The following is a 134606-nucleotide window of genomic DNA, read 5'->3' as shown; positions in this document are numbered from 1 at the left end:
GAGATGCGCGCGCCCCGAGAGACGACCGCCGACTGAAACGCGACATCACCACCTGCCGTGCCGAACTGTACCGGACATAGCCGAAGCAGTCGGCGGAAGATTTCCACCGTCTGCTTCGGCCATGTTCGCTCCATTTCGGCAAGAAAGCGTTACCTTCGTAGCTTCTACCACGTATTTTTCCAGCCAATCCCCTCCCTGAACCTTTGTACCATGCCACCCCCCTTCCAAAAGGAAACTACTGCGGCAGCCTTCCTGCTGAAAGCGATCCTACCAGCGCTTCTAAACCTAGCAACGCTTCTAAAACAGCATGTTTTTTGTGTCAACGAGTTCTTTTTTTATAGCGCACAGCGCACAGTATTGGGTCCCAAGAAGATAGTGTAAAAAATACATACACCTAACTGCACGAGCCAAAGTAAAATACTATTCTGAATAAAATATTTATTTAAAAAATACAATGTCTGGAAACTGCCTGGGCAAGCACTGCTTGCCTTGCTTGCCCTGACGAGACGCCACTGGTTCTCACCTTGTGGCTTACAACAGGGTGCCAGGACAACAGTGACCCCTCGAGATGTCGGCTGCTCGAGACGTCATTTAGTTCGGTCTATGTCGTTAATGCACTGGCTGCTAAATGGCGAACCACTCATGAGTCACTAGCGGCGAAGTGCGGAGCAGCACTCAGACGCGTCTGTCGCAGATGAGAGGCGAGCTACGACTGACTCCCATGCACCAGCGCACAGCGAGCAGGAAGCAGGGAGGGGGATGCAGTACATGGTACGGGTCAGATTACACTGTCATTCGTCACCGGCCGCCGCACTCATGTGTGCTCACCGCTCGAATCACCACTCAAAGCACTTTTTTAAACTCATGTCCGGACCAGACGTCGATGGGCAAAGTGGCCTCGGAGAAAGGAGGGGCATATGACGACAGCTGTCGTATCTATCTATGGCCGAGACCCGGAGGGCCATCCAAAAGAACTACACCTGGGATGGAATAAAGAAGGATGTAGAGGATTATGTAGGACATTGCCATCTGTGCAACACCTCGAAAGCCCACCGCCCTGCGGGGCCCAGCCACCTTCAACCCCGCCAAGAATACAGAATCTGGGAAACAGTGGCAGCCAACCTCATGGGACCCTTTCCTAAAATTATGCAAGGGAACCGATTCCTACTATTAATAACTGACCTATTCTCACGATGGGTGGGGGCCTTTCCAATGAGAACTTCCAAAGCACCGAAATTAATTCTAATTCTAGAGAATAAAATCTTCTCCTGCTGGGGATACCTCAGACAAATCCTCACCAACAATGGGAAGCAATTTACCAGGATACAGTGGACCAAGGCCTGAAATCGATGGAAAACTAAACAATGGACCACTGCCCTGTACCACCCCCGAGGATACCCCACAGAGCGGAGGAACCAGGAGATTAAGAAGGGACTACGCCTACGGCTCCGCGAAGAATACCGGCAATGGAACTCGCACATCCCGGCGATCTTATTCTTATTATTATCTTATTAATGGTTTGTTAGGTCAGGATAGCTACATATTAAATTATAAATTTCTAAACAACCATTAAAATGATTTGGCAGTATTTTTAATGTAGCCATACTAACCTAACATAACCAACTATCCACAATTTTGTAAAGTAGGTATTTATAATGTAGCTAACCTAACCTAATCGACCATTAGTTATCATGAGTTGATCTAAACAAACATACATGGCCAAATGGAAAAAATAAATGGCGGCGTCCACACCAATGTACAGGTACGTTAATAATTATTCATAAACAGCGATATCTCCTAAACAAGTTGGAACTTATTATCTCCCCAAAATGTGTTAAATAGAGGAAATTTTGTAGCACAAAATAAAAGTATTGCCAATTTTTTTTTTAAGGAAGAGTGACTATTCGAGATAATTACCCCTTCAACATCAATAATCAGTTGCATCATTACCTACCTAACCCAGATGTAGTTTAAACAAAGAACGGTAACTGAATCCTTTCTATTCGTTTACGTATCCATTAATTCAAACTATGCCTTCAACCTTGAATCCTCCTCCCCAGCCAAAAATTCAGGGTAGCCATCACCCACACTGATATCTCGTTCTTTAACAATGAATCCATCCAACAGTTATTAACATTTTATGCGTAACACTGCTTTTTCAATACCGTCTGATTACATTTGGTCCTATGGAATTGCGACATTGTCTATTGCATATTAAATATCATATAGAAAGCAACTAATAGAGCTGATAAAAATAGTATTTCACTAAAATAATCAAACACAATTTACCTGTGAAAGGTTATCTTCTTATCGTTTTCCTTCAGTAACTGGCTCTCAGTTTTCCTAGAACTTCTGTTCACACAACGATACGCAACACACGATGCCATAATATATTAATATATCATGCTTTATAGATTGTCACACTGGTTCAAAATCCCACATTCTACTTCTAAAACAACCAAACTTTTGAGAAATTACAACAGATTCACCTACAACACTCAAAAACCAAATTAACGATACATAAATTAACAAACTTTCAACTACCTGCAATCTAATCAAATGGCGAAATCAACGATGTTATCCACTAAGCAATATGGCAGACCTTCCCCCTCACCTTTCCCCTCTTGACAACAAACCCCTCATCGAAACGATGTGTTTATGTTCCATCTGGTCAATTTACTTATCTCTGCTTATATTTGTTTAAGCTGTTCCAGCCTTCTTTTATTAACGACTGTAGTTAAGAGGTATGTTTGACTCGAGGTCTCTTTTTGACCTGTCAACTCTCGGGGCGCTCTTTTCCGGAAGCAGTGTGGCGGATGGTCGTTTTACTCGCGGAGGCAAGTTGCTCTCAGGTCACTCAGGTCATGCTCTCGATGTTCCTCCTCTCGAGGAAGAGTTGCGAGGGCAAGTCGTCTGCTGGTTGTTTTGGCGCGACTTTGACGATGGAGTCAATATGTTATCAAGCAACATTTGGTGATGACGGTTATATTTTAATTAGATGACGACATTGAAGCAGAAAAACATTTCAATATACCTAACTTATTTGGCGTCCTTTATTTAACAATCACAAGATTTACAATCGTTTCCTAGAAGGGGAGGGTGGGGCACAGTGGAACATGGGGCAGACTGAAACAAACACGATAATTTTGGACAGTTGGCACTAACACATCTGGTGCTCCTAGTGGCAAGTCCTGTTGTTGCCTTGTACCTGTGAAACTAGTTTCAACATGGCTGCCATAAGGAGGATACTTCGTTCGTTCTCTGTAGCATATTTTTGCAGTAAAAGTAATTTTGCCAATGTTTACATTATTTCTTATTAAAAATAATTGTGAGTTTTTAATATCTGTTAATTTTAGCGGAATCTTCTAAGTACTGTCTACAAAACAAGTAAGTTTAATTTATATCTTGTGATTTTTTTTCTATTTCATAACCTAGTTTTCACTTTCACTAGCTATGGGGCACACTGAAACATTTCACTGTACCCCATCCAAGCAAGCTGCAGTGTGAAACGTTTCAGTGTGCCCCATATATTCAGCACTTAGAAATATATTATGTAAGATAAAAAAAAATTCCTCTATAAAACTAATTTTTTACATGAAATAAGCCTTTGCCTTATTGACATTACACAAGCTGAAGATAGTATATTAACTTGAATTATCAGAAACATCGCTTTTTTATTCGATGGTAGCTTCAAGAGACAAAAATAATTATGCTAAAAGCAGTAGGCTACCTTCCATGTTTGTGTAGGAATGACAATTAATTCCCAACATTTATTTTCGTAGGAGTACAATGGTGCGCCATCGTGTGAGGACCACAAAGATAGGCACATTTTCCGAGGACAATATGCAAGAAGCGGTTCAACTTGTTCGAAATGGAATGAGCTGTAGAAAGGCTGCAGAAATTAAAGGAGTGAAATATCCAACCCTCTTCAGGTATGTTCGTAAATCAAAAATGCACGATAATGAAAAGGGAGCCATTAAGTTCAGGCCCAAATACGAATGCAGGCTGGTATTTTCAATAGAGCAGGAGAAAACTTTGGGCGAGTACATTTTGAACTGTTCAAAAATGTTTTATAGGCTCTCAGTAGAACAGTGCAGACGGTTGGCTTATGAGATGGTGGTTATTAACCAGATTCCCCATCCTCCGAAATGGGATGATATGGGATTAGCTGGAATTGTAGGGTTTAGGGGATTCATGGCAAGAAATAGCAGACAGCATTCGAACTCCAGAAGGGTGCAGTCTATCAAGAGCCAGTTCTTTTAACAAATCAAATGTAAATATATTCTATAACAACCTTCATGATGTCTACAGCACTTGTCCAGAGTTTGCAGATGGTAGATGGGTGTTTAATTTAGATGAGACTTGTAGTAGTACCGTACAGAAACCTCCTAAAGTAATTGCTGGAAAAGGACTGAAACAAGTCAGTAAATGTACCAGTGCCGAGAAAGGAACATCTGTGACAACATCCTGCATAATTTCTGCAACAGGGAATACAGTTCCACCAGCAATGATATTTCCTAGGGTTCACTTCAAAGCACACATGATTCCAGAATCTCCTTCAGGTACGCTAGGGCTGGCAAATAGTTCGGGATGGATGACTGCCGAACTCTTTCTTCGAGTTATGCAGCACTTCATACAGCACACTAAAAGCTCGAAACAAGCTCCAACACTGCTAATCTATGACAACCACGAGAGCCACTTGTCTATTGGAGTTCTAGAGTTAGCAAAGAATAATGGTGTCACAGTGCTCACATTCCCCCCACACTCCACAAACAAGTTGCAACCTCTAGATGTGGGGGTTTTCAAAGCATTTAAAACATATTATTATGTTGCTGTTGACAACTGGCTAATGCAACACCCTGGCCAAACCTTCTCCATCTACAATGTTGCTGGTGCAGTGAGAGTGGCTCATCAAAAGGCAATGACATCAGCAAATATAACTGCTGCTTTTCGTACAACAGGTATTTTCCCTTACAACAGGGACGTATTTATTGAAGCAGACTTTGCTTGCAGTTTTGTTACTGAGCGACCTTATGAAGCACCCCTGGAACAAGACTAACAGCCAACAATCGAAGGACAAGGAGCGTCGACTAGTAGGCATGATAAAGAATCACATCTTATCCAAGCAGTTGAACTAGGGCAGTCGACTAGTAGGCATGACAATGAATCAAATCCTATCGAAGCAGTTGAAGACCTGTCTGAAACACACTCTATCAATGCACATGAAGAAGTGTCGTCTGAATCACATCCTATCCAAGACACGAGGACAACATTTAACTTCAGCCCTGAGCTTGTACATGGTTATCCTAAAGCTAGTAAAAGGAAAAATGAGAAGAAGGGCCGCAAGAAAGGAAAAAGTATTATTGCTACTAACACACCAGAACTTAAGGCACGGGCACAAACGAAAAAAAAAAAACATTGCCAAGCCTAAAATAGTGAAGAAGAAATTATTTGCGAAGGAGAAAAAGGAGAATTCTGAATCTAGCGATGATAGTACTGAAGCTATGGTGCTAGTTGATTCAGACAATGAAGAATAATTTGTAGAAAATATGCTATCATCACTAAAGCCAGATGCTTTCGAAGAATTAGAGCGAGATGCAGTAGCAGATGATTATGTTTTAGTGGAATTTGACACTTCAGGAAGAAAGAAGTTCTACATAGGAATCTTTACCAAAGACCAGGACAGTGACAATGAATACGAAGTGAGTTTCTTCAGAGCAAGTTCTAAGTAGGCAAACACATTCATGAAACCACAAGTTGAAGATGTGGCAACAGTGTGCCGTCGCCCGGGTTCTTGTGTTCGAGACTCGGCGGTGTTCCTAGCGGGAAGACTGTTTTCTTGCGGGGAAACGTGTCCAGGAGGGCGCCAGGCTAACATGGTGGTTAGCCACGAGGTGGGTCGTGAGTTCCGAAAGCCCCTGCATGGTTCACTAGGAACGGCGGTGGTGGTGATGATGTTAGGGGTCCCTAATGCCTGCTGTACCACTGGCCCTACACAGCATAGGACGCTGATCCCTAACTGGATAGGTGAGGTTCAGAAATATCATACACGGTTTTGCACTGTCGTTTACACGTCGCGCACGGAGTGTGCTGAGTGGACGTTTAATTATGCTGGCAAATTACACTGCAATTACAGTCACACGATTTCCCTACATAAAGTACACTGTCAATTATACACTAGGTGCTCTGACGCGCCGTCACTAAAGTTACGTCCTCACGCCAGTCGAGGTTGAGGGAGAGAGTTTGATTAGAGTTGGCTAATCCCGTAATTCGTGAATGGCGACGTTTAATGCGTTGTGCGGGGCGTGTTAAGTTTACGCGGCTGGGATAGGCCCTTTACCGGAAAAGAATCGGGCGCACACGGGGAGTAGTTAAAAAAGGTTTCGAGGTCTGACAATAGTTACCAGATGGAAGTTCAATGAAGACAAACAGATGATGGCTCCCAGTGGGACATGCGTCCGTCCCGGTCCCCGAGACGCACTGTACTGGCGTCTGGCCCTGGCGCGAGGGGAGGGGTGACCAAACTGTCGCGCCAGAGTTTCTAAAGTTCCGTTATTCGTAAAAAATTATATTAATAACAAAAAGTAAGTAGCTCTAAATTCACACAATAAAACTTAATGATTAACTTAATATATATATATATATGTTTTAGGAATGACATGTGATAAGTTTGTATAAAATAAGTTTGAATTATCAGAGTCACACTGGAGACTGTTCGTTGCTTGATAACTACTCCAGTGGCGAATGATAAATGCTAATTTGGGTGGTTTGAGTTACGTCACATATCACACTATTGAAATCAGGCTGAAGGCCGCAAGGGGAGCACTCACAGCTGTTTTAGTAAAAAACTACACGTGAGTGACTCGGGCACACCTACATCGCACTTGTGTTGCACGGTGTTGTTAATTCAAAGTGGTGTATTCATTAAAGTGTAGTGAATTTACAGTGTACATGACTCGGTTTGTCTTGCCGATTAAGTTAAGGGCGTTGATAATACCTAAGTTCCGTGGCACTCGTCTGACTCGGGTGGGCCATGGCTAGGGGCGCGTTTCGTTAGCGGGGTCGGATACTGGCGGTTGCAGGTCGGGCTTTAGGGTGGCCTTCGGCTGGACGACGTCAAGTACATCACAGGCAAATAAAGATGCTTCTCCCTGCACCAATTTGTGATGGTAAAACGAAGTGACAGCAAGGTTATATAACATTCGGAATTGATTTTACTTCACTTATTATGCGCTAAGTTAGTAATAAACCATTGTTGTGGACAATTATGATGATAGTACATTTATTCACTATTTATATTAATCATTTTGTCTGTTTTGATTACAAGTGAAGATCTGTTTTATTAATATTGATCTGTTATCCTATTTCAAAAACATAGTATTTGTGGACATAATACTGAAATAGTTTAAAGCATCTGTTGGTAAAATGTCGCTGCAAAGAGAGAGTATGTTTCAGTGTGCCCCATTGTGTGTTTCACTGTGCCCCATACCTGGGGCACAGTGAAACAAACGTGGAAGATAATTAAAATTAAATTTTGGACTATACAAATTGATTTTAAAAATTTTGTACCTATAGGATGTGAAAGAGAAAACAACTCTGGTATGATTAGTATATCCATGTTACTTACAGTCTTCAATAAAAAATTCATGTAATGAAAAACATAATTTCTGTTTCACTGTTTCCCACCCTCCCCTACAGGTTAGCTTGACGTCCCCCGACCTATGGTCCCTAATTTCCTGTTTGCGAAAATGTCCTGTTTTGCCCATGTAGCTCTCGTCGGTGAGGAAGTGAGTTCAGGCCAACGTGGCCGGGACCGGAAAGTAAGGGACCAGGAGGGAACTTGTGTATGTGGAAGGAATGGTAGATGGTAACAAGGATAATGCGATGATGTCCATTTTCACGAGCTCCTTTTATTCCGTGAAGAATCCTGACACAGCCTGGCCAGCACGTCGCGAAACGAGCGTCCTCCTCTGCCGCGACCCGGACTCCCGGAAACAAACACTTGGAGACAAAATGAGAACCGGCGTAACAGCGAATGCGGTCCCGTAGCGAATCGTACCGGTTACGAAAAGTTCACTGGTGCTTCGTAGCACGTATGCGACTCGTGACGTATGCGTAGACGACTCTATAACGATATATACTGGTTAAGAAAGTAGGAAGGTCCAGACGTGTGCTGCGTGCGTCTCGAGCGAAATGAGTTGCGGAGTTACGAAGACACGATCTTGTTAACGAGGCTTATCGCGAGGAATCCTGTCACAGCCTGGACGACCACGTCGGTAGACGAACGTTTCATCCACGCTGCGACCCGGACCCCGTGCTACCTCTCGCGGAGCGGAGCGAAGCAGGTCCGCTCCGTGCGACTCACAGTTGGCAACTGCCTGACGCTCCGCTGCCCGCCCGTGGGGGCTGCGGAGGGGAGGAAGAAAAACGGGCCGGCGGGGAAGACGTGACTCGCGCGGCGGGCCAGGCTTGCCGATCTACATGATAAGGACACAGCAGAAGCACTTAAAAATATATACAAAATATCAGAATGCAAAGTATTAAAAGAAAAGGACATTAGAAATTATTTACAACACACAATATCGGTTTTGGACGTTCCAGGGCGCACGTGGGTGCGTCCCTGCTGGTAGCACTGCACTAAGGTTCCACTAGTAATGCAAGTGAGGACGTTGATAAGGCATAACAGCCTGAAGGAGCCAATGAGACACTTGGGTCGACGTCAAATGTACCCCTTCCGACGAGGTCGTTATGTCCATCAATGCCTTTCATTTACCCACATGGACGTGATACACTGGGCCGTTGCACTGGAGTACTAACCTGGTAGGTCCAGCGTCCTTGTGGTGTCAGTGCGGACCATACCTGTCGCCATGGGGGCGGCCGAGGTGGGCGGCGGCGGCAGCATCGCGGCGCCTTCAACGTCAGGCGGCATTGCTCCCAAGGTGGCATGCTTGACGGGCGGAAGGGGCGTAGCAATTTCAGCGGCGTGCGCGGCAGCAGGTGGCGTATCTTCCAAGGTGGAACGCATGACGGGCGGATGGGCGTTGCACCTTCAGCAGCACGCGCGGCAGCAGGCGTCGTCGTGTTAAAGGTGGCACGCGTGACAGGTAGAAGGGGCGTGGCACCTTCAGCGGCGCGCGCGGCAGCAGGGGGCGTCGCGTCCAAGGTGGCCCGCGTGACAGGCGGAAGGGGTGTGGCACCTTCAGCGGCGCGCGCGGCAGCAGGCGGCGGCGTCGCATCCAAGGTGGCCCGCGTGATGGGTGGAAGGAGTTTGGCACATTCAGCGGCGCGCGCGGCTGCAGGCGGCGTCGCGTCCAAGATGGCCCACTTGATGGGCGGAAGGAACGTGCCACCTTCAGCGGGGCGCGCTGCAGATGGCGGTGTCGCTTCCAAGGTGGCCCGCATAGCGGCCGGAAAAGGCGTGGCACCTTCAGCGGTGCGCGCGGCAGCAGGTGGCGTCGCGTTTAAGGTGGCCTGTGTGACAGGCGGAAGGGGCGTGGCACCTTCATCAGCGTGCACGGCTGCAGGCGGCGCTTCCAAGGTGGCACGTGGGGCGGCGTCGCGTCCAAGGTGGCACGTGGGGCGGCGGTCGTTGCACGCCTTTGGTATCGTGTGGTTGTGGCACGCCCTTGACATGTGTGGCGAATGGTTGTGGCACGTCCTTGTTGATGTGCTTGACGAGCAGTTGTGGCACGCCCTCGTCGACGTGCGTGACAGGCAGTTGTAGCATGCCCTTGTTGACGTGCATGGTGGGTGGTATTGGCACACCCTCGTCGACGTGCGTAACGAGTGGTTGTGGCACGCTCTTGTTGACATGCGTGGCGGGCGGTAGTGGCACGCCCTCGTTGACGTGCGTGACGGGCAGTTGTGGCATGCCCTGTCGACATGTGTGACGAGCAGTTGTGGCACACCCTAGTTGATGTGCGTAACAGGCGATTGTGGCATGCCATCGTTGGCGTGCGTGACGAGCGGTTGTGGCATGCCCTTGTCAGTGTGCGTGACAGGCGGTTGTGGCATGCCCTCGTCGACGTGCGTGGCGGGCAGTAGTGGCACGCCCTCGTCGACGTGCGTGACGATTGGTTGTGGCACGCCCTCGTCAACGTGCGGGACAGTTGGTAGTGGCACGCCCTCATCGACGTGCGTGACGAGTGGTTGTGGCACACCCTTGTTGACGTGCGTGACGAGCAGTTGAGGCACGCCCTCGCTGACGTGCATGACAGGCGGTAGTGGCACGCCCTTGTTGATGTGCGTGACGGGCAGTTGTGGCACGCTCTCATTGACGTGTGTGCAGAGCGATTGTGGCACGCCCTCGTTGACGTGCGTGCCGAGCAGTTGTGGCAGCACGGCTGGTTCACACTGCGTAAGCCCCTCGTGAGCCCCTATGGCAGTTGGGGGGGCGGCGGCATCAGGGGCGGCGTGTCTGAGTCGGCCTGCAGTATCCACCCTGATGTCGCGTGCTAGTCGTACCACAGGGGCTGGACGGGTGCGGCTTCCTCCGTCTGCAGCGATGTTCTCACGCTCGGTGTTTCCACCCCATATGGCGGGGGCTGTGTCGGAGGCGGTGTCGGAGGTGGCGTCGGTTGCAGTTGCATCGGGAGTATCGCCGACTCACGCAGCGTGTCGGCGTCCGCCCAGTGTGACCACTCGATCCTCGTGGTCGTAACACTTGCGGCAACACCAACACACAGCTTCGCTCGGCACTGGTCACACGTGAAGTCGGACATCCATTCCTCTTCTCGCGCGACCAGATGTGAACACTCCTTGTGCCATAGTTTTCCACACGTCCCACAGATTCGGCCATCAGATGTCCTGCCAGGGCATGAATCCGCACCGCACATTTTCCTACCATACGCCCGGTATTCGAAGGAAAATCCACACTCATAATCTACGAAGTGCTCGCAACTCTCGCCAGGCTCTGGAAAGTCCGCTTCCGCCCAGGTCTCGTACGCTTCCTGGAAGTCGTCCATGCTTATCGGGAGTGTCTGGCTGATCGGTAATACAGTCTGTGTCTTCCTGCGGCGTTAACTTGCACCGAAGATCCTTGCTGCGTCGCGGTCTCAGGTTCGTGGCACTTCCACGTCGTGTTATCTTGCGCCGAACGTCTCCGGTTCGCGACGTTCCCGCGCCGTGATATCTCTCGCCGACGTCTTGAGCTCGCGTCGCTCCCACGTCGTGTTATCTGTCGCCGGCGTCTCGGGTTCGCGACTTCCCGCGCTGTGTAATCTCGCGCCGACGTCTCGAATTCGCGTCGCTCTCACGCCGCTCTGTCGCACCTGCTTCCATCCTGTCTGCGTGCGCTGACGTACGTTCGCGTGCGCTTACGTGCGTTTTGTGTGTATTTACGGCCACACTAGTTAGACGCCATATGACGTCCCCCGGCCTATTGTCCCTAATTTCCTGTTTGCGAAAATGTCCTGTTTTGCCCATGTAGTTCTCGTCGGTGAGGAAGTGAGTTCAGGCCAACGTGGCCGGAACCGGAAAGTAAGGGACCAGGAGGGAACTTGCGTATGTGGAAGGAATGGTAGATGATAACAAGGATAATGCGATGATGTCCATTTTCATGAGCTCCTTTTATTCTGTGATGAATTCTGTCGCAGCCTGGCCAGCACGTCGCGAAACGAGCGTCCTCCTCTGCCGCGACCCGGACTCCTGGAAACAAACACTTGGAGACAAAATGAGATCCGGCATAACAGCGAATGCTGTCCCGTAGCGAATCGTACCGGTTACGAAAAGTTCACTGGTCTTCGTAGCACGTACGCGACTCGTGACGTATGCGTAGACGACTCTATAACGATATATACAGGTTAAGAAAGTAGGAAGGTCCAGATGTGTGCTGCGTGCGTCTCGAGCGAAATGAGTTGCGGAAATACGAAGACGCGATCTTGTTAACAAGGCTTATCGCGAGGAATCCTGTCACAGCCTGGACGACCACGACGGTAGACGAACGTTTCATCCACGCTGCGACCCGGACCCATGCTACCTCTCGCGGAGCGGAGCGAAGCATGTCCGCTCCGTGCGACTCACAGTTGGCAACTGCCTGAAGCTCCGCTGCCCGCCCGCGCGGGCTGCGGAGGGGATTAAGGGGAAACAGGCCGGCGGGGAAGACACGTCTCGCGCGGCGGGCCTGACTTGCCAATCTACATGATGACACAGCAGAAGCACTTAAAATATATACAAAATATCAGAATGCAATGTATTAAAAGAAAATTATAAATTATTTACTACACACAAGATCGGTTTTGGACGTTCCAGGGCGCACGCGGGTGCGTCCCTGCTCGTAGCACTGCACTTAGGTTGCACTAGTTATGCAAGTGAGGACGTTGACGAGGCATAATAGCCTGAAGGAGCCGATGATACACTTGGGTCGACGTCAAGCTTATGCATACCACAGGCGGTTTAAAGTCAAAAGGCAATATTTAATTTTTTTACCTTCATCAAGCTCTCTCATAATTTGTAGTCCAATATATGGTAAATCAATAACAACTTTATCTACATATGAATCTTCATTTCCATACAAATTTCTCACGATGTCTGCTATATTTTCCGCCATCATTGTTTAACAACAAATAGCGTTTTCAAACGAGAGACTGATGCCGACCGCCAATGCTCCTCTATGTCGCATAGACCACTATGCCTCATCAACGTCTCGCAAAGGCATGTGCACCGGACGCGCTCGTTCGCGCAGCAAAGTGTAGTTCGTGTGACGAGGCGAACGCTAGGCAACGAATGCTACACCGGCGGAAGGATCCGGCCGGGTGTGGCATATCCCTCCACCGCACTACAACAAATTAATTTATGTATATTATTCCACAGGTTTTTATTAAACATTATTTTTCATCAATTAATATTTCAGTCCTTTCAAAATCATGTTTCACTGTGCGCTTTGTCCCGAACCTGGCCGGTTCAGTTTCCCGCGAAATTCACACGTTTCCATGGGAGGGATGGCGGGGGAGGGGGGTCGCGCGCGGCGACACCGGGAGTGTCCTACAGGAGCTCCGACAGGCCGGCAGCCTGCGCGCAATGCGGAACCATCTACCTTTGCTTTCACCGACATGTAGTTTCAATAGTATAATATTTTCATAATCGTTTACGCACATTTCCGCGGCCGGCCTCAATCTACCATGAGGTATTTCACTTAATTAAATCAGTGCTCCAAGATGAGTGTTCTACATAATACGTGATTACTGTGGGGAGTCTACGAGACTTTACGTCGGCGCTTCACGCCCCAACTTAGTTTACCGGCTACTTAGTTTTGGCCCGCACGGGGCAGCCAGAAGGCCGCACGTGCCACCGAACGTACTAACGAATCAGTCCCTGGGACACATCTAGGTATCACGTAGAGTCGCTGGAGACACGGACCTACATGCCACTAGCCCAGTATAAGAAGTGTTATGTAGTAGTGCAATGTTTGCTCGTCAAAGTGTAATCTGTCATGTTAGAGTTTAGGTATCACCGCTGCACCATATCGTGCCACCAAATGTACAAACGAATCAGTCCCTGGGACACATCTAGGTATCACGTAGAGTCGCCGGAGACACGGGCCTACGTGCCACTAGCCCAGTATATTAAGTGTTAGGTAATAGTGATGTGTTTTGTTCGTCAAGATATCGTTCGTCATGTTAGAGTGTATTTTGTAACCGCCGCATCACCTGTACAAGTCTGCCCCTCACGCGCATTAAAATCGTGTGCCGCCACTGAGGAAGTGAGCTGCGAGTGTGACTAGTCGCGTCGGGAAAACCGTTACGGCCAGAACGGGCAGCACCGTGTATAGGGCTGTGCTGTAATAAATTCATCAAATATCTTCCAGAAACTTTGTGTTATTCTTCAGGCGTCCCGAGTGGCCATAACAGCTCGGGGGGCCCTACTGCGTTAACCCCTACCTCTAGCCACAAGGCCGAACCTTCCCTGAGATCTCGAACCCAAGCAAAAATCACGTAAAAATCATAGGAGGTAGTGGGGACGGCGTCAAAATGGCACCCGATTAGTGTGGCTTTCTTTTTTAAATAACTTTCAAATCCTCTAAATTCACAGTGTTTCAAAATTAGTGTACTAGTAAGGACTCGTGTAGGAACAAAGGAATCGCGCGAAAACGAACGCGACACGTAGACGGCCAAAGGAGCGGGCACCTGGCGATAGGCGCGCATTGATTTCGCGCCAGGCGCGATAAAGGCGTGCATCAAGTTACGCGCTAGGCGCGATAACGGCTGTGGGAGCGGAAGTCCGCGCACCTCACACAGGGATCGGGTGGCGCATCTGTATCACTGCTGCGCACATCGACATGAGCCGTGACGGAGCCGCGAGCAAGCATAGTGGAGCAACGTCACAAGTCACCATGGGTCACTAGAAATGAACGACTTCCAGGAGGCCTACGAGGCATGGGCAAGCTAGGGCTACCCATGCCCAGGGGACAACTGGGAGTATGAAGAACAGGACGAATGGAAGGAGGATGACACTGCAGCGGACACCGAAGGCCGGACGTAATCCGGACACCGCTATGACAGCACATAACGCAGCCCGCATCGCAGCTGCCACACGCGGCCAAACACCACGCCACGGTAACAGCCATGACGCCGCCCGTGTCACTGACAACACAGACGTCCGTCCTCAACAGGACGCCGCCCCCGCCATATGGGGTGGAGACGACATCACCGCAGATGGAAGAGGTCACACCCATCCAGCCACTGTGGTACAATTGGCACGCGGAGATCGGGTGGACATGTCAGGCCGAAGCAGATGCGCCACCCCCTCTGCCTCCGATGCCGCCCCCGCCATATGGGGTGGTGACGACATCACCACAGTTGGAGGAAGCCACACCCGTCCAGCCACTGTGGTACAGTTGGCACGCGGAGACCGGGGGGACATGTCAGGCCGACTCAAACACGCCACCTCCGGCACCACCGACGATGACGCCGCCCCCAGCCACTGAGAAAGCGACTGGTGCGGATGTGCACACCGAACAGCCACAGGGAGATGCAGCCTGGCAGGCAGCCAGGTCGCCGATGACACGCAGCGTCAATGCGGATCCACCACGCCACCTCCGGCACCACCGACGATGCCGCCCCCAGCCACTGGGAAAGTGACTGGTACGGCCGTACGTCTCAAAACCGCCACATCGCGACCCAGTCCGGGAGACAACCAGGTTGCCGACGACATGCCACAATGCACAGGGGGTGTGTCACCTCCGCCCACCGCGCATGTCACAGGAATCGTGTCACCTCTGTCCGCCGCGCATGTCACAGGGGGCATGTCACCTCCGCCCGGCGCGCACATCACAGGGGGTGTGTCACCTCCACCCACCGTGCACGTCACAGGGGGCGTGTCACCTCCGCCCGCCGTGCATGTCACAGGGGGCGTGTCACATCCGCCAGCCGCACACGTCAGAGAGGGCGTGCCACTTCCGCCCGCCGCGCACGTCAGAGAGGGTGTGCCACCGCCACCCGCCACACACGTCAGAGAGGGTGTGCCACTTCTGCCTGCAGCGCATGTCAGAGAGGGCGTGCCACTTCCGCCCACCGCGCATGTCACAGGGGGCATTTCACCTCTGCCCGCCGCGCACGTCAGAGAGGGCGTGCCACTTCCGCCTGCCGCACACGTCACAGGGGGCGTGTCACCTCCGCCCGCCGCGCACGTCACAGGGGGTGTGTCACCTCTGCCCGCCGCACACGTCACAGGGGGTGTGATACCTCCGCCCGCCGCGCACATCACAGGGGGAATTTCACCTCCGCCCGCCGCGCACGTCACAGGGGGCGTGTCACTTCCGCCCGCAGTGCACATCCCGGAGGGCGTGTCACCTCCGCCCGTAGCTCACGTCACAAGGGGTGTGCCACCTCCGCCTGCCACACACGTCAGAGAGGGTGTGCCACTTCTGCCTGCAGCGCATGTCAGAGAGGGCGTGCCACTTCCGCCCGCCGCGCATGTCACAGGGGGCATTTCACCTCTGCCCGCCGCGCACGTCAGAGAGGGCGTGCCACTTCCGCCTGCCGCACACGTCACAGGGGGCGTGTCACCTCCGCCCGCCGCGCACATCACAGGGGGCATTTCATCTCCGCCCGCCGCGCACGTCACAGGGGGCGTGTCACTTCCGCCCGCAGTGCACATCGCGGAGGGCGTGTCACCTCCGCCCGTAGCTCACGTCACAAGGGGTGTGTCACCTCCGCCCGCCGTGCACGTCACAGTGGGTGTGCCACTTCTGCCCGCCGCGCAAGTCAGAGAGGGCGTGTTACTTCTGCCCGCCACACATATCACAGAGGGCGCGTCACCTACGCACGTCATGCGCGCTGCTGAAGGTGCCAAGCCACCGCCCGCCGCTGAGGGTGCACCGCCGCCGCCCGCCGCACGCGCTGCTGATGGAGCCACGCCGCCCGCCACGCGCTCCTCCTTGGGAACGCCGCCTCCTCCCGCTGAGGGCGCCGCGACGCTGCCGCCGCCCACCTCGGCCGCAGTTGTCGCTGACCCACAGGTACCCGACGCCGCCCCATGGACAGCCGCCCCGGGTGTACCAGGTCAGTGTGCCGACGTTTCTTGAAGTGCTCAGCGTGTAAAGCGAGGCGTTGATGCACATAGCGGTCTCAGAGAAGGGGGTTTTTGACGCCGACCGCCAATGCTCCCCTATGTTGCATAGACTGGTATGCCCCATCAACGTCTCGCAAAGGCGTGTGCACCGAACGCGCTCGTGCGCGCAGCAATGTGTAGTTCGTGCGACGAGGCGAACGCCAGGCAACGAGTGCTACGCCGGCAGAATGGTCGGGCCGGGTGTGGCATATCCCTCCACCGCACTACAACAAAATTATTCATGTATATTTTTCCACAGGTTTTTATTAAACATTATTTTTCATCAATTAATATTTCAGTCCTTTCAAAATCATGTTTCACTGTGCGCTTTGTCCCGAACCTGGCTGGTTCAGTTTCCCGCGAAATTCACACGTTTCCATGGGAGGGCTGGCGGGGCAGGGGGGTCGCGCGCGGCGACACCGGGTGTGTCCTTTAGGAGCTCCGACAGGCCGGCAGCCTGCGCGCAATGCGGAACCATCTACCTTTGCTTTCACCGACATGTAGTTTCAATAGTATAATATTTTCATAATCGTTTATGCACAGTTCCGCGGCCGGCCTCAATCTACCATGAGGTATTTCACTTAATTAAATTAGTTCTCCAAGATGAGTGTTCTACATAATATGTGAGTACTGTGGGGAGTCTACGAGACTTTACGTCGGCGCTTCACGCCCCAACTTAGCTTACCGGCTACTTAGTTTTGGCCAGCACGGGGCAGCCAGAAGACGACACGTGCCACCGAACGTACTAACGAATCAGTCCCTGGGACACATCTAGGTATCACGTAGAGTCGCCGGAGACACGGGCCTACGTGCCACTAGCCCAGTATATTAAGTGTTAGGTAATAGTGAAGTGTTTTGTTCGTCAAGATATCGTTCGTCATGTTAAGAGTGTATTTTGTAACCGCCACATCACCTGTACAAGTCTGCCCCTCACGCGCATTAAAATCGTGTGCCGCCACTGAGGAAGTGAGCTGCGCGTGTGACTAGTCGCGTCGGGAAAACCGTTACGGCCAGAACGGGCAGCACCGTGTATAGGGCTGTGCATTATAAATTCATCAAATATCTTCCAGAAACTTTGTGTTATTCTTCAGGCGTCCCGAGCGGCCAAACAGCTCGGGGGGCCCTACTGCGTTAACCCCTAGCTCTAGCCACAAGGCCGAACCTTCCCTGAGATCTCAAACCCAAGCAAAAATCACGTAAAAATCATAGGAGGTAGCGGGGATGGCGTCAAGACCTCGAGTCAAACAAACCTAAGGACTATTCTTAACTTCATGTAGTTAAGCTAGTAAGAAAATTAGTTCAAAATATTAATGGTCAATACTTTAATACATATTAAATTCCTTACCAAATATTTATAGTACAAAGTTACGATATGGCTTGCATTTTTTTTTTCAATTTAACCTCCAATAATGTTAAAGTTTATATATTGGAAAAATAAATGCCCGCTTATTGGTACGTGTAGTACACTAAAATCTCCTCCCCCTTTTTCTTCAACAGCTCTGCTCTACTTGAGAAACTGACCTTATGATCAATTAGTTAGAGGTGTAAAAGTAACGAAAAAAAGTGTACCCGTATGTATTCGTTACTAAAACAATTAGTACTCGTTACTTTCGTATCGTTACTCGTTACTTCTGATACCGCATAACATGCTATGTTATGTAACAGCAACGAATCGAGTCGTATTTCGTACGCGTACAGTATGACGTCGCGTAAATAATAATAAATCGAATTTAAACAATTTAAATATTTGATAATTAACAGCTTTTGTTAACCAATAAACATTTAAATCTCATTAGAGCGGCTTTATTATAATATATCATTTAAGATAAGAACATAAAACGTGAAAATACGCGATAATAAAAAACAAAAACACACATATTTATAATTTGTAAAAAATACTTTCTTACGGTGTTTCTGTTCCAATCTAACACTTTGACTACACGCACAATACCTTTAATAAACAGTAAAAAACTTGGACGACGAATTTCCAAATTATACTTTTATTAATAAACAAACATCGTTCTTTGTAACGAATAAGCGCGCGCATGCGTAAAACATACGAAAGATGCGAGTAACGAAATGCATTCGTGTGTAACGTTTCGTTACTCGTTACTAGATGCCGCACCCGTTACTCAGTAACGAATACATACAGTTTGCTACAGCTCTACAATAATTAGTATATTACCCTAATCTCTGGTCTATTTAAGTATTTGATTTTGACAGTTTAATTGAAACTAGTAATTTGATTGAACTGTGAATGGTTTAAAACGGCGTGAGCTATACAGTGTGTTTACTGTTTATTTACCACACAAAATGGACTGTGAAACTGATGTAAGAGAAAAAACATTCTTATTTACATTTCCTACTTGTACAACAAATCAAGACTACCATTTGGAAGTTCCTATACATGTACCGTACCAAGGATGTACTAAAGAACTGACACAGCGTTTAATATCTTCATTTAAACTTCCTTGTTATGTTGAAAAAGGTAAGGTTAATTTCAGCTTTTTCTTGCAATGTTATTACACTCTTGGAAAATAAGGTTGTCAATTTTTTTTCCATAACCTACGTGTAAACTAGTGTGTGATGGATTTTTATGTGTAATCAAGTGGGGTTTCAACTTTAAAGGAAAGGATAGCATGCATCTTTTGTTTTCTTGTGTTTGGTGATTTCACAAATGTCAAGCAAGTAATGCTATGACTAACAGCTCTCTCTTAGTTCTGGTCCTAGACTAAATTCACAATATTAGTCCTACTGGAAAGTGACGGAAGACACCTTGAAACATAACTATATTAGCAGCCACACCAAAGCAGGGTCGCAAAATATGAAATCAACCAATGGTCTGGACCTTCATATAAAAATATAAGGTAATTTTTTTTGTATGTTGGTAGTAGTTAATATTAAAAATCCGGTAATTATCGGATGTAGTGGCTTTTTAGAACAGAAAAACAAAATGGAATACATGGTTTTTACACACTACACACACCCTTAAATTTAACTTCTAAGGAATGGTTTCGTAATTCCCACAAGTTTGAAAAAAAAAATCTAATTTTCATATCTTACATTACAATACCTGTACTTTTACGCTGCCGCCGCCATTCATGATTTACCTGCTATAAATAGAGATTGACGTCAACCCAAGTGTCTCCCCGGCTCCTTCAGGCCGTTATGCCTCGGCAGCGTCCTCTCTTGCATGAGTGAAGTGTTTACGATCAGGGATGCACCCGCGTGCGCCCTAGCACGTCAGTAGACATCATTGTGTTTGTAAATATTTATACTTATCATGTACATTTAATTAATCACGAGCATCCACGTTGTATATAATTTGTAACTTAACAGAAGATTGTACAAATACTTAACTCGTCATTAATTCTTAACTAATTAATTAATTTGTGTTTACGTTTTATAATTTACCGTTCAATTACTTGTATTGTCATTTTCTAAATAATTATGTGATTTCTTTAGAGTGCTATGTTTAGTATTGTAACCGCAGCCTGGCCCGCCGCGAGACGAGTCTCTCCCACGCCGGCCTATTTCCCCTTCCCCTCCTCCGTGGCCTGCGAGCTCCGGCACGCAGACGGGCGGAGGAGGGCAGTGGGGCTAGTCAGACTCGGAGCAGATCAGATGTGGGCTCGCTCCGCTCCGCTTGGGACGCGTGTAGCACGGCAACGTTGTTCGCTATCTGTATAATTCGTTACGGGACCGCCACCGCAGTCGTGCCGGCCGTGTCAGAATTCGTTGCACTGCTGGACTTTCTTAGTCAGTACGTTTTGTCACAGAACTATCTCCGCAGACTTAACAGGCCGCGTATGTACTACTTTGAGCTGCTGAACTTTCTTAGCCAGTACATTTCGTCACAGAACTATCTCCGCAGACGTATCAGGCCGCGTGTGCACTACTGTGTGCATCTGAACTTTCCTAACCAGTACGTTACGTCACAGGACTGCTCCGCGACCGCATCGAATCACATTTCGTTATCGAGAGTGTATTTCCGAAAGTCCGGGTCACGGCAAGGGAGAACGCTCGTCCTGCAACGTACCGGCCAGGCTGCGACAGGGCTTTTAACGTAATAAAGGAGCTTGTGAAAACGGACAGCATCATCTTCTCCTTGCTACCATCTACCATTCCTTCTACCTACGTAAATTTACCTCCTGGTCCCATGTTCCAAGGTCCCGGCCACGTTGGCCTGAACTCCACTCTCTCTCCGACTGGAGCTACGCGGGCAAATCAGGGCGAGTCTCAGGACAATTCGCAGCGGGGACTTAGGGACCACAAGCCGAGGGACGTCAAGATGTATGCTTTACATATAATAGAACGTTCCTGAATTAACCCTGCAAGGAGGGTTCCTAATTCATACTGATTTGTGAAAAAAATTATAGTTTACAGCTTGCATTACCGTACCTATGTATTCATGCAATCGCTGACATTCATTTATGTGTACTCATGTCAGTTTTTAAAATTTTTTTGGATAACTAGTCAATGTAAGTGTTGTAATAATTAAATTTGTTTAAATAACAACTGTATTGCAGTTGTAAGGAATTTTTAATGCTTGCATTTCATTTTTGTTGTTTTATTAGAATAATTATGTAATTTTATTATGAAATGTTTATAAGTTACATTGCATTTAAAGTACGTACTATTTTGAGTAACATTATAATGAACGAGTCTAATGGAAGCCTAAAATTTGAATTGAATTGTAACTGTCATCCATTTTAGAGGAATACGTGCTGTGCACTGAAGTAGCTGACACATTGAATTTTGCATTTTTTCCAGGGAATTATTTGCTTACAGCCATAATTTATTCTGCATTCATTATGGCTGGTGTTCCTTGTATCCAAGTTTACCCCTGGATCCTGAAGGCTTGATCCTGATGGCATGATCATGTTGGCTTTATCCTGTGGTACATGATGATTGCTGTTTAAGTTCAGTACCGTACATCGAAAGATCCTGATGGCATGAACCTGTTGGTTTGATCATGTGGACATGATGCTTGCGCTTTTAGATCAGTACATCAGAAGATCCTGCACATAAAAGAAATTGCGAAATTAAAAAAAAAATATTATGATTGTATGTTGAAAAATAAACCTGTTTTTTATAATCATAATTCATTATTATATGACTTCTTTTATGTACAGGATCTTCTGATGTATTGATATAAAACAGCAAGCATCATGTCCACATGATCAAACCAACAGGTTCATGCCCTCAGGATCTTTCGACGTACTGAACTTAAATAGCAAGCATCATGTACCACAGGATCTAGCCAACACAATAATGTCATCAGGATCAAGCCTTCAGGATCTAGGGATAAACATGGATACAAAGAGATACACGATGCGGGTAAGCAATGAATGGCAACAGCAGTGTGAAAACACAGGTATTGTAATGTAAACTTATAACTGTTATTTTTCGCGTTCCAGTAGGAATTAAGAAACCATGTTTTCAAGATTAATTTAGGGACATCTTTAGTACTTCAAAAACATATTTTTTGTGTTTATTTACTTTTAGTTCCACAAAGCAGCGATGTCCGTTGCTGGTATAGTAATGTAAGCTATAAACTACTATTTTTCTTAAACTAAGTAGTAGGAATTAAGAAACCATCCCTTCAGTGTAAATTTAGGGACGTGTGCAGTGTGTGAAAACCATGTTTTCAGTTTTTTCTTTCCGTTATAAAAAGCAGCGACGTCCGATAATTACCAAAAATCCAAAATTGTAGATATTTTGAACATTCCTTTTTGAGTTATTAATTTTCAAAATTTGTGATTTTTTAGAATTTTTTTAATGGCCCTATCAATTAAAACTACTTAAGTTAGTGGGCTGAAATTTGTTCCATTGTTTAAGATATCTAAAAGCTTTATATTATATTCAATTTGGCTATAATATAAATAATATTTTTTTTAAATATGTAAAAATATTTTGGTATAATTTTTACATCGCTGCTTTTCCAGGGATTAGTAAAGAAATTTAGAAAATACTTTTTTCAAAACCTTGAGACATTCTTGTATGATGAATACATTAAAAAAAATGTATTGATTCATACTGGTTTTAAGTTTTTATAAAGTTAGGCTGTATTTCGATTATTTCTTTCCTCTAAAAACTACAATTCTGTTAATTTATTGAGGTGTGTAAAGTGATTTTTAAACGAAAAGAGTATAAATGTACATACACAGGTCTATGTAAGATGAGTATGAAGTGAGCACAATAAATATAAAGTTATGATGATTCACAAAAAAGCATCAGCATTAAGAGTGTGTTTTAACATTGCATTAAATGCTTTTATACAATATATGCAGGTGTACGATGCAACAGTTGGTTGGTGATGATGTGGCTTTTTCACGATCAAAATGTTTGGAAGAGCAACACACAATTCACATTTGTGCAGGGCATTATATTGCCGCTGTAGTGGTGTGTTTCAATAGCTACAGTTAAAGACTGGTAACTGGTAAATAGTAATATGATGGTTATCCACTCCTTATTCCTTCCTCCTTCCTTTTCCTCCTTCATTGCCACTCATCTTGTGTAACTACTCACATACTCAAAAGAATAGTTAGTACTATAAGGAAATATTTAAGTAGGCCTACGTAATTATTATCTCAATCTGAATTCAGATACACACATTACACATGCTTTGATTACAGGCTGTTTTTACATTATTTCAATATTTTTTAGATCTCTATCCCGCACTTGATGCGTTCGTGAAAGAGGAGACAAACAACTTCTACGATGATGTAGCAGAAAAAGCAATAGAAGATGTTCAAACTGGTGTTATTGATGAAGAAAGCCTTATTAAATCATGGGAGAAGGCTTTCAGGGAGGTGAGAGAAATTTATCAGTGGACAGTAAACTATATTTTTTTAATAATCTTCATACTCTTGAAATTTTTTCTAATTTATATAAATGGTTTAAAAATAAAAATAAAAAGTTTTAATCACAAAGAAATAACCTCCTATCTACCTCAAGAGGAGTCATTTGGAGGTAGGCGTATGGCTACAAACTGTATTTTGATTCATGTTGAAAAGCTGAAATAAATTGTTGCTCAACATTAACAAACAAATATACTTTCACTAAAAATTTTTTTGAAGGAAACTGAATATTTAACTGTAAAAATTTGTACCCTAAAAATTCAGAGTGGGCGGTATGACCAGCTATTGCTGAATGTTAAACTGTAGAGCAAATGACGCTGTAAGATGATGTTTGGCAGCAAATATTGGTTAGTAGGAACATAAGGATAAACACTGCAATGCAAATTCAGACTAAAACTAAATTTATTTTTAATTTTAAGGCTCATACGTACAGCGATAAACATTACAGCCCAGTAATGAGAGATCCCTAACCTTGATAAATGCTCCTGGGCTGCGTCGAGCACTTTCGATTACCACTGGAAAAGTGTTTTCGACTTAAGTTAAAAATTATAGGTTTTTTAGCTTATGTGCACTTAATTGTCTCAAGTCTGAACATTCCTCGCTGGTACCAGACCATTGGACATGGCAGGCTGTTGAAAGCCAGACTATCGAAAGTCTACTATATAAAAAGTGTCATACGTATGTATTTTTGGTAATTTTAAAATAGATATTTGAACAAAAAAATCATTTTTTTCAGAACTATAGATATAAAGCACAATTTTTAATATTTTTAATTAAGTCTTGTTTCCTATAATTTACCTCAACACCAGTGAACCCCATCTTATTCTATCTAACATGACATGGCATAGAGTACAAGTTTTATGCATATGTACAGTAAGTTTTAAGGTAAATGTAACTTCCAAGAATGCAGTAGGCTCTAAATTATTTCTGAACAGACTTGAGGCTCGGTAATCAGTACCTTATGCATGTGGAGGTCGGTATAAAACAACTGATTCTTGCCTTACAGTGTTATGACATAAAATAAATCTATAAGAGCCCATTAAAGTTGGTACACTTCCAATTCAAAAGTGAATGTGGCCTTTTTTTAAAAGCCTAAGTTTCGACCACAAACAAAATTTTCAAACTAAATTAAAAAGAAAAAAAATTGAGCAGCGTTTTAGCAAACTAAGAAAATATGGAAAATATGCAGGGAAATTGACAGTATGTATCTTAATTGCAAAAATGTATTAACTATTAGTAATTTTAGTAATTAATTTCTTATTTTAATCACATATTTACGTCCATTTTTATTAATATAAATTACTGTGGAAAAAAAACAACATTTATTTAGCAATACAGTCAAAAAGTATTTATTCCAAGCAGTATAAAATAATAATATTTACTAACAATAAATAATGTATCATTTTAAAGTTTTGTTCTTACACACATTGTTTTTTGCTTTCTCTAACTTGGTGTTTGATACTTTGTGTTTATGAAAATGATAACAGTTCATTATATTTGAATATTTTCATGTAGAAAACCTTTTCTAGTTAATTCTACATGCTATGTAGATTTGTTTGTTTGAGATGTTTTGATGAGTATGTGCATTGTGACATTTTAATTTTATTTTGGAAAATGGATGGATCATTAAGATTGGATGGAGGATGGGGAAAAGCAGGTTGGTGGCTGGCTGAGTGGTTGCTGCAGGGCGGACGTGACCGGTGTCTCAGGCAGGGGCGAAGCCAGGGGGGGTTTTAGGAGTTCAACCCCCCCCCCCTTCTTAGCCCCAAATCTTTAATTAATTTATTCATCACTCAAACAAATTTCATATTAAAATTAATAAAAATTTTACCATTACAATATTTAAATTTAAGTACCGAAAACTGCTAAAATAGCACTATTTTACACCTTAAAATCCAAATTTTCCCGGGGGAGGACCCCCGGACCCCCCACTTTAATAAGGGGGGGGGGGGGGATGCTTCTTAACACCCCCCATACACAAATCCTGGCTACGCCACTGGTCTCAGGAGACGCTGGAGTACGCGGAACCGGAAGGCACCACCGATGAGGAGCTCTTCTCGACTGTGTACCACCGCCTCGTGCACTCGCCGGCGCTGGAGACAATACTGCAGGTGGAGCAGGCGTATGCGCTGGCCGTGCGCGAGCTGACCACCCAGCGTGACGAGCAGCTGGCAGAGCTGGCGGCCAGGTGAGTGGGTCGTCGCTTGCCCCGGAAGAGTAGTCAAGAACATGGAAGTGTTGACTGTGTTAAAAGTAGTCGGGGGAAACCAGGAAAAGTCTGATAACTGGAAAACAAGGGTCAGGGTAAAACCTGGAAAAGTCTGAAAACTGGAGTGTTCAGGGAAAATAAATAATTTACAATTTTTAAAAATTTCTAGCTGAGGCAGATCTATATCTTTGAAATTGTAACTATCTCTGCAAAAAAAAAACCTCTAAAATTACTATAATATTGTAATTAATTAGTATGTGCAGTGTCGTTAGGGGCTGGTAAGTTTTAGTTTAAAGCTTTGATGGTTTTTTTTTTCGAGTGTGAAATTTTCAAATTCTGTAATAATAAATTATTTTGTGATGAGACTTCAGTTTACTAAGATCTCTTATAGACCCATGAACATTTTTTTATGGTGCATAATTCGTAAAGTGATAAAATTACAGAACAACATTTATAGTTTTTAGTATTTGAAATAACATTCTTGAGGTAGATATTTAAAAAAAAATATGTAATATTATACTTACTTTTAAACTGCAAATCATCTGTGCAGTGGTGGATACAGTGTGAGCGAGGGACAGTGGTTGGTGCGGCCGTGCCCTGCAGCCAGACGGAGGAGATGTCGCGTGCGGTGGAGGGCGTGCACGTGTACAGCACGGAGCAGGAGATCAGCGCGCTGGCGGCGCGCCACTTCGAGGACCAGAACCTGCTGCAGGGACGGTGGAACAGCGAGGTGGACACGCTGCGCGAGAACCAGCGGCGCGAGTACCGCGACTGGCTCGTCAGGATGCTGGAAGACCACCAGGTGCACGTCTCCCGGCCCACGTGAGTGCGTCTGTTGTGCATTGAGATTGTTAGCTTTAGTAGGTAGGGTACTCACGTAGTCATGAGTTGGTAGTTAGGGAACTTTAGGGCAGTGTGCATATGTGGCAACATTGCAATCAACCTTTGTGTGCGTTCAGGCAGGAACCGACAATGGATGTGTAATGATGGTTACCACAATAAATTGGTATGGAAACATTCATGAGCGTGGCTATGAGCAATATACACTAGCATCATTCGCCCCGAACCTTGTGGGTGTGTTTCCCCCCCCCCCTCCCCCCCCCATGGCCGCAGTCAGGTTTCTGTGAAGGAAGGGTCCAGTTCAACCATTATCATTTTTTTTGTGAGTAAGTTTTCTTTGTAATTGTATTTTAAAACAAAATTGATTAATATTAGAAATTAGTAGACTTAGAACTCAAACGTTCAGACATAGAATTTTAAGTTATGATTCTCCTTGAGAAAAGATAACTGAACATTTTATATTTTGTATTTTCATCAAATTGTTTTAAATACTTTGTTCTCAAGACAATTTTTTTTTTCAATTTTGTTAAAACTATATTTAAAAACATATATATTATTATTTTATGTTAATTTTAATTATTTTTTTTTTCTGTTCTGTTTTGGTCATTGCAAGTACGTGGCCCACTCACCCTCGTGTGTTGAACAATTGCGCTTGCGCCTACCTGCTGCAGATTCCCACAGGTTGTGCTTGCCTGCTCATAGTGCTGATGGGGGTCCACATATTTGCAGTGACCACTTGTTATTTGTTACTCATTTCTTGTATCTATGTGTTGTGCCCACCACTAAAGCTGTTGGTGAGCATTTTCAAATGTATAAACTAAATTAATAAATAAAACTAAATACATGAAAAACACATCATGTTATATGTCATGTTTAGAGACAGGTGTTTTCGGTCAAAAATTTGCACAATTTCGTTACTTTTTACGAAATGATTTTGGTATATTTTTCGCTATTTTATCAATAGTTTCGTCAAAAATTTCGTTAATTTTAAAACTGCAATATGAGGTTTATTAATATAAGTTCTACGTGAATGTGTTTAATATGTCATTTAAGAGTAGAACTACACAGTTTGTCTGCATTGTTCAGGTTTTAAAAAATGCATATTGTATTTACTAGGCCTAAACATGTTACAAAGCTCAGTACTGGAAACTGTTTTAATAAATTTACTGACAAAAAAAAAATGTCCTAACCTAAAAACAAATAAGTTACGTCTATTTTTACCTGTGGCTAGGTTATATCAACTTTTTCCAATAAGTGCTGTAAAAAAACACGACTCGCAGCTATATGAATATTTCAAGAGTAGGTAGGCCTAACAAAATTTATTATCGTAACGTTCTGTTTATCTGCTTAAGAATGGACAAAACTGTTAAAATATTGTACGCATTAGCACCTACCGGCAATGTACTTGTGCATTGATGAAGTTTCGGGTCATTCAGTTTTTCAATCGGTATGTTCGCTTCGAAAAAATCTCGAGTTGTTGACATAATGAACTCATTCTTGTCAAATTTTGCTTTTTTTGCCGCCAACAAGGCTGATTCCAGCGAAACTTGCCTTTTTGAACCGGATTGTTGACTTTCCTTGTTTTTGTTATGCAAGGCACTGTTTTTTATGTGTTTCAAGCACGTGTCTTTCCGTTGCCACTCTATTCTAACGTTGCAGTACTTGCACACGAGAATTTTTTGCACTTTGTCAAAGACATAGAATCCTTTGCTCGCAAACTCCGCCGCCCTGTCAAATACTGTCACAACCATTTTAAAATCAACGTTTTACGAAAGAAACCGAGAAAAACCGTTTGATTACATCCACGCCATTTTAACAAACTGTGGCAAGTGGCGACTCTGGCGAGGCGATAGTGCGACACGAATACGACTTCCTAGACTATCAAAAGTCGTTAACAATTGATTATAATCGACTGCTGTTATCGAGTCTTCAAAATACGGACGTCTAGCTATTTTCAGTGTGTTTTTCCATAATTTTTTTCGTGATTTCTCTAAATAATTGATAATTTCGCATTTTTAAGTTTATGTATATTAATTTCGTTAATATTTCGCGCATCGCAAAAAACACCTGTCTCTAGTCATGTTATATGAAAGACATGCTTACAAAAACTCATGTGCAAACCAGCATTTAATTTAGATTACTTGAAACAATTCCTGCCACCTTGTGTAAGTCACATGTCAGGCTTTAAGGGGGAAGAAATAAATTATTGTAGCCCACTGCCACAATTACCCTTCAAAAATAATTGGGTTTGGGCATGTTGATTTTTCGGTGTTTTGATTCCACCGATTCTACCAAGAATCTGAACCGTTGATTCTTTAGCTAAGTTTAAAGGAATCATATCTTATTTTGAATGCTAGTAAGAACTGTTAATGATTTGGAAAACAGTGAGTCTTGTCAAAATTACAGTATTTTTTGGCCAGGAATATTAAGTTTACACATCTCGACTTGCGCTTTGCTAGTAAAATGCAGTAAATCACTTGATAGTTATATCACGTTTCTGTTGGTTGAAATTGAAAGTTATACAATTACGTTATAAAAGTTGCGCTTATGAGAATCAAATAAAATAACTTTTTTCTTATATGTAGAATCATAACTGTTCTTAAACTAACTTATTTCGTGCTTAATTATGACATGTGTAAACAAAAGCCCAGTATAGATATAATTTTGGGTTGCAAAAGGTGGAGTAATTTTGATTTTTTTGGTATTTGTAATGTTTTAACCCCCTCTTTAAAAACCCAATTTTTCGAACTTCCCTCACTTGTGCATTTTCTGCTATATTGAAAAAAAACTAGTCAGAAAAGGCACTATTTTTCAGTTTTTCCTCAATAACTCACTTCTAGTGCATTTTAAGCAAAAATACCTCATTGACAATAATAAAATGCATTACATTTTACTTCCAGTTTCATGCAAAACATGATAAGAAATTCTGAACAGATACTGAGATACAGGGCATTGAAAATCTTCAAAAATTGCAAGTTAAAAATTTTTTTTGGTTTTTCCTAAATAATGTATTTTTCTGTGCAGTTGAGTGCAAAATGCATAGTAAACCATTTTTTAGATATTACTTTTTTGACCAAATTAATTAAAAAATGGTTGTAATTACTTGCAATAGAAGCAGAGAAATGTTAAAAATCATATTAGTAAAATTGGACTGGAAACTACAATTATCGCCCTGTGTTGAAATTAGTGTGCTTGAATGTAAAATTTTAATCCATTATGTATGTGATATCTACATGTAGTTCATGTATGAAGTACATAAAAGAACACATAATACTTGAGATTCATGCAAAATTTTGGGGAATAATTTTTTGGTAATGAGAAATTCAAATGTTTTATTCATATACAAAAACCTATGTTTCACTATTACTTAATTAAAAAATACATCTTCAATTTTATTTTTTTGATATGTTCAAAATCTTAAATTAAAAATCATCTGTTTTTGTTGTTTTAGCCCAGGTTTTGTATATAATTCACCACTTCAACCAGTTGTCGGTAGATCTTCTAACTTTTCTTCTTCCATGTTGAATTCAACCTTTGGTGCATTACCGCAGGACTAGAATCTACAATGAATACATACAATGGAGCATTGAAGTCCAGTTTTCTTGCAGCTGCATCTGTTGCCACAAGCCTTTTTGCATTGGGAATAGAGTTAGGCCACCAATATGCTTCATCCAGCTCCAGCTGAGGGCATCTTTATAATGTTTGAACTTGCTGATTTTTTATATGCATGAAATTCAGCTGAATCCCTAGTTGGAGGTAGTCATGCCAAATTGAATTTTGTGTTTTATAGCCGCATTAGCAAAGTGAAGTTACCGTACGGTAGCTCATCAATTTGGTTGTTCATGTGACCCCCATAAAGGGCCACAAGGAAAGCTGCAGTGGCTTCCGTGAACATCTCTTTTTCTGCTGCTGGATCTTTGAAAATTTAACACTTTCATAGTGGGTCGCATCACTCTCAAGTGATCACTTTTTCTTGTTGGGTTTTATAAGGAAATACTCCCAAGATAATGTATGTATTGGGCTTATGAGAATATATTAAAATTTTAGAATATAAATACGAATAGTAAACTACACTTTGAAATAATGAATATTTGTTTACTAATGAATATTTAATTAACATAGCATACCTCGTGAGTTTGTCGTCTACCAATGTTCACAGTTGAGGTTAAGTCATTTGTGCTAAATAAATACAGTTTTTTTAATTTATAATGGGACTTCATAATTAACTGTAGTGTTGGTGAAGTAGTTACAAATAGTAGTAAATAAAATAAATAATCAAAAACAATGAACACTAAGCTATATTTTAAACATGCAGCAAATATTCAGAGTTTTTTTCCCCCCACATCACATGCAACAGAAGTGGGAAAAAATGTGTCAACAACCATGGACTACACCACCACAAAATATGGACACACTATTGTGATGGTCATTAAAAGAAGTTGTTATCACACAGGGTTGTCTAAGGCAGCGGATACTGAATTTGAGCGCCACCAAGTGATTTATGGGCACGTGGACCCGGTGAGACTCCTTTCTCGGGCCGTGAAATCCCCCAAGTGTGACGAGACACACAACCCTAATACTGCTTTGTTGGCCCCTAACACCCGTTCTCAGCGGCGGGCTCGCTGGTACAATCGTGTAATGCTCTAATCTTTACCTTGGTGGGCTCTAGGCGTCCCACACGCCAGGCGTTTACACCGGGGCACCGGTGACCGATATAATATGTACTCGAGATTCACACCTGATATTTATTAACATTCCTCGTCTCTACATTGTTCATGCGAAGCGGATAAAAAGCCAACGGCAAACAATCAGTTTAGGAGGTGGGCCAGGTCACCACGTGGCCTGACCAAAATAACGTAACGAAGTTAAATTTTAATTGCTCGAGGAGCTTAAATTCTTATTGAAACAGTCTACCACCCGGAGTAGGCCTCGAAGACAGAAAGAAAGTGATTTAGATAAAAATATGCGAAACGGATGCTAACGGATCAGATATTACCAAACAATGATGTCGACAAGGTGCGGGAGCGTCCCACTTCGAGCGGCGGAAGAACAAGACTGGCCGGTCAACAGGATGTCATGGCGTCTTCCAACACTCGAGTTCCCGTTAGCTCGTTAACTTATAATTAATCTAATTACTAACATAGTTTACCCTTTTAAAAATTAGTAATAATTAAATGACAATTTCTGAGACTTCCATCTGATTTCATAACAATATACTTAATTAATTATTGTCTAAAGATTATTCGTCGGTAGTTCCTGTAGCGGCCACGTGTGGCGCTGCGCCGTCCTTCCTGTGACTTAAGACTAAACACTGGGCGAAATTATATATACACACAATACATAGTCCTTTGTTTCTTTACTTATTAATTAATTACTATTTTGCGTTTCTAGCCCGTTGCACTGTCTCTAACGCCTCTTGCGGCTCACACACACACACGCGCGCATGCACACGTCACCGTGGTGGGCGGTCCAAACAGAGGGTGGTGGCGCTGGTGGAACAGGGGACACATCGGGCTCAAGGGAGGGCGCAGCCCTGGTTGACGTCAATTGCCCCCCCCCCCCCCCCCCCCCCGAAGAAGCCCGATGTGTCAGTTGTGTCTTCTTCTCCGGCGTGGTGTCGTTGGCAGGCAGGTTATGATGCTGAGGACGTCGGGGCCCTCGCCGGTGAGGGGTCTGGACTGGAGCATTCGCACATTGCTGTGGCGTACAGCCCGCAACATCTGGGCATCGAAGCCGGATTGCACGACCGGAGGTTGTAGTGGTGTCCAGCTGCCGTAGCCCCCGTGATGCTCCCCCCTAGGGTCTCTGAGTGCGGTTCTTGCTCGGGTTCCTCTGGTTCCTCAATCGTTACTCGGAAAGTCGAGTTCGCCAAGGATAGGTGCAGTGGCCATTTCAGCCATTCCTCCTCGGCCTCCACCGGTTCTGTTTCGTCGTCTCCCAGCTCCCAGACGATGGGTTGTGGTTCGTGCCCCTTCCCCGTCCCTCCTGTCACAGCGTCTTGTAAGAACCCGCGGAATGGTGTCAGCCGATCTCCAAGGCTTGTGGCCAGTCGCCTCGGTTTAGGCGCGTCCTCTGCTGCCCTGATCGGGAACCTCCGGAACTCAGCGTCGTCGCCAAATATGGTAAATGGACAATATAGGAAACTCCGGCCTTTCACAACAGTTGATGCGCGAGACGTGATACTGTAGCGCACCTAGCGGCATGAACTGGCGAATCACCCGGGAAGTTCAAATGTACATGGGTTTTAATGGTAGATTGAGGTACGATTATTTCGAGTTTCGAGGCAACAAATGTTGTTCAGCTAGGAAAATTCAATGATATCACATTCTTGTTTCTTAATAAAAGTGTAAACTTAAAGTGGAAATAAGATCTTTCCCAGCATAATGCTATTTTTGAAGGAAAAAAAAAGCTTATCTAGTACACTAAACAAGGTCATGTTAATAAGTACTTCTAACCAAAATTTTAATGTAGTACCATACATAAATTAAGTTATATCTCGCAATTACTGTTTTAATTTAAAAAAAAATAACTATTTGAGCAATTTTTTATTCAGGATTTTGTATTTAAATAAGAAAACATCTAATGCTATCGTTATTGTCAAAATGTGTGCTGTAACAGATTGTGATTTTTTTTAAATGTTATTCTTAAAATGTTACATTTATTCTGAACAAGTTTTAGTTACATAAAAGTCAAGAATTTAATGCCTACTCAGACCTAACACCATTCATGGTGAAGAGTTTATGAGAGACAATCAATAGTTTACATGCTAGCAGATTTTTTCCTGCAAGGTCAGGATGATGTGGGGCCCACATGTACTGATTAGGCCAAATTCAAATGTAAACTTAGGCTTATGACCTGTCTTATAAAAATTTTCAGGTATGCAGTCAATTACTTTATTGAATGTCACAGAGGGAAACTGGAGGGGGAAGAGGAATCCAGATAAGATAATGTACCTATTTGGCTTTTTTTTTGTACGCAAATACTGTCTGTGGTAGTTAAGTACTAACATACTAAGGCAGTCCTGGTTCAATTACCAGAAGAGTAAATACCCAATTTTCATATGTGGAAAATTTATCTGGATGATACAGGTCAGTTGGGCATCTCTGGTATCTTCAGATTTTTCTGCCTTGTTTTCCCCTTAGTCTGCTCGAAAGACATAATAAGATATTTATAGAGGGCCAAAACTATCCAATTCTACTATGCATATCAGAAAACAAAGTGTTACCATCTCAAATGTACTCAAAGCTGAGTGCAACCAGGTGAATACTCAAAGTTGCCGCAGTGTAAACGTGTGTATAGTGTAATTTACTGTAACCAAGAAGAATTGGTTCTGTTGAATATCTTTTTCCATAGGCCTAAACTTTATTTACTGTACAGCCACTATTTGAAGATTTAAGATGGAAACACAAATTAAGAAGCCTGTAAGGTACAACTGAAAATTGTATTGCTTACATCACGCAATGTCTTCGATTCAAATATTGTTTCCATCTACTATCAAGTACAGAGATGTTATGTTTCTGAAAGAAAGCAATATGAAAGCAATCAGTTGCATATGCTCTTCTGTAGCAAGTTGTAATAATGGAAATGGTAGGAAAGGATCAATGCAGGTCTCTACACATTTACCAGTACATGTATGATTCAATCAATGGATTGTATAGGGCGCACACAAACTGCAAGACTGCATTACAACAAAAAAGAAACAACTTGCCACTGACATGTAAAAAAATTTATTTCTGCATAAACACAAAAATAAATACATAATGTTACTAGAGTAACTGTAAATTAAATAAAATGAACACACATTATGCAACAATACTGCAAGTAATGACTTGGCACATACATTTTCATATACCGTATTGGCCCGAATATAAGGCGACCCCGAATATAAGGCGACCTGCAGTTTCAGGAGGCCAAACAAATGTAAAAATAATTTTTGGTAGAAATTAATGTGAAAATTCATTAGACATACATTTTGTGTTGATAAATCGTTTTTGCATTTATGTATAACAATTAATTTATATTTATCACTTTACTTATTTAAAATAAGTTTGAATGGCCTACCCTAAAAGTCAAAAGAAAACAATTAGAAAATATTTACACTTTTAAATATTACACTAGAAATTTTTTCGTGTTTACTCTAATGAAGCTGCATAATTGTCATCTTCAGAGCTGTTTATTTGTCTAGAGCTCGTTCCCCGCCGTTCCACAGATGTGTGATTGTTCATTTTTCACAGTTTACTGTATCTACGAATTTAAAATTTTTACAATGGCTATTAATCACTCTTAAAATACAGCATTTAACTTTCCGTTTGACTTAAGCTACGTATTACCACAGAACAAGGTGTATTACTATTTAGTAGTGTGTTTAACGTAAAAAAAGCAAACAAAGAATGCATCTTGCCGGAACAAAACAAGTGGCTAGCTGACATGATGAAGCATACGGCCATGAATAACTTCGGTTACGTGACAGCGTATATTTGTCCATATTACTCTCTGACAGAGAGAGTCTGTTCTATGAATTTGAAAGAATAATCTATTATAATTATGAAAGGTTTTTACATAAATAAAGAGTGGATTATTAAAATAGCTTTTGAAGCAACGTACCAAATTCCTGTTAATATGGCGTCTTCGAGCGTGTTCGGCAATGTTCGTTTTACAACAAAGAAATATTGTGGAAAGACAGTTGGCACTTGGCAGCCGTGAATTTCCATACATTACATCCGAAATGTTTGTAAACGTAAACAATCATTCTGAAAATAACTGTGATATTTTAGTACAAATATTTCAGTTAAAAATCTGAAGATAAATTACCGTAAATGTTAACACGCGATTGTACACAAAGTACAAATATGAATTGTGAAATAAAAGGTTGCCATTTTGAGATGCTTCAACATTCACGTTTTTACTCAAGAACAAATATTTTAATTTTCAACTTCAAACAATTGTAAATTACTGCAATATTAGGTGGATTTATTGTTTTTCCCCGTGTGAGGTAACAAAGTTTTAGTTAATATAAAAAATCGTGAACGTTTTGTTAAACAATGTTTCTACTGTAGCTTTCAGCTTGGAACTAATGTTTGCGGTTCTGACGTCTTGGGTGCGAAAATAAGGCGACTTCCAATTTTTGCATCTCTCGTTTATGTAAAAATGGTCGCCTTATATTCGGACCAATACGGTATTTACTAGGAATATATAATTCTTTTCATAATTTTTAAAGTTTAAGAAAGGACTCAAAATCTAATCAACTTTATATTTTTTGTACATGTCATTAAAATTAGCTTGGATACACATTGAGAACTTTATTTGGGTGCCACGATTGTTCTTTTCCTCATGCATTCTTAGTTATCTTCAAGTAGTATATCCATGATTTCACAGGAAGGCTGACCAATGCAGAAATGTTGTATGAAGACTTAGAATTGATTAACTGTTGTCATAAATTTACTTGATAAGCGGGTGCTCCAATAGTTCTTACATATTTAATGTCAATTGGTATTTTTATTAGCCTGCAATATAAGTACTTTATCAGGCATCACAACTTTACTGTTACAAGTAAACAAAATATAAAGAATTAAACTGATACAAATTTCACATCTTGATGCAGAGCACTTGACCTAAAAACTACAAACTCGAGTGTGAGCTCTTCTCAAGGCATAAACAAGCACTAAGGATTTTATTTGTGAAATCAGCCCTTACAGGACAAAAAATAGGTGAAATGTATTTTCCACTAATTTTCTTTCATTGAATCCATTCAGATATTGATGTGTTGCTTACTTAACAATGCCCAAGTCAGATTCTTAAAATGTGATAAAAAATATTTTTTATTTATGTATACTTACATATTACATCTAACTATAAATTTTTTCTTCGCAATGACAGTTTGATAACAAATTTAAATAACATATTTTCAAAAATTATTTGGAATTTTACCTCATAAGGAGTAAAAAGGGATGAAATGTTTTTTCCAATGAATTTTAAAGTTATGGAATTTTATATCCTACATTTAATATTACAGTTTAGGATTTTAATAAACTTTACTTCTATAAGAAAGAACACGAACAACATGATAGTCTAATATAACACCTGATTTTAATTTTAACAAGATACTTGGACAAGTGCTTAAAAATAATACTTTTAAATTTATAAAATTTAATCACTATGGGGATGGAAAGATTTAAAATGTTTTTTCTGACCTCCAATATCTACAAAACATGTTGAGTTGTCGTTCATTAGTCTTTTGATTCAGTGCTTACATATTTACCTCAAGGTTATTTAAAGATTCTGAAAAATCATCAACTGGAGAAAAAGAGATAGGCAGTTTGTGATTTCCAAAAACCTTATAATCTCTTAAACCTGAAAACATACGAAAGTAATTGTATACTTTGTAATTGTGATAAATCTAAAAAACCTCAAATTTAGAGAATTTCGTAATTTCAAGTCTGAAGACGACAAAACTATGTAAAGTTTGTTTTCAAGTAATACAAAATTACTATTAAATAAAGTATTACGGTGCTTTATGCTCATCAACAATGCCTCTACTGTGATGTATGTTTTCGTATGTGCATCTAGGGCATTAAAACATAGTCTACTACAATGAAAAGTTAATATGATTGTCTATTTTCTTAGGTATAATGTCAAAGTGTACACACAGAAGTGAAAAGACCCACTCAACTCCTTTTACATAAACATATGGATAGGTACTCTTAGAGAACAATCAAATGTGCCAAACCAGATACTGTAAAGTTTTCATTTGAACTGTTTTAAGTAAACAGAAGAGTCTTCTTTAAATCACAGGCACTGAAGCAGCCTTCCCTTACTTAATTAAAAGTATAAATGATACACATGAAATATATATTGGTAAGTCGCAGACTATAAAGAAAAAATTGAATCACAACTTCAGGGTGCTTAGTAGCATTGCTAGAAAATGTCCACACTTTGTTTCACTTGCACTTTTTACAAATGCAATTATTTTTTTTTAAACCTGTTGTTCATAAAATGGTGAAAGTATTCTGTTAAAACTATTTATAACTTCCTGTAACATGATAAATGTAAAGCTTTGTGAAAAAGTATTTACACCTTTTTATAAATTACACAAATAGTTTGGTACAAAAAATTGCATTGTAACAAGCAAAGATGAAGAAAATGAAAAGCACAGTTTGACTAAATGTTACACTGCATCAAAAAGTTGAACATCACTATTTACTTTTATAAATTGGAAATTACATCTGCTTGACTGCCCAAAATCCAGTCTGTGAACAAACTCTGGAAGGTCTATATTAATTCAACACACAAAATTAATAAATTTAATTCCAGTGTTATAACTGAATGAGTGTAAGTTTGAAGAGGAAATAATTCGCCTGTAACCAATATCAGCTACCGACTACACAAGTACACATAGAATGACATTTATCTCAGTACCGGTAACTAATAATTTAGACTGGTTTCATGATCGATGAGTGAATACCACTAAAATTACAAATACAAACATTCTAAAGGCATTTAAAATGACAAAAGGCAAATTACCAATTACCAAATGTAATTTCACATTTCAATAAAAAATATAAATTATTCACATTCTAAGAAAAATTTTTATTTACAAAGATTACCTGCAGCCATGCTAGACACCAATAATTAATTCCAAAGCAAATTTAGTTAAAATACAGCTACCTTGCTCCAAAAATGGCTTTTCCCAGTGTTATGACATGGTCAATTTTGTGAATGAACGAAAAAGGCCACATAACATTGTGCCAAGAGTACTGCAGAATGATAATATATTTTAAACTCAAACCACTTAAATAGGGTGGCACAATCACAAAGTTGTGCCATTTTCTTACTCCATAAAATACACAACATACACACAAAAGAAATGCAAATGAACACAAGAAAAAAATACTTTTGAATGTAGTAAACTACAAGCTGCTGCATTATTCTTATGACTTTATAACAGAAAAAGTCATATTAAAGTATGTCTACTGAACAAATTTAACACACAGAAAACTATGTTGCACAATCAACATTTATACCAAACACTAATTTACCAACCAATTCACAAACATACTGAACATTACACATTTCAATACAATTCACATTTCACAAAAAACACCAGGGATTGTTTTTTGAAGAAAATAAGTTCAAAGCAACATTATAATAATGCAAAGTCATTTATGCATAACTTTCTTTGCCTTTTTATTTTCTTTATTACTTAAATGTTTACTTCCTAAGTTGTTACTGGTTTTCAAAAAACACTTTATAAGAACATTGAAAAATTTGCTGCAAAATACAGCAAGACACTCTTTGCATACCGGACAGTAAGAAGGAACCTGTAACTCATGTATTAATTTTGTTTTGACACCAGAACGTGACTCTCCAAGGAACAATCTGAATTTACTTCTAAAAACTGAATACATATTTTGAGAAAGAACAGCTGCCAGTTCACTAGGATACAAAAACTTAGCATTTTCATATTTCTTCATTGATATATGTATACTGCTAGGAGACAATGACTCATCAAATGATGATAAATTTTTTTTGCATTCTTCATGGTCAATTTTGGAGCATGCCCATCCAGCCACATAACTTACACTATTTTCTTGCACTATATCTATATCTAAATCCACATCCTCACCCACATGATCAACATTCCTTGTCAAAGTGATTCCAGCACAATGTTTATGAAAGTCAGATTTTAACAGTACACATTTTGACAGATCGAGTTCACAATTACCATCAGGAGAAGGCATCAACATTTGATTACTCATTACCCCCCTAATAGCAGATCTGAACTTCGAACAGTCAGGTGTGACATTGTGAAACCCTTTACTTCTTATAATTGAAAACATGTTTTCTAAACAATCTTGAGTAAGCCTACGGGTAAGCAAAAACTGAAAGTTGAATTTCTGGTTCAGTTCATTCCAAAGTTGCTTTACAGATGAAATATTCAAAAGCCACCCTTTTACACATGGCGGAACTGGTCTCTTGGCATTGGTGAAACTCATGGTGTTAAGCTTTTTCCCAATGTCCTCCAAAAACTCCCAATGCAAACTGTTAGGTGAAAGGGCTCGTCGATAAACTTTGCCATCAAATTTTAGGGAAGAATTGAACACATCAAACAGCAAATCAAAATTGTCAATAAAATCAGCAGTATAAGCAGCTACACTAGGCATACTGTTTAATGCTACATGAGTCAATATGCCTCTACTCACAGAATGACTCAACAGTTGGGTTGCCAAGCAAACTCTCATAGGTGAAAAGGGTGGCAACTCAATATGTTTCCTTGTTAATTTTGGAGCCAGTCTAGGGTTCATCATTTTGTCCTTTTCATAGAATTCTACAATATGACGAAACGATGCCACTTTCCCATTGTAAATAACATCAAATTTTTTTAAGTTGTTCCTTACTGACTTTATAAGATGAGGAGCATCAAAAAATGCATACACCTTCTGTTCATTGCAAATAATGTAAGGTTTATCTTCTGAAATACCAAACAGTCTGTGCATCTTTACATTATTTGAGCCCTGGTCACATACCATTGCTTTAACAATAAGGCCTGTTTCATGGACTTTGTTGAGAGAATGTGTAATAACCTCCTTCAGGGTTTCTGCTGCCATCGGACCAGAAGTGAGGAAGTACCCAATTATTTGTTTGAAATTTTTTTTCAGGCCTCTAACCATTACAACAGTTGCCTGATTAGCAAACGTTAGTGGCTCGCCTGGTGATGAATACCCACACTTTAATTCTTCACCCAAATCTGGGTATCCTTCAAAGAAGTCAGCACTTGAATTGTATGTCACATTCTCTTTCAAAGACATCTCGTCAAACACAAGACTAACAACTCGATCTTGCACTGATAACTGAGTCACTTTAAATTTCAGCAACTTCATAATGTTCTGGTTGATACCAGGGGCTACCGAGAGATTCTGCAGCCACAAGCGCAAAGATCTCACTGTGGGTAAACAGAAATACTTCCGCAAAAAATTATATGCTCTTGGAGAGCAATAATAGATTGCAGAAGCAAATGTTTTGCTATGTTCTGTGTAGCGTCGACCTCTGCTTTTCTTAGCATTGGTTTTCAACAGAGACAACAAAATGCTATTTTTTCCAACAAAATCATTGACAACATTTTACACTCGATGATGAATTTTGCTGCCGCAAGGATGCCACATCATTCCGTAACGTGCGAATCAGTTTCTTTTGTCTGCATATTGTTTTTTGGGCACGTCGCAATTTTTCCTGTAAACACCTCATCTCCACCTCCACATTCACTCTCCTTCGCTTTGGATCTCTGGCATCAGGAAGAATATCATCTAAAATAGATTAAAATGAATTAGTAAATGCACATTTTAACTGTTACAGAAAATTTTCATATTTTCAATTACAATTTTATCAAAGACAGAAAAACCACACACAAGTAACATGTAATAGAAACTACACATTCAATTTGTGAAAGTTTTTTGTTAGAACAGGCTACTAACTAATGCATTACAGATTACAACTTAATGCCCTAACCAAATACCTCATGTTATTATTATACACGTAATGACATCACAAATGTGACATGAACATCAATGTTATTAACAGTAGGTGAAATTTATTTGATATATAATGTATTTCACGGATGTATTTTTACATAAGGAAATGTATATTAATACCAAATATTGTTGTTAATAACATAGCAATGAACTATCATTATCTAGATGCTGAGGTATCCAATAGAATTCTCCTAAATTATTCATTACTGGCACAAAACTATGCCATTGTGTTTTATTGTATGATTTTTAGTTTAAATATTTTTCCCAGATGAAATGGCTGAATTGTGTCTATGATACATTACTGTAAAATTCAGTGTTTATTTAGGGTGAAATGGTGAGATGTTTAATGACTACTTACTGCAGAATATTGGTCGTATTTACAATTAATGTACAGTATACAAACAATGTATGTTACATCCATATTAAGGAAAACAACTTGAAACTTTAAATAGCAGGGTTAAAAAGTACTAGAATATGCTAAGCTGCCTTGTTTCATTATAAATGAGGCTAAATTTACTTTTGGAGTGTGAAATTGCATATTTTCATTGGTTCGAAACAATGGTGTAATTCTGAACACAGTTACACAGGATGTTAGGATTTAAAAACAATTTTGTTGTGTTATTGAAGATTTCCTATAAGCATAAACAGTCTTACCCCAGAGACGCCAAGTATTGCCGCTCCAAGCTGAGCTGTTTTCAATTTCTTAAAGAGTAAAGGGAGCCTACATAACTTCCTCAAAAAAGACAAATAAATAAACAAATAACATATGTTTAGACAATATCAGGTCATATAAAAATTGGGCCAAATTTACACACTGCATACAAGAGCCTTGCGGTTAGGGATGTTGTAACACTAAGTGGGCATGTCTGAGTAGCTATTATCACTGCTTCAAGACCAAATCTCACATATAGAAACTCTCCAGATCAGCTGTGGCCTTAACATTGTTTTGAAAAACTACAGCACAAATCTATAACTATTTAAGTTGGCAGTTGCAGGATAACACAAACACTCATAAACCATAATGTGAATTGACATCAGGTACCGTAACACTGTGTGAGCATGCCCATATCTGGCAAGCTTGAACAGACATACACAATAAATGACCTTGTGAGCAGTGGAATGTTCTATTTTTGGGCTATACAATTTTTGGAAAGTTTGTTCTAGGTGGTGTTGTATTACTTCAGTGCTTTTGACTTATACCTGCAACACATGTTTTGAAAATAACATCAAAACATCAGTAAACACGTAGGTATAAGTCAAAAGCACCAACACATTCATACACTGGAAACTCAGACTGCTGCTGTTCAAGAGGCAAGTTTTGCAAATCTTGATTAATATAAACTTGTGGTGATAGTGGTGAAACACCACTCTGACCCTAACACTTAAGCAAATTTTGTTAATCTTGTTTTCTGTTAAAATTAAACAGAGAGAAACTGGCACTAAGTCTTATGGTTGACTTTCTGCTTTTACAAATTATACTTGAACTAATGTATAACAGTAAGTACCTGATTGTAACACCGCATCATTTGAATTATGCGCCATTCCAACAATGGTAGAGCTCATCTTTCTTTTTGTGGGAGAGTTCATTTTTATTTTTGTTGGAGACCTCATCTTTCTTTTTTTTGGGCTCTTACGCTGGTTGGAGTTTCCACTTGAAGTAGGGAGATTCTGCGTTGGCACAACACCTTTCAACAAACTGTGAATAGAATCAGAAAATATTTTTAACTTATGTTGTACTAAAGTGTTGTAATTAAATACAACATTTTACACTTAAAAGGTTAGTAAAGGTTTATGTACAAAAACATACGATTATCAGTGAATGAAAGAGTTAAAATCTATAAGCAATTTCTTGCAACAGTAGTGTTTAATAATATGATTAAAATTGGTATTGAGGAGTGAAGAGATTTTTTTAACACCACTCCATGCTGATGAAGAAACGACAAAATGCAAAAATGGCAAAACAGGAGCTCCCAAAGAAAACCTGCTTGCTAAATGGCAAAAAGTATATTCTAACACCATTTAATATCTTGCTGCCAAAACTAAATGTAAGCTATGAACATGTTTAGGTTGCAACATTACATTAAAATTTTAAAAAGGTTAGATTAAATTAATCGTAACACATTGCTAATTACACTTAATTAATTGTGTACAATCACATTGGCACAAAAATAACCAACAAAGTTTTCGACAAAATTTCATTCAAACTTTCAATAGTTCTAATATAGCTATGTCTGAAACTTGAACAGATGTTAAACAGTAATGTAATGTTAAAAATCACCAATGAAAAGCTCACAAAAAATGATGTTTAAAATTGAAAATGAAAATGAAAATAAATGTGCATAAAAAATTATAGTGGAACTAGAAAATTAATAAATGCACATAAAGATAAGCTTGGATTTGCTGTATTACTCTGTACACGTATTCACTTAAATTTATAAATAATAATTGTAAGCTATACTGACACATGGGAGTTAACCTTCGTCACTCTAGGTTAGAATCAAATTTGCATATACTGGATTCATAGACCCAGCTATTTCATTTGGACACAAGTAATTGGACAACTGATTTTGTAAGCACTAACTAGTTGTCATATCCTTGAATCTTAACTTAATCTAAATCTAATGTTGTTAACATTCTACAGCTGTGTTACCTTCAATTTCTTTACAGCTTCATCTATTACAGCTAACTGAAGAAAGTAATAACATACAGAATAAACAAAAAACTTGAGACGTGAGTTGTTAAAAGGGATGTTCAAAGTAAATTTCTTCAATTTTTATTCAATATTATAATGTTCAGTGTAACCACAGAAGCTAATTAAGGCCTATGTAACTACTTTCAGACTTGAAATTTTTTTCTTAAGATTTAATACATAAACATTTACAATTTCAAGTTAGTGCAGGTTATAATAATAATAATAATAATAATAATACAAAACCTTGCAATTGGGCTTCCACCCGGTGGCAAGGCTCTCTCCCGTCTTTCCCCTAACCTCACTCTCTCAATTCCTTGAGCCTCTTTATACAAACTTGTGCTTAAATTGCACATAATAGCCACACAAACATATTTCTATCACAGCCTTAATTCTTACCCTTGCGACGGCAGATTAGGGTTGCGATAATCCTCTTTTCGAAAGTGTTCTGAACAAACAGTTCTAGTGTACAAGGAACAAGCTCCTTTCTTTTTGAGAATCACATCCAGGTCAGCTCTTTTGCATTTAACGACCCATTGTTTGCACCTGAAAGGAAAAGTAATAGCATATGATCAATAAAGCGGCATTGCAATAACATGCAACTTTAAAATGTTAAACAATTATAGATAAAACGAGAGGCAAACTGCCGACTGCAACAAATGTAACTTACTGATTCTCGTCCCTCGGAAATCGAAAAAAAGATTTTGAACAGTTCGTAACATTGTAATTATTACAGCCAAACACTGCACAAATTTTCCCAGCCATCGTGAATAACAATTCTGGTAAATATCTTTTGCTCCACGCGCTTTCAAAACCGCCAAATCCAGCATGAACAAACGCATTATCATCGTTTAACCAGTTCTAGCCGCTAGGGGCGCTGACATTACATGTCTCACATTTTTTTGGCGAGTTTCCTATATTGTCCATTTACCATATTTGTCGTCGCCTTTCGAGGGGGTTGACATGGTTGGGCCCTCTGTGTCGCTTCGGTCCGTGTCGCTTGATCTGGGGCCATCCCCTTCCTCGACCGCCAGCCTCACTGCATCCCGATGATACTTTGCTCTGCGGCCCGTCTGCAACTTGACCACCACGGCTGTGGGGCCTATCGTGTCCACGATCGGGACGGGGCTGATCCATTTGGGTGCAAGTCCGGCGCAGAAGTTCTGCTTCCGGGCCGACAAGGGGTGGTGTCGGGTGTACACCATCTGGCATGGCTCGAGGTTGGCCGGGGGTCTCGTGCGAGGTGTACTACTCTCTGTGTGGTCCGCCTGGTTACGTCGCGCGGCCTCGCGGGCTCCATCGAGGTCTCTGGCTCTCTCCTCGGGGCTGACTGTCTTGCGATCTGGGTCGAGCCCCTCGACATGGTATTGTCCGGGTAAGGGGAGGTTCTGTCCTTGCACCAGCGTGGCCGGGTACTCACCGGTAACTATGTTCACTCGACGTCACAGGCAGTACAGTATATCCGGTAAGAGTTGGTCCCACTGAGTTTGGTCGTCCCCCACACGCAGTCTCAGCTGGGTCTTGAGGTCTTGGTTACGCCTCTCTGTGGGATTCGCTCGGGGGTGGTATATCGGGGTGGTGTGTGGTCGGACTCTCCACTTCGCACATAGCTCTGCCCACCTGCGCCCTGAGAATTGTGTGGCGTTATCCGTGAGTAGTACCTGAGGGTACGCCCATCGGGGAAAGAACTCCGTCTCCAAGGCCCGCGCGATCGTCCCCGCCCTGCAGTTCGGCAAGGGGTACGCCTCCACCCACCGACTGAAGCAGTCTTGTGACCACGAGCAAGAACCTTTTGCCCGTCGGATACAAGCGTCGATGAAGACATGCTTTGCGGATCACGAACGCCTCCGCGGACTCCGCGGCTCCTTGCTCCGAGCAGTACAGCTCAGCACGCACCTTCATCTCGGCGCGGATGTTGGCGAAGCATGCCTGGAACCTCCATACAAACTCCGTCCAATCCGTGTCAAACTCGCCGATGAGCGCCCACCAGGTCTTGGCGTCCCCCTTCAGGACGCGACCAACGTGCTCCGCCCACTCGGCCTCCGGGACCCCGTAACGCCTCAGCCGGTCCTCGCACATTCACACGAACTTCCCCGGGTCGTCACAGTTTTTTTCCGCGAACTCCGGCAGGTCGACCGGCTCGACCGGGATTGCCCTCCCACGTGGTATGAGAGCCACGTGGTCGTTGCTGTCGCACACGTGAGCCGTGTCCCCCGTCACACCACCCACGTGTCTCGGGCGTGCGCACTCATTACAGTATAAGTCACTTAGATTAAACAAGTTCTCTACCTTGACTGACGCCATGCTAGAAGATGTTAGTACCCGTGGTATGAAAGTCATTTCTGTTCGTCACTGGTTACTGTCCGCACCTGTTGTTTGCGCGCATTCCGTGGCCACGTGGCCCGGTGGAATTCCCGTTACCGGTCGGCCGCTCCGCTGCGCGCCGGCCCAAAACCACTCAACTCACGCGCTCCAGGTTTCTGTGTTGTTTCGTGTTGTGCCTCGCCCCATGCTTTTGGGCGACATTTTCTATCGCACAGGGTTGTCTAAGGCGGCGGATACTGAGTTTGGGCGCCACTACGTGATTTGTGGGCACGTGGTCCCGGCGAAACTCCTTTCTCGGGCCGTGACGTCGCCCAAGTGTGACGAGACACACAACCCTAATACTGCTTCGTTGGCCCCTAACACCCGCTCTCAGCGGCGGGCACGCTGGTACACTCGTGTAATGCTCTAATCTTTACCTAGGTGGGCTCTAGGCGTCCCACACGCCAGGCGACTGAAATAATATGTACTCGAGATTCACACCTGATATTTATTAAACATTCCTCGTCTCTACATTGTTCATGCGAAGCGGATAAAAAGCCAACGGAAAACAATCGGTTTAGGAGGTGGGCCAGCTCACCACGTAACGAAGTTAATTTTAAAATGCTCGAGGAGCGTAAATTCTTATTGAAACAGTCTACCACCCGGAGTAGGCCTCGAAGACAGAAAGAAAGTGATTTAGATAAAAATATGCGAAACGGATGCTAACGGATCAGATATTACCAAACAATGATGTCGACAAGGTGCGGGAGCGTCCCACTTCGAGCGGCGGAAGAACAAGACTGGCCGGTCAACAGGATGTCATGGCATCTTCCAACACTCGAGTTCCCGTTAGCTTGTTAACTTATAATTAATCTAATTACTAATATAGTTTACCCTTTTAAAAATTAGTAATAATTAAATGACAATTTCTGAGACTTCCATCTGATTTCATAATAATATACTTAATTAATTATTGTCTAAAGATTATTCGTCGGTAGTTCATGTAGCGGCCACGTGTGGCGCTGCGCCGTCCTTCCTGTGACTTAAGACTAAACACTGGGCGAATTTATATATACACACAATACATAATCCTTTTTTTATTTACTTATTAATTAATTACTATTTTGCATTTCTGGGCCGTCGCACTATCTCTAACGCCTTTTGCGGCTCACACACACACACGCGCGCATGCACACGTCACCGTGGTGGGCGGTGCAAACAGAGGGTGGTGGCGCTGGTGGAACAGGGGACACATCGGGCTCAAGGGAGGGCACAGCCCTGGTTGACGTCAAAGTAAACGCCATAGTTTCAATGGCGTATAAGTCAATACATATATCTAACACCATGCGACACAGTAGCAGCTTACTTGGTGTAAGTATCTATGATGAAACAGACGGTTCCCCTGGCTATATCCCTACCCCTCTTCCCATCCCCCCTCCTCCCGGACCATGTGAGTGCATCTTCCCCGTCACTTTACTTGTGTGGAGGACCTGGTCTATAGGTGTGGTCCATGCATCCTAATTTCGGTATTCTGTGGATTCTCAAAAACTCTCCATTCAAGTGCTGGAGTGGTTCTTCTTTACCAGCAGAAAAAGACATTTCCTTCTCTTTTCTCAATACTAATATTTCTTTTTCTTAGCATGGCTGTATTTACATTTATTTTATAAACTACTGGAATGAAGTAAAAATAAGAAGTTAATATTTTTAATGTTTGTTCTTATTATAAAACCATTAGGGCCATACATTTAACATCATTCAATTGAAATTATATAGTAACAATTCATAAAATTAATTTTGTACATGGATGAAAGCAGACCAGAGCTTCATCACAAATGCATAGCTTCACATCACATTCGAAGCTTCAAATAAAACAAATACGAATCCCCAGGTGAAGAAAAAACGAATATTAAAAAGAGCTTTGTTTTTATTCACTTAGTTGAAGCTTGGAACAGGCTTATATGCGACATGTCATTTCAATCAACTTTTATTTTTGCGATACAAATACTCAGGTCTCTGAACTTGCATGCAGTCTAAAAATTTTATTTGGGAAATACTCACACAACTAATTTAGTCATGGGAATGGTTTCAAACACTTTGAAATGGTTTCCTGGGTTAGTTGTTCGGTTACCCAGGTTTATATGATTTACTGATTATTATTGATTGATATATATGATTTACCTACGAGCTGAATTAATTCAATAATGGATTACCAAATTCCTGATGATGTTATAGCTCAGAATCCATCCTGTAATTAAAGGGGAAGAAATAAGATATTTTTTAAATTCATGCGATAGTAAATATAAGATAGTGATGCTTAATTTTTTAATTTTAAATCTCAAAGGGCCTTGTCTTCTTAATGGTCCGATCTCTCGCTCTCCAACCAATGCATTAATGTTTGAATCCCAGCAGGTTCAAACCAGATTTTACATTGTTGTAAGTCGCTAAATTTTCACTATTGCATATCCTACCCATGCAATCCGTCAGATGAAGACTAGGTGTATATAATATATATATTTCATTAGTTCATTCCAAGAAGCATCCGAAAGTATGCTTACTGTCCTGTCAACCATTGAAATGCAGTCAATAGTATTTTAAGAAACCAAGTATGACAGGGATGAATCGTGACTGCTCCTAGGGTGTCGCCCCCGGGGCTGCGACCAGCACAGGACTTCGCCCGCACGGGCAGCCAGGACGAACCCCAGTCGTCACCGATGCTCGAGGAGAGCTTCACCATCCACCTCGGCTCGCAGATGAAGCAGATGCACAACATCCGCATCCTGCGTGCAGATGCGCTCGACTTCTGCCGAGTTTCGCCACGGCAGTCTGGGTGAGCTGCCGCCCTGGTCTCCTTCCTCTCTCTGGGTAATGGTCGAGTGTTCAGATCACCTGGCTTCCGAACCTTTGAGGCCTGCTCCAAGTGGTAAGCCTTTCCACTTAACTAATTTAATTCCATTTACGGATTTCTTACAGTAATGACAAATTTCTCTTTCAAGACCAGTTAGTATGGTGTCCTGTCCGCACCTATTTTGATTTTGCACTGTTGGCAATTTTAAAAGATTTACTTTTATTTACTTAATAATTATTAAAATACAAATAAGCAACATAATAATAAAAACAAATTTACCAGAAGCTTGTAATCATAATGCGAAGTCTTAAAGTGTCAACGATAGCGTGTGTTGAAAAAAAAAGGGAAAATGTTTTTTTTTTCTTCTGGCAGATCCAGACCACACCTAGTTAAGAAACATCAGGTTTTAATGAGATACATAAGCATTGAAAGCTATTATTTATTGCCCATAATGTCAGAATTTTGGTCAGCTAGCTTAATGTTTAAATTAAATAATGTGGGGTCCAATCCCTCTTAAGGCTTACTTCATTCTTTGATTCATTTTTTCATGTTTCCTGTCGTCCCCAAGGGCTCTGGATCCACAGCCACAGCGACTGCAGACTGCCCTTGGCCTCTACTCCAGCGACCTTTGCGGGCTCGTACTCCTCACGGACAGTCACATGGGGACGTTCTCCGGCCTCACCAAGGGTCTGTTTTCTACATCATGTTATTTTCACGCCTGTAAATTTATGTTTGAATGTTTTAGGATTGTGACACTCTTTCCGAGTGTCCCTCCTCTTTTTCCTTTTTCTCTTTGTGTTTTGTTTGTTGACGTTTGGCCGTGCGCGGTTTGTAGACGCGTTGCCCTTTCAGTGTGCGAACTTCGGTGTTTGCTTTGGCTCCTGCCTGGTGGCGCCGCTCGGCGGTGAGTTTGGTAATTCCTGAGGAGTTGCGGTTTTTACACGCGCGGCTGTTGGTGGCAACTGTGTGGTCAGCTGTAGGAGAAGTGGTTTCTCTGGTGACTTCTGGTAGAAGTGGTGGGTCTTGTCGCCTCGGCCGCTTTGGTGTGACGAGGCAGAAGTGTTGGTAGGTCGGTCGGACGAGGTGGGGGAGCGAGACAAGTCTTGCCGTGGAAAAATTTGGGGAGTGCCAGCAAAGTCTACGAAGAAAAGGTTAAAATGGGTTTGCTGTAGAACGTTTGCTGTAGAGGAGTGATCTACGAGAATCATCATGGAAATGTGTTTGTGGAGTCCGAGATTGTGCAGCCCTTTTTTTTTGTTTTGAAATACTATAATACGGGTCTACGTAATACATTTTGCTAACGTTGTGTGTTGGTAATGCAAGAGAATAGGTCTGAGTTGCGGTGCGCCAGTTAATGGGTCTTCGAGCGTACATCCCGTTTATCTGCTACGAGATTATAAGTCTAGTTTATAGTGAAATTTTTCCAAGAACAGTTCGGTAACGAAGATTATGCTAGGGGCACAGAGAAGTCTAATGCGCTGATTGAAGACAAGAAGGGATGTTCTACGTTTGTCTGCAGTCTTCTGACAACGGGACTGTGGCGTACGGAAGGCGAAATCTACAGAGGCATGCAAGATATTTCAGTCTTCGACGTCTGGTTTTTATTGCTTGATGTGTTCTGAATGTTTGTCATAATTTTTTATATATATTTTTAGTAGAACTGTGGATTAACTTAGGGTTTTCTGTCGTTGTTAATTGGACTAGGTATTCGTTGTTTTTCCCTGTTCGGGAGGTTTCGCTGGCGCGTCCGATATATATTTAATAGTTTAATTTTTGCCTGAATTTTTTTTTATTGGAAAATATAAAGCTTTTCAGGGTACACCACAGTAAATCAGTATCTTTTTTATGCACATTGCGAATGGAATTAGAAAATTTGTAATTTGTAATTCTGATAACGTCGCTGTCTAATAAACGGTCGTTTAAATTCCATTTGTGTGGTAAATGAAGGGTTTGTGCTGTGAAATGCAATTATTTTTAGATATATTTTATATATTTTTTTAATGATAAATATTTTATTATATTTTTATATTATTTATCTGGTGGTGTCCGGTGAACTTTATCAGTCCTGTGTGGCGGAGGATGGATAGTAAATATAATACGAGGATTTTGTAAATCCTGGCCGAGAGTAAAAACTTATAAACTGTGGTGTAAAATTTCTTTTTGCGTTAGAGATTTCTGAGGCACAAATTAATTTTTTTTTTGAGATTTGGTCCTCTAAATTATTATTTTTGTTTATTACCATATCTTTGTAGATATTATTCCTATTTGTTGTTTTTGGTTAACGTTGAATGTCAGAGATAGTCAATGCTATTATGTTGCCTTTTTGAAACTTACTGTGTTATATAAATAGAGTTATGTATTTATTATAAAATTTGATTTAAAATTACCAGCTGAGATTATATCTATTTATAATATTGTATAATAATAATTTTATAATTTAGTTTTGTATAATAATTTATTTTTATCTGAGGGGATCAAGGGAATTGTTTTAGGGATGCACTCGGGGGAGGGGCAAGCGGTTTGTTTATGAGTGAAGCCACTGGTGGGTGTGGTTTTGTTTTTGATGCTAATACATGTGAATACAGTGGAGCCGTCCGAACCCGCTCAGAGTTTAATGCCCTTGGCCCCTTTTTTGGCAGTTAATTTTTTTTTATGCATGTATAATGTTGGTTTTTCCTTCTTTAAATTTTTTTTTAAAATGTTTTGTCTTGTAATTTATTGAGGAAGCGGAAGATGTTAACGTTGATTTTTATTTGGCCAATTACAGCTAGCATCGCACTCTATTCATTTTTTTTATTACATCGTTACCTCCCTATAGATTGATTTTTTTAGGTAAAGCTCTGGAGGTGTTAACGGAAATACGAAGTTGACTGAGGTGTATATTTTCTTTTAAAGACTTTTTAAACGGTGTTTCCTTTATCTGATTGTCTGTGTTGCCGTGGTGTACCGCTTATAAAAATATAGCCAGCGTATCATTCATGTTTGGTTATGTTGCTTTCCGTATAGAGCGCGCGCATGTAGTCGAATATTGATATCTCTGTCAGGTGCCAAGTTAACTACGTTTGATAGCTTGCATTCTTTCGTGGCAAGTGAGTACTACGACACGTTAGTTCACGTTAGATTCAAGTGGCTTGCGTTCACGTTAGAATTTTGGTTTATCTATTTAAAGTTGAAGAAAGGTTTTTGTTTAAAGAATTATTAATATTAATTGTTTGGCTTGCTCTTGTATACACCACCTTTTTTTAAATAAACGTACTTTCCATGAACAGGTTTTGTTTTTATAAATAACTTTACATAACAAATTTTTTTCCCCCATAATCGTCGTACCCCTACTTTTCAAACTTGATTTTAGAATAAAATGTGCGATTATTATGCGAGAAAACACGGTAGAAACGAGAAGGAAATGTCTATTTTTGCTGGTAAAGACTACCCCAGGTCTTTGTAAGTATTATTTACAAGGTGTTAATACTGTCTTGGATTCAAGTAAATATTGTTTTATGTTTGTGTGAATAGTCTTTGATTTGAGTAAATTTTCTTATATTCAAGGAAATAAGGCAATGTATTGTTGAGATCTTAAATCAGATGGTCATATAGGAAGTGTAGCTAGCTACGGCCCACCTGGCCTAACCTTGCAGAGGGAGTGAGAGAGAGGTATCCTGTGAAAGCACACACACAGAGGGGGAATGGCTGACCTCGGCACGCACATCTGGCCACAGAGCTGAGCGGCGTGTGCCAGCAGTCCACGGAGTTCCACTTTTCGCCCGTGGAGGACCAGCTGGAGGGCGTGCGGGCGGAGGTGAAGAAGGCTGTGGCTTGGCGGCAGGCGCACTGGGGCCCAGACAACCTGGTTGGCCTCACTGCCGCAGAGCAGCAGGTGAGCGCCGGGGTTCCCCGCCCAGCCTCCATTTCACTACTGTCACCTGATACGTCTCGAATGCTTTGTATCATTATAAAGTTGTCCACAAATATCTGGTGAACCGTTTCAGGATCATTTCAGAATTTTTCATTAAAATATCCATAAATATTTTTGAAGTGAAATATCGTTGCTGAGGGGAATACAATTTTTGAGCGTTACAAAAATTCCGATTGCATGAAGGTAATAGTTAGGTACTGGGTGGGGGAACCGGTAGGGGAGGAGAATGCGTCAGTTGCAACACCACTCCAATGCATGCATGCCCTAGCGGTCGAAAGGGAAGATGGCGGGGGGGGGGGGGGGATAGGTACTTAGCGTAGCATTGCTACATGTTAGTTGTTAAGGGCCGAAAGGAGAGATGATAGGAATTCTTGTAACGCTGCTTGTGTTTGTTTACTCCTCAGTTTTTGTAACAACGAACAATTGATGCTATCATGGTTTTTTTAAATTTTATTTAAGGTATCAGCAATTTATTTATTCGCGTGGAAAAGAGTTATTGATTTGTGCTATTAACTTTATAAATATTATTCATTTTTAGGGTTAATAGGGTGCTTGAAAATGTATAAAAAAAAAAAAAAAAACACTTGTAGACTTAAAAGGTTAGCTTTATAAGTGAAATTTTTTTTTGGTATGTGAACACTGTAATTTGAAATGTCAAAAGGTCTTATATACTTGTGAAATAGACTTTATAAGTGTAATTTATGTTAGATTGGAGTGTTTTTTTTTTGTTCTTTCATTTTGTTCATGCCTAAAATAATAAAAAGGCAGAAGCAGATATATCTATCTAAACCTAATAAGCAAAAGTTTCACTTATGTCATGCTTTGACTTCATGCACACATTTTTTTAATATTGTAGTCATTTTTTTTACATAAATTATACAAAATTTAACATATTAAGTAAAAAAATCTCTGTGCAAGAACATGCTAATTTTATATGTTAGAAAACTTATAATTTTCATGTTATTTAAGTGGACAGTCGGTAACTATTTATATTTAATATTCAGTTATAAACTGAAGTAAGATGTCAAAAAACCAAACGCAAGCTAGCAAAAGGATCCTACAAATTTAGTTTCTTGACTTTCAGCACCGTTACTGTTTAATTTGGGACTGTTTCATGATTTCATGAACAATCCTGTTTCATTACCTTTTTGTTATTTTCTTTGCCAGTATGCACCCTAAATATGCTCTGTTTATGTTAATATATTTTTTTGCCAGTTCCAGATTCTTATGAAGAAAGATTTAAAAAAAAAGTGATTATACAAGTTAATTTGCAGACTTTTTTTAATGTAGAAATTCACAAAGAGATTTAATTTATGTGACCACTTTACAGTTACGGGAAAATTTAAACATTAATAAGTACCGTATTTACTCGCGTAAAGGCCCCGCCCGCGTATAAGCCCCCCTTCTTGTTTTGTAAACATTTTTGAGAAAAAATTTAATAACGTGTTTTTCTGGGTTTATCTGAGGGCAGGGCAGCTTGGCATGCATTAAACAGCAAGCCATGTATTGTGAGCGGCAGTGATACAGAGACTGGTATTATAGTTTGTCCATTCTCAGTAGGACCGCCGTGAGGCATGCCAGACGTAAGCAGTTAGTCCTATCTGAAACGACATAAAGATAAAGAAAGCTGGACTCGCGCGCTGCCGCTGTGTTGATGTGGAGTGTTGTCGGAGAAGAAGAGGGGAAGTGAAGGAGGAAGGGAAGTGGGTCAAGGATTCTAACACTCCTTTGTCTGGTTGGCTGCTGCCTCTGCCTCTCCCCCCCTGTCGGCGCTGCCTCTCCCCCCTGCGGAGTCGTTGCCTCTCTCTCCCTCCTGCCGCGTCACTGCCGCCCCCGCCCTTCCACATTCGAACAATGACGCACGACTTGAAAAGAAAAATCTATTTTTTCCTCCAAGTTCGTGTATAGGCCCCCCTCCCCTTTTTTGGAGTCGAAAATTTGGGACTTTACGCGAGTAAATACGGTACCTGATTTTTTTTAGAAACTGATTACATTTAGGATATACTGGTCAACTCAATTTACTCTAAAATACAAAGTGCAATACTTATAAACAGAATGTCCACATTCTGGGAAATTAGGGATGTTGATATTGGTCAGGGAAAGTTAGGGAATTTACTTCAAATCCTGGTAAAGTCATGGGAATTCCCCAGTGGTAGTCATTTGAGGGCCTACTTTCATGTTTCAGCCTGCCATCACCCAGAATGTGAAAGAATTTTTTTCAGATGGTGTATAAAGTGCATAATCATACACACTATAAAATGGTGTTTGAAAAGTTCTGTTTGAATTTTAATATTGCGTGTATATTTCTAGGTCAGCTATGGCTGTGTTTCATTATTCCTTATAAGAAATTGCAAAATCGCTAAATTATTTGTGATAAAATATCCTGAAAAATTTGAAATTTGGGCCATGGAAAGTCTGGGAAATTTTATGCTGATTTATGTTAATACCCTGGTATAGTGCAAGATCCATCGAAGTAGTCCTAGATAAAAAAAAGGAGAGAGTCTTTCAGTACTCGCCAGAGATGTGTAACATCTCACCTTGGTAACAAGCAAATTCATGTGTTCTCATGTTGCAAATACACTTATAATACAAAACTCTGATACAAAATAATGCTGAGCATAATAAATAGACACAAAATGTGTTTTCAAAAATTTCTAGATTTTATTGCCGGAGCAGCTACGTCGACTATTAAATCATTTGATTAGACGACCAAAATTTTAAACTATAAAATAAAATGGCTCTGATAAAACAAAAAAGTCTGAAAAAAGTAGTTAAACCTGGACTCTATAAAATTTTTGTATAAGTCTGTTGCTGTTGGTTGTACTAGCGGGAATATAATTGACATTAGATACCGGAACAGAAATGAACAAATGATTCACACATGAAAGGTTGTTAAATGAATGGTGCAATGAAACAAAAAATCACAGGCCTGACAGGATTGGTGTGAATCAAACGTTGATACACAAATAAGTAGGGATGGGTTGAGTACACATTTTTATCGATTCCGATACCGGTACCGATTCCTAAATTTCGATTCTCGATTCCGAGTCATTCCAGTTTTTGATTCCTGGTAATTCTGGTCACATAATTAAAACTACTTAAGAATTTAATGCATTACATAATGATAATAACATGTATAAAGGATAATTATAAACTTAGGATTAAATGTAGAGGGTTTTTTTTTTCAATTACCAGTGAAGAAGCATCTTCACATAAAGTTTGTTTGCTAGTAAGTACTAGGCTGTGCACAAAGAAGTTCAACATTTAGACAGGGTTCTTTAACAGGCGATAACGCCGATAACATAACATCTTTTTTCAAAATGGGTTCAAAGGTAGCACTACTTTTTTCTGTGGTACCTTTTGACTTAGTTGGTGACAGTGCTGTAAACAAAAGTTTGTTTTTCTTCAAAGACTATTTTTTCTGGTAGTAATGTGTGCCGGGATTTCAAATGCTTCATTAAATTGGTTGTAGATTTGTAAGTACGGCTCCGTGAAATTTGTGCACTACCATGATTACAAATTGCATATTTGTCATTTTCACTATTGATGCGAAAATGTTCCCAAACTTTAGACATGTTGATATAATATCAGACCATTCGCATCGTAATTTGAAACGACAGTCGGCGAACATTTTTTACTGACAAACTAGCAAAACACTTGAAAATAGTTTTAGCAAAACAATATTTGTGCCAAATAAATAGCATAAATGCGCAACAATTCACAGTAACCTCAATAGCACGACGGTGAATTACGCCGTAATTCACCGTCGTGCTATTGAGGTTACTGTGAATTGTTGCGCATTTATGCTATTTATTTGGCACAAATATTGTTTTGCTAAAACTATTTTCAAGTGTTTTTCTAGTAATTATTACGGATTTCCTTTGCAAGAAATAAACACTAGCCTCTGTTGGCGGTATGGCCAGAGAATTCTTTAAAATCGATTGTTGCTTTCATTATACAATCTGTCCCGTACGCAACGAATCGATACGTTTCGACTTGACTTTATATTTTATGGCCACCAGAGATTTTGTGGAGGCCATCATCCTTGAATGGCTCACAACTAAAATGGTGACAACACGTGATGTGATCTCGTTTCATAACCGTCACTTTCTTCACAAAAAACAATGGACTTTTCTTAACTGCAAATAAAATTAATAAGTCTTTTTACAATTTATTAACGTCTAATACATGAGTGAGGAATAATGTTCTTCGATTGTGGAGTTTTAATTAGAGGTTAAACATGCCCGGTAACATTGTTTTTATTTATTTTTATTCGTATAAAATTAATATTTAATAATAATGAGCATTATTAGGAATTTTATGCGCATACGGCAGGTAAGATATATTAAAATAAGTAAGTAAAGTTCAGACGAAAATATATTACTACTGTATTTTCTTAACTTAACCGATTCCTAACCTACCTTGCCCTTTTTTAGTACCCGATACTGAGTACCCAAAATTTTTAATAATCGGTGGTATCGAGGAATCGGAGAATCGAATCGACCCATCCCTACAAATAAGCAAAATAAGAAATTAAATTTTTAAAACTTTAAAATGTAAATATCCAGACAGTAATATCGGTTTCACTGCCAGTAAAGGATGGTTGGGAAAGTTTGCGGAAAGGTATGCAACATGAGTTGAAGGTCACGCCTGGGCGGGCAAGTCAACCAGCCAACTGATGATAACTATCTCTTGCTAAGCCATGTCGTATTTGTCATACAAAGTATTCAATGGTAGGCTTATAAAGATAAATGGTGTGCCATATTTATAGTGTTAACCTTTTTTTTCCCGTTGCATTAAAAATCAGTCATCAGAATCTACAAGTTTGGAAAAGACGCATACTTAACTGGTATTGTTGTTCCAGTAGTTAGTGTTGTCATGTTGCTTTACTGTGCGTTATCCCTGAAGTAGTTGTGTGTCTTGTCTTTTCCCCCAGGTGCGTAGGTTTGGCTCGTCCCGGACCCTGCAGACGGGAGACGTGTTCATCACGCGCCACTCAAACCTGGCACAAGTGCACGTTGTGTTCCACATGGTCGTGGATGACTCGTTGCAGTCCAGTAAGGGGCCACAGCGCTACGGTAGTTGCTTTTTTTGTCTCGCTTTCTTCGTGGTCAACTCTCGGTAATTGCCAGTGGCGTGTTTAAATATGCAGACCATGTTGGCTGTGTATAGGGAGTAAGATATGGTTGTTAAAGTTCTCATTTACCTGGGCACACGTAATGTGCTTTAGAAGATACCACGTGATTTTAAAATTGAAAACTGCTCAAGATATCAGACTGATGCCTGTTTACGAAAAAAGTTTAAAAACACGCTGAGAACAGATGAGTAATAATGTTCCCATATTTTGTTTTTAAAATGTAATTTTAGTTGAGTGAGAATGGCTAAAACATGTGTTTTTTAAGCATGAGACATCCAGTACAGATTTTTGAAAGCACTCAAAGGGCTTTCATTAAACCTTTGACTTAATTTCTGCACCTTATAATGCCATGGTTACAGCTGAAAGCTTGTAGCTCCTATGCAGGCCATTTAATTACCTTGCACTTAGTGGCAATAACTTGCTATAAGCACCAGCCAGCATCACACTTATCATCCTGCCTCACTAACAAAAATACACCCCTAGCTAGACAGGTCTCTCAATAATCTATTTATAACCAATCCATAAAATTTAATTGGAATTGTTGTATACCAAGTTTCCAAATTTAGCAGATTATAGCAAGTTAAAAGGAAATTTGCATCTGTATTTAGTATTGAAAGCTCCTCCTCTCATTTCATTTTGAATTTTTACATCTACAATCATATTATTTATATCATATTTGTTGTAGTAAAATTATTTGTTTCCCACACAGAGAGGGTGCTGGAGCTCTAGTCTAAAGTTTGAGAATTGTGAAAAAGAGATTGTGAAAAAGAGATTGTGAAAAAGAGATTATCAGAAATATAATAGCAATCCACAATGCTAAAATGTGAGGGAAAGATATAGCTCTATGGGTTCATAATTTGTAGTCTCAAAAATATTAATGTAAACTTGAGTAGGGTGAGCGAGCTGGTTCTGTGACAGTGTGATCTACGGGAGGATAGGGGCGGTAAGATCACTGTGTTAAGGATTGGCCCCTCGGAGGGGGGTAGGGGAAGAGGCTATGCTACTCCTATCCCAGGCGGAAGGGGACCCTACCAGAGGAGGAGGGGGTAGGAGGCTGTGTTATTCTCGGGCTAGAGGCGCCATTTTGTTTCCTATCAACAGGTGGCTGCTTGGAGTGGGCGTGGCAGGTGGGTGTGTTGCCACGTGAAGTTATCTTTGGAACTTGTTGTCTGCTCTGGCGAGGACGTCTGCTGTGGTTCATTCTTTAGGAGCTAGGAGGCGTTGCTGTGTAGCGCTGAAGTTATTTTTACTAATAATAAAAAGAGGCGGCATCAGCTGGTGTTTGAACCGGGGGACGCAAGCATGCCCGAGGTTGGAAGTCAGTGATCTTAACCGTTAGACCACAAGGTCAGTTAAAGAGTAAAGAAAGAAATAATGAATATAAGTTACAGTATTAGGTATGGCGCCATATATTCTAAGAGGGGTGGTGGGGTGGGGGGACGCCACCTCCGAGTACTAGCTATGATATAAGCCGCGATCTTTAATACCAACTCTCAGCCACCAGAGAGCACCCACCATCTTTAATACCAACTCTCGCCACCTGAGAGCGCCCGCCATTTTTAATTCCAACCATCGCCCCAGAGAGCGCGCCAGTCAACCGCCATCTTGTTTTCGTCTGCTGGGACTCCGTGCACAGTGCGCACCAATAATAATAATAATAATAATAATAATAATAATTCCTCCGCACCACTTTTTATATATATTTTAGTTCAGAGAGAATTATATTAATGACATCACTTAAAATACCACAGTGGTAGATATTTAAAAGAAAAAATATTTAAAATAAATTTTTATATATATATTTAAAAAGGTCACAGTTCAAAGAGAGACCGCCATCTCTTTTTTATAGTACTGGGTGATGGTGGGATACTTAAAAATAAAGTTTAAATAATAAAGACTTGGATTTCCATTGTCTACCACTATAACAAAGCTATAGGCATATTAATTACAAGTATGCTTATAGTCCTACCTTACATCAATATTTTTTATAATTAGTAATATTTCTGTATAGTATTTAAAAATATATATAAAAATGTATTTAGTATTCCACTTAAGTATTTTTACCTATAGTAACAAAGTTCTTGATTTCTTATTATGTGTTTGCTTTTATTTTTTAAATTGTGATAATTGTGTTTTAATATAGTCCTTAAGTATTTTTAAAAGGTATTATAATGTCAAGAATACTAGCATTTCTTCAGTCGAATTTCTCCTGAAGTTAGGAGCTCTGCGTCCGTCCCCCCCTTTTGTTTTAATAATAACCCAGACAGCCTCACACGTAGGAAAGCCGCCAGCCAGCGCTCGGCACCGCGGATAGCCGAGAGCTGTTTAGTCTTTCAATTAATATTATTTAGAAGTAAACATTTATCTCATGTTAAAATATTTATTCACCCCATTTAAATATTACGTGTGCCTGTACATATTATTTGGTATACAAATGTAATTTATCTCAAGTTAAAATATTTATTCAGCCCATTTAAATACTACGTATGTCTTCCAGCAACCACCTGTTGATAGGAAACAAAATGGCCACCTCTAGACAGAGAATAACATAGCCTCCTACCCCCTTCACCTCTTGGGGGATCCTCTTATCCTTGGGATAAAATAGCATATCCTCTTCCCCTACCCCCCTCTAAGGGGCCAATCCTTAACACAGTTATCATACTGCCCCTATCCCCCCATAGATCCCACTGTCACAGAACCAGCTTCTTCCCCCTACTAACTTTATTACTTGATTTTCTCCAGCGTCTTATTTAAATACAAATTTATATATTTTTTACGCATTATGATTTACATTTTTAATGCTAGTTACTTTTGGCAAATTCACAAATTCTGCTTTAATTTTTGTCTAGTTAAACTATATCTTTCAAAACTTTTATCTATAGATTTCGAATCTTACTCTTGATTTTGACTGGCCTGTAAAGAAAATCATGTTTTTTTTTTAATTTTGCTATCGCTACAAACATACGATAGTGACTTAAATGCCATCCTATACTAACATTTAAACACGCCACTGAATGTAATGTAGGTCTGCACAAATGTTTTTAGTGCATGTTTTGTATTTGTCAGCATGATGGAGCTAGAAATTACATTATGATTTCTTGGCTTGCAGTTTTCTTCATTAATTCTAATTGTTTTCAAGTTTGTATTAATATGTGGTATCATGTTGTAGCTGTAACAAAGCTTAAAGCTGCTACTTATCATATGACATGTGATGTAATTATGCATAGTTCCTGCAAACGCAAAGATATGGAAAACTCAGTGAATTGAAACTATGTCTTCAAAACCTGAATAACACTTGACAATATCCTAGTGTCAAAACAGTATCAGTAATTTTTCATACCATAAGTATGTAGTAGGCCTATCTTAATGTCTTAAAGTCTGGTGTGTATTTCGTTCATAAATTTTTGTGCCACTAATAACATGTATCTGATTTTTATTAACATTAATAAAATTTAAGTGATACAAAACATTTTTTATCAATTTGTAGTCCATTAAAATCTCGTTTTTCATCTGATCAACACCAATAAATATATTGTTTTGAAGTTTTCTGGAGAAAAAAAAAAATTATTTATACTCTTTTTCAGAATGGCAGTGTTGGTTTTATAGTGTTGATGGAAATAACTGTGGAAACTGAACTGTGCTGAAACATTACTGTACTGAAAATATTTTGTAGTCCTTTCTGCACATTATGTACATTTGTTAAAATGTGTTATGATAATAATGTACTATATCATAATATATTTGTTATCTTTCCAGACAAACTGATAAGACAAAGAAAAGTGTTAGTTTTGACAAGGAAAACAAAGAAACTACAGGAAAAATAGCTTAAATAAGATTCTGGTAACCCTGTTACATCACTTTTGCATGTAGCCTGCACACGTGCTGGTACTTATACTGCTGTTGCCTGATGGATAATAGAAAGAGATATATGTATCCTGTTTTATCGCATAATCATTGCACCTATATTTTAGGGCGTATAAATTTGGATAAAAAAACCTCTCGCGTAATCGTTGCATCATGTTTTTGGTCTCACTATTAGATTCGGAGCACTTTGTGTGGGTATTTTTCTGTATAAAACAATGTATTTTAAAGTAGAAATCTAATATTTATTTGGACATTACCACTTATGTACTTATATAATTAATGGTAATACGAAGTTGTCTGATGTGTAAATTTTCTTTTAAACACGTTTTTAAACGTTATAACCTTTATCTGTTCATTTACGTCGCAGCGGTGTACTGCTTCTAAAAATGTAGTTAGCGCTAGTTGGCATCATTCATGTTTGGTTATGTTGCTTCCCGTATAGAGCGCGTACACGTAGTCAAATATCGATATCTCGCCGATTGCTTGCAACGTGCACTCTGTCGAGTGTCGAGTTAACTACATTTGATGGCCCGCACACACTCATGGGCGATAGTTATGCATTCGTTCAGGCTCGCATTCGGGTCGCAGATTTTGTTTTTCTATTTACAGTTAAAGAATGGTTTTTGGTGCATGACTTACTAATTTAAATTGTTTGGCGTGCTCTTTTATACTTCACTTTTTAAATAAATGTACTTTCCATGAATGGGTTTTGTTTTTATGAATTACTACATAACAAAAAAAATTTTTCACGCATAAACGTCGCACCCCTGCTTTTGAAACTTGATTTTAGTATAAAATGTGCAACGATTTTGTGATAAAACACAGTATTTAGAAAGAATTGACGTGCTTTTTACCTGTGTATGCACACCTACAACCTCCACATGTTAGTGATCTGTATTTGCCATACTTTGTTTTATAATATAGTCTGATTTTCTAGTGTACTGTAGTGTAGTGATGGGTTGGATATAATTCTCTCAAAACTAAATCTCGAATTGGAATCACAAAGAGTACCTCAAATCTAAGAAATTTACTAAGAAATAAGAAAAATTGGGAATGGGCCAAGACTCAAACTCTAGCCTAGACATTCGATTAGCTAAAGCACGACTTTACTCAAAAGTAGAGTTTGTTGTACTCGGCAGGACGAGGCTCTACAATCTTTTTATTAAAAATAGAATTAATATTTTTACTTATGCAATATGCATAAAATCATGTACCATTATTTTGCATACACTTTACAGCATAATATCATATTTATATTTTTAGTTTTTTTTTACAAAGCTAATTTTACATTATTGTTTTTCCCAAAAAATTTAAAATGTTTATTCTGCTATTTATGCTCCTAAACACTTAAAAAAGGCTGCATTTTGGAATGGCCATTGTTAGGGGCTGGAAATATTAGCATCTATTTTTTTTTTTTTCAAAATTAGCATTATTATTATTTTATATGTTAACATTTTAAATACAACTTATTTAAAACTTATTATTTACATTCTAAATGTTTGTAAACTATATATATATATATAAACCTATTTTAGTCTTACTTAAAATGTAATGCTTATTTTACTAAAATTCATAGTGCAATATGTTAGCAAACATTTTATCTCAGGTTTTATTCATAGAATAATACACAAATCAACTATATTAATTGGGTGGGGCTTTTTATTTTGAAGGAATTTAGGATACAAATAACGTGGTGCATTACAGAGATTGGCAATATCACTAATTATGATAGTTTAGAGAACAATTGCCAGTAAATCACTACATGGGTCAAGTGTAACATTGGGAACAACGAACGCCAAGTACCTGTAGTTCTGCTGCGGTTTACTTTACACTCGCGCTAGAGCAAAATGCAAGAGTGCGCAGCCTGTTTTGTTTAAATCTTGATAGCCAAGCATACACCTTTTGTCTGTGAGATGAGAAAATCTACAGTACCTAATGATGGAGGACGTGTTGTGTTTGTGTACTTATTAACTGAAGCGCTGATAAGTATTAAGTGACAGATATAAAATAATAATAAATGTAATTATACACACACATGTGTCCTAGACAATCTACAAATTAGGAATATATGGTTGGTCAGGTATCAAGACATTCTTGTTTCTTTCTAATTGTGAAAAATACATTTCATACAACAATTTAGAAAAAACTGAAAAATATGTAACATTTTAGGAAATAATCTATACAGATTAATAGGGCTGTGGGATTACTCATTGAACCACAATTTAACCATATTTGTGAATTTCAACCCCTTATGAAATTAACAAGGGGTAAATATGGTTTTAAGATAAATGATTATATCTCTGAATCTAATCAAGCATAAGAATAGATATTAGGTACCAAGAATAAGAATACGGAAGCTACCAACCACAATCATACCATTTTGTGAAATAAATTAAATATAAAACTATAAAATCTTGTGTCTATTTATACAAATGTGCAATTTCCATAGGTGAAAAGCAGACCTCATCTTGCATTTTCTGTTGCGCATGCTAGAAATAACAGATTATTAGAAATATATTTTTATAAGTATTTAGTATTTTTGTGCATTAAAAAATGTGTTGAATTTGTTATGCTTTTGTATAGTGAACCATCTAAACAATAAATACCTTACATAGTGACATGCTTCATGATAATGATGCATGTTATGTAACTAGAGTGCTTAAGTTCAAAGTATAAACAATGCTGTTGATTTAGCATGCTTTATAATTTTTATTTTTAAGTCCCTGTAAGGAACTTGTATGAATAAATAAATATCATGATAAATATGTAAATAAATAAATATTTATGATAAAATAAATTGCTTTTGGTGTAGAACTTAACTTTTGGTAGAAAAAAAGTGTGATTTTACAAAAGAAGAAAACCCGCTGAATTCCACATTTTGCATACAGGATTTTTTTTATAAGTCCTTTAATCTTGACTTTCTGAGCAGTCATTTCTGATATACTAGACTTCTTTTCTAAGTTTCTGGGAAAAATATTTAGCCTAACATTTTTGTGCAACAGATAAGAATCTTCAAGACTGTGTGCTTCTGGGATTTAAAAAAGAAATCCTCTAATTTTTTTTTCTTTCTTTTTTTTCTTTTTTTCCCAGTTTTGGTTTACTGGAAAACTTAAGTATTTACAAAGCGTCTGAACATTTTATCAGTAAAGTTACAGCCTTTATCTATAGCAGTTGAAAAGTTTAGTTTATAAATTAGAATTTCACAAAAAACATGTAGTTTATTTAAACTTCAGTTTATTCAGAAATCAGTCAGTAACTATTTGTTAGTGTGGTGGGCCACAAGGTGGCTCGTGTTTCCTAAAGTTGGCAGCCACTGAGGTGTGCCCTCGTGATATGTTTCACCATCACGTCACATGGAATTTGTCTGGTTGTCTAGGCGATATCAACTCCAGGCACTCGGCGATCCTCGGGCTCCGCAACATCCTCAAGACGGCGTGCTCCAACGACATCACAACCCTCACAGTGCCCGTGCTTCTCACGCACGAGCTGACGGAGGTGAGTTTCCACGGGAGTCGTAGACGTCGCGGCTCGGACCGCTTGGCCTTCGTGCATTGGAATTGAATTTGGGCTTTTGCATAAAAGGAATTTAGCAACATTTTTTGATTTTTTTTTTTTTTTTTTTTTTAGTTACCTACACCAGGTGAATTAGAAAAGAATAAAATCTGTTTATATAAAAATAAAACCAAGCATCTTGTACCCTGTGCTGCCATTTGCAATGCACCGAAATAATCAATCTCTAGCTAGATTTATAGGGGTGTGCGAATAGTGGATTTTGATGGTCGAATAATTTCGAATCGAATAGTAAAATTTTCGAATAGAATGTGAATAGTTTCGAAGTCGAATAGTTGTAATATATATATATATATATATATATATATATATATATATATATATATATATATATATATATATATATATATATATATATATATATATATATATAATGTTACTACACTGAACAATGGCGGGTTTTTATCTATTTAGTTTATACAAGATATTTTCTGTGAATGAAACCACAAAAAAAAAGTTCACTTAGTATTTTTAAGAGTTATTGAGGACATGAATTTTTATTTCATATATAATAATATTTAATAATTGTTATCTATTTTATATTTGATGCAAATATTGGTCCGAATATAAGGCGACCATTTTTACATAAACGAGAAATGAGAAAATTGGAAGTCGCCTTATTTTCGCACCCAAGACGTCAGCACCGCAAACATTAGTTCCAAGCTGAAATCTACAGTAGAAACATTTTGAAACAAAATGTTCACGATTTTTAGATTAACAAAAACTTCGTTAGCTCACACGGGGAAAACGATAAATCCACCCAATATTGCAGTAATTCACAATTGTTTAACGTTGAAAATTAAAATATTTGTTCTTAAGTAAAAATGTGAATGTTGAAGCATCTCAAAATGGAAACATTTTATTACACATATCATATTTGTACTTTGTGTACAATCGCGTGTTAACATTGACGTTAATTTAATTTCAGATTTTTAACGGAAAATTTGTACTAAAATATCACAGCTATTTTCAGAACGATTGTTTACGTTTACAAAACATTTCGGAAGTAATGTTTGGAAATTCATGGCTGCCAACTCTTTCCACAATATTTCTTTGTTGTAAAACGAACATTGCCGAACACGCACGAAGACGCCATATTTACAGGAATTTGGTACGTTGCTTCAAAAGCTATTTTAATAATTTCACAGTAATCCACTCTTTATTTATGTAAAAACCTCTCAAACAACATAATTATCTTAGATTATTCTTTAAACTTCATAGGCCAGAGACTCTCTGTCAGAGAGTAATATGGAAAAATATTCGCGGTCACGTCACCGAAGTTATTCATGGCCGTATGATTCACCATGGCAGCTAGCCACTTGTTTTGTTCCGGCAAGCTGCATTCTTTGTTTGCTTTGTTACGTTTAACACACTACTAAATAGTAATACGTAGCTGTGAAACGGAAAGTTTAAATGCGGTATACATAAATGCAAAAAGGATTTATCAACACAAAATGTATGTCTAATGAATTTTCACATTGATTTCTACCAAAATTATTTTTACATTTGTTTGGCCTCCTGAAACTGCAGGTCGCCTTATATTCGGGCATACGGTATTCGCAATTTTAAATTTTGCTATTCGACTTACGAATGCGAATAGTTCGTCAGTTACTATTCGCAACTATTCGTGTTTACGAATATTCGCACACCCCTATAGATTTAATACAACAACCATAACTTTAAAATTTGGTTGCTTGATTACTTTTATTTGAAAGCCATCCCATTAAGGTCAGGATAGAATTGTCACTTTTTGTGGTTTAAATATTTGATTATCTGATTATGTATTCAAGAATATTGGTGGTGTTCGTAATTTTTTTTTTTTTTTTGTATTTTATTTATTCTAACTTCCAAACTTACACAATGTCAAAACAAAATTATGACTTTTCCATGTGAATTTTAAGATACTATTGTAATGCTTTGTATTGACATATTTTCAACATTTAAATAGTATATGGCAGTTAAAATAAATAGATTAAATATGCTGTGATATACATTAGTTAATAAATAAATAATTTTATAATTCTTTATTTTAAAATGATTAGAGGTGAAATTAAATATTATTAAATTTTATTTCTGGAACTTTTTAAGTATACATTTTACAATGTTTAACATTAACTGCATCAGAGTGTTTTTGAGAAGGTTAAACAATTAATTGATGAAAGCATAAAAATTGATAGCTAAATATTACAGGATCATGAATTGACAAATTGTAACATTCTCAGTTAAATTTAAGCAGTATTTGGGTCATTTTGGCCAGTTGCAATTACTCTTGCATTGCTGCACTTAAAACTGAAGGAGGTAAATACACTGTATCTGAAAAATATAAAAATTTTTGTACTTAGTATTGAAAGGAGGGATGGGGCAATCAAATCCTAAAATCAGATATTTAATATTCAAAGGATTCAATATTCTTAGGAAAATATTTTAATAAAATATTAGATTAAATAAAACAAATTTAAAAAATTCAGCACTGATAATCTTTGAAGTTTACTGGGTCAAATATTCCCTATTTCTTCATATCTATCCTATTATCATACTTTTAACGTGTAATTTAATAAATAAAATTACAATATGTATTAATTCTGAAAACTTAGATTGTGAAACAACCTTTTAAAGGGTAGAATGTTTCAATACAACTGTTAATATTTTCATTTACTCTACATTATTTTATTTTTTGTACTTAACACCTAGTTTCGAAGTCGAAGGGTATATTCGAGGTATGTACTCTCTGAAAAGAATTTGAGTTTCGGATTTAAGAAAATTTGGATTTGACCCATCACGAATTGACAGTACTTTGTACTGAACTATTGCTAAATGTAAAAATATTGTAGGAATCTAAAAATCACCAGTACTTTAAACTTTTAAAGTATGCTTTTATAAATAGGTGTTTTATAATGAGTAGGCCTGTGCAAATATCAGTTTTTTAGTTAAAATAAGAATATGAATATAATGTTATTCATGAATACGAATATCGAATTTAAATTTTAAGAATGATAGAATCCCACTAAAAAAACATTTTTCACATCATATTAAAATTTCTGATAAATTAAAAAAAATAATATAAAGTGAAAGGTAGATTGGGTTAAGTCAGCTACAGTACTTGTAGGTTAAAAGTTTAAAATATTTCAATTATAAAATAAAACATTTATTTAAATTATGCAGCTAACCTATCTTAATGTAACTAGTGTTGGGTCGATTCCGATTCCATTTTCGATTCCTAAACTAGAGGTTTGATTCTTCGAATCGATTCCTATTCCTTACAATTTTGTAATGATGAAGTCAACAGAATAATGTACTCAGAAAAATGGATATTTGTGTTTTCCAAAATGTAATTGCCTTAATTTTGTTTCCTGTGCACAGATTAACATTATTTACAACTTACATAATTTTAAAAAGCATGTTCATTACTCTAAGTTACTGTACCCTAAATTTCTAGCACATATTTGGTAGATTCTAACACATCATTACTATTAAATAATAATGTAAAAGTTAAAAAGGAAACAATTTCAATTCTTTAATGTACTTTTGACATAGAAAAAAGACATGCATTTTTATGGATTTACATGTAGGCTTATTTCAAATAGTTTAATTATCAAACCGTTTGCAATCCACTCATCTCAATTGCTACAATGAAACACTTCTGAAAATGTATCACAATTGAGACTTCAACTATATGTTTATAAAGTTCCAATGTTTGAATCTCAAGTACATTAAAACATTACCAACAGTTCTGATTGGAAAAAATTTATTCAAAGAGAAAACTGACTATTCAATAGTCAAAATTCACAGTCTTGAGATTTTTGTTAAGAAAAACTAGTTTGTGAACTTTCTCAGGATTCAACCTATTGCGTTTCTTGTCGCATATTAGCCCTGCTGTACTGAACAAGCGTTCAGAATGAACAGTTGCAGGTGGAATGGCTAGATAGCATTTTGCCAACTTTTTTAGCCTAGGAAAAATTGCTTTTTCCCAATAAGCTGGCACATCACACACACTTGATAGAAGAGGTTCTTTCAGATAAGTATTCAGTTCATCTTCTGCACTTAAACATTCTTGGCGAACACTGGTTGCATTTGCTAGTAGTTTAGAATACATGTTCCACATTGCATGCTTCTGGCGGTGGTTGGTGGCGGTGCTGGTGCTGCTGGTGCTGGTTGAAACTGCTGTGTTTGAGTTTTTATTTTCTACTTGGAATGAAGTAAATTCTGTGGTTTCAATAGTTTCCATCTGTGATATCATGTACTCCTTCGCAGATGTGATAGCATCATTCGAAACAAAAATTTTAGTCTTGAAACGTGGGTCCAAAATTGTTGCAGTTGCATAGCCATGCTCAAATTCACTTTTACCTAACCTCCGTTCAAGAGATGTAAGTAAGTCAGCTTTCAGACTTTTAAAAGTATCATTATCTTTCAGTGCAGCCACAATACTGTTAATAATTGGAATGGTCTCTCCAATATTAACATTTTGGTAGCTGACTGCTAGTGTTGCATTCTCAAATATGGAGAGCACTTCAGTGACTGCTTCAATGAGGGTCCACTGACTAGGGTTGAGATAAATTCCATTGGTTCGGTCCAAGCAAGGAGTGACTAGGGCCAGTGGTTTACGCTGCTCCAGCACTCTGTTCAACATGTGAAGGGTGCTATTCCACCTTGTCGGTTCATCTTGAATCATACGCTTTTGTGCCATGTTGAGTGTATCTTGAGCTGCTTTTAGTTGTTTGGTGGCTTTTACTGAGTGCTTAAAGTGACCCACAAGTCTCCGGCAAATGGCTATCACATTATTCACTTCCTTCTGGTTAAACAGACTATCCTTTATAACAAGCAATGGGCAATGCATGGCACATCTTTGTAACCTGCCTTTATTATAGCTGCACAAAAATTGTGAGCATTGTGACGAACCACAAAACTCAACTTTTCTGAAAGACCCCATTGACTCAGTGTGTCTGTAAAAAATGCTGCTAAGTTTTCGGCTGTGTGGACTTCATGTGAAAATGGGATTACTTCCAAACAAACATGCTGCATTTTGTAAGTGTCATCCAGAAAATGTGCAGTAATGCTAAGGTAGTCATCATTTGCAGTAGATGACCACATATCTGTAGTAATACTGACAGATTCTACAGGCTGCAAAATGTCCATTACTTTCAACTTTACCTTCTCATACATCTCAGGAATAACATCTTTAGAGAGACACTTTCTTGTGGGTAACTTATACCTAGGTTCGGCTACAGCCATCAAATGAACAAAACCTTGGTTTTCAACCACAGAAAATGGTTGGTTATCCAAACAAATCATCTCAGCAAGTGCTTTGTTTATTACTTCAGCTCTGGGATGATTTGGAGTGAATGGTCTTTTGTTTTCAATGAACTGGCGCAAAGTTACCTGACTTTTATCAGGTGCACTAACAAACTTACGTTTGAGCGATTCAGTTGGCCCACCTGTAGACACTGATGATGATAGAGGATTAGGCTTCTCTTCAACAGTTTTGGTTTTGAAATCTTGCAATTCCTTACTGTGAAATGTTCTGGCATGTTTGTGCAAATTTGAAGTAGATTTGCTTGACCTCCTCTTGAAATCAATTTCCCACAAAAATTACACCTAGCTTTAACATTATCACTATCATTTACACTAAAAAAGTTCCAAACATAACTTGTTTTTTCCATTATAGTCACACAAAATTAGTTGCAAGTCTAAACTAAGTTATATAGAAACTAAAAATTCTGGACCAATAACGTTACAAATACTGTTTGGTTTTTTCCATCGTCACTTTTAAGTTAGTCAAAACCTTGTACAGTTAGGTTAAGAACTGTATTTTAAAACTTAACTAAATACTGATCCCAAATTACGTATGTTTAAAATTATGAATACACGTCCACTCATTACAAACTCATATTTACACATTTCCAGATACCGGGAAAAAAATGTGAAAAACGCGGGAAAACGTAAAAACAAAGTAGTGTAAACATTTTTTCTATTATCTCACAAGGATGTAAACAATACGAAGCACATATCCACCAGACTAAATAACATTTCAGAAATACGCTTTTATATATTAATTAGAATTTATTCATCTCACAAAGTGAAAACAATAAATATATCAAATAGTCACAAGTTGAAAATCAAATTCCCGGTTTTTGCGTAAGAGATGTGCACGTTTAAGCATCTCAAAATGTCCACTTTTTACGTGGGAATTTCTTTCACACATATTTTTTTTAATCTGTGTATATTCGCGTGTTAATGTTTAATTAACTTCAGATTTGTACCGTAAATAATTCTATAAAACAACCCCACTGCTTTCAAAACGATTGTTTACGTTCAGCAAGGTAAAAGGTTACATTTCTGTTGCAAGTTGCAATGTTTGGAAACTCAGTGCTACCAACGGACGAACCAAATTTTTCTAATGTGGTGAAACGAACGTCACAAACATGGAGACGTCATATTTACAAGAATTTGTTACGTTGCTTTACAACGTACTTCGTGCATAATACATCAAATATTAAAGGGGAAATATATAAAACTAAACTGAATTTCCGCATTCATAATCAATGATTTTCTTCATGGCCGTATTGTTAAGGTGGCACGTGGCACAAAAATAAAGATTTTTTTTTTCTTTTTTACAATCTACAAAGGTAAACAAAGCTGCTGCGACGAAAGAAAAATCAATAACTTTTTAATTGGTAAATCTGTTTAAATAAACTTCATGAAAACTTACCTTATTAAATCATCAATAGATTTTACTATGTTGGGTTGAAAAAGTATTTTTCAAGCTTACAGAAACAATGAAAGAATCGGCCATGGTCGATTCCAAAACCATTGTATTCTGAATCCTTCGATCCTAGTGGAATCGTTGGAACCAACCGATTCCGGAATAGGAATCGACCCATCACTAAACGTAACCTAACCTACCAACCTTTAGTTTTATTTTCTATTTTCCAGAATCTGCTACTCTACATGTTGATCCAGAAAATTTGCACAAACTCCAAAATACCATGAAATACAATGAATCCATTTCACAAAAAACTTGAATATATATTTTTTAAAATTCTGTATCCGCAAATAAAATGACTTTACATTTTTAAACCCTAGTTATTCACAAGTTTTCGTTGTTAATGCAGTCAAGTAATTTTTTTTGTTCAGCAATATTATAAACACAATTTTTGCTAATTTTATCTGGAATATTAAACCATTATTTACAATTTATATATGTGAGTCACAACGTCTGTTTCGTCATAGATACATACAGCAAGGAAGCTGCTACTTTGTTTACATTGACACCATATGTCACATGGTTTCGATTGATTATAACTATTGATTTATATGCTGTTGGAACTATGACTTTTACTTCTTTTAATGGCCACCATAATGGAGTGTCCGTGTTTTGTGGTTTTGTTGTCCATGGTTGTTAATGTTTATTCCCCCCCCAAACTTATGGTGCGTGTGACCACAGTATTTGGTGTGACAAAATGAATACAAAGAATGTTTTGTTTTCAAGTTTGAAATGACAAATATAACTTTTTTGAATCTGTCACGTGTAGTGATGGGATTTTCGATACTTCGATACTTGACGGTATCGCAAAGTATCGAGTATCGAAACTGTAAGTTCGATACATTTTTTCGATACCGGAATGCTTGTTCATTTGTATTGAATTAAGTTTTGAGTCACCATCGTACAAAATACAACTACAGTAGAACCTCGATGATACGTTCCCATTTCATACATTTTCCCGTGTCATATGCAGATTAATTTTGGTCCCGCCGTAAGTACTATATTTACAATGGTTTACTTTCCCGGAACATACACATAAAATCATTAATTTTCCTGATAAATTAAGTTTTAATTAATGCTTTTATTTTGAAAAACGTCCATTGTTTACCTTTGCAAACACAAGAAAATAACTTTATTGCACCATAGATATGGATAGTATCAGGAAGACTGTGCACTTCGCTAGTAGCATCTATGGCCAGCACCAAGCGAGACTAGTGGCGCAAACTAGCAATGAAAATGGTGCACGCGCTTTACCAAGACACGGATCTCATATTTTGTGCATTCATTAATCTTTGAACTGAATATACCCGTTTGTTATTGTTTTCTTACGATCGGAATGTTTTGTATTTTACGTTTCTCAAGTTAAAATTTTATTGAAAATTGTTCTGTTGCATAAAGTTGTTTGTAAAATGAAACAAACATGCAAAAATTTCTGATTTTCTTTTTACTATAGCCTATTTTTTTTATTTCTAATTTAGGCTTGGTGACTTTTACCCCCCTCCAAGAATGGACTTGAAACATTTTGTAAGGCCACTGTTTCTCATGTCAGCTTTACTTGATTATGGACTGTATTTTACATTTCTGGTGGTTTTATTATATATATATAATGATGAATTCATATTTTTCATTAATATAATGCAATTATTTACACATTTTGTATTTAAGTTTAATCTGACATTGTGCTGGTATGATAGATTTAATTTATATAGTTTAAAACTAATTTATGTTATTTGTAATAATTGTTACTTAATGAGAAAATATTTTTCCCTGGAGTATCGAAAGTATCGAACTGAAAAAATAATACAGAATCGAGTATCGAAAGTGTGGTATCGTCCCACCTCTAGTCACGTGATTTTTCTCTTATTGTTTAGCGAGACAGTAGTGAAAATAACTTTGAATACTTGTTGCATGTTTAAAACATCACTTATTCATGGTTTTGATAATAAGTCCCATTAAAAAAAATAATGTATTTATATCACACAAATGACTTAACCTCAATGGTGAATGTTTGTATACAACAAACTTATTAGGTGTGCACCGTATGCTATGTCAAATATTCGTAAGGAAACATATATTCAGTATTTCAAATTGTTAGTATTCAAGGTCGATTCAAATACGAATAGTTTATTATCTGTATTCGTAAATTTGAATATTCTTACAGGCCTAGTATTAAGTTTTCATTTTATTATCAATAAAGTTCCAAGACCTTTGTTTGCTGAACACACATAAAGCACTTTGGTATTAATTCACATTTGTGGTGGCTGGCGTGCAAAGGGGAGTGATTGTGATGACGCCCACCCGTCCCAGCTAGGGTGAAAATGGGCTGTTGCAGGATATGACGTTGGGCTGGTGCGCGAAGAGGGCGGAGCTTGTCTTCAAGTGCATGAAGGGCTTTATGATCGAGATGGCTTCATGGGGCGGCTCCGAGCTCAAGAACCTGCAGTTCCTCGTTCCAAAGGCACGTCCGCTCACAGTCTCAGTTTTAGTTCATTCTCTTCTTTGCTTATTTCACGGAGAGTTCAGGAAGACAAAAGAGGCCAGAACATTTTCTTATTATTTTGAATTGAAAAATTGGCCTTTGTTAAAGTTTATAGCAAGTACTGAGGGATTTTCTGAGTCTGAAAACTAGTCTAAAAACCTTGTAAGAAAATCCCAGTTAAGAAAATTTCTTGCATAATAAGTTTAAAAATTTAAGAACACATTTACCCTTCCAATAAGTTTTACCTCTTAATAGGTCTAAATTTTTAAGTACCTTAAGAAACTTCTTAACACGAATTTACATTAATGTAAATTGACAGTATAAATACATTTCTAATCAGTCTCAAAAAATTAATACAATACAGGGTTTATATTCAATTGTATGCTTTAACAAAGTAACATTGTCAATATTACAAAATAAGAAAAAAATTGTGCTCTAAAAAAACTGTTGAAACTCATTGAATGGTTTCTTTTGGTTTCTACCTCTCGAGCTTAAGAGGAAGACATAGATACGAAAAGAGGCTATCTTGGATTCAAAAGTTTTTCAGCTTAAGCAATTTTTTGTATTATATTATATGGAAATTGGACTTTGTTAAGCTATGGCATATGATTTTATTGAACGGTTTAAATTTACAATGATTTGCTGATCAGTTCCTTTTTATTATCATTTTTAATTGGATGCTACCGAGATAAATGAAATTATTAAATTAGTTATCTCATCCTTGCATGCTCAAGCTCAAGCTTACATACGTTAGGGGGAAGATAGAATAAACATTGAGTAACAATAACAATTTCACAAGAAGTTATTCCTGTACATTTCAACTATTCAGTGGCCTTGTTAAGTGCGGTCCATACATTTTGCTTGGCTCTATAGTTTGATGGAAACATGTGCTTGGAACAAACCGGTGCCTATGTGGCATGGCCTGTCACACATTGACTGTTCTAAAAACATAAATAATCACAATGAGGCTGGTGCAGGTATGTATGTATCACTCGTTAAATCACTACAGTGTAAAATATATTTTGAACGGGTATGGAACTACTATAAGAAAAAGGCAATAGCAGGATTTTTAACCCTCTCGGCTTTGGCAAACTGATACATACTTTTGTATATCTTCCCACTTACCCTTATACTTCTCACCTGTGCGCTGACAACTTGCTAGAAGTTTGGTTTGCACTACAGTCAAACCTCTATCTATCGAACTCGCATGTATCGATTGTCCGTGTTTATTGTATACTTTCTACGGTCCCGGCAAAATTGCCATACAACTAAGGTTAAAAAAGTCCGCTTGTATCGATGTTCGAATTATCGTTTTGTCCGCATTGATCGTACAAAATATGTGGTGCCGTCACTATAAATTATAATAGATGTTCGTTTAACCATAAAGATTTTGCAGAAATAACCATTTCTTAGAAAGAAACCGTCATAAAAACAGTAACGATAGTATATAGAAATAGTAAAAATCACCTTAAATCTGCAGCCATTTTATAATAGCTACGAGTGAACTGTCAACAAACAGTAGATGGCTAACATTGCTGCTATATTTTGTGAAATCGACTCGTCACGAAACGTTGCCACACTATCGACTTGTATTACTGTACGAAACTTTTTCATGTCGGCTAAAATGGTAATGTAAAAAACAAAACATTTTATACCGTACGTATATAAAATCACTTCAAGAATAAACATGTCCCTTATTATGACTGAGCATTAAGACGTCTCATTTTTAAACTTCACAAGATAAAATGAGCGGAGTCTTGGTAACTGTTTTATACGTATTTTATAATTTCGGAAGTACGGTATTGTACAGTTGACGCATATTTTTTAAACCAACCATTTATTTCTGGGTATCGTAAATAATTAATTAGTGGTATCAAGACATCAAGATGAACGTAAACTTGAACATGTCACGGCAGCGAGAAAACTGGTGCGTATGCTGTATACCAATAAACTGGTATTAGAACTGGACAAAACTGGTACACGGGAGGTGGAGCTTATATTTTTTTCTGCTAAGCTTGCATCTATTGGCTAGCTGCTGATGGAACGTCACGAGTCTGGGCGGAGCGTAGAGTGAGTTATACTGCGCATGCGCAGCTCAGAGAACAGAGAGAGCCAGCCGGCGGTTACGCCACACCGTAACAGATGATCGAGTACAATAACGAATAACCTTTCTCAGCGCATGGCGCGCTATTGGCGGTAAATTTACATCAATTTGCAGCCTTTTTTTAAAATTTTTTTACTGTGGCGCAATGCGTATGTGTAATGTAACCCGTATTTGTTCTGAACGCTGCAGGATACGACTGTATTTTAATTAACTTTAATGTATTTCTTACAATTTTTCATATTTTAAAACTTTTTTTTTCTCGAAAATCTGTACGTACAAACGGGGGGCCGTACGAGCGAGGTTTTACTGTAGTTGAGAACACTTGATGAACGAATTAGGATTATTGAATAAATTGAAATTGAATTGTAGGTCTGTTGTGCATAGGCTATGTTTTTTTTTAAGTGTAAATTGAATTAAGTAAAATGCTTCCATTTTTATTTATTTTTTCAATTGATTAAACTTAAATGACAAGTAACTGATATATTTCTGACACTAATTTTGAGGTTGAAATATTTTTTTCAAAACCTAAGAGTGAAGTCCACATCTATTGAATGTCCGCATCTACTGAATTTTTTTGTTGGTCCCCTGAAAAACTATAGATAGAGGTTTGACTGTATACACATTATGTATGTTTGTTTTCTGTGTAATATATGCAGAGCCATCTAGAGAAACAAAGGGCCCAGGGCCAAATAATTTTTTTAGGTACCCCCTTTTTTATTCAATGTGCAACTTTTCAAACTCCACAATAAAAAAATAAAAAAAAATCTAAAGACTGTAAACATTTCTGTGACCATAACTGTAAACGTGAGCTGCACGTATTGCATTACTTGTAAGTAGTGATGGTTCAGATCCCAATTTTCTCAAATCCAAATCTTGAATTTGAATCCTAGAGAGTACCTCGCATATACCCCTCGATTCCAAAGCTAGGTGACAAAGATCAAAAAATAAAATAACATAAATTAATGAAAAAAATAAACTATGGTGTTATAACATTCTTCCCTTTAAATGTTTGTTTTACAAATCAAATTTCCAGAATCAATACATATATATGTTAAAAGTACACTATCTTAGGGCGTGGTAAAAGGACAGGTGTGAAGAAAAAAAATTGTCCTGGTAAGCTTTAAAGTTTATCATGTTGAATTTTTTTTTCTTGTTTCCTTTAGTATTTTCATTCAAATCGTGTTTCTCGAATATTGAAGCTTTTAAATATTAAGGATTTGATGATATTTTAGGATTCAAGGATTGAATAGCCCATCACTACTTCTAAGGTTTCCTATAAATTTTATTAACAATATACTTGTAATTTGCATCCAGTCAAGATAGGCGTAAGCATTAAAAAAAATCTCATAACTCAACCAGTGATGCACGGGTCTCGAGGATATTGTGCCTCCTGCGTATCCCTCTTGATGGCTCTGAATTATATGTAGTTTTCAAGTTATCTCTTTGTTTAGCTAATGTATGCTGTTTTGATATTTTGCAGGGGATTTCTGAGGATATTTTCAGTACACTCGCTACCATGTTGCCGAGCATATTCAGGGTATCCAACCCGCTGGTGTTTAAAGTATCATCAACACCCCAAACACCCAAAAGTGGATAGCCATAACTGTAATTCTGTTTAGTGTGTTGATGTCCTATTTTTGTGCCATCTATTTATATATATTTAAAATTAATTAGAGACTATACATTTATTTATTTACGTGCATAATGCATACTCAAGATGTGTGTTATTGTTTTCATGGATGTGTTAATGTTATTTTTTCGTATGGTATAGCTTAATAACCTATGAGTAAATAGATTTTTTCAATAGTTTTATTTTGTTCTATGAAACATTTATTTGATTTATGTGTGTGTAGTGATACAACAATGACTTACAGTGTTTACCAGATAAAACGGCTTACATTTTCCCCCTGTAAAATGAGTTCTGAAAAAGCATGGCATAATGCATATTTAAAACTTGGCAACACCACATAATAATGCTGCATACCTGAGTTCCATCACTCTCCAAGGTTGTGAGTGAAAACGTAGTAACCGTAACATTATGCGAAGGAAATATCTTCAAAAATGTAAATGGCAGTAGCACCATTTCTATCTTGACCGAATTAAAATAAAAATTATTTTACAAAAACTTAAAACTAAATAAATTTGAAAATAGCTGAATCAGCACTTGCAAAAATTTTCGTCTTTAAAATAAAACTTTTGTTGAAATACTTCCATCACTAAAAAAAGTACCATGTTTTCTCGCATAATCGTTGCACATTTTATTCTAAAATCAAGTGTGAAAAGTAGGGGTGCGACAATTATGCGGAAAAAAAATTTGTTAGGTAAAGTTATTCATAAAAAAACCTGTTCATGGAATGTATGTTTATTTGAAAAAAAAAGGTGGAGTATACAAGAGCACACCAAACAATTTATATTAATAATTCATTAAACAAAAACCTTTCTTCAGCTTTATATAGAAAACCCAAACTGTAACACAAACACAGGCCACTTGAATATGTGGCGTGAACTAACACGTAACTATTGCCGTAGTACACATTTACCACGAAAGAATGCGGGCCATCAAATGTAGTTAACTCGGCACTCGGCGAGATATCGATATTAAACTACGTGCGCGCGCTCTATACGAAAGCAACATAACAAAACATGAATGATGCCTACTAGCACTGACTACATGTTCATAAGCGGTACACCGCGGCGACGCAGGCGAACAGATAAAGGAAATGATGTTTTAAAAGGTCTTTAAAAGAAAATTTACACATCAGACAACTTCGTATTTCCGTTAATTAAATAAGTAAGTGGTAATGTCCGATAAAATATTAGATTTCTACTTTAAAATACATTGTTTTATACAGAAAAGATACCTACACAAAGCGCTCGGCAGCTAATAGCGGGACCAAAAACATCATTGGACGTTTAAGCGAGAAGTTTTTCTATCCCAATTTTGACGGCCAAAAATATAGGTGCGACGATTACTTGCGTGCGACGAGTATGCGCTAAAAGGGGTAGTTTCTTACGACAACATGATTTTCTCATTTCCCATTTGTTAGTTTAAGTTGAAGTGGTGTGTGAGAGAGAAAGAGAGAGAGAGAGAGAGAGAATGTCTCTCTCTTGTATTGCAGCAGCAGTAGTAAATGATCGCAAACACAAACCTTCATAAATCATTGCGTCTTTCTGGCAGATATACATACACTCAAAGAAGTGTCTGTAATGTAAAGGCATCTGGTGTCCCAACCTTGGAGCTTGATGGAATTATTAGGATGCAGCATTGCCATGCAGCTTGTCTACTTTTCAGCATACATTTTACAAAAAATTGTGCACTGTTTATTCAGGTAAATACTTTTTTTATCTGCATTGTCCTGCCAGTAACTACTGCTGTGATTGAGGAATAGCTTTCTACAGAGAAAAAAAAGTAATAACTCTACGACATATCACTTTTAACGATGACTGATTTGAAATTTTGTAATTTGCATTTCACTGACACTTCATAATTCATACGAAAAAGTGACGGTTGTTCTTTCTTCATACAAAAATAACTTCCTATTTTGGTCCTTGTGTGCATGGATTCCAATGCCTCTGTACTTGGAACTTGAACAGGACTTTGCAAAATAGGTTCAACATCAATATGCTCTTGAAATACCGAATTTACAAATAACATAGGGTAGTGAATAGCTTTATACATGCTAGCCAGATGCCTTGGGAACATTTTGTGTTAACTACAGCATTAAATGACCACCAATGAAAAACGTTGCGAGACTTAGATAGAGATGGATCTATTCAACATTTCTTTGATTCCGATTCCATTTCCACAATTTCCCTCAATTCCAGGTTCTATTCCAATTCAAAATGTTTACTTTCTTTCTAAATGAAATTATGGATATCCAAGCACAAAGTTTACCTAAAGAATAACACTTAAGAAGTGTAAATATACGTACATTTTCTGAAATGAAATGAGCTTAATTAGCCATGAATATATTTCCTCTTGTATTTTTTTTTCTTTTCTTTCTTCTTACAGAATTTACCTCAGAATCTTGTCTTCAGGCATGACAAGTTTTAGTGCACAATAAATTCAACAAAAAAAAAAAATGGGTATATATTTGAAATGCTTGCAAGTATGGATTGTAGTATGTTATCCCCTCCCTCTTCCAAGATCCCTACACTATATCAGCACCTAATAATGAATTAAATATGTTATAGCCTGCAACTGATAAATTATTTTGGTGTCTGTTAAGCCACCACAGATCACCATCAATAATGATGGAAATGAATCATTAAAACTCGTCGAACTCCATGATTTGGCGTTCTTGTGAAATTCCTCTCTCCTGCCATGATCGTAAACAGACCTGGTTGTTGTGTAATTCACTTGGTTTACTTCCATGAACATTAATATTGATATTACAACACGAAACTGTGCATGAAATATTTTCTGTTTACCAAGATTCAAATTCACAGTAGATTTAATGATAACCTAAGCTATTATGGTCACAGAAAATTAAATATAATATGAAATCAGTGGATATTGTACAAAAATTAGTTTACCCATGGACAGCAACATGGTATGCACAAACATTAAAACTAAGGCATTTCATTTATTGATTATACACATGTAGAAATCCAATTTTTAACTAACTTCTTTTAAGTGGAAAATATTTCATAAGGTATCAAAAATATAACAAGGAATTAGCTTTAAAGTATGAAGGATTAAAAAAACTTAAACTAAAATGTTTATGAATAACACTGTTTGCCAGCCTACTATGAATTATTTACTTCAACATGGCATAATTTCTCGATTATGTGGGAAGTGAAAGAAATTATTATTTTTCCTAGTGGAGAGAAAAGTTAATTATGTATGTATAAAATAAAATTATTTTATTGAAGTGAGATAGCAATATTTTCCCCACAGTACAGAAATCTAACGTTGGTTAGTATAGGTACGGTAATTGTGGTTGTGATCTAAACTTCAAATAATTCACCACATCCTTTATTTTAGTGCAAGGCAAGTTGCGTGAACATTGTAATCTTACTGGCTGGAAAATATAGCAATAATTGTAGCACTGGGTTATGTGAATCTCTTTTACATTAAAATTAACGACAGTTTTTACGACCTACTATTTTTAATATGATACAATTCCCAACATGGTATGATTCCTTCTTACGTTCTTAGTTCTTACAGCTTGAGAATCGACATAACCGATTACAGGTAGAATCAGTGTAATCGAAGCACCAAAGAATCAACTTGCCGATCCCTAACCATAATGTATACTGAAAAAAAAAATTTGTGCCGTCTCAATAGTTCATGCATTTTAACTAGGCCTGTTTGAATGTCAGTTTTTTAGTTTGAATCGAATATGAATATCAAATTATTTCTGAATACGAATATTGAATTTGAATAGTACAAATGAGAATTAGAATTCCACAAAAAAATTTATTTAAGTTATGTTAACAACTTATGGAAAATTAAACAAATAATATTAAAGTAAGTTTGGTTAAGTTGAATGGAAAATGTTAAAATATTTAAATTATGAAATAATTTTTTTTTAATTATGCACCCAACCAACCAACCAACCAACCAACCAACCAACCAACCAACCAACCAACCTACCTTTCATTTCAGTTCTTATTCACCTGCTACTTTACATATTGATTCAGAAAATTTTCATGAACCAAAAATACCATTAAATCCATACAATCTATCTTACTAAAAACTTGCATCTTTTTTTTAAAATGTATTTCAACATAAGGAATTGAATGAGCTCATATTTACATATTTAAACCTTAGTTATTCACAAGTTCTTGTTGTTAATGACAGCCAGGTAAATTGTATTTTATTTCATTCAGCAACACTTTTTGCTAATTTCACATGGAATCTTTAACCCATGATTTAAGTTTTTTTAATATATTTTTGATTCGAAATCTTGTCGCAATGTCTGTTTCGTCATAGATATATTCAGCAAGTAAGCTGCTACTGTATCACATAGTATTAGAACGATCGTGACTATCGATTTATACACCATAACTAAGACAGTTGCTTCTTTTAATGCCCATCTCAATGGAGTGTACGTGTTTTGTGGTGGTGTGGGCCATGGTTATTTTCAGTTACATATTTTTTCCCATTTCTGGTGCATGTGACAAAAAATATACAATAATATTTTTTGTTTTAAAGTTTGAAATTACAAATATGCTGTGTTTTAGAATGTTTACGTAATTTTTTTCATTACTGTTTAGCAAGACAGTAGCAAAAATTGTTTCATTGTTTAAAATGTCGCATTGTTAATGTTTTTGATTATGAAGACCCATTAAACATCAAAAAAGGTAATTTATATCGCACAAATGACAATCTCAGCAGTGAACATTGGTATATGACAAACTCATGAGGTATGCTATGTCTGTTATTCATATTCAAATATTGAAATATTCACACAGACCTAATTTTAACCATTATTTATGGCAGGAAAGAATTTTAACAGTACTTCTATGGTTTCTGATAAATTGGTTAGGCCTAGTGCATTTATGGTATTCATCTATTCAAGTCCCATTCATGGGAGTGTCTTAAAGTTTTCAGCTATTGATCAATTAAAAATAATTTAAGTCTATTTGCTAACCCTCTCCAAATTTCATTTTCATTTTTGAGAAATTTGCTATAATATTAAATATGTCAGTTCAGTTTATTGCTTGTTTATTTTGTTTTACACTGTTTGTTACAAATACAGTTTTTGGTTGTATTGGTGTTTTAAAAAAAAAATTGTGGCTATTCCTGAGATCGGTGATAGCAAAATGAGCAATCAGAGAGCCAGTTTCAACAGGATGGAAGTTTCAAGATGCCCTCAATCATATGCAAAATATAGTTTGAGATTTGGGTACTGGTGGTCATCATGCACAAAGTGCACATGAAAACTTCAATGGTATGAAATCAGGTCTATGATCAGCTGGTGATGTAATTATGGACGAGCCTAGAGATGAACCTGGCTGCTCGTAAGAGACTGTAGGGACATCCGTGCAGTTGGTGGCACTGCATGACCTCAGATGCACCCAGTCGTGCTGCTGATCCGACAACAGTGTCATCTGCTGCGCTCCTGTACCTATAACAGTGCATGTACTTCAAGCAGTGTGTTTGTGTTATTCCAATAGCTTGAGGAAAATCAGCCTAAAATTGTGTTTTTTTTACTGATTAATTTAATGTACCGTGTTTTGTCGCATAAAAGTCGCACATTTAATGCTAAAATCAGCCTGAAAAGTAGGAGTGTGGCTAAAATCAGGCTGAAAAGTAGTGTGGCTTTAATGTGAAAAAAGCACTTTTGTTGAGGTTAAGTTTTTCATATTAACAAAACATGTTGTATGGAATGTTCATTAAATTAAAAAGCTGAGTATACAAAAGCATGCCAAACAATTTAATTAGTCATGCTTCAAAAACATATTTTCTATTTTGTTCAACTTACAATAGAAAACAAAACCAGTGAGCCGGATGTAATTTAGTGTACTCATAACTGTCTTCATCGTACACATTAACCACATTAGAATGCAGGCTATCAAATGTATTTAACTCAGCAAGAGTTAGGGTGTGCGCATCACATGCGATCTGTGACCAGTCATTATTGATATTTGACTATGTGCACACTTTATACAGGAATCAATGTAACCAAACATGAATTATGCCAAAATAGCATTGGCTAAATTTTTATATATGCTATACAGCATCAGAGATTGTATTTCTATTATTAGTTAGATAAGTAAGCAGCAGTAACCTAACTAATAATGGATTGCGTATTTTAACATACATGTTTTATATGGTAAAATAAGTTTATGGCAACATGTTACATGGCAAAAATTATGTACGTCTTATGGAGAAAATGGGGGTACTGAAACATTTGACCGTATTGGACGGGAAATATTATTGTGCTGGCACATCTGGTACATCTCACACTAATTTTTAATTGCTGTATTTTTCCGTTATTACTACCACACTAACAGCAAATTGAAAATAAATTACTGTTGGACAGGGTTTTTTTCTGTGATCTTCGGCAAGGTCATGTTTACTACGTGCACAAAAGCGCTCGGAATCTAACAATGTAAGCAAAAACATCATGCATCCTCTATGACAACCTGTTTTAGCCCAGCCTTTCTTCTCCAGGGTCAACAACTGCCTCTACCAGAAGAGCGATGTATTTTAGAGGTTGTACCTGCATATTTTATCGTTAAATATGTCACAGTAGTTTAAGATAGGAGAATGGCTATAGGTATTCTGTTTCATGTAACTTATTTCAAATTTGACATTTCTGTCGACAGTTATTGCAAACCAACATCATGTGATACTTTGAAAAGTGATAGGGAATGGGTTAAAATGGTACAATTTTTGAGAACTTGTCATATTTGAGACAAGTTACTGATGCATACTATATAGTGCTCGAAGCTTTGCAGTTTGAGTAGCCTGCACACGACTTACGGGAAGAAGTATTTCACAAGGCTGCCCACCAGCCCAAAGTCGTCTGCTTGCTGTCGGGACTCGCAGATGCTCCTCTGGAAGCAAGCTCCGACAGTCGTGCGTGACTGACGGAAAAGTCCGTCCCCTTGCCGCAAAGTCTGGTCCTCGTGCACCCGGTTGATGAGCACGGGCAGCGCGATGGAGGCCACGAAGCACACCACCACCACGACCAGGAAGATGCCCTGGCCCAGCAGGTTCTGTCGCGTCACTGCAGTGCCATCATTGGGGTCCTCCTTGGTCGGCAGGCTGAACGAGAACAGCGGGATTGTGAAGTCAACGGTGGTGTTGAAGACAGAGGCATTGTCCAGGTAGTCCTGTCCTGACTGATGCAGCATCTTCAGAGGTGCCGGCTTGGCGAGTAAGTGTTTGAGGTAGCTCGCGAGGACGTGTGTCTTGTGCCCCCGAAGCTCCGCAAGTGTCAGCCCCCAGCCGCTCGCCGCCAGGACCAGGAAAGCAGCCACGCTGTAGCTCTTCATTAGCTACAGTTCATCAAACAAGAATCACATTTCTTGATACCAAATGTAACAATAAGTTTTAAAATTTTTTTTTTTTACTTATTTTGAAGTATTGATGAAATAAAACACAAAATGGTATACTGCTGTACAGTAGATTCATGGTGTCAATGAGTAGTCTTATTTTCACTGTGCATTCCAAGTTGATAAATATTTTAGAAACATTTTAGTAATTTTGCATAACCATTACATTGTTTAAGTAAGTTGATACCTAGTAAAGTTATTAAAGGTATCTTGCCTATAAGTGAAAATATTTGAAAATTTTTAAAATAACGTTGATACGTAACAGCACTTGCAAGGTGATCTAAGTCATGAATTTTGTGGGGTCTCACACTACAAATTAATGCTTTATTGCATTAAGAAGCATGGCTGTCAAGAGAAACTTAGGGCCTGGGGGCAAAAATTGTTCTCCCTTTTACTTAATGTACAAATTTTATAACCTACAAGTAAAAAAATAATTAGGAATTTAAAAGTTAGAGACTGTAACTGTAAATATAATGTGTGTGTATTGTATAACTTTAAGGTTTCCAATTATATTAGCAATAGACATGTAATTTATGTCCTATTATTGGGTCAACACTGAAGAAATAAAATCTAAACACAACTTGGCCCATTGGTGCCTGGGCTTCGGGGAGTTTGCCCCCTCCCCCCAACCTTACCAACTCTCTCGACCACAATTTTAAAAGTAACAAGTTTTTATGTGTATGGCTTTATCAATCTACTTCAAGCACTGAGAGTCTTTATGTAGCTGAAGGCAAGCGATTTAAGTGCATTTATGCTATTTATATATATATATATATATATATATATATGATAAACAGTTTTCGCATTTCTTTAACTCCCTTCTCTGAGAAGGGCCCAAAAAAACCAGCTTTTCTCCCCCCCCCCTCCCCCCTGCAATTCCATCATGTATGTGATACCAAACTGGTTTGTAGACACCTTTGCTGAGGCTTTTACTGACAAACCTGTACTGAATGATGCCCAAGGGACACTAGAAAATGTTAAAAATCTAAAAACTATGCATTGAAGAGAATGTGGAAATTTGTATACTGAATCATTAGGATTTTCAATATGGTAAATTATGTATTCTCATAAAGTCTTCAATGGGAGGCACTGTTGTCAGGTGGAGCCAAATGCAGATGAAGGCATTGTAGCCAGGTGGAGCAAAATGCAGATGAAGTCATTGTAGCCAGGTGGAGCCAAATGCAGATGAAGGCAGGGGTGGATCCAGGATTGAATTCTGGGTGGGGCACCAGTATTCTGGACTTAGTATAATCCCCTTTTATTACTTCATAAGTTATATTATCCAGTGCATATTTTACCCTTCGAGGGGGGGGGGGGGAGAGGAGCCAAATGCAGGTGGAGGCATTGTAGACAGATGAAGTCGAAAGCAGATACAGCCAATAGAGCCATATGCTGGTAGGGGCATTGCAGCCAGGGGAGTCAAATTCAGATGGATCTAAGAGGAGCCATTGCAGCCAGGTGGAGCTAAATGCAGGTGGACTCTTGTATTAATGTAATTGGTTATTGTTTTGACTCGCAGATTCCAGCGACCATGAGTATATGAGGACTGGACACGACACAGTTGTATCGTGTGACAGATAAGTCTAGTAATTTCAAAATTCTTAAAAATAATATCGAGCATGATAAATAAAATTTTCGTGTTTAAAAGCCTGATATTTCTGGATGCGAATCTCTCACACATCTTGCATCCCCTGCTAGATTTCGCTGTCTGAATTGTAAACATTGCTTGCATACATCAAATGCAGATAGCAACTAAGCACCACGAAACAAACAGAATTTTAAACTACTACAAACGGCTCCTATAAAATTCTGGCATTGTACTTGATTTCCGACAAGGAGTTTTATGAAAATACTGCCCAGCTTGTTCAAATACACTAAACAGTTAATGCTATATAGTTTATGCACACATTAGAAGTTATACTTTTATGGCATTACTAAAATATGACCGATAAATATTTTAAAACGTACCTATTATAACACTAAGTAGAAGTTTTTATATTTGTTTTTACTCAAACAACTGAAATCAATCTGCAAGTAACATTATTATATATGTTAATAATACTCTATTATTATGTTAAAACAAATTTCTAGTGACAATGTTTTAACCATGTCAAGAATTCGCCCCTGAGCACACAAGTGCACTCTTAGCTTCTTTGCTACCAAGGCTATTGCAACTGTAGAAGGCGTATATGTATTATGAACACTGTAATACAAATATTCTTATGTATTTTAAAAATTGGGATTACTTATTAATATGATTATTTTAGTTTATAAAATATATTCCAAGGTATTTTCACTATCATAAAGTTACATTTGGACACCAATACGTTTTGTATGTACCCTAATGTTTAGAAAGTGACTACAAATGGGTTTATGGTGCTCTACATGGGTCCGTCATCTTTGTGTCACATTTCCGTTTGACAACTGTTCCAGTTTCACGACCTTACTCCTACCAAATGCAGTAGTATACCGAGAGCTAAGATGTTTACACCTCAGAAATTATTACAGTAGAGAAATTATGTGCCTGATTGTTCATTGTTTCTTCGTTCTTGGCCTCTTGGTTATGATAGGCAAATGTGATTCGCTGTATTGCTGGCCAGTTCGGCTGAGCAGTCGTCGTACACAAAATTCTGCGTATGGCATTCATATCAGACTTAAATTTATATCGACAACGGAAGATGATTTTAAGGGTTCATTTATATTCCGTATTTTCGTAAGCTCTCTATCCCTGATAGGAGATAGACTAACACTTTCTTTCCCTCATTCATTATTTCAGTGTACTACAGAGAAAGTATGGTTGTATTTATTTTTCACCTTTGCTTAAGAAAAACTATTTTTATTTTATTTCAACCCTCGTACAACTTAGACAAAGAGTGATATTTAGAGGTGGTTCTCTTGCCCACAGCATAATGACGTTACCATATTGACGAGGCAATTACAACGCCATCTAGTGTCTGCCCGAAGAGTTAAAGAAACGTAACTATTTTGAAAACCTTTTGTTGGTTATGTTTGTTATAACATTGAAGTAAAATTTTGTAAAATAATTTTCTGTTTATACTTGATACATGCTTGTAAGGAAGTATCAACAAACACATGCATATACATACTGATTATATCTATTTAACAAAATTATGTATAATAACAACATAAATTGCTATAAATTTAAATGCTGCTAATGAAGTGTCAAAAAAAACTTATTTAGTTAAAAAATTTTCAATCAAATTTATTTGTTGCAAAAAATACTAGAAACATTCTGGTCAGATAATACTATTTAATATGGTCAATCATTGCGGCTACTGTATAACCGTGCGTATTTACTAAGCATAGCCATTAGAGCTGTAGCAAACCGCATGTATCGGTACTGACTGAGTAACGGGTGCGCCATCTAGTACCGAGTAACGAAACGTTACACACGAATGCATTATGTTACTCACATTTTTTGTAGTAAGGGATTTATCGTTAGAATGTTGTTTAAATATTTATTGTCAATAAATATTTTTTGACACCTATTTTTTGCTTTTTCATTATAATTATCGCACAATGGATTGCGATGTTATTTTGATATAACATAAGCTCACGGTTAAAAATTTGAAAATAGTAAATCCATTGCAAATTTAAAAGATTCCGTCAACAGTTCACTTGTAGTTTGTAGTTCTACACTTTACCTATTAAATCAAATTAAATTTAGAATGACTTTACACAAGTCTGGTTCAAAATACGGAAAAGTGAAAAAAAATGCACCTTACGCAGTTTGGTATGTAATGTATAAGTAGTATGTTTTCTACAAATTACTAATGTTGCGACTCCGCAACCAGTGGCGTAGCCAGGATTTTTGTATGGGGGGTGTTAAGAAGCATGCCCTCCCTCCCCTATTAAAGCGGCGGGTCCGGGGGTCCTCCCCCGGGAAAATTTGGATTTTAAGGTGTAAAATAGTGCTATTTTAGCAGTTTTCGGTTCTTAAATTTAAATATTGTAATGGTAAAAATTTTATTAATTATAATATGAAATTTGTTTGAGCGATAAATAAGAAATTAATTAAATATTTGGTGCTAAGGGGGGGGGGGGGTTTTGAACCCCTTAACCCCCCCCCCCCCCCCCCCCCCCCCCCGGTTACGCCCCTGTCCGCAAAGTCATACTCCTATATAGTCTTTGGTCATACTGCACGCGTACGCAATACGACACGAGTCGTTGCTCTAACATAACATAGCATGTTATGAGGTACGTATCAGAAGTAACGAGTAACATAACGATACGATAGTAACGAGTACTAATTGTTATAGTAACACTTTTTTTTAGTACTTTTACACCTCTACATGCCATGTGGGGCAAGTGAATTACGCATCGTCACTAGACTTGTGTGTGCACTTGAATTCGGACACAGTCTTGACAATGTGTTCATCCCCATATATGTTCAGTTTATAATTCTTATATACCTACCGTTTAGTTTCCATCTCACGTACGATATTATATAGGATTTTTTTTAGAGTTGTATGATGAAGAAATTTTATAATAATATGATGTAACTGTCATCTCGTAGGTGAAGACGTAACTGTTCAGGATAAAAAATTACATTCTGCATAGTGGTTCTATATAAGATTGACAATATAGAAAAAATACTGGGATTAAACACAACGCAACCTAGCAGGTAAAGCAGAATTACAAACGTAAAATATGTGCCGCTATCTAGGCATAAAAATCTAAACGTGATAAACGTTTGAAAACTTATGATAGATAGCGTGGTAGAAGTCTTAAGTCAGTTGCACTAATGTAGTCAATATTTAGGTTTTGGAGGTGTTGTAATTGATCTAGATAGTAGGCCTACCCCTACTCATATTCCTATTGTAAAATTCCCAATGAAAACCTAGAACTAAAAAGTTCTAAACAAAATACTTTGAAGAATTTTTAACACACACCCATAATTATCAATGATGTATGTTTGTTTATTATTTTCTTGGGGGGGGGGGGGGGGGGGGGGGGTCGTCGAACTGGAAATTTGTTTAAAACTAAATCTGAACACTCCACTTTTCGTTCACGACTTTTCTAATCCACCATCCACCTTTGTGGATATACTACTCCTTGATGGGCCGATAGTCACAAAGTTTATCGACAATCATATTAATTGACTTAAAATTTAATTAAGTCACAAATTATATTTATACAGAATATCTTCAAATATAATAAAACTATTAAGTTACATACAAAAATATAGTCAATACAAATATAATATTTTTATGCTTTAAAAGGACAAAGTAAAAATAAATTGAGGATAAAAAAACTTTTAAAAATTTATTTGATAACTCGTAATAATAAAAATGGTACCCTACAGAACTTTTTAAACGGTTTACACAATTTTCACTTGGTAATATAGATTCAATTAATTTTCAAGTATGCATGAGATGTTTTTTTATATTAAAAATGACATTCTTTAGAGCTTTTTTTGTATTTGCCATTTTTAGACATTCAATAGTTTATTTTTAAGAGTTTAACCTTAACAAACGTATTTAATTAATAACTTAGTCATTCTCTACATTATATTAGAACAATTAAATGTTTTTCATATTGCTTGATAATCTCAAGTTGCATAAAAAAAATTATTTATAATAATTTTACCCAATGTGAGAGTAAACAGTACCTACCTAGGCTAAGTATTATGTGTGACACATTTTTTAAAAGCATTTTTTTCGAAAATATTTGGAATTTAGATATCGTATAATATTTACAGATAGGAAAAAAAATGCAATAATTAGTTTTCACTAACGTCAACCAGAATAAAAAAAATTCGTAAAGATTATCTCAATTTACGGTTATTTTTTGTCAACTGTAAATAGGTTTTTTATTTGTACAACAAAGGAAAACTCTGCCATCAAATAATAAAAACATTAATTAAATATTTAATAATATTGTTTCACGGAAAATAAAGTTTTAAGTTATAACTGTTTGTTAAAGGTTCGTCGTCCGTCAGATAAATGAAAACTAGAAAAATTATGAAATAAATTTAGCAAAAGCTAAACGGCAGTGTGGTTCATTTTAACTATTGAACATGCTGTTATAATTATTAATGCTGTAGATTTACATATTATTTCCTGTCTGTTTTAGAACTAAGTAACTTTCTCACATCCAATATTTTTTAACTTATTTTTAATTTCTTGTACTTTTACAATATCTTTTGCTAACATCCAGCATCGGAAAAAGTCTTTGCACAATCTGATTATTAGATTAATAGAAGATTACTTATAGTAATTAAAATAAATAAAAATGAAGCCAGTCTTCACAGAAACAAAAAGAATTACTTTTTTCCCATAAAAATATTTTCGACCTAGCCAGGATTCAAACCTAGAGCCTCTGCGTTCAAGATTTCTTGCAACGCTCTTACCATTTCAGCTACTAAGACTTGCATCTTGTAATGGTAACTTAAAATATTTTTTATCTTCAACAACATTTTCATAATGTTTTTAATTTACGCATGTAATATAAAAATAAATTACGTAATTAATTCTAAAGTATTTATATAAATTGATAAACACATTTGTTTCCAGGGATTTAAAATAATTAATTTGACAACTATACTGAGTTTTTGAAACATTATTGATGTGTAAACAGCTTTTGGTTGGCGTAATTTCATGAATGAGACGGAAGTCAAGTAATGGAAATGTGTAACAACCACGGTGCTGCCATCTGTGGTGAATGGCACGAATGAAAGTTCACAAAAAAAAAAAAAAAGGTATATGGTATAGTACCTATTATCTGTTTAATAATTTTAAACAAATAGGTAGTGTTTTAATGAAATTCACTGACGAAAATCAGGTCCTATGAAGAGAGGGTTAGTATTTTTTAAAGTCTTTTCTGCTTTTATCGGAGCCGTTTGATTATATAGTTTAAAATTTCGCTCTGCATTAGCTGAAGAGGTAAATATGTAGAGTAGCGGTATATGCGGAAAAAAATGAAACAAATCCGACAATACTTTTATTCTATGCTCTTTCACTTCCTCTTTTCATATCAACCGGCGGAAGTAAGAAATTCCAATTACTTTAGGAGATATCGAATTTTTTAATTTTGCAATACAACACCTGCAGAACCATTCAAATGCCGCCATTTTTTTATTTTGCCGTGTGTTTGTGAATGCGTAATAATGTAATAAATAAAATGGTCGATTAGGTCAGGTCAGTTACATTGTTAATACTTTCAAACTAAGCGGACATAAAAATAATGTGAATTAATTTTTATGGCTGTTTAGTTTTAAAATATTTACAATGTAACTGACCTAACCAAACAAACCGGGACAAAGGATGAATAGTACGAACTAAAATGGTCGATTAGGTCAGGTTAGTTACATTATGAATACTTTCAAACTAAGCGTACATTAAAAATAATATGAATTAATTTCATTGGTTCTTTATTTTTAAATTATTTATAATGTAACTGACCTGACCTAACAAACCCGTACAAATGATGAACATTACCAACTCACGTAAATTTTTTTTGTTACTTATTACTTGCGCAACAATATCCAAATAAAAAATAACACTTTAAAATTAGAAACGTAAAAAACTCACCTAAGTTGGAGGCGGGTACATTTCCTTAGCCATTAGAAGGAAATGATGTAGTCGTTCACCTACGTCGCGATACCTCCGACGGAACATGAATTCCGCAAGGTACCCGACGTAGTGGTCAACTCGTCGACCATATCGAGGTACATTCTGCCTCACTTCCCACCAAAGTCTCTCTATTCTTTGGGTGTTCGCCCTTGTGTCGGGATCAACAAAGTTCATACTATGATTTACCTTCAGGTGAAGATAATCATGCTGAGAAAGACAATTATAAGCACGCCAACAGTCGCTTATAATTGTTGTTCCAGGCGAAATGTACTTCTTGATCACGCGCAGGAGCGTTCTGCTAGTACGATCTTTGACAGGAATGAGAAAAATATTATCACTATTTCTCTCAATACCGCCAAAAACCCACTGACCTTGAATGACTCGCCCCCTATTATTCTTACGTTTACCAATTTTAGCCTCATCAATTTCGACAACTTTCCCCGGCCCACCCAATTTCCCTACATTTACTTCCAAACTCCACTTAATTAAAACTTCCCTACAAAAGGACGTCCAATCTACGACGGTTTTCAAGCTGACATTACAATTGAACTGAATAAATACTGTATTAGGGTGATGAACTGTCAAAAAAAAATAAGTTATCTTCAAAATAGTTTGAATCGAAAGATTACTTTTGGAGAACCACGTGCCGTTCCTGAAAGATTTTTTGAAACAACAAGGAACCCTTTTAACTTTTTTATTGGCACGAGTTATAGTTGTCCGGTGACATTGAAAAAATTCGCTGTCCTCGGGCAACTCAATTACCGTCCCACATTGGTCGCACTTTACCTCACAACTCAAAACTCCATGATCAACTAAATATTCAAACAACAATTTCCGATCATCACACAAATTCACAAAATCGAATACATTCAAGGAACACCCGCCGCATAGCTGACTATTCCCAGAAACACAGGACATTTCAAAGACAGAATGTAACACAATAATGATAGACGATTCCCCAGAACGACTAGGGGAGAGTGGGGCTAGTGTGGACATGGGGCTATTGTGGACAGTGGATATTTCTCTACTTTCTCTTTGGATAATTGGAAGGGAAATTTTTATATAGTTGCTAACCATATTGTTGTTGTAAATCTATGGAGAAAGTTTGTTTGGTTCCAAATGTGTTTTCAGTTTGTGTTTTGAGGCTTAAAAAGTAAAATCTGGATAACTAAAGTTACCTCTGTTTTCAGTATCAACTTTAAGCAATGTTTATGTGATTGAAATATTAAAATAAGGTATGTTTATTAACATTTATTTTTTCGTACTGCCATATTTGTTTGTTTTATTTTTTTTTTCACTTAACCTTGCAAGTGTCTAAAGTGAGCATGCGGGGCTAAAGTGGACAGACTTCATGGGGCCACAGTGGACATGTCCACTCTAACCCCAGATTGTACTTTTACTACAGATCCCAATTATTTTCATTTCAGGATGGTTCAAACATATAAAAGAAAGAGTGAAAGATGTAACATCTCGGAGGAAGCTGTGAAAATAGCAATAATTGATGTTATAAAGTATAACAAAAGTGTCAGAGAAGCAGCTACAAATCATGGTCTCTCTAAATCTATGCTGCACAAACGTATTCAACAGTTCAAGAAAAAAAAGACAGATAATGCATGTGCTAGTGATTCGGGAAATTCCAGTGAAGAGGATATCATCAAACTAAGTCTAAAAGTTTCAGGAAGAAATAAATTTAAGGGACAGCAAATATTTACAGATGAAGAGGAAAGAATGTTGTGTGAATATTTTATCAAAGCTTCAGAAATTCATTACGGACTGACATACATGCAAGCAAGAAAGTTAGCATTTGAATACTGTGTAAAACCCATGCCAGAAAGCTGGGTAACAAATGGAACTGCTGGAACAGATTGGATGCTAAGTTTCATGAAAAGAAATCCCAATGTAAGTTTGCGCAGACCAGAAAATACTAGTTTAGCTAGGGCTTTGTCATTCAATATGACAAATGTGAAAACTTTTTATGATAACTATGGTAATGTTTTGGAGCGTTACAACTTTGATCCTGACCGAATTTTAAATTTGGATGAGACTGGAGTTACAACTGTATTGCCTTCTCCCAAAGTAATCGCACCAACAGGCAAGAAACAAGTTGGTCAAATAGTGTCAAGAGAGAGAGGAGAATTAGTAACAATGTGTGGCATTATCAAAGCAACTGGTAATACCATCCCTCCAGTGTTCGTATTTCCTCGTGTGAAATATCAAGAAAACTTTTTGATTGGTGCTCCAGCAGGCAGCTTAGGTTTAGCTACAAAATCTGGATGGATGACGGCTGAATTATTTCCTTCTGTTTTACAGCACATCCAAAAGCACACACAGTGTTCAAAGGAGAATCCAGTTCTCATACTTCTTGACAACCATTCAAGTCACATTACAATAGAAGCTGTGGACTATGCAAGAGACAATGGCATTGTTATACTTTCTTTTCCACCACATTGTTCTCACCGCCTACAACCGTTGGATGTCTCTGTATTTGGTCCATTCAAGGCTGCACTTAAAGTTGCTTTCAGTGACTGGTTGAGAACAAACCCTGGAAAACAGATATCGATTTACAATATTCCTACACTGGCTGCTTCCACATTTGTTAACTCCTTCATACCAAAGAACATAATTTCTGGTTTTGCAAAACCAGGTATTTATCCGTTTAACAGGTTAGTTTTTACGGATGATGATTTTCTTTGTAATTATGTTTGCGACAGGTCTAATCCAGCAACAAAACCTAGTGGACCACTTAAAAATCCAGAGTCTCCAACACCATCCACTAGCCAACAAATAAATCAGAGTACTCCAGCTTCTTCCACACTTCATGACACTGTGAGAACAATGGAAGAACCAGTAACTCCTGAGGATGTTAGACCATTGCCTAAAGTCACCACATCAGGAAATGGTACAAAAAGGAAACGAGAACAAATGAAATCCTGCATCTACACGGACACTCCAGAAAAGAGGAAGCTAGAATAAAAAGCTGTGTTCAAGAAGGCAACAAGGAAAACCAAAACAGTTGAGGATATGGGGAACCAAAGTTTAAAACATTTAAAACGACAGCTGTTTAAGAAAGTTGTACGTGAAGATTCTTCGAGCTATGAGACCGACGAAGCTTTTGAACTTTCTTCAGGTGATGAATTCAGCGAATCGTCAGAACTCCCTCAACCAGCAAAATTGTGTGATAGTGATATTATTACTGTTAATGATTTTGTTTTGGTCCAGTTTGAAGCAAAAAACAAGATACTTTGTTATGCAGCTCTAGTGACTGAAATGTTTGATACTAATGAGTATTGTGTAAAGTATTTAAGAAAGAAACGAGAAAGATTTACATTTCCTGCAGTTGAGGATATTGCTGCCATAGAAAGAAAAGATATAGTTTGTAAATTGCCGACTCCAAAGGTTACAGTGAGAACAAAACGTACAGCTGGATATATGTGGTTTGAGGTTGATCTATTTACCTATAATGTGCTATGAAATGCTGATTTCTTTTTACGATTTTGATCAGTATTACTATTATAAATGTCAAAATTACTTAAAAAATTTAAGTAGCTACTGCAATTTATAATTTTAAATAAAATTTATGCTGTGTCCACACTGACCCCTAAGAGTGTCCACACTAACCCAAACCAGGGGTTAAAGTGGACAAAATTTCTCTTAATATTTTAGTTGGTATGTATTTTTTTAATATAGGGATAGGTGTTTTGCATTAATTTTATATTAAAGTAGACAGGTTACAGATCACACAGGAATATTTTCAGAATTTACTATCAAATATGTCACCTGATCCATATTAAATAAAAGAAAAGTGTCCACACTAGCCCCACTCTCCCCTACAACATCTAATGATCAAATGGCAGAATTTGACCGTTGTAATTAAACATCGTAATGAACAATAAATGAATAAATAATCACGTATTGGTTCATTTGAATACTGGCCAATCACGTAACTGTCACGTGACATCATTGTCCAATAAGAAACATAATATACTCGTCAACAAGAAACAATGGTGATCGCTGCATGAATACACACAAGTATAGTATTGCAAAATTAAAAAATTCGATATCTCCTAAAGTAATTGGAATTTCTACCTCCGCTGGTTGATTTGAAAAGAGGAAGTGAAAGAGCATTGAATAAAAGTATTTTCGTATTTTTTTCATTTTTTTTTCTCGCATATACCGCGACTCTACATATTTACCTAAAATAATATTTCTTAAAACAAATTACATATCAATCGGCCAAGTACCTATATTTGTTTTATAAGAAGAAAAATGGTTAAAATTCAGGTTACTTTTATTCGAAATATAAATCATACATTTTTTTTTCTAAAATAAAAATCGCAGTAAAAATAATAGAAGGCATTGAAGGTTATGTATTTTTGTTGTGAAGTAAAGTGCTGACGTGGTCTGACAAATAAAATTGGTTCTTATGTTAAAAAACTGACTAAAACAAAATTCTATAAAATATTTTCATAAGAAGGGAGTGCTAAAACGCCATGACATGAACAATGGGTGCATGGTTAGAATCCTCTATAAAAAATTAAATTTCTTGTGACAAAAATAGATTAGGCTATGGTACACATTTTTGCTATATATTTTTTTTTATATTGAGATTCATATCTTGCAAGTTATTGCAGAAATGATACATTTTGGTCTGAGAAAAATACAAAAGTAAAACTTAGAAAAAAGTATGAACTCTCATGAAAACTGGTTGAGTGGCAGAAAAGTCAATAGTAAAGACACACACATACACACAAACCTAAAATACTCTGGCGGGAGCGGACTTGGCCTCTCTGGCAGTGGCGCTGGAGAGCAGGTACCCGGGCCTAAAAACGGGCTGTGAACTGCACGGCGAGGTTTCCCCTTTAGCCTTGCAGTCGGTGAGGAGATTCAGGCAACCCCGAGGTCTCCTCTGCCTGCTCTAAGGTTTCCACACACCGTTAGGAAGGTGATTGTCGTCTGAGGTGTCGGAACTGTTGCCGGTTCTAGTATCCGAGACATGAACCATCAAGTCCGCGGAAAGGGTGTGTGACGCGATTATATAGCCTCTCCACACCAAGTGGCAACCCTCTGCCTCCACACTGGCACCGCTGTTGGGGGAGGATCGTGGTGACTATGTTGGGAGGGTTTCCCCAACCGCTGGTCATAGCACCTCTCTAACTAAAGAGGGCGCTGCCGGGTCAAACTCTGCCACAGTGCATCCTCAATTGCATGTATGAGACCGGAAATGGTGAAAGGGCTGAATCTGCGGGCAACAGCAGATGCGATAGAAACCTTTCCGGGGGGTTCGACGGCCGAGCCTCGGTGTATCGGTCCCAAAGGGCCCCATAGTGAATGGATCAGGCCCCATGGTAAAGGAGTTCTTTTGGGTATGGTGGTTGCGGTGTCGGGCGACCGGGCCTAAAAACGGGCTGTAAACTGCACGGCGAGGTTCCCCCTTTAGCCTTGTAGTCGGTGGAGGTACTGAGGCAACCCCCAGGTGCCTCCTGCCTGGGCACTGTAGTTGCCATTTTCCAGCTGGGGTTGACGGCGGTCGTCGCCTGACGAGTGCAGTCGCATCCGGGCCTTAATCGGCTGTAAACCCGCCGGGCCGAGGTACGGCGGGTCGGAGGGTTTTCCGAGGCGACGAGGACACCTCGTGGCTGCACTCTGAAGCGCGGTGGTCTGGTCAAACTGCCGGCGAACAGTCTGCCGACGAGACCAAAAGTTGGTCGTAGTACGGGAAGAATCCATCATGTTTGAATGGTTCCCCGCTGAGGTTTTCTTAAGGCCCAGGATTCTTGGTGAGGTAGGACTCGTACTTGGGAGTGGTGCCCCGAGTGCTTTAGAGGCAGGTATCAGGGTTCCCTAGCCCATTGAAGTACCGACGTTGTGAGCGACGAGGACAGCTCCGGTTACCAGCCTGGACAGCTGGCAGAGGTTGGGTAGGCCTCCACCGAACCGCGGGTTCACTGGGTGATTGAGGAGTCCCAGTGTGAGGCGGGAGACCGGGGTAAGCGCCAGAAGTGATGACAACTCCAGAGGGCTAAGGGAGCATCCAACTTGCTGGTTAGCTGAGTGGAGTAGGGGGCCAGAGGTGGTGCATAAACTGAGATGGGTAGCCTCAGTCCCTTTGCATAGCCAAAAGCTCTAACGCTCTTCCTGGTTGCGTATGCGGCGTATCCGCATCCATGCCCGTGGGGGCCCCAGGGCGGTAGGGCTAATGCTAAGAGCGCTGGGTTAACAAACCAAAAGGAGGGGAAACCCTTTCTAGTGACACCTAAAATACTCTGAATTGCTAATAATATACCGTCAGAAGGGGTGACTTCGGTCACAGGGGTGACTTCGGTCACAGGGGTGACTATGGTCACATAACCTGAAAAAACTAATAATATCAAGTTTTTGCAATACAAAATTTATTTTATGTAATTTTTTTCAATAATGATGTGTGACTATGATTCATTAATATAAAAAATAATGGTTCTGCAAATTCCGAATAATATTTTCCGTAAAAAAAATTGCCCATTATTGTACAATTTTTTTTATGGTTTTTGCTATGTTGGCTAAACTACTCTTGTATCATTTATGAAACAACAAGGATGCTGGTTGATGGTATTTTAGCTGTGTTAGCAACAGCATCCTGCACATGTTGGTAAGTTTTCGTTAAAAAGTATTACATTTTAGAGAAACTAAAATTTATTTTATAAAATTTGGTTATTGTCAAGTAATTTTTGGGGTGACATCGGTCACAAAGTTGAAATGACCAATGTCACCCTATGTTGCTTTTTCTTGCTTTCTTAATCCAATCAATTCATTATCTTGTATGCTAGTAGTCAATTACTTGTTAAATTAATTTATTTATTCATGTCATATTAAAAAAAAAAGTTATTTCCTATTAAATTTGCAAAAGATAATATTTCACAAATGCCAAAATCACAACAATCAAAAACTTAACAGAATTACTATATGCAGGAAGAAGAAAATAAATGTTCAAGCTGGAAGAAGTATCATAGCTGATGATTTAACCTCAACTCCAGGCCCATCAATGAGTGCAACAGCAAATAATATGACATCAAATTCAGGTGTCTCTAAGAATGGCACCACAAGCAAAAGAAAAAGACAAAAGGGGCATGGCTACACTTAAGACAGTAAGGATAGTGGACAAGAAATTTCGCTTCATGATTTAGAACCTGACATGGATTTCGAAGATTTGTTACCGGTAAGTAACAATGATGGTGGAATGGATGAAGTTGTGGCACCCCGAGGAAAGAGTGAGAAGTCTGGTATTGGTAAATATGTCATTGTGCTCTGCAGAGGAAAGCGTTCCGAAAAAACATTTTATTGGGGAAATAGTTGAAGATATTGGATTTGAAACAATGGCTGGTGAGCACAACGTCCAGTTTTTCAAGAGAATACACAAAGTGTTTGTGGTGGATGGCAAGGAACCATCCTTAGTTGCAACTACAGACATTGGAGGGTGCTGTCATCACCAAAACAGCTTCGAAGAGGAAGATTCCAGTTTGTGGAGGATTAAATTGCTAACTTTTCGTTGTAACTAATGTTTCTGTTTTGTGGTGTTTGATTTTACTTTGCTATGATGTTATCTGGGTAACTTATCCAACTTACATGAATCATTTGTAATAAGTGGAAAGTTACAATGCATTTAATTGAGATAAAACACTATTATCATGTAATATAATGACAAATAAATGAAAATGGAAACACAAAACATTACCAGACTTAATTGTAATAGATAAGAGTTAATGAGTGAATACACCCCTGACCGAAATAACTGATATTCGAAGGATAAATGCAGGTGACCGGAGTCACCCCAGTACTGGGGTGACATCGGTCACTAAGTTAACAAAACTTTAACAAAAAAATATTAATGCTAAATTTTTTTTTCTTCATTCAGTTGCCGTCGTCCGGGGTCTCGGGCTCGAGTCCCGGTGTGGCTCCTAGTGGGAAAAGGCGGTTCTTGATCTGTGTTGTCCAGGTGGGCGCCAGACTAGCTCGTTTCTAGTCGTGAATTTGGGGTCGTGGATGTATGTGCCCCTGCGTGGCCCACTAGGGCCGGCGGCGGTGTTGCGTGAGATGATTTTAAATAAGAGGCGTGGAGTTGAGGTGGTGGTGTCGTACCTTTTATTCATAGGAACGAGTCGTACACAATACAACACTCTACAGAGGTCCCCGGGGGGGGGGGGTTTACTCGTTATTCCGTGGCGCCGTATTGTTTGTGTTCCGCGTTACGTGGCCTCGGACGCTGTTACGTCTCAGACGTCTCACTGGGTACGCAGGTAACGTAATTTCGTAACACAAAGGCAGGACACAAAATACACTGAATTAAGGGGGCGCGCACAGGTTACGTGGCACTCGTTACTCGGGTAACGTAAGTTAGCAATACAAAGTACGGGATACAAAAATATACTGAATTAAGGGGGTGCGCACAAGTTACGTGGCACTCGTTACTCGGGTAACGTAAGTTAGCAATACAAAATACGGGATACAAAAATACACTGGATTAAGGGGGCGCGCACAAGTTACGTGGCACTCGTAACTCGGGTAACGTAAGTTAGCAATGCAAAATACGGGATACAAAAATACACTGAATTAAGGGGGCGGGCGATTGGAGACGGCCAATCCCCTATGCAAATGTCTCGGCGCGGGTGTTGTGCCCACTGTGATGAAACACGCACCGCAATTAAGTTTGTCCAAGTTCCCTTGCGGGTTTGTGGTCAGCGCCGTGCGCGTGACCTTAAATAAAGTTCTGTAAGTTGCGGGAGACGGCCCGTGCCGTATACTGAAGAACAGCCCCGCTGACCAAGTGTGGTGCGGGGTGTCTTTAAATTGATGCGGTCGGATTAGGTCCTAGACCGAAAAAAGGGACCGGGTACTCACGGAGAGGTTAAGTAATAAAAGGGGTTCTGTTAATTAGTGACTATATTTACCGGACGTTACTTTCGATGAAGACAAAGGATGTTGCCTCTCCGTGGGACGTAGGTCCGCCCCGGTCCGTGAGCTGCGCTGAACTGCCGAACTGGCATGGCGTCCAAGGGAGGCTCGGCCTCTCTCACGCGAGGCGTGACCTCATTACGCTAGACTCCAAACGGGTGTGTCTGGAAGAGATTTTATTGTCGCTAAAATCCTAATTTAATGTTTCAGGAGGAATGGGTACGGTTCTTCTCTTGTCTACTCAGGTTTCCGCGGTTTTGCCTTTAATTGCTGTTCGGCTCGCCTGACTCGGGTGGGCCATGGCCAGGGGTGTGTTCCGTTAGCGGGAGCGTATACTGGCGGGTGCAGGTCGGGCTCTGGGGTGGTCGTCGGCCAGACGACGTCACAGTATGTAGACAAAAGTTACAGGAACACATCGACGAAATTTAACATTATTCTGATCGATAACAAATTGTAGGTAATAGAGAAAGGTACTTTTTTGACCTAAAGGTGGGTTTACGATTGAAAATTAAGAATTAAGACTTAAGACTTAGTCGTGTACTTACCATATGACTCTATGTAAACTAGTGGAATGGTTTATGATTGTCGTGTGTGAATTTTGACGGGTCGAGTGCGAACCATATGATGACTTAAGACTTAACACAAATTGTTATATTTTATATTTTTCGTTAAGACTTAAGGGAAGCGACCAATCACAACAAACCGGAACCTTTCAACCGAAAGTTTATGTCTTATTATTCGACCGAGCGAGGCAGTATTTTGGGTTAGAATTCGTATATTTGTCATTTGTAATCATCATCCATTTCGAAAAATAGATATCCCATTTGTCAATAACCTATTTCAAACCTGCTTCTCCGTTTCGAACAATGGCCGACCATGTGTTTTGTGCTGTGATTGGTTAGAATTAACGACTTATATTTCAATCATAAACTGGAAAATGTAGTTTCGACTTCATCGTGTGCTCGATGTTAAGTTATAATTCTTAAGGAAATCAATTGTAAACCCAGCTTAAGTCACCCCATCCGACGGTACACACAAAACAAGCAGGTAACCTAATAAGAATTAATTTTATTTCTAAAAAAGGTTTTCTAAAATTTTTAGGTGGTTTACAATGACTTTTAATGGATTTAATACCGTGCCCGCAAAGGAAGTTCTGATTTTTTTTTTATATTTCATTCAACTGATATTTTAGTTCCATTTTTGCAGCAATGGATGGTAGTATCAAATATTGTTTGAGACCAAAGTTGTTGGTACTATTACTTGTTATAACTCCAAAAGAATGCGTTCTGTTTCACATTAAAGGAGTATTAATTTAATTATTTTAAAGTTTTTAATTCACTTTCACCATGTTATGAACCGACAATAAGAAATTTTTTGCAATGTTACTGCAATTTTCATTTCAATTAACAATTGATATAAATATTATTTTTGAGTTGAAAATAGTTTCGGGGACTAAATACCATGAACAAAAATTTAGGTAAAACAAAATCTCCACAAGTCGTACCATTGCGACAACTGCAATGAGTAGTTTTTCTTTGGAAAAAAAAAAAAAAAAAGGATCGCTCTATGGTCGATACGAAGTTTTTCATCCGCGAGACGAACAAAAATAAACTATTATGCACGAAATGTTTATGATTAGTAAATATACTCCACATATCAGTTTTTAATCCAAATTTAATGATAATTAAAAATAATTTTATGTCAACACACCTCAAAGATTTCACAGATTAATTAAGTAAATAAACGTTGAAAAAAAAGCGGGAGAGTCTTTCAGTACTCGTGAGATGTGTAACATCTAACATCAGATACGAGAACATTCATGTGTTCTCATGCTGAAAATAGACTTATAATACGAAACTCGAACGCGAAATTTCACGTTCAATTCTTTAAAATAATTCCGGGTTGATAAATATACGCAAAATGTGTTTTCAACTACATTTCTGGACGCGAGTAACACGCAGTTTCTGCACCCGCCGCCGCACAGTGGGGCCAAATCCGAATTCTCTGGCCAAAAGTCTTAAAATTAATTTTTTTTTTCTCGAAAATCCTGTAGTTATATTTTGAAATATAAGTGTCCAGGGCATAAAGAATTGCAAAAATCACTTCGTTATGACGAATAGTTTTTGCACAGTAATTGAGAGAAGACAAAAAATTCAAATTTCAGAAAAAAATTAGGTAATAAAAACGTCGTTTATTGATTGATGCACTCACTTTTGGTTCAACATTTTAGAGTTATCATCGGTACTAGCTTAATCTACGTTCTTTTATGATTCTTAGGGTACATATTTCGTATCGGGAAAGCTACAACTACCTTGCAAATTAACGTATTTTAATAAAATAACGGTAAAATTGAAGTAAACCTAACTGTTCTTTGAGCTACAAAATTTCCCCCGATTTCCCCCAACCAGATTTTTGTGTTTTTAGGTACCCTAATATGTACCCTATATAGCCCTGAAAACGGCATTTGCTCAAACTTGCTCGTTTGAAAGATACATAATTTTTAATTTGCCCGTGGAGTATATTCAGCTGCAGAAACTCAACTGGGCTGCGAGTGATGGTGACCGCCACGCGTGTTTTTTTTTTTTTGGTTCTCGTGTTTTGACTGGAAAGTTTCAGAGGTTGTAAACAAAGATGAATCATCGTTTTTTATTATTCATTGTTCACTCTTAGCTGAGTTCTGAAATAAACAAAGCCGACTGTAAACAAACATTGTGAGTGGCTGCAGATCTCCACGCACAGTAGTCGTGCGTAAGAAATAGTCACTTGTTATGTACCGTTTATAAATATTTTTTACCGTGACTATTTGCAAACAATAATTGTTATAAATCATGATAACATATCACCATTAATCTGCAATATATTTAAATGTGTTAAGCATGTATTTTCTTACAATTGTGTTAGAAGACGACATGTGTACACTTGATGCACGATTTACAAAGCACACCCTGCCTTTGAATATATATACTGTATAGAAGTCGCCAGCCCAGGTTAAAATTTCTAATACGGTTTTGAGGTAGTTGGTTAATTCACCGCCGCAATCGCCACCATCTCTAGGGCATCGACTTATGGTGGTCCCTAGCGGACAAGTGTCGAACTCTTCAAACACCCCTTCCCCCTCCCGTTGAAATACCGTGAGCTGCAGTGAATGATGGGTGGGGGGTGCGGGGATTGACAGCGGGCGACAGTGCTGCGCTCAAACGGGTAAATAACAACTAAGACGATACAGGGCGTTACGGCAGCGCACTGCAGCGGTGAAGTTCCCAAACTGCTCATCATACGCTTCTGAAAAACGTAGAGTAAATCCTATCCACTCGCGACTTCTATACAGTATATATATTCAAAGGCCCTGCGCTGCCTGGCGCTAGTTGTATTTCGGATTTTCGCGCGTACGGTTTTGTAAAGCACAAAACGCGAAAGCCATTGGAAAGTACTGAAGACTACTATTAGGCATAAAGCTCATTGTTTTTTCTTCGCACCTATGTTAAACAAAATACTTCGGTGTGTTAATGACGACCCTGACCTTCCTAATTTCAGAAGAGATAGCACCACTGCCAGCCAGTGATTAGGCGAATACCAAATTGCAACTCATCATCAAAGTTTGTCCGCTTCCCATCGGAATGCTGAGAAAGGAAGCTCAAGAGGCAAGGAACAAAGATTTCCGCCACTACCGAAGACATAGATCTCGGAAAGTTTCACGTATAGCTACAAATGCTGATGTTTTACATCTAATGCTCGCCTCCTCCGATCCGATTATCTCTGCTATACAGGAAACTCCCAAAAGATTCTCAGGTAGCCTTAGTGGGGATGTTGTTGCCCTCTTAACGGGCCTCCCTATTAAAAATCTTTAGCGCGTTGGGCCACTGGCCACGTGCTACGGCCAGTGGTTGGGCGGGGCGATATACCTGAGCCTGTCGCCTGCGCCGTGATGGAGGGGGTGAGGGGGTTTCAGCGAGGGGGGCGGAATAATGGGAGGGTTGTCATTGTGTGGAGTCCATTTGCTACTTATACCTGCGTTATCTGCGAACAAGATCGTGGCAAGAAAGGTGACTGTTTTTCCCTTTCGCTACATTAAACCAAAACGAAAATGTTCTCGCAATGCCTTGCTTGCTTCCTGACAGTGTTTATTAACTTTAAACATCAAATTAGTGTTACGATCCAGTCAATATCCATGAAATGCAAACAATCGTCAATTCTAATTAAAACATATGTTTTTATTTTTTAATTAACGTTCTACATAATTAAGAAATTTACATACATTACAAAAAATGCTGTCACCAAAAATCGATGTGTTAGCGTGTGCTTTCAGAAAAAAATTTGTAAATATTATATAATTTAAAAAATTTCCAACATTATACTTTCGAACTGACATTTGTGTGATGAATGGTTTTGCACGAACAGTTACGCTTTCATTCATAAAAGTCTTTCGCACCGCGACGAGAAATCACGTCCTACTAATAGATTGAGTAATAAAACTGGGAATAAAATGATAAAAATAATATTAAATATTTTACTCTTAGACACAAATCAACTTTTAAAATCGCAATAAAGAGAAACAAATTCATAACTTACTTCTTGAAGAAAAAGTGCATGTCAAACTTACTTTTAAAATTGTTTTAGAGAAAATAATGTCAGGAACAAACAAGTGTTCCCACCAACGACACATCGTCAACTTTGTATTTTAGGGTTCACGTTGTATTTAGTTACACTAAATATTACTAAAATTATTATTTTCTGGCACTTATTACATGTTTAGCATTTTATTTTATTTTTTGCATATTTTTTTAATGACTTTAACGTTGCACAATATGATGAATAAATATACTCGAATGAACTGGAATCCCGTTCCAAGTTAGATACAGACTGTTTACGAGCAGTGTAAATTTCTTAGCTGTTGCAACAGCGGCCTACAGGTGGATTCAGACTGCAGGCTTAGTCAGTCACGCTGAATCCACCTGAGTTCAGATTTTATCGATGACAAGCGCGGGTGGTATGGAAGAACTCAGTGCGCACTGACTGTTGTGCTCAAGGTGTCAGTGAAGTGTATAGCTGGAATCACGGGCGAAAATCTGTAGAATAAATCGAAAAGTGCTATACCGAAAGTATAAAGTTGAAGTTCATTATTGCTTGTCAAGTAAGTTCAAGATCAAAATAAAAAAGAAGAAAATTTGTTTTCTTGAATCTACTTTTTTCAGAAAAGTATACATACATACAATATTTTTTAAAACTAAAATAAACATTTTTAGTCCTTGAGTATAAATTTACTGAAATATATTTTTTTAGTTAATTAATTTTTTCATGCGAAGAAATATTTAATTGTTAAAATCACGAGAACATAATTTATTACGTTTATGTATTCTAAAAGCTTATGTTAAAGATCGACTATATGCTATTCAATTTGCCCAAGAATTTTACTGCAATAGGACAGCATTGCAAAAACACAATTTAACTAATAGGTAGGCCTATTATCACAATAAGTTATGTTCATAAACTATATTAAAGGGAACAAATATTTATCATTTAATGATATGCAACTTTTTCCTTTGAGGTAAAAATTGAGGTATATTTAATGTAATAAGTAAATCCTCTCATAAAATTTACTGAAACTAATATTCTTCATTGTCCGTCATATTATGATTCCAAACAGTTTAAATCAACTGAAACATGAAATAAAATAGTAAGGTTAACCATGAGGTGTGAAAGAAATTAGCGATTGCTTTGTAAAATGTGTTAAAAATTTCTCATGAAATATTGTGATTATTATGTTCGTACATAATGTAAAAAAAATTCAATACTTACAATACTTACTTTGTATTGCAAATTATTAAACATATATTTTAAAAACACATGTGCGTATGTAAGTCGAATTGTTATGTAATACATGATGAACAATAACATTACCGATACAAATTCCCTTCCAAATAACTTTCACCCAAAGATAAGGCCGCGGACAAATTATACACACTGGTCGCACGAGGAGCTGAAATAAGTCTTATAAGAAAGCCGGGCGGAGTAATTCTTTTCAAGCCAAAGCTAAAAGTAATGGATGTTGTTTGTCTAAAGCAGGCAGTGAAATGACATACAAGTTTACAGAATAGCCATATAATATCTTTGACGCTTCTTATCCCGTCAGTGGACTGTACGCGAAGAACCAACTGCATCATGGCCCGCCGCCAGTTTTATACTTACGTATGAATACACTTGTAAACGATGGTTTGTATACTTATGTATGTTGCCGACATCGATTGGTATTCTTTGGCAGCTCGATGTGGATTCATTCGAACACTTTTGCGCTAAACACGACATATTTTTACATAAGAGTGACATCGCGCACTGAAAAAAGTTGCAGGTCTGTAACGCAACAGTGATACAAATATTACATATTTCGAACATTTTCTGGAGCACGACATTCACTTTGGGTAATGAAAAGCTACTTGATAGGTTCACTTTACCCGCTTTAAAAGTGATAACTTAAAAAAAAGTGTACATGGAAGCAGACTCAGCCATATGTTTATTGCTGTTGTATTTGTCATAAACCTACTACGTTCAATACGGCCTGTAAGTAGAACCCATGTTTTTTTTTACGACTTGTGTACAAGCTGTGGTTGTAAAGCGAATTTATATTCTTAGTTAACTAACGTCTATCATAATATATTTGGAATAAGGCTACCTTAATTTTTTTTTAGATTGCTATATTGTTATATATATATATATAAGAATTACTACAACAAAATATCTGGAAATAAAAATCAAGGAAAAAAGCATGAAAGATTAAGGATTTTTTTTTCAACAACAAATAATTTATGGTTTAACTGCTTTGTGTACTATATAAAAACAAAACAAGCTTTCAAAATTTTAATTTTTTTTTGATTATCCTTTATAGTCATGTTTTTTTTTTAACTCATAAATATTTAAGTTGATTGCCAACGTCACGAGTGTACGATAATTTATTTCACACCGCTCCGGGTTGCAGGTAAAGTAACAGGCGTGAAAATTGATCAGAAACGCGTTATAATTATTCAGGCCCTTTAATTGGGCGTGACGGACCATGTGCCAAATATGTAATAATTATAAGTGATAAGTAGGTGAAGTATTAAAAAATAAAGAACTTGAAAGCAAAATAATGCATCTAACAAAAATAATTTGCAAGGTTCTTTCGTGGATTTTGTAATGTATGGGCAATATTTACTTAGTTTTGGTTTTTAGATGAATTAATTGTGGTTAGAAAAATTTTAATAATTTTGTATAATTGTTGTAAAAATTTATTTCCTGCCCTTATTAATTAATCGAGTTGTAGAAATAAGTTTATCTGAAAATTTACGATATCTTTATTAAACATTGCCACTATTTATATTATTTAACTTCAAAATGGTTTTTTAATTTTGTAATTAATAACGTACCATCCATAACTACATATGTGAACGATCGGGCACTGACCCCATCTTCAATCTTCCTCGTGACTCCTGCGCCAGGAGTAACATTTATATACTTCTGACTAGCTTATTTAACATAGAACTTTCCTAGTTTATTTTTTATTTATCATTCCATGATCATTTCAGACATCTATCTAACCAAAAAGCATAGCAAAATTACATTTAGTTTTAAAATACGATTTTTCTTTTAATTTAACATACATTTTATATAAACCTACATTTTTAAGTATCAAAACTTTTGTAAATAGTTAACCATTTGGTTAATACCAGTATAAAATTTTTCCCCGGCGTTGTAAGATGTGTAAAATAATTTTGGAAAACTTAAATAATTTAAAAAATATTGGGTGGTATAATAATTGTTTTTTTTAATTTTTATTAAAAATAGAAGGAAAAACAATGAATTGTATTTTAATGTTAAAAGTTAGATATAAATTTTGTCGAATTAGCTAGCGAGACTGTAAAGCCACCAATAAATAGTTTGTAGGACAACTATCAATGTTTTGTTTGATTAGTTTCAATACTTTATTTCATAATACATGATATAGTATTGTAAGCTTTGTTTTTAGAGATACACGAATATAGTCACAGAGTAAGTCGAGCACATAGTACTGTGGCGAGGCACACTAAAAGCAATTCTGAGAATTTCTTTAGGTCACGGGATTATCTTTTGTTGCCGGTTGTGGGTTGTCTCCCTCTCACGCACGCACGCACACACAGGTAGCCTGCCTCCCCTCCGGGCGCGGGTTCCCCCACCCCGCTACCTGAGCTGTGGCCTGCGAGCTGGCTTCGCCGAGCGGCAGCACGAGACGGTGGAAAACTTTCAGGATTTGAAGAAACTGCGGAAAAGAAATCTCGGAATTTAAAGCGATGACTATATGTTTTAAATTCATGAATTTCTTCAGAAAAAAATTATCTTTTTTTCTAGACTTGTACTTTTTTTCTGTCATTCTCCTAAGCAGTATAAAATGGCCCCAAAGTTGGACAAGTTGGTGATTTTTTATTTCATATTTTGATAGAAAAAAACAAAAATGTAAACGTCTATGCACAATTCGTGTAGTATCTTCTCGTGGGTGAAAAATTTTCAGATTCGTAGTGTCGATTAATAAAGTCCCATCATTATTTAAAAAGCATAGTGTTCCGCTAACTTCTGATGCTACTTGGGAGGCCCCTTAAAACAACCTGTTGATGACAGTAGAAGTGACACCAGTACTCTTGATAGTGAATCTGAAGAAGACTGAGGGTTTTTCTTGCATTGCCATTTTAGCCAAAGACAGCTACATATCAAAAGAGATTTCATTATCATTCGACTGTTTTACTTGTTAAGTACATATATTTTTGTTGATTGTTTATCTTTAAAAAATGTGGAAGCATAAATAATTTCTTAGTTAATTTTAGCTACTTGTTAGCTTCGATTTAATTTTTAATTTTTGTGGTATTAAAAAAGTTTACAAAATTATTTTTGATGTGCGTGTCAAATACAAACCTAAGCAAAAGATTTGCAATCACTGCCTTCAGCCTAATCACATTCGGTTTTTGTTCGTCAGTCTTATACTTTTCAATATTTCAAATCAATTTCCAAATGACCACTTCACAATTAAAGGTAAAAACTGCGAGCTTAAAATAAGTTTTATGGTATTTGAACTAAGCAGCCTCAAAAACCCCGAGGCTCTACTTTTTACGTGCAAATAATGTTTTGACACTTCCGAAGTTATTCCGAACAAATTGCGGAGAAGTCATCTCAAATTTTGAAAGCAACATTAATAGATTTGCTATCAGTGTTGTTGGGAACCCAACCAAATTCCGTTTTCTGCGTCAAACGCTTCTTTTTGGCTGTTTCAAAGTAGTTTCGAAGTTACTAGTACGAATTTTATGTAAAAATAAACAAATTGAATTCAGCGACCTCGAAATCATTCAGGGGACAATTTTTTAATGCTACTATCAATGTTGTGGTATTTTCGAAGTAATTTTGATTAAAATTCGAAGTAATGCTATTAAATTTTGACGTAAAATTTAAATATTTACAATTAGGGACCTCAGAAACCCAGCAAATACACAGTTTTCTGCGTCAAAGGCACATTTTCGCCGTTTTTGAAGTAATTTCGAAGTAAATATTTTGAATTTCGATGTAACAACAATGGATTTGAACTCAGCGACCCCGAAAACCCCCGATTACGATAATTCGCGCCAACTGTCAAACCTTTTTTACTTTTGGCCAGGGAATTCGGATTTGGCCCCACTGTGTGGCGGTCACGGTCACTCGCAGCCCAGTTGAGTTTCTGCAGCTGAATATACTCCACGGGCAAATTAAAAATTATGTATCTTTCAAACGAGCAAGTTTGAGCAAATGCCGTTTTCAGGGCTATATAGGGTACATATTAGGGTACCTAAAAACACAAAAATCTGGTTGGGGGAAATCGGGGGAAATTTTGTAGCTCAAAGAACAGTTAGGTTTACTTAAATTTTACCGTTATTTTATTAAAATACGTTAATTTTCAAGGTAGTTGTAGCTTTCCCGATACGAAATATGTACCCTAAGAATCATAAAAGAACGTAGATTAAGCTAGTACCGATGATAACTCTAAAATGTTGAACCAAAAGTGAGTGCATCAATTAATAAACGACGTTTTTATTACCTAATTTTTTTCTGAAAGTTGAGTTTTTTGTCTTCTCTCAATTACTGTGCAAAAACTATTCGTCATAACGAAGTGTTTTGTGCAATTCTTGATGCCCTGGACACTTATATTTCAAAATATAACTACAGGATTTTCGAGAAAAAAAAATTAATTTTAAGACTTTTGGCCAGGGAATTCGGATTTGGCCCCACTGTGCGCCGCTAGAATTAGCTGCCGGAGCAGCTACGTCGATTTTAGAATCGTTCAGACCGAAATGTTTTAGCTATATAATGAAAACGGCTCTAATAAAAAATAAAAGTGAAAAAGACTTGATAAAATTCTAATCCCCGGCTTTGGACCAGATTTTCGACATGGGATTTTATTAAAATACCGCCTATCCTGTTAAAATTCGTTAAACTGTTAATAATTTAAAGTTTCCCTCTGTATTCGTGAACTTTGGTTCCTGCCATGCGTCACAAATTGCAGCACCGTGGTTACACATTTCCGTTCCATTCGACTTCCGACGCACTCACTACATCACTCCCGCCAAATGCCGCGTACCGGGGGCTCAGATGTTACACAACAATATACAAATATTAGATAATAATATTTGTAATTCACCAGTTCTAAACATCTTTCAGAAATAATAGGTGACAGCATTCCAGTTAGTAATGCCCGCAAATTCGGTCGCGTTGACGTCACAGATGTGTTGAACGTAGTTTTATTCGCGCCATGTCATCGCGTAGCGGCCGTCGCGACTCCGGCGCTGCTGCGACGCGCTGTGTCGCTCAGGCACGACGCAGGACAGTGCACCGGGAAGATATGAGTATTATTTATCATTGTAGTACAATGATTACTATGACAATGGGAGAACACAGTGACTTGTGCCTATAGTCTTTCCCCTTATAAGAATAAGTTATTAAACATTAATATTTATTTACGACACTTTTTAATATATTTATTATATACCATATTAATATTAAAACGTGTATAAAATTAATTATTTAATTAAGTAAAATTATCGAGATAAAATTTAATTAATAATGAAGTTTATAAACAAAATGTCTATCATTAATATGAACAATAAATAAATTTATCAAATGATATGGACTAGTATTAAATATCAATCACCAAAGTATAAGATTAAAAAGCACATATATAATTCTGAAACAGTATATTTATCAAGGTGTAATAAGTATGATTATTACGAGATATTAGTTCTAAGTTATAGGTACACTACTTTTTTGAGCAGACGATAAAAATTCCCATCGACTGCTAACGAGAAACATTATTCTGGTATAGTGTGCCATTAATTGTACCGCGATTTCTACTTAAGTTATAGTATGTGTACCATAGTTTTTACTATAATTATCGGCTTACCCTAGAAACGAATCCACATGCTCTCCCTACTGCGAGGTCACTGTACTAGCTTTGTGTCGTGGCTCGTGGGAACGCGTATCGCTGTACTTATACATGTGGTATACTGTGTTGATTGTGTCCGGGCATTTGCATTCAGACACGTGTAGTAGTTTTGTTATATCTCCATTGGTCCGCAGTCCATGCGGAGACCTCAGCGCTAATAGCAAACATGCAACTGATTACGAACAACTTACTAGGGATTCTCACGTATTTAGCAACCGATCTACAGATGACTAGATATACAAAGGATTATGGAGTTTTTGTATGGTTATTTCCAATGAATCCATAATACATACTATGCTACAAAACATTTTTTTTTTCCCATAAGAGTTTAGGAAATGCATTTTCCCCGGAAATATTTCGAGACCAGCTGTGTGTTGAAACCCCGTAGCATCGTCTAGGTTTCGTGATTGGTCGAGTTAATTTTAAGACACATTCCCACTATTAGCATATGAATCACAATAATTTTGTGTGGAAAAAAACACACCTTGAATGGCTCTCTTGTAGACCGCCGCCATTATAAGGAAGAAACCGCTTTGTAATGAACAGACATATTTTATATTTGGAATAAAATCACCTGTGTATACACTGTAACTTTTTTTTGTAAATGGAACGGAAATATTGATGTAAAATCACAAAAAATTGTTAATTTGTACATTTACATGAAAAACCACTGTATCACGACCAAATAGTGTTCACAGTAACACTTGGGTTCGGATTCTTACCCGGGCATTTATGCTTTGTGTTGTACCAGTACCTCCAATAGTTAAAGTTATTTGCAAACCGTTCCCTGAATAGCTTTCCAGTATTAACTGCGCATATAATATACATGATACAACACGATAAAGTCAAACTATTGAAATATGGATTATCTTTTTCATGATTTAAAATTTTTTTTGACGTGACAACGTTTAATAAATCGAGGAACGCCGGCTGCACGCACGAAAAAGTGTCCCGTTACGCACATTGTTCCGTTACGCTGTGTCCCGTTACGCTCATTGTTCCGTTACCATGTGTCCCGTTACGCTCATTGTACGCTTGCGCCGCACCGACAGAAGTGAAAACTTAAAACTTTGTTTATAAATGTGTAATATGAAATAATTTCTACGTCAAATGTACGTAAGAAAATGAATTTGAGTACTAGTATAATTTCAAGAATTTATTATTTTATTATTAAATAAAAGTAGCATCTGTCGGCGAGTGCAGTAATAATAGGTTATGTTACAATTGACTAAAAAATTATGGTGATTCATATAATTGATGATAGATATTTGATTACAGTTTATTTATATGAAAACTTGTTCATAATTATATTTAAACTTTATAGCTAAACGCCAGTTTTTAAAATTAATTACAAGTCATCTACACGTGAACTGTTTCGTCGACTGTTTATAAAGTGAAGTGAAAAGTTAATGTGGTTTTCATTGCTTATTATAAGAAAAATTTCGGCAATAAAGATTAATTATTCTTGCATTTTAAAAATCTGATTACTAGTACAATTTCAAGTATTTATTCTTTTATTATTAAAATAAAAATGATTCAATTTTATTCATAAAAGTATGCAATCATTTCTTCAATGTTTTGTTATGACGTTAAACTATCGTCCGTAAACCGACTTTACAGACAACCAATTTTTTTTGTAAGAAATAGCATTAATTCGAAAAAAATGTTTTTTATATGTGCAAAAATAACCATAGCCAATTCTGTGTAGGTATCTATGTTCTATGTAAGAATTATTTTCATCAGTTGAGTCCTCCTTTACCGAATCCAGGCGCGCTGCAGCTCCCGGCAGACAGTTTCTTCTGGCTGAAGCGAGAACCGGGGCCAAACTGCAGTGCGAACGAGGTCCAACGTCCTTCTGCCTGCGAAGACGCGCCCCCCGTCACGCGTCGCCAGAGAGACGACGCGACTATAGACAAAAGCGCGCACCGTTTTGCCCCCTCAGCGACACCTTTAACGGTAAATCGCGTCTCCTCTGGCCGCTGCTCGGAATACCGTAGTCGGTCTCGCGGGTCGTGTTCCGTTCGACGCGTCAACACGATCACCGGAGACGCATTCCGTTTTGTACAGTCAGCTGGCGAGATCGTTGACGAGTAAATCTGTCAGTGGCTTAATGGACTAATAATGACGTAATGATTACTTAAATAATTTCCGGTAATTTATTACAAACGTATTACTGTAAACATCACAGTATAAAAATTGATTTCAATAAACAAGTTAAAGCTGTACAAGACTGATTTTTTTTTTAGTCTCTTTCTTCACATAGGTACCGGTTATTTCAATTGTACACATACAGCTTGGTAAACTTTCAAACAATAAGTTTTAATATGGTGAAACTCCTCATTTGAATTTTACTTGAAGGTAAATCACTAAAAGAATGAGTGCTTCTACTTATGTACGTGCGTTAGAAATTGTACTTTCTTGGCGTAGTAAAAACATAACCTTAAATATGCATGCAAATAATTAATAAAAATAATAATAAAAAGAACTGGAGTTATATAATACGTACGGTTGATAAAGTATAAATTCAATAAAATTAAAAAAATTAAATAACAAATCAGTATTCAATATTAATTTTAACACGTGTATAAAATTAATTATTCAACTGAGTAAAATTTTTGGGATGAAATTTAATTAATAATAAAAATCAATAAATATTCTGAATGTTTATCCTAACTTATTCATTATAATTATTTGTTATATACTAACGTAATAATTTATTATTTATCATGCAAATAAATTATACATACGGAACATAACCTCACAAACACTCCCATGAAAACGGCAAGGAGATACTAAACCTTCCACAGACACACTCTGCCAACGAAAATAGAAGCTTGCAAGCAACCTGACATCGATATATACACACACACACACACACACACACACACACACACAATATCAAAACCTCGCTTATGTAAATCACTTGAAAAAGTTTCAAACCGAAATTTCTATCACTAATATTAAAAACAAATAAATGTATCTAATGATATGGACAAGTATTCAATATCAATCACTAAAGTATAAGATTTAAAAGCACATATATAATTTTTATTTGTATGTAGCCTTTTTTTTATCCTGTGAAAATTTTGTTGCATGATGCGAGCGCGTATCGTAAAAATTCATTCTCATAATTTTTTTCATAACGCGCCTAAAGAAGTATAACTTAAAAAAAAACTGCCTCCAGAATTTCATTAAGTAAAACTAGTTATCACGATAATAAGTCAGGATTTACGTTACTTAAATCTAGTATATGGATTTGGTATTATGCCAATGCTTGTGTGGCAGGAATCAAAGGGCTAAAGATATGGGAAAGGCAATTTTTACGAAAATATCTGATCCCTCGTTAGTCTGCTATAAAGCATGCCCTTGTCAGCAGTTTCTTCCTTGCCATGGGTGGCCGTAGACAAAATAAGCTATCTCCTCGTTTAGCTGGGTCATTTCGGGCGCGTATGCTTCTGCGCAAAGTTGCTGTGATCGCATGCCGACTGTGAGCGTGTACACGAAATAGTTTCAACCTATCACGAGCCAGATGTGAGAAAGAAGAAGTCTCTACTCAATCACGTGTAATCCACCGAATGATTTGACCTTGTATTCGACCAATGAACATTATTAGGGCCGTGCATATTTCACGAACAGATTCCCAGATTGGTTACAAGTTAAAACACTGTAGCATCGTCTGTGTTTCGTGATTGGGTTAATTTCTTGCAGGTGCATGTCGATTGTTACAACACCAATCACAGTAATTCAGTGCAGAAGCAAACGCGTCCTGAGTGACTCGGTCAAACACGGCAACGACTTCTCTCGCAGATGGCCGCCAATCGCAAGGAAGAAATCTCTGGTGCGGGTATACCTTGTTGCAGTCTAATAGGCGTTCAAATTTATTCGCGAAAAATGCCTGCCCCTAAACATTATAGAAAGACTTGATATCACATAGGCGAGTGGAGTCTATGCTGGAGTGAATGAAGCCGCGAAGTAATTGTGGCTGGAATTATTGGCTACAGTTAAAGAGGAAAATATTGTTAGTCCATAAGTACGTAAAAACATTTTGTTTTCTGTACATTCAAAAAAGATTCCTTTGGAAACCAGTTGCCGAGAAATAGTTTGTAATAATACAAAAATATATTGTAACTTTGTACAACACATGGCTATGGTTATTTTTGAATGCGTGAAATACGTACGTTTTACGAGCTAATACTGAGTACTACGTATTGGCGCATAATTACGTATTTTAATGGATGTTTTATTCTAGCATAATTTTTATAAACGATGTTAAAGACACTCGAATTTTCAATAATTTGACTTTATTTGGTTTTTGAAGTTATAAGTACTTCTTTAGGCGCGTTATGAAAAAATGATCAGAGTGAAATTTTAAGATGCGCGCGCATCACTGTAACACAAAATTAACAGGTTGAAGCTGCCCACTAAACCGCACATTAAGTCTCGAAAAAAAAAAGCTACCAACAAAATAGAAATAGAAACTCTATTAGTCGCGCATGTTGGCACGCTCGTCGCCTCTAATCACTGTTTTCATATTTATAATATTTATCCACATGTTTCTAGTTTCTACATTCACAACATGTGTTTTAGTTTCATACAAGTGCGAATTATATGTGCTAATAAATTATATTCAGTAGTAATTTAATTTGAATATTTTGATTAATAGGCCTATTATTTACTATTCGTAAATATTAGTAAAAAAATTGTGCTTATATACTTTTTCAAGTGCTCCAATATAAATGAGGTTAACTATCCGTATGTATTATTTGTTGATATAAATTTAAATTAAAATATTATTATTTAATATAATTAATTCTAAATATTATTACATTATTAATGTTAAACATTTATTATTGGTTATTAAATATATACAAAATAAAAATATAAATTTAATAAAACATTTAATAAAAAAATTGTGACAAAAATTAAAATCGGACATCAAATTAAAATATTAATTTTTAATATTTATTATTGAACTGAATGAATAATAAATATTTATAAAAATAAATGAACATTTTAATGAAAACTTTTTGATAAAACTGAAAAGTGAATATTAAATTAAGAAAATAATAAATACATAAAAAATGAATAAACTTAAATTAAATTTTAAATTAATTTTGAAATTTATTTATTTTCTTTTAAAATATTAAATAATCAATAATAAATATTTAAAAATTAGAATCTTATAATATTTAGTACAAATTATGTCATATATAGTTATTATTCTCTAAATTTTATTTATTTAATTTTTCAAATTTAAAATGAACTTTATTGACTGTGTTGACTATCTTTTTCCAGCCCTTTTATTATTTTAATGTAATTAATTATTTGCATGCAATTTAAACTATTTTTTAATGATGCCAAAGAAGTATAACTTCTCACGAGCGTACATAAGTACACGCACCCATTTTTTTTTTTTCATTTTACGTGCACAGTTAATACTGGAAAGCTATTCAGGGAACAGTTTACAAATAACTTTAACTATTTGAGGTACTGGGATTACATAAAGCATAAATGCCCGGTATCACTGCGAACACTATTTTGTAGTAATACAGATTTTTTCATGTAAATGCACAAATGAACAACTATCTGTGACATGAGGTAACGCGACGTGCTACTTTGAAACATGCTGTACAGGAGGAATTAGCTGTTGACAGCGAGTGAAGGGGTGCCAACTTGACAGGCGAGTGCTATCGCCGTGATGCTGTGTGAGTTACGGGAATACCTCTAAGCGTGCTAACACGTTCCAGCTGGTAGGTTGGCTGCACGTAACTGCCTCTGGCGTCCCTCCCCTGGCGCGTGATTTACTAGCCTGAAAGTAGGGCGGCGACGCCCATAAATAATAGCGCATTAACGCCAGTGGGTCAGGCCTATGAACAAATTAGTAATGTTATTTGCTTGGCACCTTATACAAATTCGGTTGGCTAAAAAGTCTTTAGAATCCAGGAATGAATGAAAAAAGTTTTCTTTTTCAATGTCATTGAGGCATGCTACTCTAGAATTTTCATGTTCAGTGATGATTACTTTTGCAAAGTTACATTTCCTGAAAACATTAGTAAATTACACATTTTAAGGCATATGTACAGATGGCGATGTGTTTCGGAAAAACTTTTGATGGTTTGATGGATTTCCACATTTGAAGCATATCCTTAAAGACCGTAAAATTTCGTGGATTAATTTCGCAATAGGATAAAATTTAAACTATCATACCTTTGAGTGGATTCTGACATTAGCTCACGGTTTATCTCGAGGACTATGCACTAGTGAGAGACCGTGGGCCAACAGGAAACTCAATATAGACAAATCTAGAGTCAGCAGCCAATGAGCAGGGGACATTTGTTTGAATATGTAGAGAACTGTGTAGTCTATCATATAGGTCACATATCCTTTCTAATTGGCTGTTAAGGCCAAAATATCTTATTTGCATATAACCTAGCCCGTGAGAAACACACACTGCAATCCCAAGCACCTGTGATTCCTTCTAAAATAATCACGCCAAGTGAACTATATTCCTGCCTATCGTGAGTGTTATTATGTTATGTGGATTGCAAAATATCTTTGTGCAAAACAAGTTTCGCGATAACTAGGGACAGGAAAACATTTGCTCCGTGATGGACTGCAAATTACTTTGAGTACTCAGGCGAATGTTTCGTGTCATTGGCTGCTGGGTTGTTAGACGTTACAACTGGGTTGCCTGTGATTTAATACATTTTTAGTTACATCTTCATCATTAGCCCAGTGTTCTCCAGATGGAATGTAAGCCAATAACAGCAGCAGCAGCAGAGAAGCAGGGGGTCCATGAAAAAAATTATTCGCGGATTGATTTCGTGCAAGGATGAAATGCAAATATTTTTACCGTAGAGATGCATCCGAGATTGGTTAAAAATTTACCAGTTGTACTTTCAGCCAATGAGAAACCCTCAATAGAAGAGACATAAAAGCACAGACTACTACGTCAGAACTCATAACAAGTCAGCAGCAAATCAGTAATGGAAATGTTTTAGAGTGTACAGAGAACTGTGGCGTTCATCATAGACGTCCTTGAATGCATGCATGTTTCCGGTCTCTAGCCGCTTGCAAACCTAGACCCTACATATTAAAGGCTTAGCTTAACAATCTACGTTTTGTCCATCTATTTTTACCGTAAAATTTTTGGTTTATTGAAATTTTTAGTGATATTTGACTGTATACGCAGGAGCAGGTTGTTTTCGCGAAAAATACCTGAACGTGCATTAGACTGCAATAAGGCATGTCCGAGGTAGTGGTTTCTTCCTTGTGATTGGCGGCCGTCTGCAAGAGAGGCCACTGTTTTATTTGGCCAGACCATTCAGGACGCGTTTTATTCAGCACTGATTTTAAGTGATTCGTGTGCTGACACAGAGACATTTTTCTAAAAGAAATTCAATCACAAAATAAAGTGAATTTTATAATGTTTTAATAAAAACAGTTTCGAAGTCTTTTGAACAAAATTCATTGACCATATTGTACAGGACTTACAAATTAAATTTATTTTAATAAAATTTGTTTCACACTTTTTTTATTTATTTTTCTGTTCCTTTTTTTGCTTAAAGCCAGGCAAATTTTCATCATTCAAATTTTTGTCTGATTAACTGTATTTTGTTGGTTTTTCCGCAAATGGGTACCGCATACAATTAGATAGCCTACATTACGATGAAAGAATGCCTATTGAAATCGTTACCATTGTTAGAAACCAGACAATTAGCTTATTCAATTACCTCTAGGATAGACTCCACAATCCTTTATATGCTCGGGCAAAAGTCGTCTTTTCATTGGCGGCCGACTGGTGAGAACTCTCAACTGAGTAGCTTGTGATTCGGTAATTCTTTAGATGAGATGTTCTCATTGGGCAAGATTACTCTTTATAAACCGTGTACCAATCGCGGAAGCAAATTAGAGGTTTACTATTTCGAATTTTATGATATCATGAGATGAATCCGCGAATTTTTCTGCTCCGTGAACATTGTGCCACTCACGGAAAATTTCCACTTTTTTTTTAATTGGATCGTGAACACAAAAATATGTTAGCTATATGTACATACCATTTTTTTACGTACACGATAACTGCTGTAATTAGCCACATATTACTCCCAGAACGATACATAAACTATAGTCAAATTTGTTAAAAAGCAAAATCGGTTCAAGAGAGTAGAAATTAAGATTTTTGTGAAACCGAAAAATATGGCCCCGGTTCAAAAATATTGTAAAACTTCTAAATTGGAATAAGAGAGTGTTGTACCTTGACCATCGTGTACCTTGGGCCAGTTCGATTATTGTGCTTGTGCTGCGACCTAGCGTTGAATGTGTTTTTATTTAAACTACCTGTATAAATATTGTGTTGTGTACCACTACTGGATAGCTCGTTATTTGGTGAGTGAAAAATGACAAGCATTTATCTTTCTGTCGTGTTTTAGAATGCCAGTAGCCATTCGTGTTAAAAATACATCATGTACCTTGGGCAATAAATGCATCTAGTACCTTTGACCAGTGGACCATGGTGCAAGAGATTACCATCAATGGCGAAGAAATGCTCGTGTGTGGGGCTGCAGCATCCCAACAATTGGCACTGAGAACTTTTAATTAATGATACCAGAAAAACAAATTTCGAAATGACTTTTGAAGAGATAAAGCTCACAACGTTATTAAAATACTAAAATACGGGAAAGACAATAATGTTAAAGCAATTTTAGAATACAAGATATTAATTAAATCCTGTGTTCCTGAGGGAATGTTATATCCTTTACATAATAATAATGCCACATATTTTGTAAAACTAATGGTGTAAAAATAAATGTAATATTGTTGGCCTATGCATTAAAAAATAACTTAAGTAAAAATAAAGCCGACATATTTATAAAAAATTTAAAACTTCGTAAGTAGTGTGTAAATGGCGGTCCGGGGACATGGCGCTGGCACGTGGTGCCGGGTGCCGGTCCGCCATCTTGGAATGTGACTGTAACGCCCCCCGTGGCCCAAAATTAGATCATTTTAATTTAATTAAAAAAATCCTAGGAAACAGCTGAGCAAAAATATAAAGAAAAATACAAGTATTACCAGAGGTGGCACGAGGTGATGAACAAGGCAATTTGATACTCCCTGCACACAAGCAACTTGGGAGCTAGAGGATCGTTAAAAATGATATAGGTTAATAATAAATAAATAAATCACTACATAAGTAGATTGGTCTATAGGTTTCCTGGTTTATTTAAAAAGAATTAAATTAAATCTGTTTGCCATTTGTTTTGGATTCTTTAAGTTTCCCAATGAAGGGTATTAACAAGATATTAAAGTTATTGAAAGGGTCCTGTCCGATAAAATTAAAACAAGTCATACTATACTTTTAACAATAGATCAATCACAGAAACAAAAAATTTGAAGTATCCTTCCTGACATATTATAGCAAGCATCCCGAATCTCTAGCTAAATAATTACCTGATTTCAATATGGTGCCCAAATTTCAAGATGCCGGGGCACTTCAGTTTAATAAATGATTACTGCACTCTAGCGGGTTAGAATAAAACTAGCATTATAGTAATGCACTCTATAAGACGAGTACACACACAAGATGGTGTCCTCCAGCAGGCGAAAACAATATGGTGGCAATGTCCTCTAGCAGATGGTAGCTCCTGGTAGCATGTACTGAACATAAAATGTCGGATCCATGATGGTCGTCAAGGTCAAAGTCAAATTTCATGGTCAAAGCCAAATTTCAAGGTCAAGGTAAAATTTCAAGGTCAAGGTCAAATTTCAAAGTCAAGGATAAAGGACAAGGTCAAAGTTCTAGGTATAAGTTCAAGGTCCAAGGTCAAAGTTCAATGCTAACAGTCGAGGTTAAAGGTATGGTGAACAGAAAATTATACTAACATGTCGCCAGCACACTCTAGCAGACGAAGACAAGGTGTCGGACATGACGTCATACCAGCTGACGATATATATACCTTGTTATTGGTGGTGGTAGGTCAGTCCGTAGGTGGCTTCTGTAGAGAAAGGATCTGTTGTTTTTTATTTTTTGCTCTTACTGGTTTCGAACCAAGGACGGGAATAGATCTAATCAATCAGTATTCTAATAAGTTAATTTTTTGGTGAATTTTGAACTTTTTTTCATTAAAATTGGATAATAAATAAAGATTTTCAAGATTACACCTTGCACGATAATTGATACAAGTGGTGACATAATTCAGAATGTCGCGTGTGGTATAAAACATTTTTATTACTTTTATTTAAAATTTATTAAATATATTAATACATTACTGGTTTACTCTCGCCGGGAATCGAACCGAGGACCAAAAACAATAATTAAGTAACTAAACGTTTGTGGTATGCAATTTTTAAAATATTTATTGGAATTTTTTTCGGAATTACTAGCATTAAAATGACAGATTTTCAAGATGGCTGGCGTAACGAAACATGCAACATTTATATAATCCAAGATGGTGACCGTATAATAAGTGCAACAGTGGTTTTTAAGTAGTATTTTATTAAATTTGTATTATTCAATTCGATGAATTAATTTTTTAAATGATTTTTAAATTTTTTCCCGATTTTCTCGCATTAAAATTACGGATTTTCAAGATGGCGGACATGACGTCATACTAGATGACGATATATATACCTTGTCATAAGTGGTGGGAGGTCAGTCTGCCGGCGGCTTCATGGAGGAAGGATATGACATCATATTTTTATTTTTGACCTCGTCGGGTTCTAACCGAGGACTCGGAGCTCCATGTCGTAAATGTATGTTTTTTAAAATATTATTTAATTTTTTATAAATTTTATTTTTTATTCATTTAAATCGGATAGTAAATAAAGACTTTAAAGATGGCTGCCGTAACGGTAATTGCAACGTTGACGTCATAATCAAAGATGGGGGTCATGGTATTCTTATTCCTAGAGATGGCTTATTGGAGGCTTTAAACATGGATGCTTAATACGTTTTTAGGACATTTGGTTCTTTCTAAGGCAAAAAGTATTTTGAGGTTTTTCGAAACCCTAATTTTTGAATTGTGGAATTTGTTGAGGATTTTTGGCGGGATTCTTTCCCAAAAAAAAAAAAATGGAAATGTTGGCGATTTTTGGCTAAGTTTGGCGATTTTTTGCTAAATTTTGGCTAATTTTGAAAGTCAAAGGTCAATGGTCAAGGTCAAGGCCATCCAAGACGGCCGCCGTGACGTCACAATCCAAGATGGCGGACCGACAATCACAATCCACAGCCTGAAGCCTGGGCTAGGAGCCCCTAAATTACACTACTGATATATATTTTTATAAAGATACGAGGTGTTGGTAACTAAACATTAAGAGGAAAATTTGGTTATTAAAAAATTGAAAGTTTAACACGGAAAGCTTATAAGTTTTGGCCCTACAGTTTCTTTTGACAGGCACTAATGCAGTCTGTGCCAATCAGGGGCGTAGCCAGGGGGGTTTTAGGGTTTCAAACCCCCCCCCCCCTTTTGCACCAAAACCTTTAATTAATTTCTTATTCATCACTCAAACAAATTTCATATTAAAATTAATAAAATTTTTACCATTACAATATTTAATTTTAAGAACCGAAAACTGCTAAAATAGCACTATTTTACACCTTAAAATCCTAATTTTCCCAGGGGAGGAACTCCGGACCCCCCGCTTTAATACGGGGGGGGGGGGGGCATGCTTCTTAACACCCCCCCCCCCCCATACACAAATCCTGGCTACGCCACTGGTGCCAATACCAAACAAGCAGCAACTAAACAGTAAAATGCCATTCAGGTCTTTCAAGACCAAAATGTATTCGTTCAAGGACACCAGCCAGTTACCAACAAATAATCAAGGCTAGCCAGTAAATCGCGTGAATTCCAATATTTCCTAGTATCTAATAACAATTAGATTTTTTAAATACCGACACAACAGTGGATCCGAAGGGGCACGTCTTTTTTACGAAAAAAAAAAGATTGTGTTAAAAGACTAGCATGGCCTGTTTTTCGCGACTGGTTGATTTTCTTTCAGCAACGTATCCTGATTGACCTGGTCAAACAAGACAAAGTATTATCTTGCAGACGACCGCTAATCACAAAGAAGTACCCGCTGTTGCGGGCAAGCCTCTTTGCAGGCCAAAGAGACCATAGATGTTTCCCGAAAAGTCACCTGCTCCTGTGGACACGAACTAATTGGTTTCGCTGTTATGGGCCTCGGTGGCCGAGTGGTCAGCCTCTCCCCACAGCGGTCCAGACGAGGCTAACGCATGCGGGAAACACGGCAGGTGACGTCATGTCACGTGGACTTTCGCACGACACTCCAACTCCCGTGACCGCCGCTCCATTACTGGGCGTGATTTACACGAGGCAGCGAGTGATGGGGGCCATTTTGCAGGCCTCCCCTCGTCGTTTCACCGCTGACACAGCTGCGAGGTGCAGATGAGACAAAAACCTGACCGCTCAATAGACTGCAATAAGGTATGCCCATGCCAGCGACCGTCTGAAATAGGAACGATCTGATCATTCACAATAATGCAATACGAAATGTCTACGCCAGCAAGGTTATCATTGCGATTAACATTTATACACGTGAAGCCATACAGCGCACAGAATTTCTGCGATTTGTCTTTTGGCAGTGACGTGTACCCGAAGAAACTCAACTAATCACGAAACACAGACGTGCCGCAGTGTTTTTAACGCCCCACTTGTATGGTCATTTTTGCTTCTTTATCTCACGTGGATCACTGTCAAGAGACAGGAAAAATTCGCCGATTCATTTCGCGATAAGCTAAAATTCAAATATGTACACCTTTAAGGTGCTATTGCTATAGGTTCATTGTTCATCTAGACAATTCTGGGCCATTGAGAAACCTTCAACAAGAGAAGTATCGAACCAAAGGCAAACCAGTTGAGACGACTCACAAGGCTCAGCCAATAAACTGGTGTTATTTGATCGAGTATACAGAGGAATGAATGGTCTACCATGAAGGTCATCGTACCGTGAATTCTTCCAGTCGCTATCATTGTAGGAAGGAGATGGTTTCCATATCAAGCTGTAACCAATGAAAATTTCGCCATCCCTCGAATATGATTATTACTCTGGAGTCGAGCTTGGTGATCAATTATATCGTGAACGAGAGCCTTCCATCACCGGTTTCTCTGCCGAGAGGGTTATTTGTGAAAAGGAGGAGAGTTTTGAGTGTGTGAACGAAACATAACACTTGAATTTCGCAGAGAAAAAAAAAACATTTCAAGTTATTTCTTAAAACACTGTAGCTAACAAAGCTGTGAAGAATTTTGTTAATACTACTAAATGATACTTGTGAGTGCATTTTTGAAATTAGTGAACTAAGTACCAACATTTAAGGAGAAACCATTAATGCAGAGAAAAAAAAATACTGTACTTTTACAAAAGATTAATTGGAAAACCAGTTGTCAAGAAATAATTTGTAACTGCACAGATGATACTGTAACTTTGTACAACACATGGCTGCGGTTAGTTTTACATATATATATAATACGTTTTTAGAGATAATACTAAATTTTATTACGAAAATGTCGCATAACTTAATATTTTAGTTGATGTTTCATTCAAGCATAATTTTTTAAATCATTGGAAAAGATAATCGAATATTAAATAAGTGGACATTATTTTGTTTGAATATGCTTATTATGTGCGCAGTTAATACTGGAAAGCTATTCAGGGAACGGTCTACAAATAACTTTTACTATTGGAGATATCGGGAAAACACAAAGCATAAATAGTCCGGACACAGTGTAACTCCCAACAGTGGTTTATATAAATGTACTAACTCACTAATATATGTAAATTTACATGACCATTTCTGTTTCATTTACAAAAAAAATTACACTGTAGCGTACTTGCAACCGAATGTCTTTTTTTCGTGATAAACTAAACCGTTATTTACAGAGATCAAACATATAAATCTTTTGATTTAATACAATTTTTTAAAATTCGCTATTGGTGTTTTACACTGTTTGTCATGGAAACAATTCTAAGAATGCAAATTAAGAATTAAAAATCTAAAACAGAAACCCTCAGAGAACAAGCCTAAATCAACTGATGTCAAACGTATAAACCCATCGATGAACCTAAACAGAAAATTAAATAATTAAATAGACAAAAAAAAACACACACACAAAACCAGGTTCTGCCTTGTGCTAGATAGAACTCTATCCATGCTAAACGAAGGATAAGTTCACAAACTGGTAGAAGCTGTTTGTGTGATTTTTTTTTAGTTTTTAATTAATATTTGTTTTAATTACTATTATTATTTTCTTAGAGTCTCTGAATTGGATTTGGGAAAACGTGCGTTAGTTTTCTCTTTGTGCTCCTGATCGTTCTTGTCATTATTTCATTGGTTATCTCCGCCAAGCAATGCCAGCGGGTCCTGCCGTTACTGCTACACCCACCAATACATTTCACGTTATTGGTTTAGTGATTACATTCTGCTAGAAATTTGTTGGTTTCTCTAAGTTCTTCTGGTAATTCCTAACGAGACATCCGTTGGTTTTCTCTGTATAGTTCTACTTATTCCTTTGAGACTTCTGATAATATTTTCCTAGTGCTTTTCGCTATTCCCGAAAGAAAAAAAAACTGTATGTATATTTTTTCCGTACTTAGACAAGCAATTTTATTCAGAATTTAGTTTAATAAGTGAATTTCTCTTACCAAATCAGCACTTAAAATATTTTTATCAGTTGGATTTCGGCAAAAGAAAATAAACTTTACTCAGGTGATTACTATGACTTGATAAAGTCGATAAATGCTGTCGTGCAAGACAAACTTCCTTCTCCTTGATGTCTGGCGAAGCCATCCTTCTCTTGCGATCGTGAGTGAGAATCGCGCATCTCACATGAAAGAACGACTGCATGTACAACACAGCACGTGTCGTCAATTGTTGTAAGAATTGGGACTACTTGCAAGTTATTTGGAAGAGATGAATTATCTCTCGCTGCTGAATGGAGATATTGTAGCCTGTTGTCATCTTGTACACTCGTAGCCTTGTAGTCTCGTAGCTAGTTGGATCCTCGTACCTATGCATGTAATCTCATAGTCCTGTTGCCTCGCATGCTTATAGTCCTGTAGTCTCATAGTATCGTGGCCTTGTAATCTTGTAGTCCAGCACCTTCGTAGCCGAGTCGCCTTGTAGCCTGTTGCCACGTAGCCTCGTAGTCTTGTAGCTTCGAAGCTAGTCGAAGCCTCGTAGACTCGTAGTCTCATAGTCCTGTTGCCTCATAGTCTTGTAGTCCTGTAGCCTCGTAGTCTCGTAGCCTCGTAGACTTGTAGCCTTGTAGCTTCGTAGCTAAGTCGCCTTGTAGCTGAATGTAGCTGGAGCAGTTAGGCATAAGACAGCTGGAGCCAATGGAATTGAATCCTACTGCATCTTGCGATTAGGTTGTATCCTTGCGATGCGATTATATCCCTGCGATGAGATCGTATCCCTGCGATGAGATCGCATCCTTGTGACCAGATCGTATCCCTAAAGTATCCCGGTGCCGTATCCCTACCACGAAATCGTATCCTTGCAAACATATCGTATGTTCCATATCCCTGCGAGGAGATCGTAACCATATGACCAGATCGTATCCCTGCGATGAGATCGTATACCTGCGATGAGATCTATCCTACTGAGTTGTATTTTCGTCCAAAGCTACAACCTTCTCGCTAAATGTTCTTCCTTTTGAGCTTCTTTTTTTTAATGTGCTTACAATGTGCTTTTTGACGAATAAGTATCGACATGTCTGTACTTCGGAGATGATTAGCCTCGTGGCTTGGATACGTTTGGTATATACATCTGACATTAAATAAGAACTGCTTGCAATGTTCGCTGAGTATCGACGATGAAATATCTCTTGGTCAGGAGACGCTCGGCCTATGAATATGACTTTTTTCATGACCTGTTTAAAATGGTGGCTCAGTATCGACCTTAAAATACCCCTTTGTTACTTACTGGAAGTTTGCGATCACTTACTGTAGATATGCGCCTGGATACCAACTGTATGTGGTCTGGCTACCAACTGTATGTGGTCTGGCTATCTACTGGACATGCGTTCCTGGCTACTGCATAGACGTGCCTAGCCACCGACTGGACGTACCTTGCCACCAACTTGAGGTTTTAGCCTGACCGACCGACTGATGTGTCTGGCGACAGACTGGAGGTGTCCAGCCCAAAACTGGATGTACCTGTCCTCCGACTGGATGTGTCTGGCCACCAACTGGTCTTGTTAGCCTGAAAAACCGACTGTTGTGTCTGTCCAACCTATCTTATGTGTCTGGCCACAGAATGGAGGTGACTAGCCAACAACTGGTGGTGCCTGGCCACGGACTGGATGTCTTTGTGCCAAACCACCAACTGGACGTATCTATCCAACAAAATTAATGTGTCTGTCTACTAAATACATGCCTGAGCACTGAACAGACATGCCTGGCCACCGACTGGACGCGCCTTGCGCCTACTGGACGTGTTTGACCACCGAATATGTGCCTAGCTACCAACTGGATGTCTTGCCACCCACTGGACGTGCGTTCATAATCACTGAATATACGTGCCTGGCCACCGAATGGACCTACCTTGTTACCAACTTGACGTGTCTAGCCAACAACAGGATGTGCCTGGTCGCTGACTGGACATGTCTAGCTGGTAACTGGACATGTCAGCCACAAACTGAATGTACCTAGCCGTTGATTACGTGTCTGGCTACTGAATAGACATGCCAAGCTACCAACTGGATGCGCTTTGCCACCTACTGGACTTACATTCCTGGCCACTGAATAGACGTGCCTGGCTAGCGACTGGACGTACCTTTATGCTGATTGGACGTATTGTTTTATCGAATGTCATGTAGAACTGCTCTGAAAACACATGCAAAGTACTTGCTTCGTACTCTAAGATGACTATGGAAATCTCGAAAAGCTAGTAATTTCCTTGTTTTTGTACTTGCAGAAATTAAGTGATAAAGTTTTTATTGGTTATTTCGTTGTTTTATTCCTCGAAACTGTCACTTCAATGTTAACTTAAAACAAATATTTTTTTTTGCATTGAGCAAGGATCAAATTAAAAAAAAAACAGGAATAGATCGAATCAAGCATTAAATAAACTTGTTTGATTTCAATTTTAGGATTTTTAGAACTTTTTTCGTAATTTCTAGCTAAAAATTATTATGAATTTTCAAGGTGGCATCGGCAGCTTACTGACGGCTGGTGGATGAGGAATTTAAGCAGTTTTTGGAATTTTCCCCCATTTTTTATTTAATAATTTTTTTAAAGTAAAATTTTTGCATTTACCAAGGATCAAACCAAGGACAGGAATAAATCGAATCAATTGGATGTTGGTAGATGAGGAATTAATGCCTCTTTTAGGATTTTTACTGTATTTTATTAAATAAGTATTTTTTGCCTAACATATTTTGTTGCATCGAGAAGTATCGAATCGGGGACGGATATTGATAGAATGAATCATTATTTTAAAAAGTGTTTTTTATATATATTTTTTTAGAATTTTTCCCGAATTTCTAGCTAAGAAATTACAGAATTTCGAGATACTGTGGAAGACGACCGACAAGATGGCGGATGTCACAACAGTTGACAGTATGGTGTTACTGCACTCTAGCGGGTTAAATTCAAACTAATGTCAGTAGCACCCTCTAGTAAGTTATGCTATAATTCTAAAGCGAATTTAAAAATACTAACATACTCCGCCTTATAAAGAGTTCACCCATTGAGAAAGACTTCGAAATTTACGAATTTTTTTTTTGAGGTTGGTGAAATAAAAGATGGGAAAAGGGAATGAAGGATACTGCTGGGTAGGGCTGTGACCCGATGCTTGAAGTTTTTCTCCTCGCCAATAAACTCAGTTCCGATACTCGACCTTTTGAAAACACGACCGTATCGGTTTACAAGCACAAAGTAAGAACGCATCTCCACACGAGATATCGATTTCAGTTTCAAACGATACCTCGCTACGACACAGAGTCACGTCTGTGTATTCCCTCCAGGGACGAAGACGTCCAAGACATTGTTTCACCCCCGTATATATATAAGAAACATCAGTCTCCCTTGTCGTTGGTAACGGTATAGCCTGAGTCACCTAAGTTGTCTCAACTTTGACAGTTAGCAAATGTAAACGTAATGGTCTACGTTTACACCTCTGCCACTGCTGTTGATCTGTCAAAGTTGTTTGCAAACAACTTAATGTGGTTGTCGGTGCACCTAAACAAGTCATGTGCTACTTTGCAAGTGACAGTTGGGAAAGGAATACCACTGGTGCTTCTTTCGAGAACTGTTGCATTTGAGACAAGTTACATGAAACAGACTATACACATACGCGAGTTCTTTTTAACAAGCACTCACGTAAACACCCTAAGCCGTCATTATGGGAGAGGAAGTTTAACATACCTGTCGAGAAACTTCACTTCAAATAACAAAAAAAATATTGACATATACATTTTGGATAAAGCTAGTTTGTATATTTAGTTTTATGAAACTTTTTAAAGAAATTTTTGTATGTGCAACACAAATAACGATGAATCATATAAAATTCTACCCTGTAACATTTTTGCGTACTGAAAAAAGTTCATAGTGACTTAATTCCTTACTACCTAGCAGTATGATTTAATACCATGCTACTTTAGAAACACATGTGCATTCCTACTGTAATTGGAAGACATCAAGACACTAGCAATTTTATTTTTAGTCATATATAGATTAGTGAAAAACGGACAAGCGGCAGTCAATGAACTGTTAATCATCCCTCGAGTATGAGTAAAACTGCGGAGTTTAGTCTAGTTGTGAAATGTATCGCAAATTATAAGTAACGTCTGCGTAAATCGCTTTTTTTTTATGACGACGGTCTTGACAGCAAATATTCTAGTTGACGTTGTTTGATATGTAATTGTACAGTCATGCAAGACTTGCAGTATATTTTTTAAATAGGCTGGAATAAATACTATAGTAAACTTAAACTGCGTTCTCATTGGACCAATAGAACTTTCGTCTCGCCCCGAAGTACAAAAAGCCAAAAACAGCATTATCAATTTTAAATGACCCAACGATATTAAATCCGAGCGGAAATAAAAAAAAAGTGGCAGTAGCCAGTGGTCAATATACAAAAAAAAATAAAAGTTTTAAGTTCATCCTGATACGTTAATTTTGCAAGCCTTTAATTATTGATCACGGCTTCAAGCTAATGACAAACAATAAAAAATACACCAGACCGAATCAGATTTTGAACCTAGAGACAGAGTGAAGTGTGACGGCAGCGAATGAACACTACTAGACTCTACACACCAGGATACTTTGGCGTTAGTTAACATTCAACATAATGTGTAATTGTTTGGTTCAATATTTTTTAATTAGCTGAGCTTGGCGAAGGAACCAGTCCAAATAAGAACGCGGAAATTGACCTTCTGAACATTCATGATTCACCTTAACAGTACGAAAGAACTAAAGTGTTCTGAGAAATGACTTGGCAACGGTGATGAGGACTGCACTAACAATGAAATAGCCGTTGCCATAGAGACGAATGAAGCATCAACAAAGCAACAGCCGTTGCCATGGTGATTTCCTACCAAAAACTGGAAATAAAAAAAAATTTAGGGGTGGACTACCCCTAACATTTAGGGGGATGAAAAATAGATGTTGGCCGATTCTCATAGATACCGGATAAGCACAAAAAATTTCATCAAAATCGGTCAAGCCGTTTCGGAGGAGTATGGCAACGAAAACTGTGACACGAGAATTTTATATATAAGATATACTTCATGCACCGTTCGGAATTTTTTTTATTTTATTTGCTGTTGATAAAGTAAAAGGTTGGTAAGGTTAGGTGTGTGACGTTAAAACAAACTCAGTTCATTCTTTATTTTTCATCCCGACAGATAAAGTTTTCGCATGTAAAGGTTATTTAACCTTAAATGAAAGGAACTCAAGTTACATTTAAATTAATCTTAAATAGTGAAAATATTTTATCCTCGCAAAATTGTGTGTGTTTTTTTTTTTTTTTTTTAAATCTCTTTGTCACAAAGTTGCGCGAGCGAATGGTAAACTTCGGCAATGTTCGGAACTGTTCGGGCGTCTGACTACATTGCAGTGTATCTTAGTCTTTCAGAGAGGAAAGGAGGAGTTGTCTGTCTCTGTCTCTACCGCAGCGGGAGTGATCTGTGGAGGGCAATGCATCACGGGCGCGTTTGCGAGGCGCGCAGTCACCCCCGCTGGGATCCGAAGCCCGGACCAATTTCAACCCCCCCTCCTCCTCCCCCCCTTCATCGCCCTCCCGGCTCCCTCGCGGGCGGTGTGTCACGTGGCTGGACGGACTCTGGTATTGCTCTCCTCCTCGCCGGACATTCCCCCGAGTGTTCGGCGCGCTCACTCCACGCACGCTGGGCGTAACTCATCACTAACGCCCGACACTTCGGCGGCTTGACCTTCACAAAAATACAACAAAACATACCTACAGCATGAGTGTGAATTCAAACGACAAACATCGACTGCAGGTTCATCAGAAAAAAATTCATCTATACGACTTTCGGTACAAAGTGGTTCTCAAGGCTGGTGTAGAGGTGTGCGCTCTCTGGCGCGAGGCGAAGAGGCGCGAAGCGGCCAGCAATCTCGTTTCGCGCCACTGCGGAGGGGAAAGTCAGGGAACAGGGCACACCTTGAAATAAAAGCCTACAACGTAGTTAAGTAACGACATATTTTGAGCTGTAATTGCAGTTGCGCACACTCAAACTTTATTTATATTACTTATATACTAAACTTGTGCGCATTTTACTGTTTGTACTGGAGTGGATGAACAAAATCTAGACTTATTACAATGCGTCATTTTACCCGCAACTTAAGGTAAATTAACGCATTGAATTGGGCAATATGACGCACAAAAAAAATTGGAGAAAGCATTTAATTAATTAAACATTATACTTTAAATTAATGGACTATAGTAATAATGAATGAACGTAACATAAAAATAATTAATA

General features: G+C 37.9%; 4 protein-coding genes across 7 annotated transcripts; 2 read left to right on the top strand and 2 right to left on the bottom strand.

Moving 5' to 3' along the window:
- Positions 1-9505: 9505 nt before the first annotated feature.
- On the bottom strand, positions 9506-9871 carry LOC134527472 (protein FAM47B-like). The gene has a single exon (XM_063360174.1). It carries the CDS (start codon positions 9869-9871, stop codon positions 9506-9508), a length of 366 nt encoding a protein of 121 aa, XP_063216244.1.
- Positions 9872-14561: 4690 nt separating this feature from the next.
- LOC134527464 (formin-2-like) lies at positions 14562-16522 on the top strand. The gene is made up of 3 exons (XM_063360162.1): positions 14562-14630; positions 15345-15603; positions 15873-16522. Exons 1-3 carry the CDS (start codon positions 14562-14564, stop codon positions 16520-16522), a joined length of 978 nt encoding a protein of 325 aa, XP_063216232.1.
- A 1974-nt stretch (positions 16523-18496) lies between these two features.
- On the top strand, positions 18497-78456 carry LOC134527617 (protein C12orf4 homolog). Of its 4 annotated transcripts, none has more exons than XM_063360460.1 (12): positions 18958-19036; positions 21322-21925; positions 23218-23363; positions 25418-25599; positions 26224-26442; positions 48614-48805; positions 49392-49510; positions 52540-52697; positions 57673-57793; positions 65114-65232; positions 74400-74525; positions 78131-78456. In XM_063360460.1, the coding sequence occupies exons 2-12, from the start codon at positions 21748-21750 to the stop codon at positions 78245-78247; spliced, it is 1677 nt and encodes a 558-aa protein (XP_063216530.1). In that variant the 5' UTR covers positions 18958-19036; positions 21322-21747; the 3' UTR covers positions 78248-78456. The 4 variants fall into 4 exon arrangements, with proteins under 4 accessions (XP_063216531.1, XP_063216529.1, XP_063216530.1 ...); XM_063360458.1 differs by having other exon boundaries at positions 18960-19036; positions 57673-57814; XM_063360461.1 differs by lacking the exon at positions 21322-21925 and having other exon boundaries at positions 18497-19036.
- A 4840-nt stretch (positions 78457-83296) lies between these two features.
- On the bottom strand, positions 83297-115501 carry LOC134527618 (uncharacterized). Its single transcript, XM_063360462.1, has 3 exons — positions 115406-115501; positions 85088-85605; positions 83297-83726 (listed from the first exon to the last, which is right to left on the bottom strand). Exons 2-3 carry the CDS (start codon positions 85600-85602, stop codon positions 83570-83572), a joined length of 672 nt encoding a protein of 223 aa, XP_063216532.1. The 5' UTR covers positions 85603-85605; positions 115406-115501; the 3' UTR covers positions 83297-83569.
- Positions 115502-134606: the final 19105 nt, after the last annotated feature.

Source organism: Bacillus rossius, chromosome 1 (assembly GCF_032445375.1).
Source record: "Bacillus rossius redtenbacheri isolate Brsri chromosome 1, Brsri_v3, whole genome shotgun sequence".
Taxonomy (NCBI): domain Eukaryota; kingdom Metazoa; phylum Arthropoda; class Insecta; order Phasmatodea; family Bacillidae; genus Bacillus; species Bacillus rossius.
The sequence above is the reverse complement of the archived record's forward strand: the minus strand, read 5'-3'. Positions and strand labels throughout refer to the sequence as shown.

What these genes read in the sequence shown, in the direction of transcription:
- LOC134527472 (XM_063360174.1), bottom strand. Translation starts at nt 9,871, where the DNA reads ATGCCACAACTGCCCGTCACGCACGTCAACGAGGGCGTGCCACTACCG.
- LOC134527464 (XM_063360162.1), top strand. Translation starts at nt 14,562, where the DNA reads ATGACGCCGCCCGTGTCACTGACAACACAGACGTCCGTCCTCAACAGG. An exon ending in CGCCGCCCCCGCCATATGGG is followed by an intron (nt 14,631 to 15,344) that starts GTGGAGACGACA and finishes TGCATGTCACAG; the next exon opens with GGGGCGTGTCACATCCGCCA. An exon ending in GCACACGTCACAGGGGGCGT is followed by an intron (nt 15,604 to 15,872) that starts GTCACCTCCGCC and finishes TTCTGCCTGCAG; the next exon opens with CGCATGTCAGAGAGGGCGTG.
- LOC134527617 (XM_063360458.1), top strand. Translation starts at nt 21,748, where the DNA reads ATGCCCTCAGGATCTTTCGACGTACTGAACTTAAATAGCAAGCATCAT. An exon ending in ACAGCAGTGTGAAAACACAG is followed by an intron (nt 21,926 to 23,217) that starts GTATTGTAATGT and finishes AATATTTTTTAG; the next exon opens with ATCTCTATCCCGCACTTGAT. An exon ending in TCACGCACGAGCTGACGGAG is followed by an intron (nt 65,233 to 74,399) that starts GTGAGTTTCCAC and finishes GGGCTGTTGCAG; the next exon opens with GATATGACGTTGGGCTGGTG.
- LOC134527618 (XM_063360462.1), bottom strand. Translation starts at nt 85,602, where the DNA reads ATGAAGAGCTACAGCGTGGCTGCTTTCCTGGTCCTGGCGGCGAGCGGC. An exon ending in CTTGTGAAATACTTCTTCCC is followed by an intron (nt 83,727 to 85,087) that starts GTAAGTCGTGTG and finishes GCACTGTTATAG; the next exon opens with GTACAGGAGCGCAGCAGATG.